Genomic DNA, 144,179 nt, shown 5'->3' with positions numbered 1-144,179 from the left:
CCATCACATAGTGCAGGACTCGGACCCACCACCCAATTGGTACCCCTAATCGAAGTTGTTGATTCACGATTCAAGATGTCATTCAAAATATAAAAAGGTGTGGTTTGTATAGAGCCGAGGCTCTAAACAATCAAATTAAAGCCCACCTAAATAGTGTCAAGAAATATGGTTTCAATACTAAACATTTTGTAATAGCCTTGAAATATATTTCATCTTTAATTATAAAATTTAAAGATTTAAAAATAATGTAGATCGGGCAGAGCTATGAAAACTTAAAAATCTTGAAAATAGATGGTCAAAAAATGCGTTATGATATCCAGTATTTCCAAAACTTGAAATCTTTTTTTTTTCTCATGCCATCCATTTTGATGTCGCGATGATCAATTTGACGATATGTGGGCATCAAAACAACCACTTTTAATGAAATGTTTGAGGTAGGCCTAATTTGATTGTTTAGAGCTTAAGCTCTATATAAAATTTTCCCAAAATAAAAAATAAAAGAATTAATAGCTGGTGAAAATGGAGCTTCTCTAGACCCGGATTGTCCTCCACCGGTCCTGGGTTGAACAGGGATTTAATCCATCGATTTTAAAAATCCTGCTACAGAAAAGAGTAAATTATTAATTTTGGGAAAAATATTGCTTTTCTTTAAGATGTATTGACTTTTATAATTTTGTTTGTTTGGTGACCCAGAATGCGTTTCAGCTGGCGTTCTTCACATGGACTTGGGTGAGTACTGACGAAATGCTTAGAAATTTAATATCATAATGGCCAAAAAGTCCTCACCTATTTCATATCCAAATTGCCTCTAAGGAGAGAGAGGGATGTTTTCCTTATTATCTTTTTATCCCATTCTTGAACGGAAAAAGTTTTCCTTATTATCTTTTTATCCCATTTTTAAATGGAAAAAGTTTATATAACGTTGCAACTTTAAAATGTAGAATTAAATGTGCATGTGCATGAAGAGAGTTTCACGCATGGAGAGAACATGATAAGACTATTTATGTTTGATATAATAAGGTCATAATGATTACTGATTGTTGGATGTGAAAATCGGGTGGTTGGTATTGTGTCACTGATTCGACACTATGTCCAAGACAGGATTTCTCGAATGCATTTCAATAATGTCGGATTTCACATCTAATTGCTTATGACTTTCTTGTATTAGAAATGAATGATCTTCCAGTATACATTCCATCGTTAATTATATAAGCAAAATTTTTGAAATACTTAAATAGTATTGGATAGTGCATTTTTAGACCCAAAAAACATTTTGTAAAGTCATAGTTTTAAGTAGCCGCACCTCTAATTTTGTGTGAGTGTAGTTTTTAAATCAGAAAATCGGTAACATATTCCTTTCACGGACATTCAAGATTCTTAAAAATAGATTTCAAGCTCTAAAAATATCATTTTTGGGGGGAATTGTTCATTTCAAATCTTCACAAATCTGCAAGATATCCATATTCAAAATTCATGATCTAGGGAACATAACAAGGTTTTCTTATGCCAAATTTAGTTTGTTTCATGGAATTTTGAGCTGTTCAAAAGTAGGATTTACCAAAGTTGCATGTGGGATAAAGGTATGTTCATCATCATCATCATTATCATAGTCTTTTTTCAACTACTTGGGGTTCGCTGCATATATCGCTTTTTTAAGGGTCATACACTCAGTAAAGTCTTAAGTCCCCGTATCTTTTCTCACATGATAAAAATAAACAACCCGTCGATAACAAATTTACCTTTTTAATTTATAAAATTGTTACAGTGAAATCATACATATTGGAAACTGAAGCAAAGACAACAGCAAGTTTGAATCCTCTCACAACCACCCTCGGGTGTTATTTAGGAAATTGTTTGTTAAATGAAGTTTGAAGGTTTTGGTTGCTATGCAGTATGAATTTGGTTTGAGGTCCTGCTTCCACAAGCATCTCGAAGACGTGATCATAAGAATCTCCATGGGGTGAGTTCCTCTTGATAGATAATAAGGAAAACAAATTGAATTCTGATAAGACCAAACGATAAATTTGGTAGGGTATTGCCCATGGACCTCTATCAAAATCTTTTTTCTGGGTGAATAATTCCACGAAAATCTTTATTCACCTTTCAAAGAAAGTTAAAAATTTCATTTGAAGCCAAAGAAGTTGTTCCAAATCAAATCCTTGATTTTCTAAAGCATCTCATCCAATCATCATTTCCCGTATACACACCGAAAAGTAAATGAAAAAATTTATATAAGGTTGCACCTTAAAATGTAGAAGTAAAGATGCATCTCAAAAATCCATCAGAAAAGTTTTATTGTTGAAGAGTCCTCCAATTGATAATCTCGACATTGAAATGTATGAATATGGGAAAAAAAAAAAGATTTTGAGTCTCAATAAGTGCATCTTGCAACACATTATCTAGATTGTCCATTTTCAATATTTTCATATGTTTATAGATCTACTTGATTTTAACCACTTTTGAATTTTAAAAATTTATAATTAAAGATGAAAATAGATTTTTTGATAATCCTACAAATTTTTTACACCAAAATTACATGTTAGGAGAAAATTTTGAGGTGCACGAATGGTTTAAGGTTGCAACCTTATACAAACCACACCATTAAAAAGTAAATGGTTTGGATTATACAAAAGCAGCAATTTTACTTGTAGAAGTAAGCTCATATTAGGTGGACCTTATAGATTTGGCATATTTTTAAAATAAGAAAAATTGTTTCATGCGGGCTGGACCGCATTTCTACAATATGCGGTCCAGAGGAATAAAGTATCTATCTTAAATATGGATGCAAATAAGTGGCCCATCTGAAAACAAGTGCAACTAACTGTCCAAATGCTTTCTTAATATCATTATTACTTCTAGTTTTGTTTTTGCCTGTTTTTTTTTTATATATTCATGATCTCCATGTTAGAAATTATATACTCTCTCAAAATTACGATCAAATTATATTTAAAAAATATATGTATTGCCAAGCACGCATAGAAACTGTGTTCTTAAAATAATATCACAATTTAGTATTCGTTTGAAGACATTGTCAAATTTCTGTTATTTAATGATATAGATTACCGCATTTTTCAACGAAGCCACACCAACACACATATACAGCTGTTGTAGAAGGGCTTCTAATTAGGGTTGCATGCTTTTGTTGGTTTGTGGCAGTGTGTTGATACAGTTCCTGTGCAGCTACGTCACGCTCCCTCTATACGCTCTAGTTACTCAAGTATGAATTCCTTTCCACCTTCAACTAACCATCATACTTGAGAGAACGGGATATAAATACTCAGGGGTTATATAATATGAGACTATTAACCTTGAGGTCACATTACTTATAACCATCCGCTATGAAATCTGATGCATTGCTTGTGTTACATAATTTCAAAAATATTCTTTTGAACTTTGAGGTTACTCAATAGACAACTCCCAATTTCACATTCAATGGCCGAAAATTACTTGTGTACCGGATTTAAAAATTCTCTTTGTATATATATATATATATGGATTTTGCTTGGACCACATGATATTCTCTTTATCACTATCCTATAGCGGATTCTACGCTCCCAAAAGAGCAAATTGTTCATATATTCTCTTTATTGGAAACTCTATTTAGCATAGTTTTTTATGTCTAAAATTTTGCAGTCCATTTAAAGATTATTTTCAGAAAAGAAAGGGGGAAATTTTGGATTTTGAGCTCTTTAATGCTTGGATCTAAATGTCCAAAATTTTGTAGGTCTAGGTTTAAGTTATCAGCCTCATAAGGAATGCATTTTGTTTTTCGTTTTCTTGAAGGTAGTCCTGAGTAGAAGAGAATACACCCACAAATTTCGAAGTCCTAAAAATACTCCAACAATAAAATTTAAACGAAGAAGTAAATGGATAGTATATTCCTGTGGGTATGTAAAATATTTTGACTCGAAACTTCAAAACAAGAAATGGGTTCTTCCAAGATGGGTTCTAAAAAGGCGCCACCAATAATAAACAACCTGTTCATAGCACATCATAGTACAAATCCTCTTTAATGATAATCCAAACATGCCCTTTATATCTGCACTTGTGAATAACCCAAACATCCTGAGAATGCTCATCATTGATAGCAGCTGTGAATGTCCACTATTAACGGAGAATTGAGAGAGAGTAGAGATGTTGTGATGTGATGACTGGAAGCATGCTAGGTGTATATGGTGTATTCGGTCGAAAGATCGACGACCTGAGCCTGATTTCGTTTTGTTTTCTGGCTCAGATGGGTTCCAACATGAAAACCACAGTCTTCGACGATCGTGTGGCTGCAGCTCTTAGGAAATGGCACCACACTGCGAAGAAGCACATCAAGGAGGGCCGGAAATCAGCAAGTGTGACCCCCTTCTCAAGCCGCCCAGGCACCCCACTACACCCAAGTGCTGGGGGAGAGGGCCTTTCCCCTGTCCACCTCCTGCGCCACTACAAGAGCGAGCTGGACAGCTCCCATGTGTCCCCTCGCTACTACAACTCCGATGATGCCGATGGCTCCCTTTCCCCTTCACCCACACACCACCGCATCAGCGACGCTGATGGCTCCTCATCCCACCACTATCGATCGTACCATGGCAACCCCTCTCCTGAACGGGAGTTACAGACAATGCCTGACGGAGAACGGGAAGGGACTGCTGCGGCCCACGAGGCACCGCCACACCATGAGATCACCATGCCGCATCATGATTTCTCCTTCTCGAAGGGACGACGATGAGCGGCATTCTCTTCTCAGGGGTTGTTTGAAAGGGAGGGGAACTCTCTTTGTGCAAACGAATAGATTTGTTACCTTTAATGAGCGAGCATGTGATATCGTCTTGGGGTATCCGGCTTGGGAGGCGAAGTGGGTGAGGAACTCGTAAAACTGTTATTTATATCATTCTCTGTGTAATTGCCTCATATATATATCATGTTTTTGTATGATACTTGATTTGTATTTAGTCATTCATTTCTTTTATTGTGAGATTGGGTTAACTGTCAAATAGTTCTGACCTGTACCTCTTTCCCACAATAAAATGTTTTTGTTCAAACACAAGGGTTTATTTTTGTCACAGTTGGTTTCTCAACATTGCTGCCCTTTAAATGGTATTCGAGTTGATTTATGGTGGGTGAAATGGGGCAGAAAGCAAAAACAAGGAACTGAGGTGAGTCATCAGTGTGCCCCTGAACTCGGGCCCAAGGTTCTAAAGCTCGACTCGGCCATGGCCCTTGGCTGAGACGAGTAACTTGGCAAGTCTAAATGGACTCAGCCGAGTTATGTATACAACCAAAAATATTTCGAAGTAAAAATAAATAAAATTTGGTTAAAAATAGGAAAAATCGAAAGAGGTATAAAAATCATAAAAGAGTGAAGATGATGAAAAATCTACAAAAGACGGATTATTGAAAATTTTGATATAGAGCTTTGAATATTTCAGAAAAATAAGAAAGGAAAAATATAAAAATTTCCAAATCATCTAAAAATCTAAATAATATGTTGAAAAAATTATAGATACCCTCAAAATCAACTTTGTAGCACCCTAGACCCAAGCATATTTTTTTTTTTTATTCTCTCGTCTCTTTCTACCAGCCTTCTCTCTTTTTATTCTTTTTCTTTCTCTACCCCCCATCTCTCTCTCCTTCTCTCTCTACCTGTACTTATCTCTTTCAATATCAAAAGGCCATTTTTAGCCTAATTTTTTTCCTCTCTAAAACCTTGGAAACTATTCTCTCTCTCTAAAACTTTTAAGGGTCCTTATTATTCTATATGATTCTCACATAAATAATATATAATGAGTATTATTATTGTTTATAAAGTAATATATATTATATATTATACATTATATGTTATATAATATATAATATTATATGATATATAATATATCATATATCATATATTATATATAATATTACATATATTTTATTATATATTATTTCTTGTATATATAATATATATTCATTACATTATATAATAATATCTATTTATCGTATTATGTATATAATACAGATATCTATTCAACGTTTTGTGTAAATATTTTTACACCAACCATGCGCTACCAAAAATATATGCAACTGTGTACACAATGTTTTTTAAATGTGCTATCAAACATGCTAAAAAAAACACATATGCAAATATTTACGCAGATAAAATATTTATATATGTAAATATTTCCCGATAAATATTTACTCACGAACCAAACGTACCTCAAATTGTTTTCTCGTATCCCACTTTTTTTGTGTTCACAAAATTCAGAGTCATCCCTCATCAAATTTCACTTCACTTTTTCTCAAGCTTTTTAAGCTATGGCAATCCCTTTAATGAAGAAGACCTTCATTTTCTACTGAAAAAAATAAAAAATAAAAAATAAAAAGAAAAAAAGCCTTCCCTTCCTCTGTAATAATGGGAAAAATAGAAAAAAAAAGAAAAAGAAAAATAAGAAAGCCTTCCCTTCCTCTGTAATAATGGAGAAAGAGGTCTACCTCTTGTCACGACTAACTGTAAACTGTTGAAATAATAGTACTTTGTCCCGCTTCCAGAACTCTCTCACCGACTTTCTCTCTTCTACACCATTCCACATCTTCGTACCGCCACTCACAAAAACACATTTACGAAGACTAGTCAATGGCAATGGAAGATTGTAGACCATCTTATGTTGTATGATGGTGCATTTAGTGGTTTAAAAAGAGGCTTATAACTAAGCATGCAAGAGAACCCGAGAAAAAAAATAAAAGACAAGTCCTAAGAAAGAGATGCGCAAAAAAAAATCCTCAAGTGAGAGTGCGTTCCGGAAGTGCATATTATCTTATTGTACTCGTATCTTGTTTACTATTTTAAATGCAATAGTGGAAACTTGTTTAATCAGTACAACTTCCTATTTGTTCCTTTGTGCCGCAGCTTTTTTATTCTATGTTTTGGAATTTTTGCCGCAATAGATTTCTATCAAATTGGTATCAAAGTATGGTTCGTAAAGCATGGTGCCCTCAAGTATGATGCTCCAACCTCAAGTTCCTCGTCTTACAAAATAAAATTACGGAAATTGGTGTATTCAAACGAAGGCGGCGCTCGGATTACATGATGTGTGGGAGGTTGTTGAAAAATGGTACAATGAACCCCAAACCCTAGAAGAGGAAGCTGAAATGACAAACAATCAGAAGGCTGCTCCAAAAGAATCGAGGAGACTAAACAAGAGAGCCCCTCTTTTTAATCTATCAAGGCATTGACGAATGCACCTATGAAAATGTTGCTTATGCTGCTTCTGCAAAACAAGCATGGGAGATCTTACAAAATGTCTTCAAATGAGAAGATAAAGTGAAGAAAGTTTGTCTGCAGACATTAAGAGCTGAGTTCAAGATGCTACACATGAAAGCGAGAGAATTAATTTCTGATTACTTCTCAAGAGTGTTGGTCATAGCAAACCAACTCAAGAGAAATGGTGAGGTCCTAGACGAGGTACATAACATGGAGAAAATATTAAATTCTCTTACATAACTTTGAGCACATAGTTGTAGCAATAGAAGAAAGTAAAGATTTGTCGACTATGACTACCGATCAACTGGTGAGTTCCTTGTAAGCCCTTGAACAAAGAAGAAATCAAACACTTCTTTGGATCAAGTGCTCAAAACCAATCTCTCCCTAAAAAATGAAAGAGGAGGATTTAGAGGTAAAGGTCAAAGAGGGCGTCAGACATTTAATAGAGGTGGACGAGGTTACAACAATTCCAATTCCAATGCTGGAAGAGGAAGCAGCCAAATATTGTAATCCTTAAGAGCTCGAGGTGGTCGAAACTTATGTTCATACAAATGTCTTTGAGGATAGTTATACGCTTAGTCAATGCTTATCTCTTAGTTTGAATTCACGGATCCCTTAATTAACAGAGTTATCATCTTGAGAAAAATCAGGGATTCTAGTGTCTTCTATCACTCATTCGTTAAGCTTCTGCAACACAACTTGATGCATCTTCTTATATTCTTAGTCGCTTCCTGATGGATCACGAAATTTGGAAAGGTGAAAGAGAGCTCAAAGACAAACACAATGGCCCAAGTTCGCATTGAAAATGGATCACAAATGAGAAAATATGGTCCATCTAACTCATTGTGTTCATGCTGGAAATCGCGTCAGCATAACCAGAGGATTACGGATGCAACCATTTCAAATATATAAATCAATCAATGCTACATATTTTAAGGATGATAAAGCATTGTCAAGAATCCAATAGCCCTGATGATCCCATGAGAAAATTCTTCATATCGATATAGGAATACCAACTTTGGTAACCGGGTGTTAACCGAACTATTACACACCGGGTATATCGCTTAGGCTCCAACTATCAAGGTATGCGGATGAGGAGTTAATTCACTTCCGATTGATATGAAACTTCAGTGCGAGGGTTATAATGCCTTGGATATAGGTCCTTGAAAGTCTCGACATTATGTCAAAACACCAAGCTTTCGGGGTGTCGGTCAAGGCATATCTTAATTGACAGTGATATGGATATGGGTTAAGCCAAGTCCAAATATTGCGCATGTTATATCATTCTTGGACTTTAAGGCCTATCAGGCATCAACATGTATACCTTCAAGGATTTACCGCAACATATGATGAGGTTTCCCTTATGCTCTGTCTATTAAAGCCACATATCTTCAACGAATGACGGATTAAAAGAGTCATATCATATCTCCCCCAAATCTCCTTCAATATCCAGTAGAGAGACATACATATACCATAGGAGTATTTGCATCTCAGAGTTTCATCTCAAATTAAAATGTCTTCATGAGCTCTTTTCATAGACCGTAAGTTACGATGTGCACGTCTTACTAACGATGAATTTTAAGAAAATATGTATATCAAACCGCATCAGGTTCCTCCACATAACACATGGATAGGGATATCGGGTCTTAAAAGTACATGTATCCTAAAACTTGTCTCACAAGGAGATGACTTCATATTTTCTATCATCGACTATAAGTTAAACTTGAACATGCTTAATTGACGAGCTATTGGTAGCATATCTTTATCGGTTGTATGTCAATACATATAGAGGCTGACTGACGAATCAGGATTTCGAAGGCGGCCTTCATATCACAAATCCTGAGCATATCCTATCTTCATATCATGAGGCTTATCTCGGCAAGTATTACCAAGAACCGTGCTCATATCTTATCGACTATTTGTTAAGATAATTTATCCAACATGCGTTACCGACTTCATTGCATATTTAACATCCTTAGTCTATCAAGCGTTCATTAGAATACACTTAGTTTTACATGGTGACTAGGGAACATATTTATCATTTAGGATATACCTTCAAAAGTTTAAGCTTGTCAAACTTATATCTCTCCTATCCATCGTCCGTTAAGATAGCTTTATACAATATTTGTTATAAAACTTACACTTTTCTAATGTTATCCCTTTATCAAGTGTCGGTTCAATACTCTCCATGTTGATATCTTTGTCAAGCATTGGTTATAATACACTTACCCTCTTATGAGGACAAGAATCATACTCAACCCAAAACATACCTTCAAGTATTCATCATTAAGGCTTTTATCTCCTCAATCTCTATCAGGTGTTAAAATGCACTTAGCCTAATAGGTGACTGGAAAATACACCCAACAATCACTACCATAAGTAGTTCATACAAGTACAAGCACAAGGAAGTACTAAAACACGAGGTATTAAAAAAACTGGCTCTTCAAACTTGTTAGCACTTATTTCTTGATGTTCATACACTCCATTCATAGTCATAAACAAATAGCCAAAATATAATCAAAGAAGTATATAAAACATAAATAAAAAAAGCTATTGAATCCACTTTCCTTATATAACCTTACCATATAATGTGTGATAAATTTCATATCTTAAAACAATATAACGTGGTACTGAGGCTTTATTGATTTATTGCTTTTACTTGTTGATGAACTTTTTGTGATCTTGGAAGAGCACACAACTGATGAAGAAGTACATGGTCATAATCTTTTATATGTCGATGAAGGATCCACCACTTCGGCCTTTGGATTCTCCCTTACACATATAAAGAAATAATTTTCTTCATGTTATCATACCAAAAATCACAATCTTGATATTCTCACTTATCGCAGTGTTTCTATTATGCCACTAAGGCTCTCTACACATCGCTTTATTACAAATAGAAACCAAGACATGTTTACATGTATTGTGTTTCTTCTTCTATCTGCAGTTCCTAGATTGAACACTCTTCACATAGAGTGTCATACTTGCCAACTTTGTATTACTTCTCTCTGAAGTTTTACTGCTATAAATCATACTCATGGAACATTATAAGAATTTTGAATGAGCCCTAAGAAAAAAGGCTTTCATTATGAGCAATACTAATATGTGCCTCAACATGCCATATCTTTTAATTTACTGCAGAATTGAAGATGAGCATCCCATAATAAAAATATGATATCTCTCAACTCTCAAAGAGTTTATCTCTGAAACTTTTGGAGTATTAAAATAAACTTAAAAATATAGAGTAGTGCTCAATTCCATCCCTAAATCACACCATTTAGTGGGTTTTTCAATAAGTGACATGCACATCACAATATAAGTTTCACAACAAAAAATAAGTTCGCACGCCTCTCCATAAAATAATACTTTTATTCAGATAAATAAATAAGTGGCATTCACGTCATAAAATACATCATACTGCAGAATTCTAGGATGAACACTATCTAGTACAATTGTCTTTTTTCTCTACCCACAAGGCATTTCCTTTACAAACCCTTTTTGTTTGAAAGTAGACACAAAAAGGCAACAAATATCTTTCTGCATGCTTCATATCACTCTGTTAAGTAGGCTTAACAAATATAGTTATTTACATCCTCAATGAAACACATCAAACTGCAAAAATTCATGGTAACCCCTCTTCAATAAAAACTTTTATTCCTTATTTTCCATGGATATTTCACTCTTAAATAATTTTTATTAAAAGCTAGACTCAAAATGGAAATCTAGAAAGTTAGCTTGAGCCTTAAAATATATTGTTAATGCTGAAAATAAAATCATAACTTCTAAATCATTGAGACAATTTTTGTTGCAAAAACAACACTTGTGCACCCTTCAATAAAATAATTATATCTTTCAATCTATAAGGGTTTTCTCCATGAAAGTTTTTTTTTTTTTTTTTTAAGTGGACTCAATTTTATGTGTTACAGTTAAAATTTATTTAAAAATAAAATCATTTGATTGGTGGAAATATCACGGAACTCATTGGACAATTCCTAGATTTTGCAAGGTCAGAACTGACACCCCTCAATTATGAGTCTATAGCTCCCAATTTCCCAAAAATCTCCCTATGAAATTTTGCAGGTAGATCCTATTCTCAAAAGCACATAATATCATTGAGGTATGCTCCAAAACAGTACATAATATTCTATTCTGTAGAGTGCCTTTTCCGTGTTTGAACATGAAAATAATTTTTTCGGAGTTGTATCACTTGACCACAAAAGTAATTGGTTTTCTTATATCTCATTCCCAATTCACAAAAATAGTGAAATAAAATAAATAGGGCAGTAAATAGATCTAGCTCTTATACCAATAAAAGTTGGACTATATGATAAAGCACGATATATATAAATTTAAATTTTTATTTTCTTTCACCAGCAAGATCACTTACAATGTCCAATAAATTCACTTGCTACAACTTTAAATATAACTATTTTATTCAATAAATAAAAAAATTGACACATTACTTTATGGGAATAGAAGAGCACAATAAAAAAATAAGATAAAACAAGTAAAATTACCGGAGATTATATCAAATGGGCTTAGCACACTCCACGTCAAGTCTCATTCTTCCAATGGTGCTTGAGATCAATGGTCGGTCTCTGGATTCTATTACGTATTGCAAAACACACTCAAATGCGTATGGATCTCAATCTAGGAACCAAATTGTTAAAGCCCCAATGCCTAGCCTTCCTTAAGCCCATTGGCTTAACCTTAGAGATGAGAGAGAGAGAGAGAGAGAGAGATTGTAAGGGTCACAATTCGATTAAATCGAACTACTCGCGCCACTGAAGAGAGAGAAGGAAGTCGAGAAAAACGGAAGCGCACACCAGGCATTAGGGGCAAGGATTAACGCCGTCTGGGTGAAGCCAAATCTAACATCGCGTTCAAGGGTGAAGAATTGGTAATGCTGCGTGCGAACAAGGAGTATCGCCACTCGTGAAAGGCGTAAGGAGTATTGCCGCGCATAAGCATCGCCGCGAGGTATCGCCGTCTAGCGTATTGTCGAGAACATATCACCCATGGGCATATTGCCATCTGAGGCATTGCCACGCGTGGGAGCTTAACACCGTCAGTGACGAAGGAGCAGAAAAGAGAAGGTAAGAGGAAAATGTTGCGCCAACTGAGTAAGAGGAAACTGTAGCACCGGCTGAGTAAGAGGAAAACGCAGCGCCAGCTGAGTAAGAGGAAAACGTAGCGCCGGCTGAGTAAGAGGAAACCATGGCGCAGGCTGAGTACGAGGAAAACGTAACACCGTCTGAGTAAGAGGAAAATGTAGCACCAGTTGAGTAAGAGAAAAACGCAGCGCCGACTAAGTAAGAGGAAAATGTAGCGTCGGCTGTGTAAGAAGAAGACGTAGTGCCGGCTGTGTAAGAGAACCCATCGCCGTCTGTGAATGCAAGGCCTAGCGCCGGCTGTGACCCAGCACCTACTGGAAAAGGAGAGTAAGAAAGAGCACCACCGAGAGCTCTTAGTCAAACGTACAGCCTACGTACGTGTCAGCGTCGCTCTGTACGTGTCAGAGTAATGAGTGATTGCGTTAGCCACAGTGAATCCCCCCAACCGTGAGCACTTAAGCCCTTTGACAACCAGTTTTCTTCATTCTACTCCCTCTCTCCCCCTATGGAGTTCACTGTTGCCCCTTGAAGATAACCCACTAGTAGAGCTTAAGGAAAGCCCGTGGAGGCCGTGAGTGAGGATTTGAGATACCCTGAGAAGTCAAGGTAAGTGTGTTTAATTTCTATGCATCCATAGTTTATGTAAAGAACAAATATTTAGAATGGGTAAGATGATAGAATGAAAATGTGAAAAATGAATGGGTTAACATGAGGTTGAAATTTTAGTTTTTGTGTTTCTCAATGCCATGACTATTTTTACCACATATATGATCTTTTTATTTATGGACACTCATGAAATTTCTCACTGTGAGACTCCTTATCATGAACAAGGTTCCAAGCCCAAAGTGTAGCTTGGCTAGGAAATATTAAGTGTTCTTTAAACTCATGTTAACTTGAGCATATGAATTTCTAGAACTGTGACCATTTTTTCATCAACGTGTTTGATGGCCAAATGGCATCCAAATGAGACCAAACCTGTCTCAAATGAAAGGCATGTGTGTCTACTTTAAGTCTACTTTTTATGTCATGATGAAATTTCGCCTGGAAGAAAAGATATGGCCTAAAATGTCAAGGCATGACACTACTCACAATTGCTGATAATTCCAGCAGATGTGGCCCTCTTTGCGCAATGCTTTTCACCCAAAAAACGGTGTCCAAAAACCTTAAAATTCCACCATCGGAAAGGTTTATGAATGTACTCAAAATTGGATGTTTTGAGGTTTTTGAAATTTCCCACAGATTTTGAATTATGACCCGAAATATGTCGCTGCACACTGTTGCAGGGAAGATTTCCAGAAACTAATGCTCACTTTGTACTAAGCTATTGACCTATCAAATGGCCCCCAAATTCTTTCAAATTGCTATCTTTGTAAAGGTCTGTGGATTAGCTCAAAATTTCATGTTTAAAGTCCTGAAACTCCCCCTAAATCGCGAGCTACGCCCTCGCAAGAGGGGCATGTCACTGTTACTTGTAACTGCATCATTTTACGACCATGCGACGCTAAGTTATCTTGATATATGACAAATGTGAATGCCATATGATAAATTCCATGAGAATGACATAAAGATATGTGAATGATGTCGTGTAAACTGCACTTTGTGAGAAAGACGGGCCACGAGTGCGATAGTGGATAATGTTATAATACTGTAATGAATTGCCCACTATGCGGTGGGACACTCACTGGTAGTGGATATTGTTGAAATATTGTGATTGATGACTAATGCTTATGTTGATATTGACCACTACATGGTGGGACACTCACCGGTAGTGGATACTACTATGATATTACTTGCTACGTCATGGAACACTCATCGGTAGTAAGGAAAGAGATGTCAGCATATCCCCTAAACTGAATAATGATGGGAACGGGTTAAGGGAGAGGATAGAGGGTCACATCTTAGAATTATGAAATGAAATGATTGATGCCTTGCAATGTAAGGGCCCATCGAATCCCTAATGAGCGATGGGGACTGTGTGTGTGTGTGTTGAGGGCATTACGAAGTGGATTAACCCATTGGCCATTACCCTCCCTCCTGTACGATGGTAGAGGTCTTAAGCAATATGATTAGCTTAGCCTAATGGATAAGGCTTCAACTGCGGGAGTAGGTGATTTAGGGAGTGAGTGGATAAGAATTGATTTTTTGTATAAGGAATGTTTAGTATTACAATGATTGGATGATTAATGATTTCACTGATCACACCGATTCAAAGGTAACTGCCGTTTAAATGAAATGTTCATATTTGTTGCCTTGACCTGATATGCATATATGCTAAACTATGACTTTATATTGATGAACTGTACTGTTTTCACACATGGATAGAACCACCACATATGCATGACACCAGACCTGCTTATTGGGCTGTATAGCTCATCCCATTATTTCTCCTCTCCTTGTAGATTGATAGCGACAGGTGCAGGGCTGGAAATTCGTGTTTGGCGGCTGGAAGATGAACAAAGTGTTCTTGAAGAAGGTGCTTAGACCTTGTTTATGTCTAGGTTGTTTGGCCCTAGTTTTGTTTTGTTCTTGGTGGATAAGTGTACTATTGGGCCTAGGTACCCCGAACTGAATGTAATATTTTGGAAGATTTTTATATTATGAATTTTGGTTTGTAGAGTTTTTCCTTACTCTTCTGCTAGTTGAGATTTTATTCTAGTTCTTTTCCATGGTTTGCTTGATTGTCGAAAATAAAGACATTGAGTCCACTCCTACTTGAGTGACAAACATTACATTAGATCACGAACCCACGCTCGATCGGCAGTCGCCGGGTAAGGTACGGTGGTCGGGGACAGGGTCGTGACATATATATATATATATATATATATATATATATATATATATATATATATATATATATATATATATATATATATATATATATATGGAAAATTCTTGGGTGAGCCCACTAGCTTATGGAATAGTCTAACCCCAATGGCCCAGATTGAATCTGAGCCGATCTGACGAACACAGATGTCTAGTAGTGTTCGAATTTTAAATTTTTTTTTTCTACAAATCCAAATCACTTGAAATTTTTGGCGTATGTTCTTCTCATCAAAACACACCTAATAAAAATAAAAATAAAAATCATTCATGAAAAACAAATTTATCAAAATACCCCCAAAATTTTTTGGGGATATTTTAGTCAATTTATTTCATGTAAAATATTTTTTTGATATTTTTCAAGATTTACCTAGTTTTCATGTACACACGCTCCAAATTTCAAGTAATTTAGATTTGTAAAAAAAAAAATTAAAATTCAAATACTATCAGACATTCGTGATCGTCAGATTAGCCCAGATTCCATATGGGCCTTTGGGCTCATTTTCCTGTGAGCTAGTGGGCTCACCCTAGCATCTTCTTATATATATATATATATATCCTAAAGTTCATTATATTGATTTCTAATGCATGAAGACTTCATACAAAATAGAAAGCCATGAAGCATCGAGGCTCTCTTACAGTATTTAGTAAGTAAGCCTCGTTCATTATATTGATTCCTAATGCATGAAGACTTCATACAAAATAGAAAGCCAACAAGCATGGAGGCTCTCTTATAGTATTTAATAAGTAAGCGTCCCATGGGTGAGGCATGCCATCCTAGGTGGCCGGCCCCTCATGGGCCCCACCCAATCTTCCAATGGGCTCCCATGTCACATGGTGGGTCCTACTTATTTTAATAAATATTTAAACTGATTTTTGGAATAAAAATAGAATTTATTTCTCTTTGATTATATAAAACATTGAAAATTGATTTTATCTTATTTTATGAATCCAAATGATAAAAATAAAATAGCATGAGAATCATAAAAAAAGTTCAAATAATTATTCTAAGAATCATAGAATATAAATTAATTAAAAAAAGTTCAAATAATTATTCTAAGAATCATATAATATAAATTAATTAAAACAAGTCAATTTTGATGGGAATCGACTCCGTATACGTATATGAATTATCAATATACTTAAGCATTTAACCTTCAACAGTGGATCACAATCCACACTAGCTTTTTCATACTAACCAGACGGTTCCCATGACCTACCATCCACTGTAAGGGTTCATGATTGGGCGATCAAAGTCAACCAATAGGCTATGGGACACAATCCCAATCTATAGATTTCAGGTTGTCCACTAGAGGCAAATCCATGGTCCTCCGAACCATGATGGAATCACAACTCTATGCTGCATAGGGGTAATCTCTCGCACATGTACATATTGCACTCTTAATGGTGGACTACTATCTCAATACGATTATCTATGTACATGTCGTATGACCGTACTGTGATGGGGTTTTAGCGATGTCTCTAATGGTCAACCATCATATACAAGGGCCACACAGTCCCTTGGCTCACTCATCAAGACAAACACTGACCTCATCGAGGGCTACACATTGAACCATCATCGGTTTAACTCTATTCCCAGGTATCGTGGGTTTTCCAACTCGAGTGGCCTAGCACTTTGAGCTTAACCCGAGTATTGGCAAATGGCATTTGCCTAGTATGGTCCACAGGATGATCACACTCCCACTGAGTTTATGTTTCACTATATTATATAAAATGTTTATAAAAGCTCTCGTAAGGCTTTTAATGGTTACATAAACCCCACAATTTTTACCTATGCTGGCCCATAGGTGTGGCTACTGCCAATCACGCTGAACTTCTAGCTATTTTTTATGGGTTGAAGTTCTTTATAACTAGAATTTTGGATAATAACTATGTGGTTGAGTGAGACACATTGAATGTCATTAGATGGTACAATAAAGAGAAAAAGGTACCCCGAGAGCTCAAATTGGTCTGGCCTTAGATTCTAGACCTAACAGATGACAATCTCCTTTCTTCATGTGTATAGGGAGGCAAATGCATTGGCTGATACTCTTGCTAAGGATGGGGTATCTTTGCCTTCGCTTCTTGTGTATAATGATGTAATACCATTTGTGTAATTTGCTTCCCAATTAAATTTGATACTATTGATTAAAAACACAATCATGATTTTATTTTATTTTTTGTTTTAATTATTTATGTCAAAATGAAATTTCAGGAGCTGACATTGATTAATCATACTTGCTTAAAAAATATTAAAAAATTAAATTGGGGAAATAAAATCACTAAACTACCCGCAAACATTTAGAGTTATTTTAGATTATTTATTTTTACAAATTACTTAAAACTTTATATGCCTAAAAGTTTCAATTTAATATATAGGGAAATTAAAATTGAAAATGAAATGAAATCACGACCATTCATTTCTTCATTTGAATCATGACCACTGAAAGGTGCTTGTGCACCATTTCAACGCGTACACATGTAAAAGCTATATTTTTCCTAAAATATACGCTTTGACCTATTCAAATTAAGAGGATAAAAAACTTAACATAATATTTTAATTTAGGGTGCGGTTTCTCTAAGGTTGTAATCTTAAACAATCCAATTAAGGTGCACCTCCAAATTTTATCATTATATGTAATTTGGTGAAAAAAAAGATTAGGATTGTCTGAAAATCTATTTTTATATCTAATTATAAAATATTACTCTCCAAAAATGGTTAAAATCAAGTAGATCTATAAACATATGAAAATCTTGAAAATAGACAGTCCAGATAGTGTTGCAAGATGCACTATTTGGGACTCAAAATCTTTTTTCTTTTTTTCTCATATTCATACATTTTGATTTCGAGAAGATCAATCATAAAGTTTTTCAACATTAAAATAACTCTTTTTATGAAATTTTGAGGTGCTTCTTTAATTCTACATTTTAACGTTCCAACCTTGTATAAATGTTTTGCTTTAATTTATGGGAAAATATCTCCACATCCCCTATTTTTAGGTATCTTTTCTTGATAAACCCAATGTTTCTAACCCCCTGGCCACTTTAAACCTAGTTTTTAGCCTAAACAAATGTGAGAAATACATACTCTTTCTAAACCCAATTCTTTCTCTCTTCACTTATATACTCCAAACTTCTCTCTTTCTCTCTCTCTCTTCCTGGATCTTTCACTCTCTCTCTCCTCTTGTGTTTCTCTAAACACCTCTCTCTCTCCTCCCGATAACCCCCTTCTCTCTCTCCAAAAGTTTGGGAGGATGACTTTTAGAAAAGGCATGTCTTTTTAAATTTGTTTGGCCTAAAAAACAAGTTTAAATTAACTCAAGGGGTTAGAAGAAATAAAATCTACAACTTTTATGCCCCAAAACATATTTTAAAACCTTGGGTCTATTGTGAAATGAAACCTAAAAGTATAGTGTATAGAGATATTTTCCCTTAATTTATCTACTAATTGGATTGACATAAAATTTTGAAGGTGCTTGGGCCACACTTAGAGGCACTTAGAAAAATATAATCTATAATTTGTAAAAAATAATTTAACCAAACTACCCATGAATGTTTTAAGGGCTTTTTTCATCAACTCACTTTTTGTAAAATAGTTATTGTATTTGAGATACACATAATCAAAATTTCAAATTAATTTGAATTGTAGAAAAAAAAAAAAGTAAAAAAAATATAAAGACCTACTTGGGAGATTTTTTTCAATATGAGATTTAAAGAACTACACAAGAATCACTGGATGATTATTCTTAGAAGAAGGATCTGTAATATGAGTTTTCTAATACTTAGATCTCACCCTCTAAAAATTCGACAGTCTCTATTTAATCTTGGGACATTATTTTTTCAAGTGGGTAGATGGTGAAATTAGAAAACAACTTTATTGAAGTTAATTGATGAGTTGAAGAGAGATAAAAAAAAATTTGGGGTCCTAAAATTAATCTTTATTTTATATTTTATTCATGAGTGTCTCACTAAGATGCACATACCTACAAAATTTCAGATCGTTATAATTTGTAAAAAAAAATAATAAAATTCAAACATTATCAGGCATCTGTGACTGTGTGATAAACTTTGAACAGTGGTAAAGTCATAGGCGAAGTATTGTAGAACTTCATTTATAAGCATTTTGTAGTGTTTTCCATATATATATATATATATATATATATTATATGCATGTGGATCTGATAAAGTTAAACATAGTAACTCTTTTGCTTTAAGTTTTAACCTCTTGACAGCTATGGTATGTTCTTCTGTCCATTTAGGAGGGTTTTTTCTTAGTCTATCATATAATGGTTTTGCTTCTATAGCAAGATTTTCATGAAAGTCAGATATATAATTTAGACATCCTAAGAATCTTTGTAATTCTTTTTTATCTAATATTATATCATATTTATCAGCAAATTGGATTGCCATGTCTATAGGTATAATTGTACCTTAATAAATATTATGTCCTAAGAATATTATTTTAGTTTGAAATAAACTTATCTTTTTTACAGAGACGACCAATCCTGCATGTTTAACAGCATTAATAAAAACATTTACATGTTTAATATGTTGAGCTATATTTTCTGAGAAAATTAAAACATCATCTACATATACTATCATAAATTTTAAATAAGGATTAAATACATCATTCATTATTTTTGGAAATTTCGATGGGGCATTTTTTAGTCCAAATGGTATAACATTCCACTCAAATTGTCCAAAGGGTACATTAAATACAGTTTTATATCTATCTTTTTCTTTTATTTGAATTTGCCAATATCTTGATTTTAAATCAAATTTTGAAAAGATACAAGCAATTATTAATCTATCTAATAAATCTTTTTTATTTGGTATGGGATACCTTATCCATTGGAGTGCTTTCTTTAATGGTTTATAATTTATTACTAATCTGGGAACTACTCTTTCTTTTTCTGCATTCTTATTCACATAAAATGCAGCACAGCTCCAAGGAGATGCATTTTTTCTAATCAGACCTATATTAATTAAGTCATCTATTTTGTTTTTGCAAAATTCTAGTAATTTTGCATTCATTTGTATTGACCTTGCTTTAGTAGGTATTTTATTTTCAGTAAAATCTGGTTCATATGGTAAGCTAACCATATATTTCTTTCTTTCCCAAAAAGCATTAGGTAAATCACTACATATTTCTTTTTCTATTTGGGTTTTTAGTGAAATTTTTTTTTCTTGTGTTTCAAACAGAGATAGATCTTCATCTATTTGCTTATATTTTATTTCTGTTTTAATATAACAGAGAAATTTTCTTTATTTTCTCTATGATGTTTTACATTATTAATCTCTTTAATTTTTGGCTTATCTATGAATTCAAATTTGATTTTATGACCATCTATTGTTGTTTCTATTCCAGTAGTGTCTATAGTTAAAGGATAGAGTAGGCTTAAAAAAGGTGTTCCTAATATTACTGCCTGACTTAAACCTTTAACCATAATAAAAAGGTGTTGTTATACAATTACCATTATTACAAACAACTGTATCAGATAATTTATATTTAATTATTAATCTACTTTCATCTGCAGTATTGAGAGCTTGTTTTGTTTTATCAAAATATTTAGTGGGGACAAAACCTTCATTGATGCAATTTAAATCAGCCCCAGAGTCTAATAATGCTAAAGATTGAAAGCTATAATCATTTTTTACGATAATTCTTATTAGAGTAAACCATTTTTGTGTAATGATTCTATTTATTAGATTTAAATTGTTTTCAATATTGGCTTCAGAAGGTTCAAGAGTTTTTGTTATGGATTTATTATGAATATCTACTAGTTGATTGAATTCTAATTCATTGTGTCAAATACTTTTCCTGATACTTCGTTGCGAAGTTCTAATATTTTAATTCTATTTTTTAATTGTTGTACTTTTTCTTTGACCTCATTTACTTCCCTTTTTAAATCAAGTATTGTGGGTTCTTTATTACTTATATCTTTTTTATTTATTCTTTTTATAATTTCTGAAAAACTATACTCATCTGCTAGTTTTATTAATAGTGGTGATTTATTTTCTAATTTTGCTAATTTTAAATATTGAGTTATTACTGCCCTTTTTTCATTAGGGTCTGTAATTTTCTATATTAGGTCTAATATGAAGTTTTCTTCATTAGTGAGAGTATTGCAGGAACATTCTTCCATTTTTTCATTATCTGATTGATTTTCAGAACTACTCCATACTAGATTTTCATCTTCTATGTAACCTATTAATGAACTATCACTTTCATTTGTGTCTTCAGTAGAACTACTATTTGAATCATAGATTTGTATTATATCATAGATTTTGTTTCTAAGAGTTTCATCTAGTATTATAGTATCTATTTTTCTTTTCATTTTGCAATTGCTTTTATAATGTCCAACTATTCCACACTTATAACATATAGGTAATTTCTTTTTCCCTTTTTTAGTTTTAGGGGAAATTTTTTTGATAAATTTCTCTCGTTTTTTCTTATGTATTTTTTTATTTTTTCTCTCTGTTTTATAGTTTTTCTTTTTATGTGTTTTATTAGGAGATGTATCTATACTATAACCAAATTATTCACAAAAATCACCTAGTTCTTTCTTACCAGTCATTCTTTGTTTATCTAGTTGTCTTTTTAGTTTTAGGTCAGTGCATAAGGTTAGTCCGTCTGCACATATTTCTACAGATAAGTCTCCTAAGGTACATGATGAATATGGTAAAATTCCTCTCTTTTTTTTTAAGTCTATTTTTAACTTTTTAAACAAAAAGATAAGGTAAACCAGCTATAAATTTTTCTTTCCAATGATCTAATTGACTATCTTCTCTAGTTAATAATATTGAAAAGAACACATCTGTATACCATTTATAATGAGATAAAGTAGGACATCTTAAATTGGAAAGTAAATATTCAGATCTAGCTTCTAATAAAGCAGTACTTCCTACGAAATGAAGAGTAATAGTATATATGAGAGTATTAACCTCATCACTTTCACTGTATAATATATCTTGATTTTATTCATTTTTAACTGTCCATTGTCTAGTGTTGGATATGATATTATTTTTAGTGGCATCGGGTAAGTGGAAATCCTACCATCCTCGAAGCCAGCCAGTGAATCCACAAACAATAGCTTTGGCTACTTCTTGGTCGTGATTTCCTGTCATTTTGCATGCGGATGCATACATGGTCATATGTTTCATAGTGTCTTATATTTGATGTTCAGACAGACCATCGATGTTTCAGTTTACTATTGTCCTTCCAAAATAGGAAGTGGTATGTGATATTAAGTCTTCTTCAAATTGGATATCTACTAGAGTTGGTCTGGTATGATACATTCTTGCCTGGGCTACAGGCCTCCATTTTGTTCCATATGATATCTTATTTATATTTTGTGTATTTTGATTATTTTATGTAAAAAGCTATTTCCATATTGTCTAGATTATCTTCTATTAATGGCTCTTCTTGAAGAGTTAAAGCTTCCGGTTCTTTCAAAATTCCTTTACCCTTTTTCTCCTTTTCTTTATCTGTAATATCTAGATGAGATAATTTAGATACTAATTTATTTATAAGATCTTTATTATCTTTCTTAAGATTAAATCTTTCTTTATTTATTTCAGGAGGGGGTTTAAACAATATTGTTTTTTTTTGTACTTCTAATTTTTCATGAGGAGCTCTCAGCATAGTTTCAATTCTAACTGATTGTCTTCCTAATGATTGCATATATAAATTTGTATAGTTATTTTGTTCTACAATGTGGGGTAATAATTCTATTCTTTGGGTATATTCATTAGTCATTTTATAAGGAGTTGCTCTTATTTCTGAGACTATTTTAGTGTCAGAATCTTTTTCTATTTTGGTGGTTCCTTTTATAATAATACTTTTTTTTGGAGGATGTATTGAAGCCATATTGCCTTCTCCTACTATATTATATATATGATATTGTTTTTCTAAAGCATATATTTCAAAATTAAAGATTTGAACTCCTTTTTCAGTAAGAATATTTTTAAGCCATACAAAAAATCCTTTATTTTGCTTTTTCGTTTTTAAATGTTTATTATATTTAATATGGAACAGATCTATTAATCTTTTTTTAAATGTTTTTAAATACTATTCTCTAATTTGTGAATTTTCATCTGATAAGTAATCATTACGTAAATAGTCTAAGTCTACTTTCTTATTTTCTTGTAGAGTTAAGATTTGAATTTCTATTTCTGTATCAGAAAAATCTGGATTACTACTAGTAGGTTTATATTGGGGTTTATAATTAGGAATTTGTATGTTGCTCCTCGTTCTTGTTAAACCATGAATGGTTGGCTCATAGATTGCAAAGGTAGAATACCTAGCTGATTCTACATGTTTCTTATTGGGTTTTAGCCCTGAATCACCTTTACTTTTTCTACTATCTCTAAATTGAATTTCTATGTCTCTCCATCTAAATGTTCAATTATTTGATTAGGATTGTTATTAATAGGGGTTTTATATTGCTGATTTTCATTATAAATTGACCATGTTTCTGGTAATACAATCTGGGACCCGTCTATTGATTTAGGTACTATAGTATTCGATTTTTCAATATTTGTTTGAAAAAATATTGTTTTACCTTTAGTATCTCTTTGTAATACATTAGGGCATAAGGTATTCATAACTTTATAGCAAATTCGATAAACTATTGCTATATTTTGAGTTCCTGGATTCATATCGAATCCCTGGGTTTTAAGATTAAGTGTTAATACTTTGAGAATATTAGGGTCATTAAGTGATACGGAATAATTTTGGAAACAATTAAAATATACTGGACCACTACACAAACTGGACTCTACTATTCCTAGTAATGAATCATTAAACTTATAATGTCTTGTATCTCTTAAACATACTAGAATTGAATTATTCAGTCCTAATCTGGTGAGAGGCTTTATGGCTATTTGTATCAAACCTATATGCAAATATTTATAATTTTTATCCTTATGAGATTGTATAATTTTATTAGATAATAGTTGGAAATCTTATTGATTATTTATAACAGATAGAGTTTCTTCTACAGTTTTGATCGCGCATCCTACTCTTAAATCGAATGATCCTTTCTTGTATATATCTGTTATTGGAATTCTAGGTATATGCTAATTCTGAATTTGTTTTTCTATATTATCTATGATTATTTCTTCTTTATTTTTTATCCTTAAAGTTCTACTTGACTGGGGTAATGCCTTATTAGATAAATTTTTAATGAAATCTTCCATTATTAGGTTGCGGATGAATGCCTTTAGTCAACCTCTTACGTCTTTCTGGACCTCAACGACTCTCCGGCCTTAACACTCACTTTGACTAGGAGACAACAGCCTCAACTCTCAGACCAACTTTCTTTAATGGATAAATTTAATTAGATTTCTATCTCTTTCAGCTACACCTTGTGAAGTAACAGTTCTTTGAATAAAATTTTAAGAAGTGTATACGTACTAAGCTTGGCTCTGATACCAATTCAACCAAGATCTATATTTTATACTATCAATATTTTGTACTATCATTCTAACATATCCTGGGTATATTAACAAAACTAATATTACGAGAATAGAGAAAGGAGCTATATCTAACACAATCCAGGTAGTGTAAGTAGATTGAAGAAACTTGATGCTAAAAACAACTTTCAATTGCATATTCAAATAATTACAGAGTACAAATTATAGACTACTCAAACTTATTGTTACATACATTACACCTGACTAACTTACTGTTACATACAGTTTACAACTTACTGTTACAGATTACTCGAACATACAGATTACAGATTACTAACAATACACCTGACTGCTCATAAAAAAGGAAAAAGATAGAAAAGGGGAAGATTCTTACAACTTACAAATACAGTAACTGCAGAAAGCTTTCCACTCAGACAGACAATAGCTAGGCAAACTATCTTGATTACAATCACACATTCACTCTTTACAGAAATAGAGAAATGGAGAAGGAAGAAAGATGAACTCTAAACTTCTGAGCTTCTGATTTAGTACTTCGTTCTTATATAGAGGCGGATTTCAAATGCTTCTTCTAATTAGTTTATGGCTTTTGTAGGTCTCTTCTAGTCTTGACAGGTGGAAGGTTGATCTAGAGATTAGGTTGACTGGAATCTTCCAGATGGCAAATGATTAGGGATATGGAATATTTCCTGTACCAGGTAGTGGGTGGTAGCTTTTGTCTTTATTGGATAATGGAGGAGGAATCTGTCGGCAGCTTTGTCTTTTCTATCGGCAGCTTTGTCGTTTCGGTCGGCAAGGAATATTTTTACTGTTGTTGTCTATTCAGTAACTATTGCTGATAGTGACTTAAGAGGCTTGTAAAGGATGGGCCGGTTCGGGCCTAATATAGGGTCTGTTTTATTGGAGCAACCGTGAGCAGATTGGTCTTCTTCTGGTTCGATCATGAGATTTCCTTCTTCTTCTGTTGCTTGATTATCTGCCAATTCTGCTTCTTCTTCGAATATTTTCAACAATTGTCTCTCCAGCTCGTCTTTTATGGCTTTTGGATGTTTCTTTCTCACCATTAGTATGTATTCAGAAGGTTTATTTGGGTCTTCATAAGAATATGATCCTAAATTAGTGGGTATTGGCTTCATTTTTATATGGTTATGATATACGAAGATATCCCACCATCTGATTGCAACTTGTTTTCCACTGCATGGAATATATTCATAATTATTGTAAATATTATCAGATATTGCAAATTTCCACTTTAGTATCCAAGGGATTTGATAAAGAGCCATAAAATATAGATGGTAATCTACATTAGGGTCTTTACCATTATATTCAATAAATTTGGCTTGAGATAATTGCAATGATTCAGGTAATATCTGGGATCCTGATCCTCATATTGAAAACCAATTTCGAAACCAATTTGGAAAAGGTTTATTAATTGGCATTTTGAACTGTATGAACCAAGTATGGGAATTATAAGGGTTTTGGAGGCATAAAACCTTATGCCATGCATCAACATATTCTGAATGTCTATAATATTTATTTGGGAGGTCTGGAGATTTCAATATTTTTGACTTGGATGGATTTGCATCTCATTCATTGAAAGATAATATTTTCCAAATCTGTAATTTTGAATATTATATTATTTTTGTATTCTCCTAATAATAATGAGTAATTGAAGCTGAACTGGTTTCTAGAAAAATGGCATCATACCATTCTCTGGTTTTACTCCCATTGGATGGATTAAGATTATTTAGCAAATACATGGCTGCAACTGTATTTGGGTTGTCCATCAGATGTTTGTCTTCTATTACAGAATCAACAGTAAAAATAGTATATTCATACTGAGATTTTTCAGTAGAAGACTTCTTATTTAGGATAGGTGATTGTAAAAACACTGGAGTTTGATTTAGGGAAGTTTGCTGACTAGGATATCCAGGATAAAGATTTATTGGACTATTTGGGCTGCTGGGTGAATAAGGTGTAAGTCTTACTATGGGTGATTCTGAAGAGGCTGGAACTATATCCATTGGTATTTTACCTTTACCTTTCTGGCTATCCATATTCGTATTAAATAGTATTAGAGCTAATGATTGGTCTTGTGGGTCAAACTGATCAGTTCTGCCCCCCAGCAAAAATTCTCGTGTTAAGAAAATCAGGAAGATGATTAGTAGTACCTTTCAGATGTTCAATAGTAAAATCAAAGGAAGAGATGATAGCTTGCCAACGAGCAAAGATCTGCTTAGAAATCAAATTTCCCACATCTTTAAGTAAAATATCAACTGTTACTTCACAAGGTGTAGCTGAAAGAGCTAGAAATCTAATTAAATTTATCCATTAAAGAAGAGAGTTGAGGCTGTTGTCGCCCAGTCAAAGTGACCGTTAAGCCCAGGAGAGCTGCTGAGGTCCAGATAGACGTAAGAGGTTGACTAAACGTATTCATCTGCAACCTAATAATGGAAAATTTCATTAGAAATCTATCTAATAAGGCATTATCCCAGTCAAGTAGCACTTTAAGGATAAAAAATAAAGAAGAAATAATCATAGATAATATAGAAAAAAAAATTCAGAATTGGAATATACCTAGAATTCCAATAACAGATATATACAAGAAAGGATCATTCGATTTAAGAGTAGGATACGAGATCAAAACTGCAAAAGAAACTTTATCTGTTGTAAATAATCAAGAAGGTTTTCAATTATTATCTAATAAAATTATAAAATCTCATAAGGATAAAAATTATAAATATTTGCATATAGGTTTGACACAAGTAGCCATAAAGCCTCTAACCAGATTAGGACTGAATAATTCAATTCTAGTATGTTTAAGAGATACAAGATATAATAAGTTTAATGATTCATTACTAGGAATAGTAGAGTCCAGTTTGTGTAGTGGTCCAGTATATTTTAATTGTTTCCCAAATTATTATGTATCACTTAATGACCCTAATATTCTCAAAGTATTAACACTTAATCTTAAAACCCAAGGATTCGATATGAATCCAGGATCTCAAAATATAGCAATAGTTTATCGAATTTGCTATAAAGTTATGAATACCTTATGCCCTAATGTATTACAAAGAGATACTAAAGGTAAAATAATTTTTTTTCAAACAAATATTGAAAAATCTAATACTATAGTACCTAAATCAAGAGACTGGTCCCAGATTGTATTACCAGAAACATGGTCAATTTATATTAATGAAAATCAGCAATTTAAAACTCCTATTAATAACAATCCTAATCAAATAATTGAACATTTAGATGGAGACATAGAAATTCAATTTAGAGATAGTAGAAAAAGTAAAGATGATTTAGGGCTAAAACCCAATAAGAAACATGTAGAATCAGCAAGGCATTCTACTTCTGCAATCTATGAACCAACCATTCAAGGTTTAACAAGAACAAGGAGCAACATACAAATTCCTAATTATAAACCCCAAAATAGACCTACTAGTAGTAATCCAGATTTTTCTAATACAAAAGTAGACTTTCAAATCTTAACTCTACAAGAAAATAAGAAAGTAGACTTAAATTATTTACGTAATGATTACTTATCAGATGAAAATTCAAAAATTAGATAATGGTATTTAAAAACATTTAAAAAAAGATTAATAGATATATTCCATATTAAATATAATAAACATTTAAAAAAGAAAAAGCAAAATATAGGATTTTTTGTATGGATTAAAATATTCTTACTGAAAAAAGAGTTCAAATCCCTAATTTTAAAATATATGCTTTAGAAAAACAATATCATACATATAATATAGTAGGAGAAGGCAATATGGCTTCAATACATCCTCCAGAAAAAAGTATTATTATAAAAGGAACCACCAAAATACAAAAAGATTCTGACACTAAAATAGTCTCAGAAACAAGAGCAACTCTTTATAAAATGGCTAATGAATATACCCAAAGAATAGAATTATTACCCCACATTATAAAACAAAATAACTATATAAATTTATATATGCAATATTAGGAAGACAATCAGTTAGAATTGAAAATATGCTGAGAGCTCCTTATGAAAAATTAGAAATACAGAAAAAAGCAATATTGTTTAAACCCCCTCCTGAAATAAATAAAGAAAGATTTAATCTTAAGGAAGATAATAAATATCTTATAAATAAATTAATATCTAAATTATCTCATCTAGATATTACAGATAAAGAAAAGGAGAAAAAGGGTAAAGGAATTCTGAAAGAACCAGAAGCTTTAACCGTTCAAGAAGAGCCATTAATAGAAGATAATCTAGACAATATGGAAATAGCTCTTTACATAAAATAATCAAAATACACAAAATATAAATATGATATCATATGGAACAAAATGGAGGCCTGTAGCCCAGGCAAGAATGTATCATACCAGACCAACTCTAGTAGATATCCAATTTGAAGAAGACTTAATATCACATACCGCTTCCTATTTTGGAAGGACAATAGTAAACTGAAACATCGATGGTCTGTCTGAACATCAAATATAAGACACTATGAAACATATGACCATGTATGCATCCGCATGCAAAATGGCAAGAAATCACGACCAAGAAGTAGCCAAAGCTACTGTTTGTGGATTCACTGGCTGGCTTCGAGGATGGTAGGATTTCCACTTACCCGATGCCATTAAATATAATATCATATCCAACACTAGACAATGGACAGTTAAAAATGAATAAAATCAAGACATATTATACAGTGAAAGTGATGAGGTCAATACTCTCATATATACTATTACTCTTCATTTCGTAGGAAGTACTGCTTTATTAGAAGCTAGATCTAAAGATTTACTTTCCAATTTAAGATGTCCTACTTTATCTCATTATAAATGGTATACAGATGTGTTCTTTTCAATATTATTAACTAGAGAAGATAGTCAATTAGATCATTGGAAAGAAAAATTTATAGCTGGTTTACTTATCTTTTTGTTTAAAAAGTTAAAAATAGACTTAAAAAAAAAAGAGGAATTTTACCATATTCATCATATACCTTAAGAGAATTATCTGTAGAAATATGTGCAGACGGACTAACCTTATGCACTGACCTAAAACTAAAAAGACAACTAGATAAACAAAGAATGACTGGTAAGAAAGAACTAGGTGATTTTTGTGAATAATTTGGTTATAATATAGATACATCTCTTAGTAAAACACATAAAAAGAAAAACTATAAAACAGAGAGAAAAAATAAAAAAATACATAAGAAAAAACGAGAGAAATTTATCAAAAAAATTTCCCCTAAAACTAAAAAAAGGAAAAAGAAATTACCTATATGTTATAAGTGTGGAATAGTTGGACATTATAAAAGCAATTGCAAAATGAAAAGAAAAATAGATACTATAATACTAGATGAAACTCTTAGAAACAAAATCTATGATATAATACAAATCTATGATTCAAATAGTAGTTCTACTGAAGACACGAATGAAAATGATAGTTCATTAATAGGTTACATAGAAGATGAAAATCTAGTATGGAGTAGTTCTGAAAATCAATCAGATAATGAAAAAATGGAAGAATGTTCCTGCAATACTCTCACTAATGAAGAAAACTTCATATTATACCTAATATAGAAAATTACAGACCCTAATGAAAAAAGGGCAGTAATAACTCAATATTTAAAATTAGCCAAATTAGAAAATAAATCACCACTATTAATAAAACCAGCAGATGAGTATAGTTTTTCAGAAATTATAAAAAGAATAAATAAAAAAGATATAAGTAATAAAGAACCCACAATACTTGATTTAAAAAGGGAAGTAAATGAGGTCAAAGAAAAAGTACAACAATTAAAAAATAGAATTAAAATATTAGAACTTCTTAACGAAGTATCAGGAAAAGTATCTGACACAATGAATTAGAATTCAATCAACTAGTAGATATTCATAATAAATCCATAACAGAAACTCTTGAACCTTCTGAAGCCAATATTGAAAACAATTTAAATCTAATAAATAGAATCATTACACAAAAATGGTTTACTCTAATGAGAATTATCGTAAAAAATGATTATAGCTTTCAATCTTTAGCATTATTAGACTCTGGAGCTGATTTAAATTGCATCAATGAAGGTTTTGTCCCCACTAAATATTTTGATAAAACAAAACAAGCTCTCAATACTGCAGATGGAAGTAGATTAATAATTAAATATAAATTATCCGATACAGTTGTTTGTAATAATGGTAATTGTATAACAACACCTTTTTATTATGGTTAAAGGTTTAAGTCAGGCTGTAATATTAGGAACACCTTTTTTAAGCCTACTCTATCCTTTAACTATAGACACTACTGGAATAGAAACAACAATAGATGGTCATAAAATCAAATTTGAATTCATAGATAAGCCAAAAATTAAAAAGATTAATAATGTAAAACATCATATAGAAAATGAAGAAAATTTCTCTGTTATCTTAAAACAGAAATAAAATATAAGCAACTAGATGAAGATCTATCTCTTTTTGAAACACAAGAAAAAAAAATTTCACTAAAAACCCAAATAGAAAAAGAAATATGTAGTGATTTACCTAATGCTTTTTGAGAAAGAAAGAAACATATGGTTAGCTTACCATATGAACCAGATTTTACTGAAAATAAAATACCTACTAAAGCAAGGCCAATACAAATGAATGCAAAATTACTAGAATTTTGCAAAAAGGAAATAGATGACTTAATTAATAAATGTCTGATTAGAAAAAGTGCATCTCCTTGGAGCTGTGCTGCATTTTATGTGAATAAGAATGCAGAAAGAGAAATAGGAATTCCCAGATTAGTAATAAATTATATACCATTAAATAAAGCACTCCAATGGATAAGGTATCCCATACCAAATAAAAAAGATTTATTAGATAGATTAATAAATGCTTGTATCTTTTCAAATTTTGATTTAAAATCAAGATATTGGCAAATTCAAATAAAAGAAGATCGATATAAAACTGCATTTAATGTACTTTTTGGACAATTTGAGTGGAATGCTATGCCATTTGGACTAAAAAATACCCCATCGAAATTTTAAAAAATAATGAATGATGTATTCAATCCTTATTTAAAATTTATGATAGTATATATAGATGATGTTTTAATTTTCTCAGAAAATATACCTCAACATATTAAACATATAAATGTTTTTATTAATGTTGTAAAGCGTGCAGGATTGGTCGCCTCTGCAAAAAAGATAAGTTTATTTCAAACTAAAATAAGAATCTTAGGACATAATATTTATCAAGGTACAATTATACCTATAGACAGGGCAATCTAATTTGCTGATAAATTTCCTGATATAATATTAGACAAAAAAAAATTACAAAGATTATTAGGATGTCTAAATTATATATCTGACTTTTATGAAAATCTTGCTATAGAAGCAAAACCATTATATGATAGACTAAGAAAAACCCTCCTAAATGGACAGAAGAACATATCATTGCTGTCAAGAGGTTAAAACTTATAGCAAAAGAGTTACCATGTTTAACTTTACCAAATCCACATGCATATAAAATTATAGAATGTGATGCCTCTAAAATAGGCTTAGGATGAATATTAAAACAACGAAAAGCAAATATTGAACAATTAGTTCGTTTTACTTCTAAATCATGGAACCCCACTCAAAAGAATTATTCCACTGTTAAAAAGGAAATTTTAGCTATAGTACATTGCGTTACTAAATTTCAAAGTGATGTTCTTAATACTACGTTTCTTATTAGAACTGATATAGATATATATATATATATATATATATATATATATATATATATATATATATATATATATATATATATATATGCAAAAGTCCTCCTAACGCTGTGAAATGAATAGTCATTTCGCCTATCCTCATCACCATCCAAGTTTCATCGCGGTCACTATTATCCGATAGTGTTTTATTTTTCATTTTTTTTCTATAAATCAGAATGACTTAAAATTTGGAGGGTATGTACATACTACTGAGGCACATCTAATAAAAATATAAAAAAAAATTATCCGTGAAAAAAATTTACCAAAATACCTCCAAAATATTTCAGGGTATTTTGGTGAATATTTTTCATGTAAAATATTTTTTTTATATTTTTCAAAGATTACGCTATTTTTGATGAACACACGCTCCAAATTTCAGGTCATTCTAATTTATAGAAAAAAAAATAAAACACTACTAGACAATCGTGATCGCGCGATGAACTTTGGACGGTGATGGGGGGTAGGCAAAATCACTATTCATTTTCACCTATAGGCGTTACGTAGTATTTTTCTATATATATATATATATATATATATATATGGGGGATAATCTAAACTTCACAACCCTTCACATTACAAAGGTTAAAGATATAGAGAGTTGTGAATGGTGGATTTACTAATTTTGTTATCTATTTTTTAAAAAAAAGTTGTTTTTCATGATATCTTCATCATTAAGTAATGACAATTTTGTAAATATTACTACAAGACAAGGGGTACTTTTGTCATCTTCATAAATGGTAAAGTTGAAATTTTTACTAAAGATAAGGGCACTCTATAAATAAAATTCCTGGACACTAACTTTCAAAATGCCATTTTACTTTTGTAAAAATTTCAAATTTGTCATTGCTTAATGGTTAAGTTACCTATTAAAATAATTTTTTTAACAAAAAGTCACGATCTTTTTGATAAATACACCCATCACAACCCCTTCTAACTTTAACATTTGTATTTTGAAGGGTTGTTAACTCTAACGAACCCTATCTATATATATGTAAAAGGAACTCGTCAAATTTCAAGTCATTCCGATTTGTAGAAAAAAAAAATGAAAAATAAAAAACTACCGGACAAACATGACTGCGAGATGAACTTTGGATGGTGATGGGGGTAGGTGAAATCACTGTTCATTTTTGCCTATAGGCCTTGCGTAGTGTTTTCCTATATATATATATATATATATATATATATATATAAATCTGAAATATAATTTTGGCAACCAAGAAATCTTTGTAATTCAGTTTTGCCTAAAATGATATCTGGGAATTTGGATGCAAATTCAATTGCCCTGTCAATAGGGATGATTCTTCCTTTGAAAATATTATGTCTTAGAAATCCAATTTTTGTTTGGCAAAGATTTATTTTTCTTGCAGAGACCACTTAGCCAGCATTTTTTATTGCTTTGATAAATGCGCTCAAATGTTTCCAATGCTGCTCAATTGATTCTGAGAAAACAAGTACATCATCAATATAAACAATCATGAATTTAGTATAGGGATTAAAGATTTCATTCATAATATTTTGGAACTCAGAAGGTGCATTTTTTAATCCAAATGGCATAACATTCCATTCAAATTGCCCAAACGGGATATTAAAAGCAGTTTATATTTGTCTTCTTCGGAAATTGGGATTTGCTAGTAACCTGACCTGATTTGAGATCAAATTTTGAAAATATACAAGCATTGACTAGCCTATCCAAAAGATCCCTTTTGTTTAAGATTGGATATCTAATCCATCTCAAGATTTTGTTGAGTGGTTTGTAATTTATAACCAGTCTTGGAGTTCCTCTTTCAATTTTCGAGGCCTTTTCCACGTAACAGGCCGAACAGCTCCATGGTGACGAGCTTTTCCTGATAAGCACTTTTTTCTAATAATTATTTTATTTCTTTTTTGCAAATTTCAAGTAACCTATTATTCATTTAAATAGGTCCTACTCCAGTAGGAATTTTGCTTTCTCTGAAGTCTGGCTCATAAGGTAATTTTACTATGTGTTGTTTTCTATCCCAAAAGGTATTAGGGATTTTTGCACAAATATCTTTTTCCATATTTATTTTTAAGGATTTGATTTTATTTTGTGTTTATGGAAGAGACAATTTTTCTTCTATATTTTTATATTTTATTTCTTCTTTTAGATGGTACAAAAAATTTTCTTTGGAAGAAATTGTGTCTTTAATTTTATTAATCTCATGGACTCTGGGCTTTTCAGTAAAGGTAAATTTTACCTTATGCCCTTTTATGCTAGCTTCTATCCCTGTATCATCTATTTTTATTGGATAAAGCATATTAAAAAATGGAGTCCCTAAGATAACAGGCTGGCTTAAACCTTTCACTATTACGAATGGAAAGTTGAAACAAGCACCATTATTACAAACTGCAGTATCTGTTAATTTGTAGTTCATAAGCATTTTACCGTCGTCTGCCGTATTAAGGATTTGAGAGTTGGTACTAATCCTTCGTTGATACAGTTTAAATCTGCACCTGAGTCTATTAAAGCAGTGGTTTGGAAGCTGTATTCCTTTTGTACAACGATTTCGATATTGGGGAACCATTTTTTAGTTATAATTCTATCTACTAAGTCTACATATTTGCAAGTCTGAACCTTCTCTATTATATTCATACCAGTTTTAGAAGTTTCCGGTTTTGGAAGGCTATCTTCGGCTTCTGGTGGTAAGTGGATATTATGCTCAATAATTAATTGATCAAATTCTTTTTCTACATTTTCTTCTTCAGTTGCTTCTCGGATTGGATCCTGAGCTAGTTTTAATTTTTGAACTCTTGACTTCAAGGTTATCAGTTCATTTCTGACTTCATTAATTTCATATTTCAGCTCAGATATTGAAGGTTCTTTTTCTTTATGGGTCTTATTTTGTACTGTTTTTAGAATATCTTGAAAGCTATAGTCTTCTTTTGTAGGGACAAGAGAAGAGTTGGGTTTTGTTGATGGGGTTTTTGACATATTGATATATTTTACTAAGGCTTCTTTCTTAGCCTCAGGGTCTATTATTTTGTCAATAAGGTCAATAATTAAATCTTCTTCTTTTATAAGGGTATTGATATTCAATCCATTCATGTCTATTATTGCTTAATAATAGTTACATTGACAATTTTCTTTTTCTTTTTCTAACTCGTTCTCATAGTCAGAATCTGAATCGGGGCTACTAAAAACGATATCTTCATCATTGATTTCTCCAATAAGCATTTCTTCTCCTGACTAAAAAGTGTCTAAAGCTTCATTTTCAATCTGGAGTATCTCAAATAATTGTTTTTTTATATGTTCATCTAATTCTAAAGAATTAATCTTCTTTTGGACCATGCATTTGTTCTTATAAGGGCCAACCTTGCCACAGTTATAACAAACAAGGATTTTCCTTTTTCCCCTGTATTTGAAAGATGGTTTGTCTTTTATAAATTCTTTTGAGAATTTATCTTTTGTTTTTTGGTAAGGTCAGAACTTCTTTCTTTTGAATTGTCTCATGTTTTTTTTTGGGAAAAAGGCTTTGAAGGAGGTAAAGTATTAAATCCAAATTGTTCACAAAAATCTCCTAACTCTTTTCTCCCCATTAATCTTTACTTTTCTAATTGTCTCCTCAAATTTAAGTCTGTACATAGGGCTAAACTCTCAGCACAAATTTCTGCTGATAACTCACCTAAGGTATATAAAGAATAAGGAATAAGTCCCCCATGTTTTTTTTTTAGCCTGGTTTTTACCTTTTTTGTAAAGAGATGTAGTAAACCAGCTATGAATTTTTCTTTCCAATGATTTGATTTGCTATCTTCTCTTGACAGTAGTCGGAAAAAAAAAACGTCTTTGTACCATTTATAATAGGACAGGGTTGGATACCTAAGGTTGGATAATAAATCCTCAGATCCTGTTAACAGAGCAGTACTTCCTATATATATATATATATATATATATATATATATATATATATATATATATATATATATATATATATATATATATATATATATATATATATATATATATATATATATATATATATATATATATATATAAAAATCATATAAGTATAGTGAATACATTGAAGCATGGCACAAAGTCTTTGCTTACCAAAATCAAAATAATACACACTCCTGGTATATCCAATTCAAATTCCCTATCCTTGAAAGATTCCCTAGCTGGTTCCGACATTGGTTCTTAATCTGGGGATCTTTAACCCAAATAATGCCTGAACCCTTTCAAGCCTTACAAACTAAATTTGTTGAATATAATACTTGCACTGAATCCGATGATTACCACCTTTATTTCATGGCCATCTACCAAATTCCCTGGATTCTCAAATGGGAATATTCAATCTCTGAAAATAATACTCTTGACTATACTTACATTCCCCAACTTGGCAAAACAGTAAAGGTTAAATGGTGGGATATCTTCAGTACTAATCCTGCTACTTTACCTTTAAAAAGAATACCTCCACAACCCACAACCTTTAACTCTGCTACATATAATACAGTCAGTCTCCCTACTTTCTCAGCCTATCTCAAAAGGTTGAAACAGTCAAATCCCAATGCTACGTTTGAAGAAATAGAGCAAACATTGCTCCATGTTTTCACTCCCAATACAACCGTACCAGCATCATCAGAAGAAACAGTCCAGTCAGGAAACCCCCTGTTGGATGACTTCAGCCAGAGGCCCACTGACTGACCCGACCCGATGATCCAATTCCTTCTTCAATATTCCTTCTTCAATATCGACATGATTGAAAAGACATCGACAAGACCACTACAGTAAACAATATTCCCTTTTTGATAAAGAAGACGCGTCCCTCTACAGGAAAGATTCCTTCTGCATAAACGACAAAAGCCACGTTGCATTCCCTCTACAGGAAAGATTCCTTCTTCATAAGACGACAAAGGCCACGTCACATAAAGGACAACCTTGCCCCCCTTTCAGGTCAGATCAATCACATCATCACTATACAAGATTCTTCATCAGCAAATCAGCGATAGCCACGTATCGTCTCCTTATCTTTACGAAGCCTTCTCCAGCAAGCAATCAATCCTGAGCCACAACCTCCTTCAGCCAATCACATCCTTTCCTTCATCAGCAAGCAATTGTTTCCAACCACTCAATCAAGACCAAGCCGTCTATAAATACCTCTTCAACAAAGAAGAATTCAGAGCATCAAGGATATCTTCCAGCATACCAGCAGACGATCTCGCAGCAGCAGCAGCAACACAGCAGCACAACAGCACAGCAGCATAGCAGCATAGTTTCTTTAGATCTAGATCTTCTCATACTTTCTCTCTCATAAGATCTCTTCTCTTCTTCTTACCTTCTTCTCTTCTCAATCTGTATCTAAGACAAAGGTCATCGACGACTGAACTTCATAAAGTCGGTAACCTCCATAAACTTTTATGTGTGATTGTAATCAGTCCTCTTTACCTTCCTATTTGCCTTCCGAGTGGAGGAAATTCGCAAGCCTATGTATATGTAATCAGTAAGTAATGCAGTTTAAGTTAGTCTTTACATTTAAAATTTTTGATTATACTCATACTTCTTGGATTGTCTTTGACATTTCAGTATTACCAATTATCGTCATAATATTTGCATTTCTTTATTACATTTCTGTACTTCAGCAACTAGTAATCTATAATACTACAATCTTTTCTTACTTATTATAAATTCCGCAATCTTTTATAATTTCCTTACCAGTTTAATAGTGTTTAATAATTAGGGAGATTCTTGGGCAAAAGATGGTATCAGAGCCAACCCTGTATTAGAGATCTCATAGTATTACCAGTTTTGCTATCTTAAGAAACTTAAGAAATTTATCCATTAGAGAAAGTTGGTCCGAGTGTTAAGACACGAGACGAAAAGGTCTTATGCAAAGTACCGCCAAGGCCGAGGAAGAGCCGTTAGGGAAAACGCTGGACTTTTGGTCGTCCTGAGTTGTCATTATCCGCAACCTAATAATGGAGAAATTTATTAAGAATCTAACAGATACCACAACTAGTAAGACTAATAGAACTCTAAGAATTAAAAACAAAGAAGAACTTGTTATCAATAATATTGAAAATCAAATCCAGAACTGGAACATACCCAAGGTTCCCATATCTGATATTTACAAAAAAGGTACATTCGACCTTAAAGTCGGATATGCCATTAAAACAGTAGAAGAAACTCTTTCTGTTACTAGTAATCAAGAAGATTTCCAATTACTATCTAAAAAAATATTACAAGTTCATCAAAATAAGAATTATAAATATTTACATATAGGATTAATACAAGTAGCAGTAAAACCACTCACTAGACTAGGACTAAATAATTCTATTCTAGTTTGTTTACGAGATACTAGACATAACAAATTCTCAGATTCGTTACTAGGAATGGTAGAAACTAGTTTATGTAGTGGACCAATATATTTCAATTGCTTTCCAAATTATTCTGTATCATTAACAGACCCAAATATATTAAATGTTTTATCTTTAAATCTTAAAACACAAGGATTTGACATGATGACGGGTTCACAAAATATAGCCATTATTTATAGGATATATTATAAGGTAATGAATACACTATGCCCTAATATACTCCAAATAGACAATAAGGGACAAACAATATTTTTTCAAACCAATATAGAAAAATCAAATACGATCATACCAAAAACAATATCATGGTCAGATATAGTCCTACCCCATACCTGGGCTATTCATAATAACAACCAACCATCATCACAAAATCCTATTCAGAACATTCCAGACAGAATTTCAGAATACACGGATGGGAATGTTGAAATCCAATTTACTAATAATAGAATTCTAGATAAGGCATCCACATCAGAAACCATAAGCACCCATTCCTTCAGAGATTTAGAACCTCCACGAAGATCCGTTACATCCTATGATCGGAATTCCCATATATCAGCTACTCCAATTTCAAAACCACAGTTAGAAGGGTTTTTTCGCACATCTGATAATATTATTATACCTCAATATGAACAAGCTGAATCAGGATTTATCCAAGTGCTAAATGATTTTCTATCTCCAGAAAATGATAATATCAGAAAATGGTATGTTAAAGAATTCAAACCAAGATTAGTAGAATTATTCCATTCTCAATTTAATAAATGGAGACAAAAGGGTAATAAAGGAAAATGTTTTTTCGATTGGTTAAGAGATACTCTTAAACAACATAATATCCCTATTCCTGAGTTTGAATTAAATACTGTAGAAACTCAATACACTACCTTTAACACAACAGAAGGAAAATCAATTAAATCCATACACCCTCCAGAACAAAGTCTGAAAATACAAGGGATGGCAACTACGGTACCAAAAGCTTCAGAACAAACTGAAGGATCGCCATCTACCCAAATAGTTGTCTATGAAACAGTAGCCACACCTTACAAATTGAATAATGCTAATATACTTCGTATCGAGTTACTTCCACACATAATTGAACAAAACAATTATACAAATCTCTGTCTTCATACCCTTGGAAAACAATCAAATAGAATAGAAAATTTATTACAACCACCCAGTCACAAAGAGAAAAAACAATTGTTTTTCAAACCTCCTCCTGATTTGAATAGAGAGAAATTTCTTATAGGCGAGGATAATACTACTCTTATGGGCCAACTAATTTCTAAATTATCAAAATTAGAAATAAAAGAACCTAAGCCAACAATAGTAATATCCGCCCCTATTCTCCCAGATAATATTAAAGGGAAAGAGAAAATCCCTGAACATGATACGATGACATTACAAGAAGAAACACTCTTTCAAACAAATGAAATCATCGAACCATCTATAGAACCATCAATTGTTAATACAATACAAAATATGCAAAAAGCATTCTCCGAAATACAACTGAATCCAGAAAGTATCAATCGGATTAATTATAATAAAAATTGGCAACCAATAAATGCTCGTCCTTATTATAAAAGACCAACTCCTATTGATATACAATTAGAAGAAGACTTGACAAGTCATACTTCTACATATTCTGGAAGGACCATCATAGATTGGAATATAGACGGTATCTCTGATCATAAAATACTAGATACAATGAAGCATATGACTATGTATGCATCTGCTTGCAAAATGGCTGGAAGCCATGACCAAGAAATAGCCAAAGCAATAGTCTCAGGCTTCACTGGATGGCTGAGAGGATGGTGGGATTCATATTTAAATGAACAAACAAAACAAAATATATTAACTAATACTAGGTAATGGACAGCAAAAAATGAACATAATCAGGATATGGTATATTCTGAAAGTGATGCTGTCAATTCTCTAATATATACCATTGCTCTTCATTTCATAGGAAATACAACAATACTTGCAGCAAGAACTGCTGACCTCCTATCCAATTTAAGATGTCCAACATTATCACATTATAAATGGTATAAAGACGTTTTTTTCTCCCGACTACTTATCAGAGAAGATAGTCATCTAGATCACTGGAAAGAAAAATTTGTCGCAGGACTACCCTATCTCTTTGCTGAAAAGGTAAAGGAACGTCTCAAAAATAAGAATAGCGGTATGATTAATTATTCCCAATATACTTTAGGCGAATTATCTTCAGAAATTTGTGCCGAAGGCTTAGCTCTATGCACAGACTTAAAACTTAAAAAACAACTCGAAAAACAGAATTTAAGTGGTAAGAAAGAATTAGGAGATTTCTGCCAACAATTTGGCTATCATATGGACCACGGTCATATAGATAAAACTAAACCGCCCAAAATACATAAAGTATATAAGAAGAAAAAACATCGAGATAAACCTGACAAAACATATAAATCTTTCCCAACTAAATAGAAAAAATACAAAAAGTTTACAAAACGTTTTGCTTCTAAATCATTTCAAAATAAGAAAAAATTACCTATATGTTATAAATGTGGTAAAGTAGGCCATTACAAAAGTCAATGCAAAGTTAAACAAAAATTAAACTCCATTGTTTTAGATGAATCCATTCGAAATAAAATTTATGATATTATCCAATTATACGATTCAGAAACATCAAGTACAGACACTACCTCTTCCAGTAGTGATACTTCTTTCCTCGGAACAATACATAATGATGATTTTTATTGGTCAAATAACAGTTCGGATATTGACGATGATAATGAAATATGCAACTGTCCTATATCATCTGATATTCATACATTAACAAAAGAAGATAATCTTATTTTAGATTTGATAGAGAAAATATCCGATCCCAATGAAAAAAGAGAAATAATTACTCAATTTATAAATCTAACTAAATCAAAAACAAAACATACACCATTAATTAAACCTCCTGATAATTATAATTTTTCTGATATTATGAAAAGAATCAGCCAGCATGAAGCTACCCAAAAGGAACCTACTATTGCTGAACTCAAAGCTGAAGTTAATACTGTCAAAATAGAATTATCCCAACTAAAAACAAGAATTCAAATTCTTGAACTTCATAATACTTCTGAAGTACAGACTGAGGAAGACATGGTAGAATTCAATCATTTACTCAAATCATATCATCCCAATGATTATTCAAAATTTCCTAATGATTATTTAGATCAAATACATTATGAAGAATCCTCATCCAATAGACATTCGGTTAATATAATAAATAAAGTGATCACACAAAAATGGTTTGTATTAATAACTATTGTAATAAATGATGAATTTGAGTTTCAATCTTTAGCATTAATAGATTCAGGAGCTGATTTAAATTGTCTGAATGAAGGACTAGTTCCTACTAAATATTTTGATAAAACCACCCAAATCCTTAATACAGCCGATGGAAGTAGACTATTTATCAAATACAAACTTTCCAATGCAAAAATATGTACGGAAGGACATTGCTTCCCTACTCCATTCATCATGGTCAAAGGACTCAGTCAAGCTGTAATTTTAGGAGTCCCTTTTCTTATTTTATTATATCCAGTTACAGTTTCAAGTACAGGCCTTGAAACAAATATACATGGTACACCTATTAGATTTGAATTTCTTGATAAACCAAGAATTAAAGAAATAAATACTGTTAAACAAAATATCAAAAATAAAGAAAGCTTCTTAGGATCATTACAATTGGAAATCAAACATAAGATTATAAACGAAAATCTCCAATCTTCTGAAATAATACAAAAAATACATCAACTTAAGAATATTATTAAAAACGAAATATGTAATGACCTACCCAATGCATTTTGGCATCGAAAACAACATATAATAGGATTACCATATGAAACCAGTTTTGATGAATCAAAAATACCAACTAAAGCTAGGCCAATCCAAATGAATGCCGAACTACTACAAACATGTCAAACAGAAATAAATGATCTACTCCAAAAGAAATTAATACGTCCTAGTACTTCTCCCTGGAGCTGTTCTGCTTTCTATGTTAACAAAAATGCTGAACAAGAACGAGGTGTTCCTCGACTTGTCATCAATTATAAACCCCTTAATAAAGTTTTAAAATGGATCCGATATCCTATTCCAAATAAAAAAGATCTACTAGATAGATTATTACATGCTGTAATCTTCTCCAAATTCGATTTAAAATCCGGTTTTTGGCAAATCCAAATAAACGAAAAAGATAAATATAAAACAGCCTTTAATGTTCCCTTTGGACAATATGAATGGAATGTCATGCCATTTGGATTGAAAAATGCTCCATCTGAATTTCAAAAAATAATGAATGATATATTCAATCCCTTTTCCAAATTTATGATTGTTTATATTGATGATATTCTCGTCTTTTCTGAATCCATAGAACAGCATTTCAAACACTTACATACTTTTATCCATTCCATAAAGACATCTGGTTTAGTAGTTTCTTCTTCAAAGATAAACTTATTTCAAACAAAAATCAGATTCTTAGGACATAATATAAATCAAGGAACTATCATCCCAATTGATCGCTCAATACTTTTTGCTGATAAATTCCCTGATAAAATCTTAGATAAAACTAAATTACAACGCTTTCTAGGATGTCTAAATTACATAAGTGATTTTTACCAAAATCTTGCTTTAGATGCAAAACCTCTTTATGATCGCTTGAAAAAGCATCCTCCCCCATGGACTGATATTCATACTTTAGCTGTTCAACGTCTTAAACTTAAAGCTAAAGAACTTCCATGTTTAAACCTCGTTGATCCTATTGCATTTAAAATCATTGAATGCGATGCTTCTGATCTTGGCCTTGGAGGCATCTTAAAACAATCTCTTAATAATTCTAAGGAACAATTAATACGGTTTACTTCAAAAGCCTGGAATCCAACTCAAAAAGAATTATTCCACTGTTAAAAAGGAAATACTTGCTATCATCCATTGTGTTTGCAAATTTCAAACTGATATTCTCAATCAACCTTTTCTCATACGCACTGATTGTAAAGCTGCAACGGATATTCTGCAAAAAGATGTCCAAAATCTTGTTTCTAAACAAATTTTTACCCGTTGGCAAGCCATTTTATCTGCCTTCGATTTTTCCATTGAACATCTGCACGGCTCTTCTAATTCCCTTCCTGACTTCTTAACCCGTGACTTTTTGCAGGGGGGACCATATCCATCATCCTCCTAAAGAATCCTCCTAAAGAAGACGACAACAGGACATTCCGCCCTACAGTTTTCTCTTCTCAAGGTTTGCATATCTCTAAACATATTACTAATACAAAAATGAATCCTTCTTCCAAAGGCAAACAACCAATGGACCTAATTCAAAGCAATAGATATGGGCCTCTCATGCCCAGTCATTCTCCTCTGGACCTAACCCCTATGTCACCCTTGAGGTCCACAAATGTACCAGAATACATAATCCAGTCTCCTCCACAAAGCCCATTTGTTACCCCAAGTCCAGCATTCACCCCAGCATCGTATCCCAATAAACAAACTTCAAATTCTCCCAAGTCAGTATATACTGATACCGCTTTCTTACCAGAAACTATTATCTCAGACAATCATATTGGCTTAGACCCATGTAAAATAGCTCCCCTATATTTATCCAACCATATGAACTCTTCTTATGGTATCAAGAATCGAGAATGGTATGAAGCCATACTTATGGAAACTGGTTCAGTTTCCATAGTACATTTCTACCAAGACAATACCAAAATATTTGCATATTCAAAATTGCAAATCAAAAGGTTACTTTCATATGAAGATTGGGGTTGCAATCCCAATCAAGGGAAAAAGCTTCTCAATCCAGGATTTCAATATAAATCATATATATATATATATATATATATATATATATAAAAGATTCTACAAAACTCTTATGGGTGAAAGTGAACAGTGATTTTGTCTGCCTTCATTACCGTCTAAAATTTATCATATGGTCACAATTGTCTATAGTATTTTATTTTTTATTTTTTATTTTTTTTCTACAAATTAAAATGATATAAAATTTAAAACGTGTATTCATAAAAAAATAAGTAAATTTATAAAAAATAACAAAAAAAAATATTTTACATACAAATAATCGATCAAAATACCCCAAAAATGTTTCGAAGGTATTTTGGTCGATTTTGTTTTAGCGAATTACTCCCTCTCTCTCTCTAAACCACACGAAATAAAAAACATTCCCTTTCTCTCTCTAAAACCAGATGAGCCCTATCTCTCTCTCACGCCCAGTTTCCTCTCTATCTTTCACAAACTACAGGAGCCCTAATACACCCTCGCGAACTCTCTCTCTCTCTAAAACAGAAATATAGGGGAAGCCCTACCAAACTGACGTCTCTCTCTCTCTATGCCTCTTATATGAGAACAAAAGTCAAAGCCCTATCTTAATCGCAGTCGCAGAGGTACGTATAGTTATGGGTTATTGGTTTGAAAACCTTGTGATGGATTTATAGTTATGGGTCATTGGTTTGAAAACCCCGTCATGGGTTTGCATTTGGGGTATTCATTACTGATCTGCGTTTTTTGCTATGAAAAATAGGATGTTTGTTCTAATGCTCCGTGATGGGTTTGCATTTGGGGTATTCATTACTGGTTTGCGTTTTTTGCGATGAAAAATAGGATGTTTGTTCTAATGTTGTAAATCTGGTTGTTTTTGTTAGTTTGCATTTAAAGATTATCTCTTTCTCTCTCTGTAATATATATATTGTGTTCCCTTGACCTGAGTGTTGTGAAGATTGGCTTGGCTTCATCGCTTCTTTGACCAGGTCTGAACCAGGTTAAGTTTCCTACCTTCTATTATTTTCTCCTTTATTTTTTTTACATATAGATTGAAACTCTACATCACTACTATTTGAAACAACCGCTCTGATCAATCTGGGTCTAATGGTTTCTATTGATTTGTTTCAATATCTCGTTTGAGATGGGGCAGAAGAATTACCTGTTTAATGGATTCTGTGTTTTTGGAGTTGTAAATGCTTGTCTTATCTTGTGGTCATATTTTGTTAATTCTTATACATATTAGTACTAAGGTGCACAACAATTTGATTTCGGTGATGTTGAATAAAGCTTCTGATCCTCTTCATTATCATTGTTCTTTGTGGTTTCTGATCAGTATAATTAATACCATTGACTAAAACTACAACTTGAAGTGTTTAGGGTAAATAGAAATCTATTTTCATGGACCATGGAACAATGATAAACTGGGTGTGTTTTGGGTTTCCATTGAGATATTGCTTGATTGACAAAGTTTGTTATGATAGAACTATCCACAATTAGAAACTGAGCATTTGTGGATTACATTCGGGGTCTTCCTCAGTTACAGTGGCCAATATACAAATCCAGGGCATTGGAAGGCGTGTGAGGGGATCTATTTTTATCGACTTGGGAATGTTGATTAGTGATTGCCTGGTTTTTGTCCTGTGTTTTCAGTAAACAATCTGTTGACAAGTCAAAGGAGGAGAGAAGTCACGCTGTTTAGTTTTGTGCAGAAATTTATGCATATTAAGATGGACATTTTTGAGGTTTCAATGTCTGGCTGCTGGATCAAAGTCTGTGAAATCTGTGAAGTTCATGGTTTTGAAATTTTCAATTGGAGGCTTGTGACCAAATGCCCGAAATATAAATGAAAAAGAACTAAATGTTTCAGATTCAATTGGCGGGCTATTTCTATTTCAATGGCTATTTTTTTTTAAATACATGAGCTGTCGCATTATCATTGTTCTTTCAATGGAAAAGGTTGCTGATGATGCTTCCATTATCCTTGATATTTCAATGGAAAAGTCTACTGATGGGCTTGAATTTGATTCATATGTGCTCATCCTATTTTTCTTTCATCACCATTTTTTAGGGCTACTTCTTTTTCAATGGCAATTTTTTTATATATATACATTAGCTGTCCCATTATCATTGTTATTTTAATAGAAATGGTTTCTGTTGAAGTTCACATTATCCTTGATATTTGAACGGAAAGTTATACTGATGGGCCTGATTCATATGTGCTCATTCTATTTAACTTTCATCACCATTTTTTAGGGCTATTTCTTTTTCATTGGTATTTTTCTTTTTAATTCATTAGTTGTCCCATCATCATTGTTATTTCAATGGAAAAGGTTACTGATGAAGTTCCTATTATCCTTGATATTTCAATGGAAAAGTCTACTGATGGGCTTGAATTTGATTCATATGTGAAGAATTTTGAGTATGTTGTGTACTTTATGCGCAATGTGTGATGTGATGGGCTGATGAACTTGTGAATTTTGGGTTATATTAATGCCTGGTTATATAAGTTAACATCCAAAAGTACTTGGTTTGGTCACATATCCTTAATCTTTTTGTCCCACTTAAGATTACAAAAAACTAATAAAACATATATGTTAGGCATGATCAACTTGTTGAGACATTGTTTCAAATAGATACATGAGTTCTGTGTCTTGACACTATTAATGTCATATGTGAACTACAAAAGCCCCAAGCCTATGATGTCTAATCTAGTGTTTAATGCTCATACACATTACTTTAAGAGTTAAGTTCAAATTAATAAGAGTGCAACCCTGTTGTCTACAATTGTTTGAATGTGGTTGATCCTATAATGGAAGTAAGATTACTTGAATAGTTAACTAGGAGTGTTGTTATGTTTATATAAAGGTTTGAATACATATATTTATGTAGTTTGTTTTTCTATGTATGGTCAGTTGAAAAACATAGATGGATCACACCGTTTCAGACTGTGTGTCATCTCCCACTTGTGCAATTGGAGACAACGTGGGTGACAACAATGATCCCATGGAGCAGGTTCCTTATCTTGCAACCCTTCCTAGAAAATTTATAGAAATACAAGATGGAGAACTTAACTCCTCAACCAAAGGCCAAGAAACAAAGTAGCCCATATAGGAATGAAGTTTTCTTCAGAGGAAGATGCAATTGACTATTATAAGGCTTATGCATTGGCCAAACGCTTTGGTATCCGGTTGGGCACTACCCATAATAATAATGGTGAAAGGATTACTAGAGAAATTAATTGCTCTCAGGAAGGATTTCGCAAAGTGAAAGAGCAGGTCAGTGGAAAGGTACTCCCTGAATCAAGGTGTGGGTGTAAGGCTAAGCTAGGACTCAATAAAAAAGTGACTAGGTTTATTGATGATCATAATCATGATCTAGTTAGTCCAAGAAAAGCTTGTCTAATTCGCAGCCACCGAACGTTGTCTAGTGCCACAAAGTTGATGATAAATCTAATGAGTTCGGCAATGGTTAGGCCAAGACATATTCATGACATCTTTATAGAGCAAGCTGGAGGGATCAAGAATGTTACATATACAAAAAAAGACATCGAAAATAAAATTGCCAGTGCTAGAAGAAAACTAAGAGGAGAAGATGGTAGTCTAGTTATGCAATGACTACATAAAATAAAAGAATCTAACCCGTCTTTTTTCTATAGACTGAAATTAGATGCAGACGATCACATTCTCAGCATCTTATGGATAGATGCCACATGCACAGTTTCTTATCGATGTTTCTCTGATGTGGTTACATTTGATACCATATACAAAACAAACACTTTTAGTATGTCATTTGCTCCCATACTTGTTGTAAATCACCATTTCAATACAACTTTCTTTGGATTTGCACTCATATTTGATGAGAAGGTAGAATCATTTGTTTGGGTATTTAAAAATTGGTTAGAAGCAATTGGTGGACAACAACTAGGTGTTATTATCACTGATCAAGACCATGCAATTTTAGCCGCAGTGAGACAAGTTTTTTACCAGAGTGAGCATCATTACTGTAAGTGGCATATACTATCGAAAGTTAAAGAAAAACTATTCCATGTCTTGCGCATATATCCTTCTTTTTCAAATATCTTCAGGAGTTGTATAGCTAGCCCAACAATAGAAGAATTTGAAAATAGATGGAAATTGATGATTGAGAAATATGAGTTGGAAAGCAATGAATGGCTAAATAGGCTATATGGTTGTCGCATGCAATGGGTAGATGCATACTTGACTGGCAGGTTCACAGCGGGTATGACTTCTACCCAAAGAAGTGAAGGGATTAATAAGGATTTCAAGATGTACTTGACCTCCAAAACAAGCCTATGTACATTATTGGAAATATGTGCCAAGGTGCAAGATAAGAAGGTACGAAAAGAAAAGAAAAAGGACTTAAACGACATTACAACTACTCCAATCTTAAGAACAACTTCTCTATTTGAGTCACATGCACAAAAAATCTATACTCAAAAGTTTTTGAAGGTATTTGTGGAAGAGGTTGCCAATTGTATGAATTTGATAAGTGAGTTAGTTGATGAAAATGGACAGCTTGCCCCTTTTAAGGTGGCAGATATGGGAACTAGATGTAGATCGTACTTAGTGGAATTCAATCCCCATGAGAAGAAGGCTAATTGCAATTGTCACTTATATGAGAGGATGGGCTTTCTTTGCAGGCATGTGTTGAAGATTTTTATGATGAAAAATATTTTTGAAATCCCTTCACAATACATAATGAGGCTTTGGTCAAAGAAAGTAAGGAGGGGGGTTTTTGTTGATGAAAAAGGCAAAGAACTTCTTGATACATTTGTACTACCACGCTCCATTCGATATAACGATGTCATGTAGGTTTTTCGATACCTTGCTGAGCATGCGTCAGAAAGTGTGGAGGTTCATGAATTTGTAATATCTTTAATACACGATGATATCATAGAGGTTAACAATAAATTCGATTGTAAGCAACGCCCACATGTTGACACTATGAGCCATGTCAATGATGAGAAGAGTGCTACTAGTTGTAGTGACACACCAAATGGAAGTTACAACTACCAGAATGTTCTTGATCCTCCACGAGCATGGGCAAAGGGACGGCCGACAAATGCAAGAAAACAAGCTCGATCAGAGGGTTGGAAGCCAATGGAGAAGTCTAGGAAATGCGCAGTTTGCCAGGGCAGTGGGCATGACAGAAGAAATTGTCCATCATACGTTCGTGAAAAGTAGTAATCCATACCTTTAGATTCTTTTGATTTTTAATTGTATGAGCATTTCCATCTAGATGTATTAGCATTTTCAGATGATATTAGTCATTGTGAATACATTATGAAATGCTAATATTGCAATTTCTTTTCTGACTACAAGGTTAGTTCCAAAAGTCCGCCATAAGATTCGGTCTCATAAGAACGCGAGACATTGAGCATTGATGGTAAGCAACATTATGTATTATGCTTTATGTATGAATTATTTTAAATATTTTATGTACTCAGGGTAAGCAACATTATGGTAAGCAGCATTATGTATTATGCTTGTGACCAGATATGGATTGCTCTTTCAGGATGTCATTGGTTGGAAAATCAGCTTATATACAATATTAGAATTTGCTATTATGCAGGGCTCACTCTCTCTGTAAAGGTTTTTTTTCTCTCTCTAAATGCCCAACAGGTCCTCAGTCTCTCTCCATGTATTCCATGCTATTATCATTGTGCATTTTGGTAAAAGATCAACACTATTCTCCTCTATTTTAACGTGCAATAGACCAAGACTATTCTTATTATTGTAGGTCGAAAAGATGCTCCACAGAAGATGTGGATAATTTTTGCCAAAGATTCAAGAGCCATTTTTTGTTACACGCTCCTTGATATAGTTCAAGAGCTATTTTTTGGTACACGCTCCATAGTTGTGGTGAATGTAGTGATTGTAAAATTCAGTATTGTAATGGACATATGTGTGGTGAATGTGGTGATTGTGTTGTATGGAAATGGGGCAGTAAAGAGTCATTTTTTTGGTTAAATTAAGTTTTGTAATGGATATGTGTGGCGAATATGTTCATTTTGTTGTATGGAAATGGGGATAGCAAATAATCATTTTTTTGGTAAAATCCAGTATTGTAATGGATTGTTATCGTGGTCATTCATCTTCTAGCTTGGATTAGTTAATTTCATTCTTCTGGTCTTTGTGCTTTCCAACTCGAGTGTCTTCCTTGTTTCTGACCTGTCCATGGATTTACAATTAGTTAGGAAGCTTGTTGATTTTAATTGTCATGTCTACTCTTGTTGGTTTGCACATGGATTTCCATTTGAGAGAGAGATCTGTTCAAAATTTCGAACTCCTATTCTATCAAATGTAACAAGATAAGAGAAGATAGAGAGAGATGTTCAAACTCCTATTCTATCAAATGGAGAGAGAGAGATTTGTTCAAATTTCATGTACTCATTCCATCACAAGTAAACAGAGATGTTCAAATTCCTCGTATTTCATCACATAGAAGCTATGTACAATGTGCATTACCGATGACTGAGACCAAAACAGAGAGAGATGTGAGATGTTTAAATTCCCGTTCTATTCCATCACATATAAGCCATGATGACAGACCAAAACAGAGAAAGAGAGAGATGTTTAAATTCCTTCTATTCCATCACATATAAGCCATGTACACAACCAATGATACAGCCCAAAAAAAGGAAGATTGACCCATCATCAATTAAAGCCCAAAACAATAAGATTAACCATCATAAATTTAAGCCCAAAACAAAAAGATTAACCGCAAAATAGAAAAAAGTCCCAAGAGTGAGGAGTCCATTCCCCCTTGCTTAAAAGAGCGATAACCTTCATCCCTCAAAATAATGTAAAACCTTGGACTCTTATACCTATGTCTGTGTCACACTCCATTGACTTGTGCAAGTGTTGACTGAGACGCCTAAGTAATGACATGCTATGGATTCTGTCTCAAATCAGATTTCTCGCCATTTGTTAGCTATCTAAAATTTTCTTCTGTGGTTTGCACTGCTATAATTATATGCTAGTTATGAAATCTGTAAACTTATTTGTAATAGTTTTCAACAATGTTTCAAACCAAATCACATTTCAAGGTAGTCTTCTACAATTCCAAGGTAGTCTTTTACAAGCACACAATTCATATTGACTTTAATTTACTCTATGTAAATCCAATATCAACACCAATAAATGTTTCATGGGATGTGAGACCAACTATCTAGTGATATCAAACATTTTTCAACAAAAGTAATACAAACATAATCGCATTCGTTACACACAAGAAAAATATAAACTGTTGCATTCGCCCTAAAGTATCAATACTTTGTTGTTGAATGACCATCGGTTCAGGCTTGACCATAATATGCTCCTGTGATTCTTGTATCTGATTGTTTTGGTGTATATCACGGCGCCTCAACTTTACATTATAATTCATCCCTTCCATATATTCATCATACCATTGGGAAAAAGTACAATTTGGATACCGGTAGTACATTCTTCTTGGGTTAGATCGGGAGCTTGATATAGTTGCATTGTAAGTTGCACCATGAACAGGTTCGCCATGGATATCCTCCAGCACTAGTGGAAATTGATGACATGTTGTGTAGTTCAAAGGTGTAGACTTGCATCCCAATTTCATAAGAAGTAAACAAAGGAAATTAATTATTTACCCCAAATAGCATGAAACAATGGAAAAAATTTCTCACACTAGGTGCTTTTCTTTCAAGTCAAACAATATCAATTTGCAAATTAAAGAAATAATCATATTCAAATCAGATACGCTTACAAACAAACAATAACAATTTATACATGATGCGCATAGTAGAAATGAGTAGGTACAAAAGAAACAATGGAATCATGTGGTATGGTTTGGTGACCAACGGAAAGGCTAGTAGACAAAAAAACAAAAGATTCATGAAGAGCCACCTCTGCTTAGGGATATAGTTAGATATGAAACCTCCTAAGCATATTGCCCAATGCCAAGATTGTATATAGTATATGCCCCCTCCTCCCAAAAAAAAAATAAAAAAACAAAAACACGGTACACCCCACCACACCACACACACTAACACAGAATGTGAATGCTATAAGGCCTAAAAATGATTAATGAGTTTCAACCTCACCCTAACAAACCCAAAAAGAAATCGTGAAAAAAGTTAACATTAACCTCCATTAACATCCTAGAATGTTGAAAGAATTCCCCAGAAATCTCCAAACTGTAATTTTAATGATCGCCCAAAAGTTGAGCAAAACACCCTAGAAGCCATCATCAAGTGCTTACCTTTCAATTTCCTGAAGACTGATTCTTTTGTGTTGTTCTGGAACAAGTTAACACATACAATGTTACTCAGTAGTCTAGTACTAATTAACATTTTCCTTCAAATACAAACTTATGTCCCTTTTCTAATTCCTTTAGCTTATCATTTTCCAACAAAAGCTCTAAGGTCAAGGAACCCTGATTTGCAAAATTATGCAGTAATATCTCCTTTATTACCTCTTTCTTGCTAATTATGGGCATTCACAATTCTTCATGTAAGTCAAACTAAAGAAAAAGAAAGAGAGTAAATGTCACCTGAATCTATGTTTACTTTTTTGATCGGTGAGTCTATGTTAACTTTCCAAGAAAAAATGTCAACAATCGCGCAATGCATAACCACACCGACTGACAAAAACCAGGCAATTACTAATCAACATTCCCAAGTCGATGAAAATGGGTCCCCTCACACTCCTTCCAAATACCCTAGATTTATAAATTGTCCACTGTAACTGAGGAAGACCCCGAATGTAATCCACAAAATGCTCAGTTTCTAATTGTGGATAGTTCTATCATAACAAACTTTGTCAATCAAGCAATATCTCAATGGAAACCCTAAACACACCCACACTTCAAGTTGTTGTTTTAGTCAATGGTATAAATTATACTGATCAGAAACCACAAAGAACAATGATAATGAAGAGGATCAGAAGCTTTATTCCACATCACCGAAATCAAATTGTTATGCACCTTAGTACTAATATGCTTTCTTCAAATCCTTCTCCAGCCATGAATGCATAAAAACAGAAAACCATCAACTTTTAAGATTTCAAAACCATGAACTTCACAGATTTTGCAGACTTTGATCCAGCAGCCAGACATTGAAACCTCCAAAATGTCCATCTTAATATGAATAAATTTCTGCACAAAACTAAACAGCGTGACTTCTCTCCTCCTTTGACTTGTTAATTGGGCACAAACCAACAGATTGTTTACTGGAAACACATGACCTCCGATTGTGAGGCCACATCCAAACCAAAGCCCCGCCACCAAAATTCACAAAATAAATTTTTTTTTTTAAAAAAAGGATAGTTCAGTCTATGTATAAGGATTAACAAATATGACCACAAGATAAGATAAGCATTTACAACTCCAAAAACACAGAATCCATCAAACACTGGTAATTCTTCTGCGCCATCTCAAACGAGATATTGAAAGAAATCAATAGAAACCACTAGACTCAGATTGATCAGAGCGGTTGTTTCAAATAGTAGTGATGTAGAGTTTCAATCTATATGTAAAAAAAATAAAGGAGAAAATAATAGAAGGCAGGAAACTTAACCTGGTTCAGACCTGGTCAAAGAAGCGATGAAGCCAAGCCAATCTTCACAACACTCAGGTCAAGTGAACACAATATATTTCACAGAGAGAGAAAGAGATAATCTTTAAATGCAAACTAACAAAAAAAACCAAATTTACAGCATTAGAACAAACATCCTATTTTTCATAGCAAAAAATGCAGATCAGTAATGAATACCCCAAACGCAAACCATCACGGGGCATTAGAACAAACATGCTATTTTTCATAGCAAAAAACACAAATCAGTAGTGAATACCTCAAATGCAAACCCATCACGGGGTTTTCAAACCAATAATCCATAACTATAAACCCATCACAGGGTTTTCAAACCAATAACCCATAACTATTCGTACTTCTGTGACTGCGATTAAGATAGGACTTTCACTTCTATTGTCGAATGAGGCGGACAGAGAGAGTGAGACGTTAGTTTGGTAGGGCTTCCCTTGTATTTCTGGTTTAGAGAGAGAGAGAATTCGCGAGGGTATATTAGGGCTCCTGAAGTTTGTGAAAGATAGAGAGGAAACTGAGTGCAGGGAGAGATAGGGCTCATCTGGTTTTAGAGAGAGAAAGGGAATGGTTTTTTATTTCATGTGATTTAGAGAGAGAGAGGGGGAGTGGATGCAGGTAGAGAGAGAAAGATGGAGTATGAGAAGGGTTTGAGGCAGGTAGGCCTGCCATCTCTGCACAGTAGGCGAGAGTGTAGGCAGGAGTTTGCTGGCCTAAGCTGTCTCCATTTCAAATGGAGTTTCCCTTCTGCAAGCTAGCGTTTCCCCTTTTGAATGAGGACCCTTGATTTTAAATACGTTAATCTGGGTCGTTGGCGCACCACAACCAAATACGCGAATTTACGTTTCTCATCTTTTCTCCTATATCTATTTCAAATCAAACAGAAACTAACAACGGAATACACGGTAAACATGATCCTAAACATGAATTCAGATCAAACTTATAATAAATAAAGTAATCTCACATTTCACAGTTACAGAAGCTGATAAATAACTTCAACTGCTCAGGGATATAGTCAGGGATTTCCTTCCAAAAGCAGTCGCACATTTAATTCTTACACTAGTAAAGAAACCAGATAGCTTCAAGCACTACTGGATATACAATAGAGAGGGGACTGTAGAGAAGAGAGCAGATAGAGAACTGTATAAAAGAGAGTAGAGAGAGAACTTGTAAAGAAGAGAGTAGAGAAAGAACTTCAAAACTCCGGATGTCCCTCAGAAGAGCTCCCCTCCCCTCCTTTTATAGCCCTAAAAAAATAAACGGATTTGAAACGTTTGAAATCCGCATCATCACCTTATCTTCTACAGTGAGATTCCGTCGGTCAGTGGCTACAGTAGCTGTCGGCTAGTGGCTACAGTGAGATTCCGTCGATCAGTGGCTATTTGCTAGTGGCTACAGTGAGATTCCGTCGGTGAGTGGCTACAGTGACAGCGACTTTGTCGGTAGTGGTGATAGTGACTACGACACGTGTCCTTGATAGGTTGGAGTCGTTCTGGTCCCTTTTGAATTTTCTTTAATTTGAAGAAAATTCAATTCCGGTGCAATCATCACCATTCATCAGACTATAATCGTCCTGTTCAACACTTCAAGTAGAGGTGGACATTTTTTCCTCATTATCTTCTATTGCGCTCCAGAGCTTCCTTTTAAGCTCTTCTTTGGATAGATTGGAGTGTTGTTGCTGTAATATTGCAACATATTCTGATATTTCCATTTTTTTTTTTTTGGGTGAAACTGAAGGTATAAATTTTATTTTTATTTTGTCTGGATTTAGGGATTCATTTTTGTAGCTGTCCCACCATTTGATATGGATTTGCCTTCTTAATTCGGGGATATAATCCCACCCGTTCATATCATCTGTTGAAACTTGATAATCCCATTTTAAAATCCACGGGACCTGATATAAGGTCATAAAATATACATGGAAATCTCTTTTAAGACTTTGCCCATTATATTCAGATAATTTTCTCTGTGAAATTTGTATTTCTTTTGGTAGAATCTGGTTTGTTGATCCCCATATAGAGAACCAATTTTTAAAGCAGTTTGGAAACTTATTTGGCTAAGTTATTTTGAACTGAATATGTCAGCTATGAGAATTTTTTGTATTATGGTATGAAAAGACTTCGTCCCAAGTATTTATGTATTCATAATAATGATAGGATTTTATTTTAAATCCTTTCGTATTTATGATCTTTGGCTTTAAAGAATCTGATCCCCATTCTTTGTAAGAAATAACTTTTTTGATTTGGAACTTTGAATATGTTATTTCATTATCGTTATTTCTGGAATAATGAACTATGAAAACTGACCCCGTTTCTATAAGGATACATTTGTACCATTCTTTGCAGATCTCCCATACTAGGATGCATATGCTACCTGAGGTATAAGGCAACTATTTCAGTCGGATTTTTTGACTGATGTTCATTTTCTATGATTAGCAAATGAATATATGTTGTTTCTAAATATATGGATTTAACACTAGGAGTTTGAGTGCTTATTGGTGTTTGAAGGGAAAATATATCAATATCTTGTATTTGCCTTCTTATTAGAGCATTTGGTGTTAATGGAGATGCCAAGGATGATTCTAGACTAGGGACTATTTCCATCATCTGGTTTTGTTGGCTCCTTCTGCCCCCCTTCTCAGGTAAAAAAGTCAGGCAAATAATTAGTGTTACCATTAATATGTTCAATAGTAAATTCAAAGACAGAAAGAATACCTTGCCATCTTGCAAAAATTTTCTTTGACACGAGATTTTTGACATATTTCTGAAGGATGTCCTTGGCTGCTTTACAGTAAGTTCTTATAAGGAATGATTGATTAAGCAGATCACTTTGAAATTTTATAACAGCATAAACAATCACAAGTATTTCCTTTTTTACTGTTGAATAATTTTGTTGTGTTGGGTTCTAAGTTTTTGAGGTGAACAGAACCAATTGCTCTTGATTATTCACTTGCTGTTTTAATACAACACCAAGTCCTTGTTCTGAGGCGTCAGTCTCTACTATTTTAAACGATGTAGGACTTGATAGAGCTAGGCATGGTAATTCCTTAGCTTTTATTTTGATTTTTCTAACTGCCTTGATATGTTCTTCGATTCATTCTAGAGGATTCTTTCTCAACCTCTGGAATAGAGGTTTTGCATCTAAAGCCAAATCTTTATAAAACTCCGAAATATAATTTAAACAACCAAGAAATCTTTGTAATTCAGTTTTTCCCGGAATTATATCTGGGAATTTGGATGCAAATTTTATTGCTCTATCGATAGGAATAATTCTTCCCTGAAAAATATTATGTCCTAAAAACCTTATTTTTGTTTGGCATAGATTTATTTTTCTCGTGGAAACTAGTAAGCCAACATTTTTTATTGCTTTTATGAATGTACTTAAATGCTTCCAGTGTTGATCAATTGATTCAGAGAAAATAAGTACATCATCAATATAAACAATCATGAATTTAGTCTAAGTATTAAAAATTTCGTTCATGATGTTTTGAAATTCGGATGGTGTATTTTTTAATTTGAAAGGCATAACACTCCTTTCAAATTGCCCAAACGGAACATTAAATGCAGTTTTATATTTATCTTTTTCGGCAATCTGGATTTGTCAGTAGCATGATTTGAGATCAAATTTTGGAAATATACAAGCATTGACTAGTCTATCAAGAGGTCTCTTTTATTTGGGATTGGATATCTGATCCATCTCAAAATTTTGTAAAGTGGTTTACAATTTATAACCAGTCTTGGAGCCCCTCTTTCTATTTAGAGGCCTTTTCCACATAAAAGGCCGAACAGCTCCATGGTGATGAGTTTTTTCTGATAAGTTTTTTATCTAATAATTTTTTTATTTCTTTTTTACAGATTTCGAGTAACCTATTGTTCATTTGAATATGTCTTGCTTTAGTAGAAATTTTATTCTCTCGAAAATCTGGTTCATAAGGAAGTTCAACTATATGTTGCTTTATGTCCCAAAGAGCATTGGAGATATCTGCACATATATTCTTTTCTATATCGGTTTTTAGAGATCTAATCTTATTTTGAACCTCCGGAAGAGATTATTTTTCTTTCATATTTTTGTATTTTATTTCTTCTTTCAGATAATACAGAAATTTCTCTTTAGAAAAAATCTTATTTTTAATATTATTGATTTCATGGACTCTGGGCTTTTCAATAAAGGTAAATTTAACATTATGCCCTTCAATACTCGCTTATATCCCTGTATCATCAATCTTAATTGGATAGAGCATATTAAAAAAAAGAGTCCCTAAAATAACAGGTTGACTTAAACCTTTTACCATTATGAAGGGAAAATTGAAACAAGCATCATTATTGCATACTGCAGTATCTAACAGTGTATAATTAATAAGCATTTTACTGCCATTTGCAGTATTAAGAATTTGGGTAGTCTTGTTGAAGTATTTAGTTGGCACTAATCCTTCATTAATGCAATTTAGATCTGCTCTTAAATCTATCAGGGCGGTAGTTTGGAAACTGTATTCCTTTTGAACTACAATTTTGATATTAGTAAACCATTTTTGGGTTATTATTTTGTCTACTAGGTTTACATATTTACAATTTTGGACCTTTTCAATTACATTTATACGGACTTTGGAGGTTTCAGGTTTAGGAAGGGTGTCTTCAACCTCAGGTGGTAAAGTAATATTATATTCAGTCATTAAATTATTAAATTCACTCTCTATATTTTCTTCATCAATTTCTTCGTTGATGGGGTTCTTGGTTAGTTCTAAAATCTGAACTCTTGCTTTCAAAGCTATCAATTCATTTCTAACTTTATTGATTTCATATTTTAGCTCAGATATTGAAGGTTCCTTTTCTATATGTGTTTTATTTTGTACCATTTTCAAAATATCCTAGAAACTATAATCTTCTTTTATTGGGATAAGAGAAGACTTAGGTTTTCTAGATGGGGCTTTGGACATATTTGTAATAATCCTAAAATTTTTTAAAAAAAAAAAAAAAAAAAAGAGAGAAAAGAAACTTTTAATGAGTGATGGTCCATATGAGCATGATGGTTCTTAGGGACCATCACTATCTTTAAAAGCTTTTGGTTTAAGCTTTTTCCTTTCTTTTACCACGTCCTTAGTTGATGTGGGCCTTAATCGTTTCTCGCATAATATTATGGTAACACCTCAGGTATGAGGTGGAGCCTAATAAAATAATATAATAATATGTTATAAGCATGTAAATTCGAAAGGGTGAGGACTCCGACCCTAGGAAACTTTTGAGATCTCTCTCTTTAGTCGAAACGTAGTGAGCTCTTTCTCTCTTTAGCCGCATTTTTACCGGAAGCTCCCTCTCAAATATTTTAGGTAAGTGACTTCATTATCTTGAAAAATAATCCGTTCTTTTTAAAAATAAAATGAAATAATTACTTTTGCTTATTATTATCATAAATTTTAAGGCGCGATAAATTTTATGCGCAAGCAACCTCATTATTTTGAAAAATAATCTTTTTAATAAAATTATGATATTAAAATATTTTAAATGCTGTAAATTCTTAGAAATAAATTTATTTATTTTTCTTGTCCATTGTTAGAAAATTTTAGATACTTTAAAATTATTAAAAATAAATGTGATATTTCTGCTCTTAGTAAACTTGTGAGACTTCTTTCTACTATTTTTTAATATTTAGACACTGTAAATTTCATGTACAAATGACTGCCTTATTATTTGAAAACTGATATTTTTGCATTTGATTATAGCATTGTCTGTGAAATGTTCATTTGCAAATTGACATCCCATAAATTGTGATAATTCTATATTCGTGAATTTCTATAAGATTTTTTCTATCCATATTAGATTGGCAATTATGTTAGTATGTCTTTACCAACTGCTACCTTTCTTCATTTGAGCCCAAAATATTTGATTCGTTTTTTTAGAAATGTTATTGAAAGTGATTGTTGTTAATGGTTTCAGTGAAATTCATATTAATAATTTTAGTGATATGTTGAGTACATGATATTGCTGCTTTCGAATGTTTAAAGAGATTTAAAAATACTTTAAGTATGCAAGTGGACTCATCCGGTTCGCCAGTGAGGTATAAGTGGACCTATCTGGGATGTCGGTAGCGATTAAGTGGACTCATCCGATACACCTGTGAGGTATAAGTGGACTTGCAGGGATTAAGTGGACCTATCTGGGACGCCAATAGGGATTAAGTGGACCCATCAGGACGCTGATGGGGTATATACGTGACCTACTTGGGACGCCAGTAGGGTAATTTGTGAAATCCTTTAAATTATGCATTGCCGTTAAAATGTTATACGCATTTCAATTATTCGAATTATACTTAATTATATTGTTTTTTAAAGTGAAACTGTTAATGCATTTCTATTAATAGATCTCCTTTTTGAAAATATTGATATCTTTCAATCATGATTATTTCTAGGATTATGATGATCACATACTGAGTAGCCAAACTCATCAAATTATGGTAAATATTTTTTCAGGATAACTGCGGTTTCATTTGAGTGCTCGTCAGGATCAACTTTGGAAGATACTGTAGTTGTGTTTAAGCTTTCTTTTGTTACTTTGTAAGAATTCGCCACTGTAAATTTGTCTTATCAATGAGATGTATATATGTTTTGACTGTCACATCTCAGGAATATCAGTATTGTAAATTCTTTGGGCATGACAATTATGGTATCAGAGCAATAGGTTTAAGATTCTTAGGAAATTTAAAACGAATGTACTTTTTTATTGTGTGTACAGACAGGGACGAAGTCAAGATCCAGAATAGCTGAAGCTAATATGGAAGGAATTCACAAAGCCTTGGAAAATATGGTTGCTCTAATACAACATCAGATGGAAAACAACAATCCACCCAAGCAGTTAGTTACGATAAATGGTGGGAGTAATATCGAACAATTTAAGAAATTGAACCCACCTTCTTTTAAGGGTACTGTAAACCCACTGGAAGCCGAAGGATGGATTATGCAATTGGAGAAAATATTCGACGTAATGGAATGTCCTGATGATAGGAAAGTGGCCTTAGCAGTTTTTATGTTAGAAGGAGAAGCACAACATTGGTGGCGAATGGCAAAAAGAGTATTGGTTAAAGAAAATAAACCCTTGACTTGGGAAGTATTTCAAGAGGCGTTTAATGAAAAGTACTTCCCAGATTTTATTCGAGACCAAAAAGAAGTGGAATTTCTGGAATTAATCTAAGGAAACCGGACTGTAGCACAGAACGAGGCCAAGTTTACTAAATTGACTAGGTTTGCACCACATACGATTAACAATGAGGCAAGAAAGGTGAAAAAATTTGAAAGGGGTCTCAGACCAGCTATTAGAAGCAGAATATCAATCTTAAAATTGAAAACTTATACTGAAATAGTAGATCTAGCCCAAATTCTCGAAAAAGATTTTGAAGATTACCAAAAGATAAAAAATCAGAAAAGTTAGGTTAGACCCACACCATCTAATCGACATCAGTTTGAAAGGGCAAACACAAAGCGAAGGCTTTTGCGACTTCAACGCCCAATAGAACCGTGTAAAAATTGTAGGAAAAACCATGGATCGAGCCCTTGTTATTGGAATACCGGAGCCTGTTTTAAATGTGGAAAATTGGGGCACCAGATAGAATGTCCTAGCTTATAGATGCAACAGCTTCCAAAGCAAAGAGAGATAGCTCAAAAGCCTCAGATGAAGAGAAGAGTATTTGTCATCACCTAGCAAGATGCTCACGCCTCAAAATCAGTGATACAAGGTACTATTATTATCTTCCAAAAAGTAGCTCGTGTTTTGATTGATCCTGGATCTACTCATTCATTTGTGTCACCACACTTTGCATGCCACTTAAAGGTAGAACAAGAACAATTAGAATACATTATAGAGGTAGCCACACCGATGGGAAATTCAAGTGACACCAATATAGTGTACAAATTCTGTATAATATAGATAGAAGAAAAGAAACTGTTGGTTGATTTAATACTCCTAAAAATTCAAGATTTTGATGTATTCCGAATCAACCAGTATTTTACTTCAATGGTATCAAAGAAGACTTCCCATTATATTTAATCTTCTGTATTCGAACTAATCGCCTCCTTCGAAAAGGGTGTTTCTTGCCTATATCAAAGAAGATAGGAAGGAAGAAATAAATTTGGATACCACTCCGGTTATCCGAGAATTTCCCGACGTTTTCCCTGAAGAATTGCCAAGATTACCTCCTGACAGGGAAATTGAATTCTCTATTGAATTATTGCCAAGGGTAGCCCCAATTTCTAAGGCACCTTACAAAATGGCACCTGCAGAACTTAAAGAACTTAAACAACAATTAGAAGAATTATTAAATAAAGGTTTTATCAGGCCCAGTGTGTCACCTTGGGGTGCTCCGGTATTGTTTGTTAAAAAGAAAGATGGGACCATGAGATTGTGTATCGATTATAGACAGTTGAACCAAGTGACAGTGAAAAATAAGTATCCATTACTTAGAATTGATGATTTATTTGATCAATTACAAGGATCACAAGTGTTTTCAAAAATTGATCTTAGATCTGGATACCATCAGCTTAAGATTAAAAATAAAGATGTTCCCAAGACAGCTTTCAGAACAAGGTATAGCCATTATGAATTTTTAGTCATGCCTTTTGGATTAACCAATGCACCGGATGCAATTATAGATTTGATGAATCGGGCCTTTAAGCCCTTTTTGGATAAATTTATTGTGGTATTCATCGATGATATTTTAATTTATTTCAAGAATCAGAAGGAACATGAGCAGCATGTAAGAATGGTATTGCAAATATTAAGAGAAAATAAATTGTATGCCAAACTTAGTAAATGTGAATTTTGGCTTGAACAAGTGATATTTTTAGAACATGTCATATCAAAAGAAGGTCTATCAGTTGATCCTTCAAAGGTTGAAGCCGTTGTTAATTGAAAACAACCAAGTAATGTGATTGAAGTTTGAAGTTTTTTGGGATTGACAGGATATTACAAAAAATTTGTAGAAGGATTTTCTCGAATCGCAACCCCATTGACTCGATTGACACAGAAAAATGTCAAATTTAAGTGGACAAGTGAATGTGAGGAGAGTTTTCAAGAACTAAAAGTTCGATTAACTTCAACACCTATTTTAACTATTCCTGAGGGGAGTGGGGGATTTGTAATTTATAGTGATGTTTCACATAAAGGCTTGGGCTGTGTATTAATGAAATATGGGAAAGTAGTGGTATATGCATCCAGACAGTTGAAAGAATATGAGAAAAAATATCCAATTCATGACTTGGAACTGGCTGCAATAGTATTCGCTTTAAAAATATGGAGGCATTATCTATATGATGAGCAATTCTAAATATACATAATCATAAGGGCTTGAAATACCTCTTCTCTCAGAAGGATTTAAATATGCAGCAGATAAGATGGATGGATTTCTTAAAAGATTATGATTGTACAATCCATTACATTCGGGAAAAGATAACGTTGTGGCCGACGCTCTAAGTAGAAAATCTACTGGAGTCTTAACTCATCTAATAATCCAAGAAATGAGAATGTTAGAGGAAATAGTAGATTGGCATCCGGCTCCGTCCATTAATGGTGTGGTAAGTATGATTGCCAACATTAAGACAAAACCCCAATTAATCCAACAGATTCGATTGGTACAAAAGAAAGACCCTCAGCTTATAACAATTGTAGAAGAGGTGAAGCAGGGAAAGAGAGACGAATTCTCTATATGTAGTGAGAATTTGCTAAGATTCAAAGGTCGGATTTGTATCCCGAATGATGAGAGTGTGAAGAAAGCTATCTTGGAAGAAGCACATCACTCTCGTTATACGAGACATCTCAAAAGTATTAAAATGTATCAGGACCTGAAGAAAACCTTTTGATGGAATAATATGAAAAAAGAGGTAGCACTATTTTTGTCTAAGTGCCTAACATGCCAGCAAGTAAAAGCTGAGCATCAAAGGTCCGCTGGGTTGTTGCAGCCTTTACTCGTGCTAGAGTGGAAGTGGGAGCATATCTCTATGGATTTTATCTCTAGCTTGCCTAGAACAAATTTAGGACATGATAGCATTTGGGTCATTGTGGACCGGCTGACCAAAGCTACCCACTTTTTGTCGATTCGCACGATGTACACTTTCGATCGACTGGCCCAATTGTACATTATGGAAATAGTGCGGTTGCATGGAGTTTCGGTCTTCTAAATTTTGGGCTAGGCTACAGTCAGCCATGGGAATGAGACTCACCATTAGCACTGCCTTTCACCCCCAAACTGATGGACAATCGGAGAGGACCATCTAAACTTTGGAAGATATGCTGAGGGCCTCTGTCATTGACTTTACAAGAAGCTGGGATGACCATTTACCCCTGATTGAGTTTGCTTATAATAATAGCTTCCAAGCCAGTATCCAGATGGCACCATATAACGCCCTGTATGGAAGGAAATGCAGGTCACCCATCTGTTGAGACGAGGTTGGTGAAAGAAAGCTTTTGGGGTCAGAAATTGTCCAGGTAACCACAGATAAGATAACATTAATTCGAGAAAGGCTCAAGACAGCTCAGAGTTGGCAAAAGAGTTATGCCGATAACCGAAGGAGAGATCTTGAATTTGAGGAAGGTGATCGAGTTTTCCTAAAAATCTCACCAATAAAAGGCATTATGAGATTCAGCAAGAAAGGAAAGCTGAGTCCACGTTACATCGGACCATTTGAAATCCTGGAAAGAATCGGAGGTGTCGCTTATAGACTTTCCTTACCACCCGAATTGGCAAACGTCCATAATGTCTTCCATGTATCATCACTACGAAAATATCAGCCCGACCTATCCCATATCTTGAAATATGAACCTTTACCGATCAGGAAGGACCTATCCTTCATTGAGCAGCCAATTTTGATACTAAATAGAAGGGTACAAGTGTTGCGCAACAAGGAGACTCCTTTGGTCCGTATATTATGGCAATACCATTCAAGAAAGGAGTCGACTTGGGAACGAGAAAACGATATCAGAGAAAAATATCTCTATCTTTTTCAGTAATCAGGTACACAAATTTAGAGAACTAAATTTCTTCAAGGGGGAAAGAATGTAATAATCCTAAAATTTCAAAAAAAAAAAAAAAAACAGAGAAAAAAGAAATTTTTAATAAGTGATGGTCCATATGAGCATGATAGTTCTTAGGGACCATCACTATCTTCAAAAGCTTTTGGTTTAAGCTTTTTCCTTTCTTTTACCACGTCCTTAGTTGATGTGGGCCTTAATCGTTTCTCGCATAATATTATGGTAACACCTCAGGTATGAGGTGGAGCTTAATAAAATAATATAATAATATGTTATAAGAATTAAAATTCGGAAAGGTGAGGACTCCCACTGTACAAAAGGATCTCTCTCTCTAGTCGAAATGGAGTGAGCTCTTTCTCTCTCTAGCCGAATTTTTATCGGAAGCTCCCTCTCAAATATTTTAGATAAGTGACTTCATTATCTTGAAAAATAATCCGTTCTTTTTAAAAATGAAATGAAATAATTACTTCTGCTTATTATCATGAATTTTAGGCGCGATAAATTTTATGCGCAAGCGACCTCATTATTTTGAAAAATAATATTTTTAATAAAATTATGATATTAGAATATTTTAAATGCTGTAAATTCTTAAAAATAAATTATTTATTTTCTTGTCCATTGTTAGAAAATTTTAGATACTGTAAAATTATTAAAAATAAATGTGATATTTCTGCTTTTAGTAAAATTGTGAGATTTCTTTCTACTATTTTTGAATATTTAGACATTGTAAATTTCATTTGCAAATGACTGCCTTATTAATTGAAAACTGATATTTTTGCATTTGATTATAGCATTGTCTGTGAAATGTTCATTTGCGAATTGACATCGCAGAAATTTTGATAATTCTGTATTCGTGAATTTCTATAAGAGTTTTTCTATCCATATTAGATTGGCAATTATGCTAGAATGTCTTTACGAACTGCTACCTTTCTTCATTTGAGACCAAAATATTTGACTGGTTATTTTAGAAATGTTATTGAAAGTGATTGTTATTAATGGTTTCAGTAAAATTCATATTAATAATTTCAGTGATATGTTGAGTACATGATATTGCTGCTTTCGAATGTTTAAAGAGATTTAGAAATACATTAAGTATGCAAGTGGACTCATCCGGTTCGCCGGTGAGGTATAAGTGGACCTATCTGGGATGCCGGTAGGGATTAAGTGGACTCATCCGGTACGCCGGTGAGGCATAAGTAGACTTGCAGGGATTAAGTGGACCTATCTGGGACCCCAATAGGGATTAAGTGGACCCTTTAGGACGTTGATGGGGTATATAGGTGACCTACTTGGGACGCCAATAGGGTAATTTGTGGAATCCTTTGAATTATGCATTGCCGTTAAAATGTTATACGCATTTCAATTATTCGAATTATACTTAATTATGCATTTTTTTTTAAAAGTGAAACTGTTAATGCATTTCTGTTAATAGATCTACTTTTTGAAAATATTGATATCTTTCAATCATGATCATTTTTAGGATTATGATCATCACTTACTGAGTAGCCAAACTCATCAAATTATGATAAATATTTTTTCAGGATAAATATGGTTTCATTTTGAGTGCTCGTCAGGATCAACTTTGGAAGATACTGTAATTGTGCTTAAGCTTTCTTTTGTTAGTTTGTAAGAATTCGCCACTGTAAATTTTTCCTACCAATGAGATGTATATATGTTTTGACAGTCACATCTCAGGAATATCAGTATTGTAAATTCTTGGGGTGTGACAATATTGATGTATTGGATCTGGGCTTCCTTTTTTAGCTTCTGGGTCAGATATTTTGTCGATGAGGTATATAATTAGATCCTCTTCTTTTGTGAGGGTATTAATGCTTAATCCGTTCATATCCATTATTGCCTTGTAAAAATTATATTGGCAATTTTTCTTTTTCTTTTCTGGATTATTTTCATCATCAGAGTCTGAATCAGAACTACTGATAATGATATCCTCATCATTTATTTCTCCAATCAACATTTCCTCTTCTGAATAAGAGGACTTAGAGGTTTCATCCTCTATTTGGAGTACTTCAAATAACTGTTTTTTAATATTATCATCTATTTCCAGAGAGTTAATTCTTCTTTGAACTCTACATTTGTTTTTGTAATGACCTACCTTGCCGCAATTGTAACAGACATGGATTTTCCTTTTCCCCTTATTTTTAAAAGATGGTTTATCTAGTAAGAATTTTTTGAAAAATTTTTCTTTTGCCTTTGAAAAATGTTTGAATTTTCTTTTTCTAAATTTTTCATGTTTCTTCTTATGAAAAGACTTTGAAGGGAGTAGAGTATTGAATCCAAATTGTTCGCAGAAGTTTCTTAACTCCTTGTTCCCTGTTATTCTCTGTTTTTTTAATTGTCTTCGAAGTTTCAAGTCTGTACATAAAGCCAGACCCTCAGCACAAATTTCGGCTGATAATTCACCTAATGTATATAGAGAATAAGGAATAATTCCACCATGTTTATTTTTAAGCCTTGTTTTTACCTTTTCTGCAAAAAGATGTGGTAAACCAACTATAAATTTTTCTTTCTAGTTGTCTGACTTACTATCTTCTCTTGATAGTAGCCTTGAGAAAAATACATTTTTGTATCATTTGTAATGAGAGAGTGTTGAACATCTTAGATTTGATAACAAATCTTCAGATCTTGCTGCCAACAAAGCAGTACTTCCTACAAAATGGAGGGTAATGGTATATATCAATGTATTGACTGCATCTCCTTCTTGTACTATATTGTCTTAACCATTTTCACTTTTGACTATTCATTTTTTGAGGTATTTAATATTCGATTTTTTGATTCCTCATCCATATGAAAATCCCACCAGCCTCGTAACCATCCTGTGAATCCACATATTATGGCTTTGGCTATCTCATGATCTTGATTTCCACTTGCCTTGCAGGCAGTGGCATACATGGTCATGTGCTTCATGAGATCTAGAATTTGGTTTTCAGTCATGCCATCTATGTTCCAATTTACAATAGATTTTCCTGAATAGGAAACTGAGGTAGAGATTAAATCTTCTTCTATCTGTAGATCTACTTGGGTAGGTCTAGGATAGTACATTTTGGTTGGGACACTGGCCTTACTTTTCTCCCATAATCAATTCTATTAATATCTAGGCTTTTAGTTTTAAAAGTCTTTTCCATATCAACAATTTCTTGGTCAAGTGCCTTTTGCAGGACTTGAACATCTCTTTCTTTGTTTTTGGAAGACTGACCCTTTTCATTAATGTTTAGCTTCTTTAATCTTTTAACCAATTCATCTATTAATTCACTATTTTGCTATTTTTTCTTTATTCCTTGCAGGTTAAATTTTCCTGCCTCAATAGTTGGAGGTTTGAATAGGACAACTTCCTTTTGCTTATTAGAACTCTTGGTTTCAGAAGTTGCTTTTAACTTGTTTACTATATTTTCTATTATTGTAGTTTGCTTGCCTATTGTTTGGAGGAAAATATTTGTATATTTATCATGTTCAATAATATAAGGTATCCCTTCAATTTTGGCTATATTATGGTCGTTTTCTTTAGGTCCTATTTTGAAAGATGAGGCTTTAATTTCACTTTTCTCGTCGAACTTTTTACCTTTCAATTGCAAGCTAGTCTCAGCAGGATGGATATATTCAATTGTTTCTCCTTTGGTGGTTTGAAAGGTTTAAAAAGATTTTTCAACCATATTTACTTCAAATTTTGGAATTTTTATTCCATAATCTTTTGCTATATATTTTAACCATTTAAAAAATTTGACAGTTGCCTTGTGCTTCATCATGAAACGATTAAATTTTAGATGGAAGGCATCTCTAAGGGGTTTTTTAAATTATTTGAACAACCATTCTCTTATTAGTCTATTTTTCAGAGTAGAAATATTTTCTAATCCATTCCTTATCAATCTTGAGTTCTTCCTTTTGAATAACACATACTTCAAAGTCAAGACCTGAGGGTGTTGGTTCTTGTTCTTCTATTTCAGAAGATCCTGGAATGTCTACCCTATAGACTGGTTGTTGAACCTGATTTGGGGTCCTACTAAGTCTTTCAATAATAGTTCTCCTATGAGCGATTATTCTTTCATATTCAGAATGTGGTAAGGAAGAGACGGAAGAGGTCGAGCTTCTAGGAGGATCCTTAATACTTGATTCACCAATTCTTAATATAGTTCTTTTGGATGATGGAAAACTTATCTCTATTTCTCCATCAGAGTATTCTATGATTTGGTCAGGGTCTCTATTTTTAGGATTTTTAATTTGGGATTTCAGATTGTAAAGACCATCGCTCTGGTAATTTTACCTGGGACCATGCCATAAATTTGGGTATAACTAAATTTGACTTTTCCATGTTTGTCTAGAAAAATATAGTTTGTCCTTTTAGATTCATTTTCTTAGCATTTGGACAAAAAGTATTCATTACTTTGTAGTATATTCTGTAAAAAAATGCCAAGTTTTGAAAAGCTGAGTCCATATCAAAACCTTGAGTTTAAGGTTTTGGATAAGGACCTTTAATAGATTAGGATCTGTTAAGGCTACCGAGAAGTTTGGAAAACAGTTGAAATAAATGGTATCAGAGCCAAGTTTATATTATACTGGTCTAACTGTATCTCTAGTAGAAAACTGAACTATTAGACTATGAAAATCTATAGTAGTAGTTCAAAGTCGCTGTGACTCAAATATCACTTAGGCTAGGAAGAGCTAAAAAAGTGTAGGGACTGTTTCTAGTTGACTCGAACTACAATGGCAAATTTCATCAGAACATTATTTAATAGGTCAGCTACTACTAGTAATACATTACGTGTTAATAATAGAGAAGAAGTAAAAATAGATAATATAGAAAAATATATTCAAAATTGGAATATACCTAAGGTACCTATAACTGATGTTTATAGTAAAGGAACTTTTGATTTCAAAAGTAGTTTTTCCATCAAAACCATTGAACAAAGTATTTATGTGATGGAAATTCAAGACAAATTCCAATTACTTTCTCTAAGAATGATTGAAGATCATAAAAGGAAAGATTACAAATATTTGCATATTGGTTTAGTACAAATAGCTATCAAACCGTTAACAAGGACATGATTAAATAATTATGTTCTGCTCTATTTAAGAGACAACAGTCACAAAAGATTCACGGATTCCTTGTTAGGAATAGTTGAATCCAGTCTCTGCAATGGATTTGTCTAGAGTTAACAACCCCTCAAAACATAAAGATTCAAGTTAGAAGGGGTTGTGATGGGTGTATTTATCAAAACAATAATTATTTTTTTATTAAAAAATTATTTAAATAAGTAACTTTATCATCAAGCAAGAGAAAATTTGAAATTTTTACAAAAGTATAATGGTATTTTGAAAATTAGTGTCTTGAACCTTATTTGTAGAGTGCATTTGTTTTTTTAGTTAAAATTTCAACTTTATCCCTTATGAAGATGACAAAAGTATCATTTATCTTGTAGTAATATTTACAAAATTGCCCCACAAAAGTAACTTTTGTTTAAAAAATAGACTACAAAATTAAATCCACTATTCACAACTCTCTTTATTTGGAACCTTTGTAATTTGAAGGGCTATGAAGTTTAGATTATATATATATATATATATATAACTCAAGCTAATTGTATTTATAGGACCCCATATTTGGGGATGTAATTTTTTGAACATGGCAGGGCACTTCTAAAAATAAATTTCACTGTATGAAAAAATATATCGCAAGATTCAACATGACCATTTAATTTTTGGAGGGCAAGATCCAAGTATTGAATAACTCAAAATCTATGTTTTCCTAAAACAAACATCGAATATTTCTGACATGAATCCAAAATTCTAGATCAAGAACTTTTTGGGTCCTAAAATTAATCCTAAATGGCTTTATGAGGGAGCAAGGATTGTGTACTCTCCGGGGAGTACCTTTTAGCATTGATATATAGCATAAAAAGATTTTATGTTCCTCTGGTAGCATATTGTGCCTTTGCTCCTTTAAGTAAAACTCAAGCTAGTTGTATTTTTATGACCCTAAGTTCGGGGATGTAACCTCTTGAACGTGGCAATGAACCTCTAAAAATAAATTTCACTCTTTTTGTGCATGAAAAAACAATATCCCAAGATTAAACAACACCACTCAATTTTTGGAGGGTAGGATCTTATTATTGAATAACTCAAAATCTATGTTTCCCTAAAAATAAGCATCCAATGATTCTCTCATGAATCCAAAATTTTGGATCAAAAAATTTCCAGGTCCTAAAATTAATTGTAAATAGGGTTTTACCTAAGGGAGTAAATAGACAGTATCTTTCCTGCGGAGTATAATATATTTTAGCATTAATATATATAAAAAACGACTTTCTGCTCCCTCAAGAGCATACTGTGCATTTGCTCTTTTAGGTAAAACTCAAGGTAGTTGTATACTTATGACCCTAAATTGGAGGATGTAACCTCTTGAACCTCGCGGTTTACCTCCCAAAATTAATTTCAAATTGAAAATTACGACTCAATTTATGGAGGGCTGGATCAAGTATTAAATAATTCTTGACAATAAGCATCCATGATTCTCACACGAATCCAAAACTCCGGATAAAAAAATTTCATCAACTGTTTTACTTGTTGTACAATGTGCTTTCTCATGAACATGCAATTGACTCTGGTTTATACTTTGTAGAACACCGGTTTTCGCAAGCCTATTAATCTTAGAATAATTGGACCACATTTCTACAATATGCGGTCCAAAAGTATAGACGTATAAAGTGTCCATTTTAAAAATGAATGCAAAGAATGCAAAGAGATGTGGTTCATTTAAAAACAATGGTTCAAATTTTTTTTTATATAAATATAGAGCCGAGGCTTTAAGCAATCAAAATAACGGTCACCTCCAAATAGTATATGGAATATGGTTTCAATACTAAAATTTTTTGTAATAGCTTTAAAATATACTTTTATTTTTAATTATAAAATTTAAAACTTAAAAATAGTATAGATCTTGCCGATTTATGAAAACTTGAAAATCTTGAAAATTGACGGTCCAAAAATGTATTACAAGATGCACTATTTTCGAAACTTGAAATCCATTTTTTTCTTGTGTCCATGCATTTTGATGTCGAGATGAACAATTTAAAAATATTTGACCATTAAAACAAGCTCTTCTAAATTTTTTTTTGAAGTGGGTTCTAAGTTGATTGTTTAGATCATCGTCTCTATATAAACCTTTTCATAAAAAAAAGGAAAAAGATAATTAATGGAATGGTTTCGTTGAGCTTGGATCTATCCAACCCCCACCTGGCCCCATTTTTTGATTGGTTAGAGATTCCATTATTCAATTCACTTTTGTCAAATACGATGGCTTTTCATTTTCTTTATTGATTTCTTGTCTTTTGACCTTTTTGAGCGAAGTTTAAAGCGCTCTTTTTATCCTAGTGTACAAGCACATCTCTGTAATTCTGGCGTAAGAAACCTTGCTAAGGTCTAAAAATTTATTTTTACTTTAAAATTTCAAACGTAATATTAAGTAATTTATAAACACTTAAAAAAATCTTAAAATTAGACTTTCTAAATAGTTTGTTAACATATAGATGAGTGTAGTTTGCATAAGGTTGCAACTTTAAACAATTCAATTAAAAAACAACTCTAAATTTCAGCATAAATACAATTTTATATTAATTTTTTTTTCAAAAAATCTATTGTCATATCTAATTATAAAATTGTAAAATCTAAAAATAAAATTTTTAGGTAGTCACTCTAAAAAAAACATATGACTTGAAAATTGATAGTCCACGTAATGTATTGCAAGATACATAATTTTGCAAAGTGGAAATCTTGTTTTTCTTTTCATATTTATACATTTCGATATCCGGATAATTAATTATAAATTTGTTTCCTTTCTTCTTGGTTTCGCATCTCGAGGTTAAGATAGGCAATGAGAGGGTTCTCCGGTATGAAAGGATTCATGAGGTCCACCATAGTTCAATATGAGAGCGCTGCGACCCCGTGAAAACTTTCTCCTTTTTTTAAACAGGGTGGTATTGTGTAACCGCAATATCTGAAAATTACCAATTTTCAACCATATTTCCACTGCGCGGTTGAAGTTGCAGTCAATGTCTCATAACTCTCTGTTTATGTTGTGCTCTTGGACTGCCTCATCTCTTCTCTCTCTTCCTCTGTGTACTCTTTAATATTTTGATCCAGTTGAAGGTGATTGCCCAAGTAGAATTCTTGCGCCTCTCTCTCCCTCCGCACTAGTAGCAACAAGGAGAGAGAGAGAGAGAGAGAGAGAGAGAGAGAGAGAGAGAGAGAGAGAGAGAGAGAGAGAGAGAGAGAGATGAGGATTTCCTTTGCCTTTTGTGGGTTGATGTTTTTGGGTTTTTGCCTCCTCATTTGGGAGGCAGAAGCTGGTATCAGTAGCAGCGACGATCAAGAGAGAGACAGGATAATTGAGCTTCCTGGTGAGCCTGCAAACGTTGTTGATTTCTCTCAGTATTCAGGCTATGTCACAGTGGACCAAAACGCAGGCAGGGCGCTGTTCTACTGGCTCACTGAGTCACCCACACGCCCTTCTTTGCGGCCTCTCGTGTTGTGGCTCAACGGTGGGCCGGGCTGCTCCTCAGTGGCTTATGGTGCTGCTGAAGAGCTGGGCCCTTTCCACATCAATCCTGATGGAAAATCCCTCTTCCTCAACCCCTATGCCTGGAACAAGTGTAAATCTCTCTGTTACTTACTTTCTCAATCTTGTTTTTTGGTTTTGATGTGAAAATTTATGCTTGTTTCTCTGTTGGGACTTGGGAGTAGTGGCCAACATTCTGTTCCTTGATTCGCCCGCTGGCGTGGGTTTTTCGTATTCCAATTCATCTTCTGATTTGAAACATCCGGGAGACAACCAAACAGGTGAATGTGGATTCTCTTGAGTTTTCTCTTGAACTTTTCTGCAAAAGTTGACGAATTTTTTGTTTCTAGCTCGTGGCGTTCTTTGTAAGTTTGTTTGTTGATCTTTGGATGTTTGGGTTTCTGCAGCGGCGGATGCATATGCCTTCCTTGTCAACTGGTTGGGAAGGTTTCCTCAATACAAGTATCGAGAGTTCTACATAGCTGGAGAGAGTTATGCAGGTTCTCTCTTTGTCTCTGTGATCTAATGGTTTCCTCACACTTGGATTTGAGCGTGTTTGTACCTCAAATTCGCTACACGCATGTGCGTCCTTATGATTGCATCCACACAGAGAGAGAGAGAGAGAGAGAGAGAGAGAGAGAGAGAGAGAGAGAGAGATTTCCTGCATTTTAATGTTTATAACATGTTTTGCATGAATCTTAACAGGGCACTATGTTCCACAGTTGGCCCAACTCATCTACCAAAGGAACAAAGGGCTCCCAAATCCTATAATAAATTTTAAGGGGTTCATGGTAAGAAACTGGATTCCTGCCCACTTACCTGAACTGATTGGATAGCCCATTAGTTTGTTTGAATTGCTCAACTCTGATATTTCAGGTGGGCAATGCGGTTACTGATGATTACCATGATTACGTGGGAACTTTTGAGTACTGGTGGACACATGGTTTGATTTCAGATGGAACGTACCGTGTTCTGAGATTAGCTTGTGATTTTGGGTCCGCTATGCACCCCTCTGTGGAATGCATCAAGGCTCTTGATCTTGCTAATCTGGAACAAGGAAACATTGATCCCTACAGCATATATTCTCCACCTTGCAATGCTAGTGCCACACTCAAGAACAAACCAAGAGGCCACTATGTATGTATGCCTTCGCTATCTCCTAATTTCCAGATTTTAGTTTCTTGCTTGGAATTTTTGCTTGTCCTTCTTGCTTGTTATTCTATCTTTTCTTTCATTTTCTTGTTCTTATTTTTTTTCTTTTCAAAGTTCTTAGCATAGTGGAGGGGTGTTATTTGGGGACAGAATTTGTTCTCTGGTTTTGCTGACACTTCCATTAATAACTTGAAATGAAACTTATCAATATGCAATATCAGTTATATGCAGTTGCTTAACACTGAATTGAGAGCTATTTCCTTTTGCTCATCACTTTCTTTCTAAAGGGATTTTTGTAGTTCTTTGAGGCCCAGGAGTATTATCCACATGCTGTCTGTCATTTTTTCTGCCAACACATTCCAATAAGTGCTATATGTTTCGAGCATCATATTCATGGATTATGCATTTGCACAATTGTTACGGTCTCTGATAATGGAACTGGTAACTGTTGTCTAACTCTCTTGGATTGATCAAATATATAACTTTCTTGGATCGATCCAATATAAACTTAATATGTAGATGATTTTCTGTAGCAAATGGGGGGTGAAAAGTGAATCTTAATAGTTGATATACTCCCAACAATAAAACTTTACAATCTCATTTTTCTCTTTGACAGACTTGCCTTTACCCTGTATCTCTTATTACTTATTGTCCAAAAATCTTCACAAATGTACTGGACAAAGATTCTCAGCATATATGTGTGTGGAGCATGAATTAGCTCAATTTGATACTTCGTAGTAGTAAATAATAAGTATAGTCAGTGGGCGTAATTAGTACCATATGGCGATATGGGCCGGAACATTAGGTACTCATCCAGTTTTGAAGCAATTGTAGCAATGTATTGTTGAAATGGCTGATTTACTTTAGCACCTAAAATTCAAGTAGTTGACTGGAAGTTGTTATAAGTGAGTAGTGTCGACCACAATCACACAGCATGCATGAACTTGAAAAATTCATATATATGCATTTTATGCACGTGGAAATATGGTGCACCAGAGATTAGATAAAGTGATTGTTGAAATTTGAGAGGAGTTGATGATTTGAAATAGTTTAGTTTCATGGCCATCATCTTCAGTATACTTCACCAAGCATAGTGTTAATTAGACCACTTGGCATTGCTGCTTGTGGAGTTGATATGGTAATTCAGGACTTGCAAGTTTAATAACTGCGCCAACTCTATCAGGTAAAGTTCACACTCAATTTGTAGGTCATGGACCCTTTCACGGATTACACTCTAGCCTTTTGGTCATGTAGGCCTTTGGTTGATGCTACAGAGTTTGTCCTACAGTTTAATCACAAACATGCATATGAGGGTTGAAGTTGTTGATATGAGTTGAATGGCAGATTTACTTTAGCACTTAAAGTTCTAGTAGTTGACTGGAAGTAACTATTGTGCTGGAGCCTCAACCATGACCACACAAGAGGTATACATTTTATGCACTTGGAAAGTTGGTGGACAGAAATTAGGAGTGTTCGAATTTGAAAAGAGTTGAAGTAATTTGGAAAAAAGTTTAAACTTCGTGACCAGCATCTTCATCATGCTAAACCGAGCAATTTGCTAATAAGAATAATGAATAATCATGTCTTGTTGCTGGTGGAGTTGATGTAGTTGCAAGTTTGATTACTGTGCCCATTATGTTAGATAAAGTTACAATGCACACTTAGAGACAATTTGTTGGTCATGGACACCTTCCCAACATATGTTGAAGAAGTGTACCCTTTGTTCAAGTGCACTCTTAACAATTTGTTGGTCATGAACCCCTTTACAACATAAATTCTAGAAGCATTCTTGTAGTTGATACAACCTTCAAAAATGTGGATTTGACTGTCTAGGTGGCTTGGGGTCCAAAATGGGGGGATTCGGCTTCCTAGGTGACCAGGGATCCAAGCCGCCTAGGCGGCTGGGCCATCTAAGCAGCTGGGCCACCTAAGCGGCTGGGTAGGTGCCTACTTCCTTAGGTGGCCCGTCCATTGAAGTTGGGTTCTAGGGCCTAGAGATGTTGTTTCGGGGGGGTTTGTTTGAAAGCCGTACCCCAAATTGTTCCTAGAAACCTTTTTTTTTTCAAAAATACAAATAAAAGACGTTATCTAACTTTGTAATACATCATACGTGTATGATAAGTCAATTACTTTCATACGTATATGATAAGTCAATTACAAATTTGAATTTGAATTACTAGGAGTCTAAAAGTAAAGGTACAAAAGATCAAAAGCTGCCTATTGTCCAAAATCAACATTCTACATTATTAGTTCATCAATGGCAATAACAAAAAAAAAAGAAAGAAAAGAAAAATATGTACAAGAACAATAGAACAAAAACAAAATATAAAAGAAAATCGCATTATCTGCCCATTTTCAATTAAGAGACAAGTAGAATAAGGCCAAATGACTAACCAACAAACTATAAAAAATCCATTTTGATTAAGTTCCAAGAAATTTCATTAAGATTGGGTTACCCAATCTAAACAAAATTCCATTGATCACAAACCCAAACCCACTCTTAAATATGAAGCTCAAATTCAAATTTAAACTTGGAATTGGTTCCAAGAATGAAAAACAAATAAGCACAAATAAATTACAAAAAAGAAAAGAAGAAACTAAACCTAACATTCATATAAATTAACGAACCTAAACAAAAGATTTAAATCCACTAACATTTCAAAAGAGGCAAACTGTAAAAATCCTTGGACAAATTTTAATGGGGGAAAAAAAATCTAAATCTTGGAAAAATTCGAAAAAAATTCAATATTGGAAAAAATCTTGAATTTTTTTTTAAATAGTTTAAATAGTTTTTGATATCCTGGATCAATAATCCAGGAGAATGGAGAGATTCAGGAAGATGTTGCTCATAGAATTAGAGCTAGGTGGAAAGAAGTGGAGTTGTGCATTCAGAACTTTATGTGATTGACACATATATCAATGAAACTTAAAGGGAAGTATTATAGGATGGTGTAAGATCAAACATTATTTACGGGACAGAATGTTGGGCGGTGAAGAAACAACATATCCAAAGGATGAGTGTAGTTGAAATGAGGATGTTGAGGTGAATGGGTGACAAGATAAGAAAGGATAGCATTCAAAATGACTACATACTTGGGAACTTAGGGGTGGTTCTAATAGGTGATAAGATGAGGGAAAGTAGACTTAGGTGGGTTGACCCTGTGCAACGTAGACCTAATAGATCACCGTTTAGAAAGGACGATTTGGTTATAGTGGAAGGCTCTAACAGGGCAAGGGAAGGCCTAAAAGGATATAGATAGAAGTAATGAGGATAGATATCCTTGATAGAGTAGAATGGCGGAACAAGATTGATGTGGCTGACTCCAAATAGGTGGGATAAGGCTCCGATGATGACATTTTCTCTCTCTAAAGAGAGGCAAGCGGGTTTTGAGGGGTTGCAATACCTTTTTTCGCACTTACAGGTGGCTGATGTGGAAGAGTACCTAAATGCCCTTAGCGGAGGACATCTTTTCTAGCCAAGGGCTCAAGCTGCAACCTAGATGCCTGGGCAGATGTGGGTGCCTAGGCACCTCATGCCTCGGCAGCCCGCACAGCACCCCTTCGGTGTGACAATACCCCCTATCCACCTAGGCGGCTAGGTGGGAGAGTTTTCGAACCTTCAACAAAGTTCGTATCGTGACTAGAGCCTCATCCATGACCACACAATAGGGGTGAACTTGAAAGCTTTAGTTGTATGCAATTTATGTGCTTGGAAAAATGGTCGACAAGAATTAGAGAAGGTGCGGGAAAGCGATGGACCAAAGATTGGAGTAGTTAGTGTGAAATATTTCTTCTCGATAAACTAAAAGTGATGCATAAATATGTCAATCGTGCCTCTATTTATCTTGTTGCAAAGGTTTGTGTCAAGTGAAATCACAAATACCTGATTTGGGCATTTTGATAATGTATGTAAAGCATTTCATACCCTTTTCCCTAAACCCTAACCCCTAAACCCGAAACCCTAAGCCGGGGTGGATTAGTCCTTTTCATGTGCTATGACCTAATGTGAGAAAGGTTGGCTCTATTTTAGAATTTGAAATAACTGTTATTGACCGATGACATGTGTTTAGGTTTGGGAATAGAAGATGTTTAGTTTACATTTGAGTGGCATCTAGAGTAAATTTTGAAATAGGACAAGCAATAATCACATGAGATTTCCTACACTTTGTTGATTATGATCGTTATAAGGATTAAATTCTTAAGAGAAGACGACATGGTGATGCCAATGGTTTGCTCGAGGAATGTTGTCATACAGATAAGTGAAGAAGCCATGATAAGTACTTGCTCATGACTTCTAGACTCAGAGTTGAGAGCAGCAGAATTGCATCCCGTGTTGAATAGGTATAGCGGTCGTCTTCACAACCACCACCTCGTTTTCAGGTCCTGAAATAGGCATATTGAGGGAGAGAATGTAACTCTTTAATTTAGTTGTTTCATCAAGCTGCTAATAGAAAGAAGTTTGGAAGGAAAAGAAGGCACATCTATTACAGAGGGTAAGATTTTGACGATGAAAGTTTATATGTTCTACTCTCAGAGGCACTGGTTGTGTATCCATTAGTAACTTTATCTTCACAAGAAGCAGTAGAAAAGGACAAGAAACCAACTTTCTTTGCAGTCATATGATCAGTAGCCCTAAATCAATGATCCAGGTTATAGAAGAGGTAGAGTTGGAGGCTGGTGGTCTTCTTGCATGTGTAGTTGGAGATATATGACGGCAAGGGCCAAATCCTCAACAACCACCACATGGAATGTATACATGGTGGCAGCATTTTGGGAAGCAACCCTGGGAGGGACATGCACATGGGTGTAAGAAAGAGCTCCCTGCACTATAGTGATATGCGCATGTGTTTATCCTTATGGATATGACTTGCTTTTAGGGGAACCTATAATCAACACATTAGACTCGTGGTTTTGATATTTATTGGCCTACTTTGATAGGCCAATCATGAGCCGCAGCAATTAACTCTGCGTCGTGGGTCCCGTTGGGTTGGTTTGTAAAGATATTTGTGGATGATTTTTAACGTAGGTAGAGTGCCTTGCAAAATCACTTTTTCGGACCCCATTGGATCCAATCTACTTCTAGATTTATTTTAAAGTAATTAAAATTTTTTTAGAACCCTATAAATATATTTTCCAAATTTATTTATGCTGTTATGATTTTTTAAATATTTTTGAAATTTAAAATTCATTTTATTTATTTAAAAAAAATTTCCTAGGTGCCTAGTTTTGTTTGGGACCCTTGTATGGAGGCTAAGGGCCCAACCCCTACATGTGGACAACTCAAAAGTGTGGTATGTGGGGCCTTTTTCCTCACACGTCCCTCATTCTCTTAGGGATGTTCCTCCTTCCTCTCCCTCTCTTAATACTAATAGAATTAATTAAGAGAGAGTTATAAGCATTATGGAATCCGATGCTATATAGATTGACATTCCCTTTGACGTCTCTTTCTTTCTTAAGAGGGCTAGGAATTGCTATGAGATGTGAAATAATTTAAGGATAATTCTTTAAATTATTACACACACACATATTGAAAAGGAGGATAATGTTTTCAAAATAATTTTGGAGTTCTAAAGGGTGTTGGCTATGTGGCCTTTCAGGGCCTTAAAGCCAAGAGTCTTTCTCTCAATGGGAGCTAGAGAGAGAGACTGAATTTGGGTGCTCGGCGCATTGAGGCCTAGATTTATACTCCCCGAGTTTTGAGGTATAGAGAGCTTGCGTTTTGAGAGAGTGATCTCTCGGGGAGGTGTGAAGGTCAGCTCCTGGTCAAGACTATATTGATTAGAATGCCTCATAGTTGATACGATAAGCTAGGTCTGGGAGAATCCAATCGAGAATAATAGAACCAGAGTATTTAAAAGAGTATTCGTCCTGTATGGAATGGCCGGCTCATGGGACATGAACCCATATCCTGACACGAGACCATTCCATGGCATGTGTACCCACAGTTGTATGGGGAAGCCACTCTTCTATAGTATTATCCGACTTAGAAGAGCTAGTGCACATGTGCTTTGAGAGGACCCTTGTAATTGAGTAGGAACATGTCCCACAGGGGTGCACTAGTAAGCCATTGAACCCTCGGTGATGGGAAGGTCTGGCTCAACGACTTTGATGTGACCAATTATGCGTCCCTGCTATAGACTTTAGAGCATAGGTCGGTTGGGTCGGCTTGAGTCACCAGCAGAACATCACTTGTAGCCCAATGGAAGATTCCGACAAGTGTTATAAGTCTAGAGATCTCATTTACCTTTGGCTCAAATTAATTTTAAATTGTTGAAAAATCACTTGGAGAATTTTTGGGATTTTTGAAGAATTTTTTGAAAATTTTAAAATACAAAAATTGTTTGGTCAAAATGACAATCAAGGACGAGCCATGGGGATGCCACATGGGTCCCAAGTGGCCATAGGGGTGCCACGTGGAACCCCCACACCCCCTTGGGTGCTGACATCATGTTGACGTCTTGCCCAGGTGTGGGGGGAATTGTTGTCTTTTGTTATTTAGTTATATTATGTTTATTTTAAACATTATGTTTTATAATGTTGTGACGTAAGTGAGTTATTTTGTCACATGGTGTTTTGTTCACACGTGGATTATTTGACATGTGTGAAGTTGTGGGATTTTGAAAATTAATTGATTTAATATTATTTACATGATTTTGTGGCATGTGGATATAACTTATGTGGCACCACCTTATGGGCTTGACCCATGTGAAACTTTAGTGTTGTTGAAATCCTATTGGTGGTGTCATAAAATATTTTATTTACATGTGTGGGTGTCCCATATTATCTTTATGTCCGTGTCCTTGTCTTTTATTGACACTAACAAATTATTCAAAAAATCATGGGCATAAGTGTAAACATGAACTTAATGAGAAATAATACATGGAGCTAAGGGCTTTAAGATAAAATGACTATAAACCTAGATTTTAAGGAGTGAAGGGTGTCAAAAGCTCATCCAATGATCTTGGTGATAAGATATGGATGAGTGGCTTGGATAAAAACCTCTTATGTGCCATTGATCCAAGGCATCAAGGATCAAGATCAAATCCACCTTTATGATCTAAGTATAAAAGTAATTTATGGGATCAATTATAACCCTAACTTGTGTATTCACTTCAAAGAGAGAAAGAGAGCCCCCTTAACAAAAAGGTGGCCACGCATGAGACTATCTTCTTCCTTGAGCTTTCATTTGAAATCCTTCCATGGAGTAGTCCCTCATTTGTGTGATCAAGTCCATACTATTGGTTCACTAAGGTGTTGATTTTTCTTATTATATTTTAATTCCTACCTCATTTCCATTATCGAAGCTTTCTGTAATTCTTAATTTACAGTAGCTTTCTTCATTTTTGGCCATGAAAACTTGATGTTTGAAGAGTCTCAAAAGCAATAGTGTAGTCCATTCACATGGTATGTGTAGACTAACTTGCTTACACCATGATCTTGAGTAGTTTCACCTTGATTTTCTGAATCTTAGTTTTCTGGAATTTTTACTGAGAATATACAACTGATGAGAGGTTTATTTCATCATATTTTAGCATATGAAATAGTCCCTTGAGTTCTTTTTTGAATGTTGAAAAATTCGTGTGGTCCTTTATGGACCACATGGTGTAGTTTCACCCATAGTTACCAGAATCTCTCCTTGGACCCCGCGATTCCGGTTCCGAAACCCGTTTCCACATTTCCGTTAAGGAAACTCCATGGAAACCTTTTTTTTGAACCAACAAAACTCGATTCCTTTATTTCGGAATCTTGATTCTGTACCTAAGTGGATACCGTTTTTTGCAACGTAGGAAAATCAATTCCTTAATTTCGGAATCTCCATTCCTCACATATGTGGAAACCTATTTTTTGAACCAAAGAAACTCAATTCCTTAATTTCGGAATCTTGATTCAACACTACTTTGAAAAATATTTTCAGAACCAAGGAAACTCAATTCTTAGTTTTGGGATCTCAATTCCTTAATTTCGGAATCTCAATCCAACAAATCTAGAGAAACTTGAACCCCCGAATTGTGGGTAGACGCTCCCAAATAGATTGAATATGACTTCTAATGAGGTTTAAATCTTGAGTTCATGTTAAATGATACATGATTCTACAAGTAATGGAACTCATTTCGTCAGGGTTTTGAATCACCGACATTGTATAAAACATTGGTTTCTTGTAAATAATAACCACAAAAGTAATGTTTTATTTTCTAGTGGATATCATGCTTTAAGGTCCCAAACGATAGCATCAGGCAGCATGTGTACTAGAAGGGGTTATTATTATTTATAAGGCATGTATTTTAGAAGGAATTTAATGAGATTGTGTTGCTTTTTTAGTTATCTTAATTATGTTTCTTATATCTGCGTTAATGTACTATAATTTCTTTACCTTGCTCATGGTTATGTGAATTGCTTAAGTGAACTTGCACCACGTCTCGCCTTGCAACATTGCTTACTGTACACCGATTGCAAAATGGTTATTAGTAATGTTATTTTTACCTTTTTTTTCCTGATTTAAATGCCAATAGAATAATGTTCCATATATTTGCGGTGATGTAAACTGCCTTGGTTTCTTAATCTTGCTCATATGTTATGTGAAATTATTTAAATGCCCATAGAATAATGTTTCTTATATTTGCGGTGATGTAAACTGCCTTGGTATCTTAATCTTGCTCATATGTTATCTGAAAAGACTGCTTAAGTGATCTGACAGTATGTGTAGTCTCGCAACATTGCTTAATATTGAAATACTGAATGTAAAGTGGTTATTAATAATGTTAGTTTTATTTATACACCTCTAATTTAAATGCCTATAACATATTGAAATCATTTAATAACATATAAAGCAACACACATGGACTGACAATTCTACACAGCAACATATCTATGTACATATATCAGAAACTCGAATCAAGTGATGTCGGAAACTCGATTCTGCTATTATAATTCTCGATCTCAAACCAGCATGGATCTCTGATCCATATACTTCAGAAACTTGATTCCAAAAATGTTGGAAACACGATTCCATAGATGATGGAAACTCGATTCCAAATATGTTAGAATCACGATTCCATAAATGATGGAAACTCGATTTCGCATATGTCGGAAACTCGATTCCATAGATGACGGAAACTCAATTCCGCATATTCATGAAACTTGACACTTGGAGTGTCGAACCCAGGGCGATGGGAATCTTCATTCTAAGGAGCTAGAATCTCGATTCCATATGTGGATGAAACTTGGACCTATTCTGATCGATACTTGATTCCTGAAAATTAGGAATCTCGTTCCCAATGATTCTTATTGTACGAACAACGATTCCTGCAATGAGAAACTTCTGGCCAGGCGCGATTCTGGTTCTTGAAACGATTCGGGTTCCTAGGCGTTTCCAACAACTATAGTTTCACCATAACATCCTTATTTTGTGTAGTATCTCTCTCAAACTTTTAAGGGCTATTTTGATACATGTCTCTCTCATGATTTCATCCCCACTAAGTGAAATAAAAGTGATTATTTACTTCCCATTGGATTGATCTCCTTGAGTTATTATTGTCACCCGTGCCTTAGACAATGGGACAAAATTAAGTCCTCAAAAGGCCTTGTCGTGGCCTGGGCACAAGTGGTTCGAACCATGGCTTCCCCCATGTATGTTTGTATGTTAATTTGATGTATTTACAGTTATTAAGTGATTCATGATTGGTTAACTTGAGTATGTTCTGTGAATATTGAGATTGTTCTTTAATCTTGCGGTATGAGCTTTAATGCTATGCTTTATTACTTATGTGAATTGCAATCTCATTGGATTATTATGATAATGATGTATATAAGACTGATATATTATGAGGATCATGTTTATGTTGTAGAGATGTACATTGTGAGTATTTGGATATTGTATTGAGTTTAATTGTATTTTTGAATACAGGATTTAGGGTTAAATTTATATTATTCAAATGTGTATAAACCATGTTTGTAGGTTGGAATATATGTATTGTGGTTTTGTATTGAGATATTCATGCATTTAAACCCTTGCAATGAATTTTTTTTAAAAGATTGCATTTCTAGCCCATTGGTTTTATACCACCAACAAAGGGAACTTGTTTTTTTTGTAGAAGATCTAACCCTAGTTGGACTAGAAGTGGATATGGGTCAAGGATCCAAGGGATAAAGGTTCTAGAGTTTCTCCCTAATCATAATGGTTGATCTATTAAATGGATGACTCATATTTAATTCTCTTCACTTCACAGGTTACCTGGGATTCCAAAGGTCAAAGTTAAGTCCTAATAGAAGTTGGCATATCCTAGGCCATGAGGCCCTCTATAAAGGGGTTTCCTACTTTGTTGCCCTCAGTTCAGTTCAGTTTTCTGACCTCTCTTTCTCCTCTCATCTCTTGCCTCCTTGCCACTATGTCTATCTCTCCTCTTCTCTCTATCTACCTTTCTCCCTCGTAGGATGGGAAGCCACCCATAGGAGACTTTTGGTGGCGCTCGACCTAGGTGCTTTGTGAGAGGGGCATGCCCAACCGAGTTGGTGTTCATGGGTGGTGCCACATTGTGACATGCCCGCCACATTGCGACATGCCCCAAGGTTAATGGATTGAAGAGAAAACCCTAAGTTTTGAGTTCATGCTCTTAGCCACATTTTAGAGTCAAAGGTTATTGCCAAGGTGCTTCCCATATTGGAGGGCTCAAGCAGGACCTAAGGATTAGGGCGCTATCGGTCCAGTAATTGGGTGTGGGGTGTGATAAGTCATATGGAGGTAATCCTTGGCAAAATTGAAGTATGTCTGCCCAGTTTAATTCTCAATTTACTATTTTGTTCTTGATTCATATTGTAATTCAAAATTCAGTTGATGAATAAAGTTTTATTTTTGAGACGATAAGAGTAAAATCCTAGATTGTGGTAGGTTTTATTTTCTGCTTCTCCTGTGTACTTGGCAATTGTAATTAGAATTACTCCGTCATTAATAACACTAGAAAAAGAAAATTTTGAATTTATAACCCAGGAAACCTACATAGCCACAACTTTCACTTCTATTTCTTGCAACTACATGATCTTGCACTTCATTAGGGTCCTTACATAATTAGATTGAGCTTTTCTAAGAAAGTAGCAGCGAGATCCATTTGATTTGTTCCTATGGTGTTTGAAGTAAACCTATCAAGCCTAAAATGCAATATATCTCTGTCTATTGTTTAATCCAGCGTTTTAAAAAACGCCGAGTCGAACCGGACTCCCTCGGTTCGACTCGGAAATAGTGAAAAAAGAACCGGATCGCCCAAAAATCGGAAATCGTCCGGTTCTAGAGAGAACCGGACGATTCTGTACAGTGAATCGCCGATTCACTGTACGGAATCGGCGAGTCCGAACAGTGAATCGGCGATTCCGTACGGTTTTTTTTTTTTTTTTTTTTTTTTTTTTTTTTTTTTTTTTTTTTTTTTTTTTTTTTTTTTTTTTTTGGTAATCCATGATAGATTTTTTTGTAATCCATGATCGAATTTTTTGGTTTTTTGTAACCCATAATAGAATTTTTTGTAATCCATGATCGAAATGTTTGTTTTCTTTTCTTGTAATCCATGATCGATTTTTTTGTTTTTTTTTTTTTTTTTGTAACCCATGATAGAATTTTTTGTAATCCATGATCAAATGTTTTGTAATATATGATCGAAATGTTTGTTTTTTTTTTGTAATCCATGATCGAAATGTTTGTTTGTTTTTTTTTAATCGATGATTGAATTTTTTGTTTTTTGCTTTTTTTGTAACCCATGATAGAGTTTTTTGTAATCCATGATTGAATTTTTTGTAATCCATGATCGAACTATTTTTTTCTTTTTTTGTAATCCACGATTGAATTTTTTGTTTTTTTTGTTTGTTTTTTTTTGTAATCCATGATCGAATTTTATGCAATCCATGATCGAATTTTATGTAATCCATGATCGAATTTTATGTAAGCCATGATTGAATTTTTTGAAAATTTGTGATTTTTTTTGTTTAATCCATGATCGAATTTTTTTTTTGTAATCCATGATAGAATTTTTTGAAAATTTGTGATTTTTTTTTTAATCCATGATCGATTTTTTTGAAAATTTGTTTTTTTTTTTTTTTAATTCATATTATTCAAAGAGAAAACGAGAGAGATGATGATTTTGAGGCCACCCTATCCCAGCCATATAATTCACATATCGAGTCCCAACAGCAACAGTGTAGGGATGAGCACGAAATACTGTAAATTAAATGCTGAATGGCGGTTCATGCAGGGAAAGAACATATCAATATTCGCATATTCATTCAAAAACATGAAAATTCTTAATGGAGTACCCTCATTTTTTATTGAATTCCTAAAAACCAATATTTATAATGAATTTTAATAATTTTTTCGGATTTTTTTGAAGCTTTATTTTGACCGATTCACCCGATTCCGATCCGGATCATCGATTCGCCGATCCGGATCGGTTTTTGAAAAGCCCGATCCGGGTCACCGATCCGGTTTTTAAACCATTGGTTTAATCAAATACTTTCACAAGCTACCAGGGGATTGAACTGCCCCAGGTTTGAAATTGATGTTGGAATCATTTTTCGGTAACGCTAATCCAAGCTTTGAAGATGTAGTTGACCTAGTCCAAAAAATAAGATCACCTGGTTTTGTTTGACTCCCCCACCTAGCAAGTCCAAAGCCTGTCTGAGTAGGTAGCAAAAAAGCAAAAGAAAAAGGAGCTAATACCATGGCGGAGTGTGTTGTCATATGAGAAAGCAGAAATGATCCCCTGACCTTATTTGGACCTGTGGGGGTGTTCTTCCTTGGAATCATAGTTAAATTGCTTATCTGGCTTCCAAAGGGGTGTATGTAAGCAACATGGTTACATGCCCATGGTCATGTACTCCAATATGTCATCTTCTGAAAATAGAACTTCTACCTGCAAGGTTTTAAAACCAGTATCCTGGTATTACCATCCAAGAAATTAGAAACCAGCCATAGAGAAGTGAAGCACTTCTTGTAAAGGCAATACTGGTCAATAAAGTAAACTCCAACCTACCTATAACCATTACTACCTGGACCTCCAGGTAAGCGTTCAATAACAATGGACTGATAGGTCATGATCTTTCATACTTCTAATTGTTTTTCAACAATTTCTGATTTGTTAATTGATGTCTGTAGTATGATTGACCAGTGACTTGTACCTGATAGATGGTCTGGACTATTGTTTTCCTTGTTCATTTCAGAAAGGGAAATGTTTCTCCACCAGAAATGTCATTTTTTTTTTTGCTAATGCTGTACTTTTAGATAATCAGCTTGTGATTATATGGACTGTTTGCTTTAGTGCAACATTTATAGCTGATTCATAGGCGGATAAGGTCCACATAATCTGGCTAAATTACCCAAAAGACTTTGAAGGATCGATGTTATTAGATTCTCTTCAAAGGGTTCTTCGTTTAGGTTGGAAAAAAGGAGCGCTTCAACTCTTTGGCAGATCCAGGGGAAGTCGTAGGTGTATTTTAAAAATAAAAAAATTCTATAGAATATCTAATAAGTAGGTAATTTGAAAATTATTTAATATATTAAGCACTTTTCCCAAAGTTTTGAATACATGCTAAGTACTTTTATGAAGCTTTTAATATTTGAGGACACTCATGAAATTTTGAATGTATTGTGGTTATTTTTGGAATTTTTACCTATAGATTCAAATGAGCAGGGACTGATTTGCTTCGCTTCAGTTTAGGGCCAGAAGCAAAAAACTTACAGTCAGTTTGGCCATAGCAAATTGAATCTGATAACATTGATATGGATTCCTCACTTATTTAACCATAAAAATTTGAACTTTCCTTTCAATATCTGGTACTCTATTGTTTCAGAGCATTGTATGTTAGTATACCATGATAGTTCAATGGTACCCTTACCTTTATGCCACACTATTAAACAGGTACTCTAGGACTTTTATTTTTGAACCAAGCATCCGAAGGAGATACAGATTGCATGTTTACTTGCTCATATCTCAAGCTCTTATAGTTACAGCAAATGCCACTGCATAATAATGATTTGGGCACAATAAGTTATCACTTTGGAGATGTTTAGTGAAAAACCTGTTTTGACTCGTCATAGCAAACTGTGATTTAATGGTAGTATAGTGATCCTGGGCTAGGATACAGGTACTATCTTGCCTTTGTGAGGCATACATTGCTATTATCCTTCAAAATAAAATCCTGTGAAATTCAAGTGAGGTTATGATGAAGGTAGTGGAACTTAATATGTGACAGTAGTTTAGAATACTTTGATAATACTATAGAATATTCTGAGAGTTGTTCCAAACTTCCGTCCTAGTTCCATATAGTTCTCAAAGGTTTGACTGTTCCCAACCATGAGTTCTTGAACATGTTGCATCTTGTTTGTAGTGAGCTGTTATAAGTCTCTGGGTTTATGATGTTTATATTTGGAACGTAACTTAGTTAAATATGTTTCTTGTGCTATTTTTATGGTAAAACATAAATTAATTCCTCTATGCATCACTCTCATAAGTATTACTTCGTGATAATCTGTTTGCAACTGCTTTTGCATTAGAGAAAGGCCATTAACATGTTCTGTAATTATGATCTAGACAGCCTTGGATGTCAAGGGCATATGATCCATGCACCGAAAGACACTCCAAGGTGTACTTCAATCTTCCTGAGGTACAAAAGGCCCTTCATGCCAATGTTACTGGAATTCCATACCCTTGGGCAACTTGCAGGTTTGGCTCTCACTCTTGAATTTCCAATAACCATCTGTTAAATTGTCTCACCCAAAAAGACAGAAAAATCTCTGCTTGTGAAATTCGCTAAGATCCTACTTTTACGATGTCATTGAAGGAAAATAACGAAAATTTTTCATGCAGTGATGTTGTTGGGAACAACTGGCAAGATTCTCCTAAATCTATGCTTCCAATCTATCAGGAACTTATAGCAGCTGGTTTCCGTATCTGGGTCTTTAGGTACGTTATCTCTGTCTTCATTTTTTGAATTAGCATGAGTAGAGACCCTAAAGCAAAACAATTGCCAACTCTTATGTCAATGTGGAAGAACTCTTGAACTTTTGTTTCAGATTGGAAATGATGTTTATTTACCAAAGAGACTGTGATTAAGGATGTCCTAACTGAACTCAAACTAAATTTATACACTATGTTGTATGAATCCTAATCTGGATTATATATTATACCCCTCTAATCTCTTCATTTTCTCTTATTTAACTAATTCAAGGAGAAGGGATATTATAGTTTGTACTTTTTAGTAATGCAAAGAATAAGTGCAAATGGAAAGTAAAATGATTCTGTAGGTCCTTCAATATATAGGGAGTTATGTTGTCCTGATTATATCCTCAAGATAGCCTCTGGCCACTTCAACATTATTTGTTGAGACCAAATAGATCTTAACATTCATTGTGGTATTACATATGATTCATGAGTCATGTAGTGTCATGCCCCTGCATATGCATAAGGTGCACTGAACAGTTCACCTGTCCACATTTAACAAATTACCTGTATAAGCTGACATTTGGTTTTCGTTTCAAATAGTAACACTTATATTATAGCACTGATTTCAAGAAACCTTTCCCTTGTATACCTGAGGGTCGTATGCATAGCACTCCCTGTGATAAGATGTCTTTGCATGGAGTGTGGTGGCTTGCATGTTAGTTGTAACTGTTGACTGCATGCATGCATGTATGCTACAACTCTCACTTGGCATAAGATCTCCACAAAGGCAAGTGAATTTCCATATGGCTCCTATTTTACTTGCACATAGCATGGATGGAATCTCCAAAGCCTCTTCTTGTAGGCGTGAGTTTTGTCCATTTTTTAAATTTTCTTAAATCACTTTTTTCTAATGACCAAAATACCCTTAGACTTTTTCATGTATCCCTCTTGCCAAGTGTTTAAAGGAAAAAGAAAACATGTTCTCAAAAAATCCACCCGTTGGAATTTTGAAGCTTAAAGAGAGAGTTATGGTGTTTTAGTCTTGCTCTCTCACTACTCATAATTCCTCTCGCTCTCTCTCTCTCTCTCTCTCTTCAAATTTTAGAGGTGTTTTGGTCTCAAGGGAGCACCCAAAAGCCTTACAAGGTCACTCTAAGACAAGCTATTGTTGAGTTTATATCATGCCTCATTATCTTTAACTCTTTCTCTATATACTGCTACTAATCTTTTGATGTTCCAGAATTTCCAACAACATATTGGGGTGCTTTTGATATTTTGAGTTGTAGATTTGCTTATTCTCTACATCCCCTAGTTGAAGCAATTGGTGAGTTCGTTCCATACTTCATATTTTCTCATTTGGTATGATTAATAGCAAGGATAAAACATGAAATAGATGGCACCAATTTGGGGATTTGATTTGTTGATTTGTTGATTTGAGGAGCTCTTAGTTATAGATTATTGTTTATGCTTCTTATGTGATTAGATTATATGCATGTGAAGTGTTTGATAATATTTTCAAGTGAGGTTAAAAGATAGATTTTGATTTGATTTTCCATTAATCCATATCAGAAGCTACTCTAAATCGATCGTAACATTTGGTATTAGAGCTTTGGTTATTTTAATGGGAAATACGAAAACCATTCTCTCCGATTTGGTGAAGATAAAAAAATTAGATGGCTTCGACTTTTCAATTTGGAAAAGTAAACTGTTTTTCTTGTTTCATACTATGGAATTGCTATATGTGATTAATGATGAAAAACCTGCTGCACCTGATGATGATACACCTCTTAGAGATAGGCAAAGGTTTACATGGAGAAATGATGATTTCACATGTAGAGGTGCCATTCTAAATTGCCTTAGTGATAGATTACATAAAAGTGTTTGAATGCTATGATAATCCTAAAGATTTGTGGGCTGTTGTTGATAAAAGACACACTGATGATAATTATGTGGCTAAGTGTGAATTGTATGAAAGATACAATTTGTATAAGATGAAGGAAAATCAATCGGTACTTGAATATTTTGAGGATATGTGCATCATGGATAACCAACTTGCTAGTTTTGGTGAACCCGTAAGTGAACATCAACAAATTATGAAGATTATAGAAAATCTCCCGAACTCATGGAAGTATTTAAACAAAAATTTGCGCCATAATGGGACTGTCCATACTTTAGATGATCTAAGAAGATACTTAAGGATGAAAGAAAATGATTTTAGGGAGAAGAATGCAAGGGATAGAAACCAAGCCTATCTAGCAATGGCGAACAAGAATGAGAAGGAAAAATCTAAAAAGAAATTTAAGAAACCTCATCAAGGACAAACTTATTTGAAATTTAAAAAATGTTATAATTGTAATAAATATGGCTATATTGCCAAATATTGGAGGGAGCCCAAGAAAAGGTTGCTGGAAGAGTAAGTGACAATGAGGATTTTACCTTCGTGGTTGAAGAATCCTTGATGGTGAGTTCCCCTGATGAGTAGTGGGTGGACTCGAGAGCTACGTGACACATTTTTAACATCAAGAACAAAAAGGTAGACTTCAAAGAAAAGAGTGATGGTGCTGAAAAACTTCACATGGGCAACTTGTCTAGTATCAACATTCTTGGAGAGGGCACCATTAGCCTTCCACTTCCAACCAGTGGCACTTTGACTCTTATTGATGTATTGTATGCCCCAGATATGAGGAAGAAATTATTCTCTTGCTAGAATTGATAGGATGGAGGTGATGTCTATGTAAAAGATGGGAAAATGATTATTAAGGAAAATGTTGCTTGTGTTCTAAAAGCCACTATGGTTGGCAATATGTACAAGTTTGATCTTGATAATTAAATGAACAGGCCATTTGCTTATGATAAGTGTTTCAATGTTTGACATAGAAGCGTTGGTTACATTGGTTATGAAAAACTGAATAAATTAATAAAAGAAAATACAATCCCTTATTTAGAAAAATAAAAATTGAAATGTGAAAGTTGAATTTCCTAAGGGTAAAAGGGCTCAAAACTTGAATTTATCCATATTGATATTTGGGGAAAACTAAAACCCAAAAAGTCTTGGTGGGTGTGTGTATTACTATATTTTATTACTCATAAATTATTATTCTAGATATTCTTACACTTATTTAATAACCCATAAAAATGAAGCATTAGACAAATTCAAGAAATATAAAGCAGAAGTTAAAAACCAATTAAATAAAAAAATTAAAATTTTTAGAAGTGATGGAGGAGGAGAATATATATCATACGAGTTTAATCAATTTTGTAGTGAGAATGCAATTATTAAGAAAACATTCTTACCATATGCTCCTCAATAAAATGGTATGGCCGAGAGAAAGAATTGAAACCTGATTGATATGGTCAACTGTATGATACAAGAGGTCAGTGTAGAATATTATTTTTGGGGTGAAGTTATTATGGCAGCAACATACATATTAAATAGAGTCCCTTTTGAATGGACTAATGTAACACCTTTTGAGTTGTGGTTTGGAAGAAAACCTAGTTCAAATCATATTAGGGTATAGGCCTCTTTTGCACATGTTCATATTCCTCATGAAAATATTGAGAAACTAGGACTTAAAAGTGTCAATTGTATATTTGTTGGGCATTTCGCTAATTCCAAGGGATATAGATTTTGCAATGATGAAACTAAAAAAATCATAGAGTAATGAAGCCCACTTCTTTGAAGACTTTCAAATACCAATCTATAAGCAATCTTGACTCTTAGAAGAAAGTGACCAAGAGGAATCACCAGATCCTAGGACAACTGAAGTAAAAATCTCTTTTAGAGTTGATCCGACACCTAAGTTGTATGAACCTAGATGAATTACTAAGAAAACAAAAAAAACTAGTTATTTGATGATTATATTTATTATAATGAATTGAATGAAGTATCCCATAATTTTAAAACGCAATCGGCTCCGATGAAGAAAGTAGCTGGCTAGAAGCTATGAAGGTTAAATATGAGTGTCCCTACTGAGCAATAAAACATGGGTTGTAGTAGATTTACCTACAGATAGAAAGGCAATTGGTTGTAAATGGGTGTACTCTAAGAAATTGAACTCCGATGGTAATATTGAAAAATAGAAAGCTAGGTTAGTGGCTAAGGGGTTTAGCCAAAAGGAAGGAATTGATTTTCAAGAAATCTTTTATCTGTAGCAAAAAAATCTTCAATAAGAATAATATTAGCAATAACTAATCGTTATGATTTTAAGGTTTTCATTAATTTGATGAAAAGTACGTGTTTTTAAACGCTGAACTAGAAGAGGAAATCTACATAACTCAAATTGAAGGTTTTGAATCTCAAGGTCAAGAAGATAAAGTATGTAAATTAATAAAATCACTTTGTGGTTTGAAGTAGTCCTCGAGGTAATGGTAGTTAATGTTTATTATAGCTCTTAGAGAATTTGGATTCGATAATATTACTGCTCTTGACGATGTATATACTCGATACTGCGGGGGTATACATTTGATTTTAGTCCTGTATGTGGATGATTTGAATTTACCTGGGAGTGATGCAATAGCCATTCATGATTTTACAGAGTGGTTATCCTCCAAATTTGATATGAAAGACATGGGACAAGTTGATAATGTCTTAGGGAATTAAAGTGACAAGATATAGAAATAAAAAATTGTTAGTTCTTAATCAAGATCAGTATACTCTTGAGATATTAAAGAAATTTAATTTGGTGGACTCGAAACCTATGGCCATCCCGATTGAAAAATATAGTAAGGTATCTAAGGAAATGTGTCCTAAAAGTAACAAAGAAAAGGATAATGAAAAAATACTCTTATGCACAAGCTGTTGGTTCTCTTAACTATTTGATGAATTGTGTTAGACTTGGAATAGCTTGTGTAGTGGAGGTTGCTAGTCGATATATGGCTAACCCTGGAATCGAATATTGGAAATTGGTAAAGAGGATATTTAAATTTTTAAAAGGGACACATAATTATGATCTATGTCATGGAACTAAGGATCTTATCCTAGAAGACTATTGTGATGCAAATCTAAGAGGAGACATTGACGATTAAGGATCCACATCAGGGTGGGTGTTTACTTTTGGTGGGCAATGTATATCGTGGGAAAGTAAAAGGAAAAATTGTATCTCACATTCCACTATGGAAGTAGAATATATTGCTTTATATCATGCTTCAAGAGAAGTGATGTTCTTAAGGCACTTTCTTAGTGAAATGCCACTAGTCAAGTTTAATGATGCACCCACAATAATTTATTATGATAATGAAGTAGCAATAACCGGTTTTAAATACCCAATATATCATGGCAAGTAATGATATATAGAAATATATCAATCCATAAGGTAATATGTGGAAAATAGGTAAGTAAAAGTAAGTTATCTTCCTACTCAATTGATGATTGTTGATCCAATAACAAAGGGTACTCATGTAGGCCCTTTCGTAAGAAGCGTACTTGCCATTAGACTCAACGCATAGATGAGTTACAGTGATATTAGCCTTTGTGGCATATTGATGTTTGAGTAAAATATTGGAGCCTTAGTTAACCATTATAACGATCATGTGATTTCCTGCCTTTGTGGCATTCCAAGTTTCACATTGATGATGACTGTGGCATGAGCATCTGAGTGATGCAATGGTATCTTCGTGATATAGTGGTTTCTTTGTAATCCACTGGCCTGTGTGGCATGAGCATCTTAGTGATGCAATGTTATGTTAGTGATATGGTGGTTTCTTTGTGATCTACTAGCCTATGTGGCTAATACTCTGAGCAGTTATGGGTAATTGGACCTTCGTGGTTTGCCCTTGTGATCTACAAGAATGTATATTTCGATAGTTGAGAATCTCTTAGTGAGATGCATCTCTTTGTGGGATTATATGAGAACTCAATGCATCGATAAAACTATCAATGGGTGCATGTATGGCATCAGCAGTGGGGGTGTCTGACACATTGTGTTGTTGGGTACTTATTGTGAGTATGTTTTATGCATAAAATTCTTAAGATAGTTGATGATCACGCAATAGGTCACAATGTGTAATAAGCATCGTAAAGTGTGTGGTCGATGCCATTGAGTGGATGGAATGTATACGTGGATGGACTATGGATTACTTGAGGATGTACAACTCAAGTGATCATGATAGAGCACATCATTTCAATGGGTGGATGATTTTATAACAAAAAAAAATGTCGAAAACATTGGGGGAATGTTGGCGTGAGTTTTCTCCATATATTTTTAGTTTCTTACAACACTTTTTTTTTGGACCAAAATAAAACTAGACATTATAATATATTTTGCATGTATCCCTCTTGCCAAGTGTTAAAAGGAAAAGAAAAACTCGTTCCCAAAAAATTCACCCGTTGAAATTTTGAAGCTTGAAGAGAGGTGGGTTGGGAGAGAAAGTTATGGTGTTCTAGTCTTTTTTTCTCACTATCCGTAATTCTTCTCTCTCTCTCTCTCTCTACAAATTTCAGAGGTATCTTGGTCACAAGGGAGCACCCAAAAGCCTCACAAGGTCGCCTTGAGACAAGCTACTGTCAGTCTATTTCATGCACCATTACCCTGAACTCTCTCTCTCTTTGTATTTCTACGAATATCTGTGGTTCAGAATTTTTAGCAACATATTGGGTGGTGCTTTTGATATGTTTGAGTTGTAGATTTGCTTATTCTCTATATGCCCTAGTTGGAGCAATTGGTGATTCGTTCTATAAAAACTTCATATTTGCTCATTTTGTATGAGTAATAGCTAGGATAAATCATGAATTAGATATTAATAGTTTGGGGATTTGATTTCTTGATTTGAGGAGCTCTTAGTTATAGATTATTGCTCATGCTTCTTATGTAATTGGATTCAAAGCATGTGAAGTGTTTGATAATATTTTCAAGTGAGGTTCAAAGAGAGATTTTGATCTAATTTTACATTAATCCATATTAGTAGCCACTCTAAATCGATCCTAACAATTCTATATCATGATAACTAATCCATCTTAGAAATTTATTTTTTCTGAAAAGTTATATCCTCCATTGCCCCATAAGAAATTCAAATTTGACCACAATTGGGTAATAGGCTCGATACCACAGTCTCCCAAAAATGAATCTAGTCTTGTAATAAAAATATCTTTATTTCTATTCTTTTATATTTTACAATTATATATAAATCATTTTAGTAATAATATTTTGTACATATATGTAAAGCATCCATCAATTTGGTGCTTGTGCCAATAAAACCGCTATGTTTTCAAATTAGAAGCTTGCATATTTAATTTAAAAGGTGTGGTTTCCATAAGGTTGCAACCTTAAACAATCCAATTAAGGCGCACCTTCAAATTTTATCATAGCATATAATTTTGATGTAAAATATTTTTAGGACTATCTCAAAATCTATTATTATATCTAATTATAAAATTTTAAACTCAAAAAATTGTTAAAATCAAGTAGATCTATAATCTATAAACATATGAAAATATTAAAAATGGACGGTCTAGATAATATGTTGTATGATGCACCATTTATGATACTCAAAATCCATTTATTTTTCCTAGTCATACATCTCGATGTCGAGATGATTTTTTTTGAGGTGCATCCGTAGTTCTACATTTTAAGGTTGCAACCTTATATAAACTTTTTCCTAATTTAAATCCCATAAAAGACAATTAACTTTTAGATTATAAACCTTGTCTTAATTTTAGATATTAAAACAAGGGATAATATTTTTGAGTATGTATGGGCACATATTAACAACACAATAAATTAGTGACAAACATATTAAATATGTGCAGATATGCATATGATAAGTTGATAAATATTAACAAAAATGCTAGGATCGATTTAGATAGCTATTAATATGTATTAATGCAAAATCAGATCAAAATCTCTCTTTGAAACTCACTTGAAAATATTATCAAACAATTCATATGTACATAATCCAATCACATAGGAGGCATAAGCATATATTTATAACTAAGAGCTCCTCAAACCATCAAATCAAATCCTTAAACTGTTATCATCTATTTCATGCTTCATCCTAGCTATGAATCATACCAAATGAGTAAATATGAAATATGGAATGAACTCACCAATTGCCCCAACTAGGACTTGTAGAATAAGCACTACAACTATCACAAGTACCCAATATCTTGCTGGAAATTCTGGAACATGAAGAGATTAGTAGTAATATAAAGAGAGAAAGTTAAGGGTATGGGGCATGAAAATAGACTCAACAGTAGCTCGTCTCAGGGTGACCTTGCAAGGCTTTGGTGCTACCTTGTGACTAAGACACTTATGAAATTTAGGGAGAGAGAGAAAGAGGAATAATAGGTAGTGATAAAGAAAGACTAGAACACCATAGCTTTCTCTCCCAACCCATTTTCGTTTTAAGCCTCAACACTTCAACAATGGGTTTTTGGGGAATGATTTTTTTTTTCTTTTTAACACTTAACAAAAGGGATACATGAAAATATATTATAATATAGCCAAGGGAATTTTGATCATAAGAAAAAGGTGTTTTAGGAAATAAAAAAATATGAAGAAAAAAACCTCATGTCAACACTCCCCTGTTGTTTTCGACATTTTTATTATTATTATAAAATCATCTACCCATTGGAATGATGTGCTCCATCATGATCACTTGAGTTGTACATCCTCAAGTAATCCATAGTCCATCCACATATACATTCCATCTACTCAATGGTGGCATCCACCACACACTTTCCCACGCTTATTAAACGTCGTGACATATTGCGTCGTCATCAACCATCTTATGGACTTCATGCATAGGTTTTTGCAACATACTCTCTCAACCCAACAACACAATGTGGCAGAAACCCTCACTACTGATGCCATACATGCGCCCATTACCAAAATTTTGGTAGTTGATCGGTGCAGTAAGTTGTCATATAATCCCACAAAGCGATGCATCTCACTAAGAGATCCTCAATTGCCGAAATATACATACTTGTAAATCACAAGGGCAAACTACAAAGGTCTAATCACCCATAAATGCTCAGAGCACTAGCCACATAGGCTAGTGGATTACAAAGAAACCACTGTATCACGAAGATATCATTGCATCACTCAGATACTCATGCTACACAGGCTAGTGGATCACAAAGAAACTACTATATCACAAAGATACCATTGCATCACTAAGATGCTCATGTCGCACAGACATTATCGAGATAAAATTAGAAATTCCACAAAGGCAGGTAATCACATGATCGTTATAGTAATTAATACAGCCACAAAGGCTATCCATGATACTATGTAACAACCACTAAGGTTCTAATATTTTGCTCAAATATCAATATGCTACAACGACTAATATCAGTGTGACTCATCTATACGTCTGAGTCCCGTGGCAAATACGCTTCTTACAAAATGGTACACATGAGTATCTTTTGTTAGTGGATTAACAATCATCAATTGAATAGGAAGATAACTAACTTTTACTTCTTTATTTTCCACATATTCTCTTATAGAGCGGTAATTTTCTTTAATATGTTTTGACTTGCCATGATAGATTGGGTGTTTAGAAATGACTATTGCTGCTTGATTATCACAATAAATTATTGTGGGTGTGTGATCAAACTTGACTAGTGGCATTTCACTAAGAAACTAGTCTAAGAATATGGCTTCTATTGAAGCATGATATAAAGCAATATATTATGTTTCCATAGTGGATGGTGAGATACATTTTTGCTTTTTACTTCCCCAAGATATACATGCCCCACCAAATGTAAACACCCATCCTAATGTGGATCTATAATTGTCAATATCTCCTCTTAGATTTGCATCACAAATAACCTTCTAGGATAAGATCTTTAGTCCCATAACATAGAACCAACAACTTGTGCATAAGGGTACTTTTGCATAATTTCTTTTTCTTTGTCACTTTTAGGACACATTTGTTGAGATACTTTACAATTTTTGTCAATCGGGGTGGCCATTGGTTTGGAGTCCACCATATTAAATTTCTTTAATATCTTAAGGATACACTGATCTTGATTAAGAACTAACAATCTTTACTTTCTATATTTCGTCATTTTTATTCCTAAGATATTATCAACATATCCCATGTGTTTCATCTCGAATTTGGAGGATAACCACTCTTTACAATCATGAATGGTTTTTGCATCACTTCTAGATAAAATTATATCATCCACTTACAAGACCAAATCAAATGTATACTCCCACTGTATCGAGTAGATACACAGTAATCAGCAGTAATATTATTGAAGCCAAATTCTCTAAGAGCTTTAGTAAACATTAAATACCACTTCCTTGAGGACTGCTTTAAACCATAAAGTGATTTAATTAATTTGCATACTTTATCTTCTTGACCTAGAGATTCAAAACCTTCAGGTTGAGTCATGTAGATTTCCTCATTTAGTTCAACATTTAAAAAAGCAGACTTTACATCCATTTGATGAACCTCAAAATCATGATGATTAGTTATTGTTAATATTATTCTTATTGAAGGTTTTCTTGCTATAGGTGAAAAGGTTTCTTGGAAAGCAATTCCTTCCATTTGGCAAACCCCTTAGCCACTAACGTAGTTTTATATTTTTCAATATTACCAATTACACCCAATTTTGCCTTTCTATCTGAAGGCAAATCCACTATGACTCATGTTTTATTGCTCATTGGGGACTCATATTCATCCTTCATAGCTTCGAGTTTGTTTCATCCGAGCTAGTTGTGTCTTTAAAATTGTGAAGTACTTTATTCAATTCATTTTAATAAACATAATCATTGAAATAGCTAGGTTTTCTAATTTCCCTAGTACTCCTTCTAGGTTCATAAAACTTAGTGGTCGGATAAATGTATGAAGAGCTTCTAACATGAATTGTCCTAGGATTTGGTTATTCCTCTCGACCACCGTCTTCCAAAAGTCTAGCTTGCCTATATATTGGTATTTGAAAGTCTTCAAAGAAATGGGCATCTCTACCCTCTGTGATTTCTTTAGTTTCATCATTGTAAAATTTATATTCGTTGAATCAGCTGAATACCTAACAAATATATACTTGACATTTCTAGGTCCTACTTTCTCTCTCTTTTAGCCGATCGCAATTGATTGGGAAAATGCTAAGATGATGATGATGAGTTTCTCTCTCTTTTCACGAGGAATATGAACATGTGCTAAAGAGCCCCATACTCTAATATGATCTAAACTACTCTTTTTTCCAAACCACAACTCAAATGGTGTTACATTAGTCGCTTAAGAAGAGACTCTATTTGATATGTATGTTGCTGCCATAATAGCTTCACCCCAAAAATAATATTCTGCACCGGCCTCTTGTATCATACAATTGACCATATTAATCAAGGTTTGTTTCTTTCTCTCGGCCATACCATTTTGTCGAGGAGTATATGGTAAGGAAGGTTGCCTAGTTATCTCATTCTCACTACAAAATTGATTAAACTCATATGATATATATTCTCCTCCTCTATCACTTTGAAAAATTTTAATTTCCTTATTTAATCGATTTTCAACTTCTACTTTATATTTATTGAATTTGTCTAATGCTTCATTTTTATGGGTTATTAAATAAGTATAAGAATATCTAGAATAATTATCTATAAAAGTGATAAAATATTCATACCCACCAAGACTTTTAGGTTTTAGTTTACCACAAATATGAGTATGGATAATTTCATGTAAGTTTAGAGCCTTTTTACCCTTAGGATCCTATACATTTTTTCCTCTAGGCAACTTTCACACTTGAGTATCTCTTTTTCTAAATAAAGAATTATATTTTTTTCATCAATCTATTTAGTTTCCATAATCAATGTGACCAAGCCTTCTATGCCAAATATTGGAACATTGATTATAAGCAAATGACCTCTTTATTTTATTATCAAGATCAAGCTTGTACATATTGCCAACCATAGTGGTTTTTACAACAAAAACACCATTTTTCTTAATAATATTTTCCATCTTTTACATAGACATCACCTCCATTCCTATCAATTCTACAAAGAGAAAGTAAGTTACTCCTCATATCTAGGGAATACAATACATCAATAAGAGTCAAAGTGCCACTGGTTGGAAGTGAAATCTAATTATGCCCTCTCCAAAAATATCCATGCTAGACGAGTTGCCCATGTAAAGTTTTCCAGCACCGTCACTCTTTTCTGTGAAGTCTACCATATTGTTCTTGATGTTAGAAATGTACCAAGTAGCTCCTGAGTCTACCTACCACTCATCGGGGGAACTCACCATCAAGGATTCTTGAACCACAAAGGTAAAATCCTGCGTGTCACTCACTTGTCTAGCATCCTTCTTCTTGGGTTACCTGTAATATTTAGCAATATATCAATATGTATTACAATTATAACATTTCTTAAATTTCAAATAAGTTTGTCCTAGTGGAGGCTTCTTAAATTTCTTTTTGGATTTTGCCTTCTCATTCTTGTTGGCCATTGCTACATAGGCTTGGTTTCTATCCCTTTCATTCTTCTCCTTAACTCTATCATTTTCTTCCATCCTTAAGTGTCCTCATAGATCATCTAAAGTATGGACAGTTCCATTATGACGCAAATTTTACTTTAAATACTTCCATGAGTTGGGGAGATTTTCTATAATCTTCATAATTTGTTGATGTTCACTTATGGGTTCACCAAACCAGCAAGTTTGTTACCCATGATGCACATATCATCCAAATATTTAAGTACCGATTGATTTTCCTTCATCTTATACATATTGTATCTTTCATACAATTCACACTTAGCCACATAGTTTTCATCGATACGTCTTTTATCAATAGCAGCCCATAATTCTTTAGCATTATCATAACATTCAAACACTTCATGCAGTCTATCACTAAGGTAATGAAGAATGGCACCTCTACATGGGAAATCATCATCTTTCAACTTAATAAACCTTTGCCTATCTCTATGAGTTGAAACATCATCAGGTTCAGCTGGTGTTTCATCATTAATCACATATAGCAATTCCATAGGATGGAGCAAGAAAAACAATTTACTTTTCCAAAAAAAAAAACAATTTACTTTTCCAAATTGAAAAGTTGAAACCGTCTAATTTCTCTATCTTCATCAAATCGGAAAGAATAGTTTTTGTAGGAGCCATTCCAAGTAACCTCGCTCTGGTATCAAATGCTATGATCAATTTAGAGTGGCTACTAATATGGATTAATGCAAAATAATATGAAGACCTTCCTTTGAACCTTAATTAAAAATATTATCAAACACTTCACATGCACATATTCCAATCACATAAGAAGCATAAGTATATATTTATAATTAAGAGCTCTTCAAATCATCAAATCAAATCTCCCAATTGTTATCATTTATTTCATGCTTCATCCTAGCTGTGAATCATACCAAATGAGCAAATATGAAGCATGGAACGAACTCACCAATTGCTCCAACTAGGGCTTGTAGAGAATAAGCAAATCTACAACTCAAAAAACATCAAAAGCACCCCAATATCTTGCTTAAAATTCTGAAACATGAAGAGATTAGTAGCAATATAGAGAGAGAACGTAAGGGTAATGGAGCATTAAAATAGAATCAGTAGCTTATCTCAAGGTGATTGCAAGGCTTTGGGTGCTCCCTTGTGATCAAGGCACCTTTGAAATTTAGGGGGGGAGAGAGAGGAAGAGGAATAATGGGTAGTGAGGGAGAGACTATAACACTATAGCTCTCTCCCAACCCATCTCCGTTTTAAATATCAACATTCCAACGATGGGTTTTTGGGGAATGAATTTTCTTTTTAACACTCGGAAAGAGGGATACATGCAAAATGTATCATAATATGGCTAGGGGCATTTTTGTCATAGCAAAAAGGTGTTTTAGGAAATAAAAAAATATGGAGAAAAAAAAAAACTTTCCATCAAAAAATTCATAAGCATGTGCATGTGCATATGCATGTGTTAAAGGACATGCATTAAAGGGCTCCTTTGTTAATATTGTAATTTTTTACTTTATCTTATAAAGTAATAAAATGCAACACATGCATTTACAGCATGGGATTTTGAACCTTATAGCGATAGAAGTAACATATATTGCAAATATAAACATAATGGCTTGGTTATTTGTATTGGCAATGACATTTCAAGGCCTTAATGCCAAGAGTCTCTCACTAAGTGAGAGTGAGTGAGAGATAAAATCTGGGTGCTTTGCGAACTGGGGCCTAGGTTCTAATATCTCGAGTACATATGAGGAATTGAGAGTTTACGTTTTGAGAGAGTGATCTCTTTAGGAGGTGTGAGGTCACCTCTAGGTCAAGACAATATAGGTTAGAATGCCTCATAATTGATGTGATTAGCTAGGGCTTGGAGTTACCAATCGAGTGTAAAAGAATCCGAGTGTCTTGTGATGAGAGCTGGCCCTGTATGGAATGGTCAAGACTTAAGAGATATGAGTTTGTATCTTGATACGAGACCATTCCATGACATGTGCACATTCATTCGCATAGGAAGCCACTCTTCCATATGTGTTGTCCGACATTGGAAGAGCTTGTGCACATGTGCTTTGAGAGGACTCCTGTAATAGAATAGTAATATATCCCATAGGGGTACAGTTGTAATCCATGAGAAGTTTGATGGTGGGAAGCTCTGGTTCAATGATTTTGATGTAACCAATTATGTTTCCCTGCCATAGACTGTGGAGCATAGGTTCATTGGGTCAACTTGAGACACCGATGGAAAGCCCAATGAAGTACTCACGTTACTAAGTCAAAGCATTGAGATCTCACATATACTTTTAGTTTGATTTAATTATGATAAGAAATGCTGTAAAAATTGTGTAAACATGTTTCTAATATTTCTTGGGATTTTTGAAAAAAATTTCTGAATTTTTTAAAGCACAAAAATGTGTCTTTCAAAATTGTTTGACCTTAATTCTAAATGAAGACATTCACGCAGATGCCACGTGGCACTCGAGTGGGGTGGCCACGTGACACCATGGGCCCCCTTCTACTTTTGACACTTAATTATTTAATTTTTAAATCTTATGTTATATGGTTATAACTTAAAGTTACATTTTAATCACATGGTTTATTGTCACACATGTGATATACTTGGCTTGTGTGAAGCCAAGGGAATTTTTGAGATAAAAATTATTATTAAAATTAATATCCACAATGGTTACATTGCATGTGAATATTTCATGTAGATGCACCATTGGAGTGGCACATGTGAAGGTGTACAGTCCATGTGAAGCGTGTTGGTCAGGTTGATCTTATTGGTGGTGTCATAACTTCCTTTTTGCCTTTCTCATGCCATGATGCCATGCCATTTACTGTTTTGCCCTTTGCCCTTGAACATTCTCAGCACTTTTTTGTAAGTACATTTGGACATGTTTGGAATAAAAGATGGAGCTAAGGGTAAGAAGGTAAATGGGACTTTGAACTAGGGTTTTAGTAGGTGATAATAGTGGCAAATCTCATCCCTTCATCTTGGTGGTGGATGGGGATGAGTAGCGAGGGATAATTGGCCTCTCATGTGCTATTAATGATGTGCATCAAGGGTTGAGATTGAATCTTACTCAAACACTTCATATACATACAATCTTTTGGTCCAACATAACCCCATCTTTTGGAAAAAAGAATTTTACAAGCAAAAAGGAACCTAGAGAGAGAGAGCAAGAGCAAGAACTCCCATGAACTCCATGTATCAGCTATTGTAGAACTTGTTTCATTGATCATATTTGGAGTTTTAAGGTGGTCCTTTACTATATGAGATCAAGTTCATGTTAAGCAATCATCAAGGTAAACCCTCAAATGAGTTTTTCTCTATTGTTCTTTATCCTCTTTCACTTCAAAGCTTGCTGAAAATTCTTAGTTACAGTAGCTTTGTAAACCTTTTACCCTTGCTTCATGTGATCCTTATGATAGCCTTATATAGGGAAGTCATCCATTTGACTATAAGCTTCATACCTTGATGATTCTTTGATTGAGCATAGTTTGCCCTTGATTTTCTCTACCCGATTTTTTCTGGTGCATTTCTTATATTCAACCATCAAATTCCAAAGATCTATTATTTCTTTGAATCATTTAGAGTCGACACTTTTGCATGCAATCCCGTTTTGGTGGTCCGGTCGACTATACTACATAGTTTTGCTTTATCTTGTTCGATTTTGATCGGATCTTCCTAGTTCCTTTTGCAAACTGTTGTGGGTTGATTTTGTTATTGATTATAGACCATAAGAAGTGTTTCAAAGGTGTTTAAGCTTCCCAAATTGGATAGATACCCTTGAGTTATATAAACCACTCGTGCACTCATCTTTGGGACAAGATTAAGTCCTAAAAAGCGCCCCAATCATGGGCCGAGCACAAGGGGTTCGAACCATTGACTTCCTAAGTACTTTTGGCACTCTAATACCTCTGTTTTATAGTTGTTATTCTCTGTTGCAACTGTTGGGGCAGTTTGGTTGATATAATTTGATTATGTGAAGGTGTATGTCCATTGTATGTAACTAAGTGTTTCAATTTTGAGTTGGTGTGAGTGGTATGTAATTTGCCCCATAAGGGGACTGTTTTAGAGTTGATTTTCAGTAGTATGTAAAGTCTAAGATGTTTGTATCATTGTGCTAAAGAACTGTAATTGTGTATTTGCTTTCTATAAGCGAGAGTTTTGAGTTAAAGCAAGTTGTATTGTTGTTTTTGGTTCAATTAAAGTGTTCCTAAACTTTATACCACATCAATTTGTACTTTTGGTACTATCTTCAATGGTCATGGGTTCAAAACCTGGGAATGAAATAGTTTTTTAAATGAGTTAAAAGTAGTGATCCTGCATGTCTGAAATTCAGACACGCTTTTCAAATGTGTTGACATGCCGTGTCATTACTCTAGTTTCTGTACACACAAGGACAATGTATCGTGTGGGTGTCTAAGTGATGACACATGTCGACACGTGACACAAGGGTGAAGGTGGAGTGCCTGTAATGCAACTAAAGTTGGAGGTACTGCAGCATTGATAAGTTCTCTTGGAACAAAGCAATGCTATCTATATTTGATGGAATCTTCTAAAACCATCTGCCCACATTCATTCCGTCAACTTTTTTGCTAGCAAGATTAGAAATGAGGCGTAAAAGCTTATTAACCTTTTCACTCCCCATGACAGGATGTCTGAGCTTTAATGCAGCACAAGCTGCTTTAGCATCCTTACAAGGCGTTACTCCTATATTGGTTACCAAACTTGGAACACTTGGGTGTATCACTTCGTAGGCTGTTGAATCCATCAGGGCATCTATCATCTCCGTTTACAATTGGCTCCCGAATCCATTTGGCTTAGCTAGATGTCAGATCCATTAACTGCCATTTTAGAGCATCATACCTAGGTTATAACTCGAGAGCCGATAATAGTGCCAAGGTATTTCATGCATTCATTTATTTAATGCTTATGTCATGCATAATTGTAAGCTAAGAATAGATATATCAGGAACACATGTTGTGTATGATATGTTTATGTGATTAACTTGATAGCATATTCTAATATTTATAGAAATGACTTCTTTTTGGCATGAGACCTGCCCTGTGGACTTCCTCAGCAACTCTATTGTACTTTCTATACTCTCTGTAATACAACAGTTAACAGCATAAAAAATACATATTTATAGAAATGAGTTCCTTAGGATAGGAAAAGTATGGACTAGCAATAATTCAGTTACAAGGGGAAAAAATGGACAACCACAATGGCATACGGTTTTTTAGTTTTAATATTTTTTATGCAAAATGTATTAACTTGAAATTTTGGGCATCCACACTTCTGAAGGAGGTGCATAAAAAACTTTTGCAAAACATAAATTGACCAACATAGTCCTTAAACCTACATGGGTATTTTGGACAAATTATTTTATTTAAGTGCAATTTTTGTATTTGTGTCAGGTGTATCTAAGTGTAGCACAAATTTATATAGAACTTTTCTTTCTATATAGTGTGTGTAGTTAAAGGTTGTGATGGGTGTAGTTATCTAGTGGAGCACAAATTTGTGCCCGTCTGTTCCTTCTCACCTGGATTTATAGTAAATTTGCTCACCTAGATTGCAGTATGAAGCTTTTAAGTTCTTAATGTGCTCTATCACTCTATAGAGGTTGTACAGAGCTCTAAAGGGACTATGAAGTTGTTTCTAATGGTTGTCGAACTGATTTTCCTGGTTTGGCCGGCTAGTTTATTGATTTTTGAAAGTGACTTTCTATTTTTTTTTTTTTTTTTTTTTTTGAGAAAAGGTTAACAAAGTGGGTTTCTATTGTAGTTACCAAAAAAGAAAAATGCCGTTTGAAATTATATCACTTGTAAGAAAACATTTGAGGTTAATGAATTCTACTAGGGGAATGTGCAACTCATGACTTTGCACACAATCCCTTGGATGTAAGTGTATATGATGCAATGAGTTTTTGCCTCGTGCATCTTTTCATTTACATGAAGTTCTATGTGCTTCTGAAATGTATTACAATGTTGGTAACTCAAGAATTTTAACCAAAGGTTGGGTTTGTTATCGTTTCACAAGACTTTGAACCCCATTATTCTGAATTTCTTACTGAAAAGATGCCACATCCATGTTTGATATGACAGATTGTAGTATCGATTTTCTTTACTTCTTGAGTATAATATTACCATTTTAGATTTTTATAAGTATTTGCTTCTTATTGTTTGCTTGGTGGGTCATTCTCCTCCAGTGGTGATACTGATTCAGTTGTACCAGTGACAGCAACACGATACTCTCTAGACGCACTCAAACTCCCTACCTTGACGAACTGGTATCCCTGGTATGACAACGGAAAGGTGGGTAGTGGGTATACGTAAGGGATACAATGCTTTCTTCTGATTAGCCATTCAAGAGAGGGAGCACTCCAGAAATAATACCACCTGATCTCGTATTTTGCAGGTTGGTGGGTGGAGTCAAGTCTACAGAGGTTTGACTTTTGTGACAATAACAGGAGCTGGTCATGAAGTTCCACTCCATCGCCCTCGGCAAGCATTCATATTGTTCAAGTCCTTCTTGCAGAATATGCCTCTACGACATTCTTGATTTGTATTTTTGCGAGTGGAGGCACCCCTGCCGGGCGTCTATTCTTGCCTGGTTGCTGTTATCCTGGTGCCTCATCATTGCACATCAAAATGATGGTGATTTATCTGATTTATTTGTAATGTAATTTATATGTCCCGGTCAATGTAATTTATCTAGGTTCCACTCCATCTCTCACCTTAGACCGATGGTTTGGACTATAATTGCAGTGAAATAAAAGGCCTTTTATTTTATTTTATTTATTTGTTCATAAATGGATGCAAGGAAGCAGCCTCTGGTAATGATATTGGGCTGCTTCATAATTCTACAGTTAATGTGGACAGGTCTAGAACGACATCAGATTGACATGGAAACAAAGGCTTCGATTTTGGCAAAATACATAAAAAAAGCATTAATGTGGTTTTTCAGAGTAATGTGTATTTCATGAATTTTCTGAAATTGAGGCCTTTGTCTCCATGCTCACGATGTCCAATCTCGTTTCATGTCCTTGATGCCGATTCCCTGACATGTTTCTCAAGGCCTTCCCTCTCTCTCTCTCTCTAAAAATTTGTCTATAAATATAAAAAGGGAAATATCTCTTTACCCTCTAATTTTAAGTTCTCTACTTCTTTGGACCTAAGGATAAACAATATTACTTGGAAACAAAGGACCTCTTGAATATCTTTTTTGATGAATTTTTTACCCCAATAAAAATTAAAATGACTTCTTATTTTGGCTTCGTTTGTGGGTTATTTTTAGAGAGAGAAGGAATAATCTGTCGCTTTATCTTCACGAGAAAAGCTTTTCTGTCATTATTAGACGTGGGTTTTTTTTCTCTCACCATGGTAGAGAAGATTTTTTCTCATGGTGGCGTTACAGATATTTCTTCTCTCATCAATTTGGGTGAGAGAGAGGTGCTTCTTTCATGTTGGGATTGGAGTAATTCTTCTCTCTCAATGTGGTAGAGAGAGAAGAGGAAGAACTTCTTTCACTAGTGGGTTGTGGCTACTTCTCTCTCCTCAAGATGTTAGAGAGAAGAACAAGAAGAAAGAGAAACGATTCTCTTGGTGGTGGATCTCTCTCCTTGATGAGAGGAAATTTTACCAACCCCAAAAATGTGCAACTCTGAGGTGTCTTGACTTGAATCCGGGATGGGTTGGGGGGTGAGAGGTGGGTAGAGAGAGAGTGAGAGGTTGATCAGTTTTTCTTGGAGGCAGAAGGCGCAAATGCCAATTGGGGGTGGGCAGAAAGAGAGTGGAGTTTGCAGGGGGGTTTGGCTTTGAGTTCCAATACCCTGAAATGCCTTTGCCTCAGTTTTGCATCTAGAGAGAGAGTAATTTGCAGTTAGAGAGAAAATGAAGACAGAATTTCCGTACAATTTTCGGTTATATTAAGGAGAAAGGATGTCGGTGGAATATCCGGCGAGTTTTGCATGGGTGAGCTCTGTTTTGCCATTGCTCATCCATCTTGCCCCTTCATCATCGTCTCTGAAGTCTTCTTCTCCATCTTCTCTCTCTACCGTGAATTGGTCTCTGCGTTAAGCATTAAATACCATTTGAGGTTTAACCAAATTGGTAAATGGTAATGGATGATTAAATTCAGCGGAGCAGGTGAGTGAGGAGAAATAAGGGATTGTTGCAGTGGTATGGTTTCTCTCTCATTTTCTTGTTTTATTTTCTCTCATTTTGAGTCTATGTTAATCTTTGGGAATAAAAAACAGATTTATCTCTCCTTCCATTGTTTTGTGTTTTTTTATAAGATTTTCATTTGAGTTGCAGGTTGTGGTATCTTGTTTCACGGAATTCGTGCCTCTCTGTCTTTCTCTCTCTTTCGGAAATTTTGTTCTTGGTTCTGAGAGAGAGTTACTTGCAGTTAGAGAGAATGAATTAGGAGTTAGAGAGAGCAATTTGAAGTTAGAGAGAGAATGAATTAGGAATTAGCGAGAGAGTGAACTCGGCGTTGGTTTAGTGAAGAAAAGCTATCTATCAACGTATATGAGAGAGACAATCACGAAATCCTAACCGTCGGAGAACAGTGCGGCATGGAGCCATGGAATGAGAGATCATTCCCTTGGAAGCAAAGGACCCAAGGATGAGAGATCATTCATTCTCTCTCTCTAAAAAAACCCACAAAGAAACCTTTGCAAGATAGGATGTCATTTTAATTTTTTTTGGGGTTAAAAAATTTATCAAAAAAAGGATTCAAGGGTTGCAAGATAGGAAAAATAAAGGTCATTTGCTTCTAAGTAATATTTTTTATCCTCGAGTCCAAAGAGATAGAGAAGTTAAAATTAGGGAGTAAAGAGATATTTTTCCAATATAAAATATGGCATCCTCACCGCTTTGATTATTGAAATTGTCATATGCTAGTCCGACTATGTGACTTCCATGTGGTAATTGTAAGGAATATCATTAACTATAAACATTGAGAAGAGCTAATGGCCAGCCAGAGGGGCAATCCTAGATGGCTGAACCAGAAATCAGTGGACAGGTGGCAACGGGACTGGGCTTGGCAGGCCTTGGCCCTTGTCCCCATAGGGCCGGTCCAGACTGGTCCGGCTTGACCAGGCCAAAAAAAGCTTGGCCTAGGTATGGGCCCTAGATGATGTGATGGAGCACGTCGGGCCAGGCCAAGTAAAATAAAAAAGTAATACAAAAGAAATAACAAAGAAAAAGAGGGTCAGGCCAAGCATAATCAGGCGATCCTTAGTATAGAATCAAGCCCGGCCATAACCTCATGCTATGGTTCCCCAGTTCTAGCGACCCTCGACATATTAGGTGGGCAGGGATTTTTTATTTGCATAGCTAAGACCTCGGACCTCAACAAGTGTTCTTGTGCATTTTAAAGTGAGCACCGAAGGGATTACCGGTTGTTTTAAAATATTCCTGTTCAAGTGAAAAGACATGAAGTTTGCGGCCCTTTTGTTTTAAAATACAAGCTAGATAGTTGGAAAAGCCAGTATTTATCCTTTGCTAGCCGAACCACTCTGATTAATTTCACTTTGGCTAATACTCTAGTTTATTTTCTGCCCTTAATCTGAGCACCCTCTTCTGTTTTAAAGAAATTGTAGTTCTTGATCACAGCTTTATTTGGAGTGGCTCTGCCATTCAGTTAGAATACCACCTTGTAAGATGGGCAAAGTCTACAAACCTAAAAAAGAGGGGGATTTAGGTATTTATAGACTTAAACACATGAATGATGCCTTACTAACAAAATGGTGTTGGAGAGTGAGTATGACACTGCAGTTGGAATGGCAAAAGGTTATACTCTTTAAATATGGCACTGATCAAAATGGTTTCTACCCCAAAAAGCTATCTTCAGGTAGGTCTGCATCACAATATGGAAGGAAATAAATTAATCTTTTTTTGGTTTACAGCAGAATGAAAGTGGGGTATGGTACACATACTAAATTCTGAACAGGGAAATGGCTAGACAATATTCAGGTCTACAGGTTCGCGGTCGAGAAACAGCTTATCATAGCTGAACTAGTGGAAGGTCAGGGAATAGAATGCATATAGAAGATTGATCTTAGCGTTAGAAGGGTGAATGAAAACACGGTACAACAGTTCCTTTCCTTGATGCAAAGGTTGAGCTCACTCTGCTTTTTCCCTCATAGGCAAGACTCTTACATGGGATCTTACTCCTGTTGCCATATTTTAGGTCAGCTCCCTTTATGCTGAGATCCGTAATGATAGAATCTTTGATATGACAAATAGGAACAATGGGCCATTGAAGCACCAAATCGAGTTCGAGCATTTCTGTCGCTTATGAAACAACGTTGGGTGCTTATTGGGGAGAAAAAGGGGGAAGATTCTTGTTAATCTTTGCTTCTTATGCAAGAGTGCAGCAGAAGGTATCGGGGGAAGATTCTTGTTAATCTTTGCTTCTTATGCAAGAGTGCAGCAGAAGATTGATACCATCTTTTCATCCATTGCCCTTACGTGTTGGGTTATGTGGTCTTTAAAGACCTTATAAAAGCTTGTATCAACATTTTATATAGTGGAACATAAACTCAGTGGGAGTGTGGTCCTTTTGTGGATCACACTAAGCAAATGTTATTTGCTGATACTCGGTCTAGGGTCGACGAGCTAGGCTAGCCGAGGTTTGGAAAAACCCAAGATACCTAGGCATAGGGATCTACTGAGAAAGGTTTAGTGGGTTATCCGTTGATGAGATCGGAGCATACCCAGATGAGAGCCAAGGGACTGTGTGGCCTTTGTGTGTGATGAATAGCCTTTAGAGACAGGGCTAAAACCTCATCGTTATATCATCACACGGCATATCCATAGATAGCCGTTTTGAGATTCACTAATGAGGGTAAAGTGTGTATATGTGTGAGAGACTACCCCTATGCACTATAGAGTTATGGTTGCATCATGGTATCATGGTCTGGAGGACCATGATTTTTGTCTCTAGGCGAGAACCTGAAATCCATTAACTGAGATTGTGTCCCTTAGTCTATTAGCTGACTTTGGTGGTCTAATTATGAATCCCTACAGTGGACTGTGGGTCATGGGAACTACTGGGTCAGTTTGTGAAAGCTAGGCGGATCGTGATTCACAGTTGAAGGTGGAGTGCTCCCATGTATTGATAATTTCCTAGATGTAACGGATCCGATTCCCATCAAAATTAATTAATTTTAATTAATTTTATGTTATGTGATTTTTATAATGTTTATTTGAATTTTTGTGAATCTTTTGATATTTTATTTTTGTCATTTGAATTTATAAATTAAGAGAAATTAATTTTTCAATGTTTTAAATAAAATATAAGATATTTAAAAAAATTAAATTAAATTAAATATGAAATAAAATATATTTTCTAAAATATTTGGGACCTCCATAAAAGATGAGGCTTAAATTTAAAAGGATATGGATTAGGTGGGGCCCACATGGCCACAAAAAGGGTGGCACGCCTCCACCCACCCACGTAACATTCTTGAAAAGAATGTTTATTTTCTTGGTTGATTTATCTTTTTAGGTGGAACTAACTTATGTGATAAGGTTAACTATTTGAGATATTTACTAATTCTTTGAATCAAGATTGATTGATCAAATAAATAAGGATTTGATATATTAAAATATAAGCTTTTCTTATTTGATGGGAATAGATTTAGGAAAGGGAGGATAATGCTTTAGCTCATCTTTTTGAATCATGATGGTGGATCAAAGAGATTGATGGCTCACTTCTCTCACCCCACAAGTCTCCTTAGATCAACGGTTGATATTTGACCCTACAAATTGAGGCAAAATCTATGGTATTGAAAATCTATAAAAGGAGGTGTTCCCTTATAAAATGAAATACGTATTATCTTTTCTCTCTTTAACAATTCTCTCTTCTTACCCAAAATTCCCTTTTCTTAAAAAAGGGAGGCAGACCCCAATTTTATCTCTCTCTAAGTTGCACTATTTTTTTGTAGCATGTACCACCTCTATTCTTTGTGGGTGGCAAAGGGGTGGAACCCCTTGTTAGTAGATCTCTCCCTCTCTCTTTTCATATTCATCACTCATCTCTCTAAAATCAAGCTAAGAGGCTTGATGAAGATTAAGCCATTGAGTGGATTTTTACCATAGTAGGAAAATCAACATACCGATCATAGATCCCGAATACCATCGAAAGGAGGAGACTCGGCGTGGAGTGTATTAAGCTCGGTTGAGGTAATCTCCGGTAATTTTACCTTTTAGATATTTACTTCTCTTCCCATAAAGCAATAAATTCTAGTTTTGTTTCTTGAATAAATAATTGTATTTGAAGAGGTAGTAATTGAGAATCGATTTTATTTTTATTTTATTTATTTCAAGAGTGGTTTGATTATATTGAACATTGTAAGTAATCTTGCCAGAGTAGGGGTAAATAATTTTTTAACTATATATACATCGTGCTTTATCATAAAGTCCTTTCATTGGTATCAGAGAAAGGTTGATATTTGAAGCCATTAGATATTTTTTCCCTTTATTGAGTCGAGATCAAACTTGGGAACGAGATGTAAAAAAACTACTAATCTTTGTGGTCAAGTAATACACCCCGATTAAAACTGATTGAAATATTCAAAACACCGAGAAAAACACTTTGCAGAATGAGTATTATGTGCTATTTTGGAGAAGTTATATGAAGACGATAATGATGTATTTCTCTATTGTATACTTAGTGATTTTGTATATCTTTGAGAGTAGGATCTACCTACAAGATTTCAATGGGAGATCCTTCGGGAATTGAGAGTTATGGACTCATGATTGAAGGGTGTCAGTTTTGACTCTGCAAAATCCAGGAACTGTCTATTGAGGTCTTTGATTTTTCCCACCAATGATATGATTTTATTTCGTATTGAAAGTTTACTGTGACTCATAAAATTGAGTCTACTTTCGAACAAAAAAAAAAATCATCAGAAATTATTTGTGATTTGAAAGATATGATCGATTTATTGAAGGGTGCGCAAGTGTTGTTTTCTGCAACAAAAATTATTTCCATGACTTGGAAGTCAAGATTTTATTTCTATTCTTAACATAATATTTTATGGCTCAAACTAAGTTTGTATACTTGAATTTTGAGTATAGTCTCTAATGAAATTTATTTGAGAGAGAAATATCTATAGGAAGAGAGGAATAAATATTTTGGATTGAAGAGAGGTCATCCCGAATTTTCTGCAATAATGGTGTGTTCTTCATTGAGACTTAAAAATCTATAATTATCAAGCCTATTTATCTTAGTAATATGAGGCTTGTGGAAATATATGTGCCACCATTATGTGTTTACTTTTAAAAAAAATTAGTTTGAAAGGAAAACTCCACAAGGATAAAGATAAAATACAAATTTACTCGACAATATTCATCTTAAAATTCTGTAGTATGAGTTATTTTGTGATATGTATGTCACCTTATTTATTTATGTGAAGGAAGATATTATTTGGGATTTACACCATGATATTATGATTTGGTTTTGAGTCTAGTTTTCAACACAAAAGATTTTAGGAAGAATTTCTTTGAAGTTTGAAAGAAACAATTTTTTATTGAGAGATACTCAGCCTGATTTTCTGTTGAGAAAATTGCATTATGATGTAAAAATTAGCTCACTAAATGGTGTGATTTAGGGATGGAACTGAGCACTATTTTATTTTTTGAGTCTATTTCAGTACTCAAAAGGATTTGGAGAGAACTCTTTATGAATTGAGAGATATTATATTTTTATCATGGGATGCTCATGTTCTATTCTGCAGTAAATTAAAAGATGTGGCATGTTAATGCACATATTTGGATTCCCAGTAATGGAGACCTTTTTAGGGCTCATTGAAAGAGGTTTTATAGTGTGCCATGCATATGGTTTATTATAATAAAACTTCAGAGAGAGGTAATACAAAGCTGGCAAGGTACGACACACTATATGAAGAGTGTTTGATCTGGGAACAACAAAAGGAAAAAAAAACACAATACCTATAATAGCATCTTGGTTTCTTCGAAATGAAAGGATACATAGAGAAGCTTGGAAGGTAGTAAAGAAAAGTTAAAGATCAGTAGGAGAATCAAATTTGTGATATTTGAAATGATGGGATGAAGAAGATTTTTCTTCACAGTGTGAGAAAGGGAGAATCCAAGTGCCGAAGAGATGGACACATCGTGACATGTGAAATCGAAGACCAATATATTCTTCATCAATTATGTGCTCTTCCAACATCGCCAAACGATTGTAAAAGCAATGAATCAAGAAAACCCAGGTACCACACTATATGGTTTTGAGGTATTAAATATATCCCACATTACAAGGTAAGGTCATATGGGGAAAGAGGATTCAGTTACTTTTTATATGCTTTGGTTATATTTTGATTAATTATTTTATGAATATGTATGGAGTATAGAGACATTGAGTGATATGTGCTAACAAATTTGAAAGAGCTTATTTATGAATACCATGTGTTATGGTGCCTTCTGTTGCCAAGAGTATGAACTACTTAAAGTAGTGATACACATGAAGATGTGATTTGATTAAGGGCTTTGAGTCCTAAGTATGAAACACGAGAGATGGGTATGACTCATTCAAATATGTAAGCACGGAGGGAGTGCTCTCATAGAATTCGGTCTTAGTGACCATCCTCCCGATAATGTCCAGTAATATGATGTGTTGTATGTGATGATGATCTCTTCATAAACTATCCATATTTGCCAAAAAGAAATTTTTGTCAAGATTTTGATAACCATTCTTTAGTCATGTTTTATTTTAGATAAAATTGGAATATGGACTTTATGGCTTGTTTTTGTAGCTGTCAACATGACCTAGTAGGTGAATGCGGTAAAATAATTTTTGAAGACTAAACATAATTATAATATTAAATTGGATGTTTTGAGAAAACCCTATAGTCATGTTAGATCCACTAATTCTTTATGAAAAATCATTTTATACAGTCATACTATTATCTAACCATTGCTTGTGTATATCAAGTCAATTTTTTTTTAAAAGGGAGAAAACCATTATGCCTTTAAGGTATTTATAAAATTGAGAGAAAGACTGTCATGTATGGGTTTTTTTTTAAATACTCATATGCCTTGACTCATGTTTGTAGTAACTTAGAATCCCTGATTACCTAAGACCTTGAACCATATGGAATATTGTAGGAAGGCTATTTTGCTAGGCTTCTTTGACACATGTTATATTGATTAGATAACTTGGTTTGTATGAATTTATTACCAAGATGACTAGTATGGTTGAACCTTTGTGGTTTACAAAGGTTTTACATATTGTGAAACCAATGGGCATTGAATTACTTATTGCATGAGACTTGCTATACTATCTCATTATAAATATAAGAATGTTGAAAATGTATATATTATATATGTAATAATTGAGTGGGAGTTGCTACAGTTCCATGTTCTTTTTTGTTGCTTAGATACTCAGATATACAGATGTAAGTTATCTCAAGGATTCAGATGATATGAAGTCTACATTTGGATACGTGTTCACGCTTGGAGGGAGAACAGCTTCATGAAAATCAAAGAAATAGGATAATACGTGACATGCTATTTGGCGGCCAAGGAGGCCATATGGATTAAGAAATTGCTTAATCAACTTGACTTTCAACCCTTATGTAGTGAGGATTTTCTGCGACAACACGGCGACGATATGCATGTAAAAAGGAGCCACGATTCCATAATAACTTCAAGCGTACAAAACTAAATATTCCAGTGGGAGCACCTAGTATTTGACAGGCCAGCTTGAACAACAAACTATAGTGTTGTTCACCCATGAAACCCAGATGTGTGGCGTTGGTTGTATGACTACAAAAAGAAGCGGCTTGTTTAAAGAACTCCTTTAAGCTAATGAAGATACGATCCCATGCAATGATGATACGTGATGATTTTTTTGTGATAGCAGGTCCATGATTCGCGATGCGATATGAAATATGGACTACGACCACTTTCGGGATGATATCCGAGCAGCAAAGAGAAAGAGGCGTTGCCTCTATGAGTCCTTTTGTGAAAGATTGATGGCGAAAGCCATGATTAATGTATTGAGCGAGACTATTATTGGGAGAGACAGATGGGGATGAGAGAAAGTGATGAAGAAAGAATGTAAGGCCTTCAAAGGCCAATTGGGAAATGTTGGGTTTATGTGACCTTTAAAGGCCTTATGAAAGCTTGTATCAGCATTTTATATAGTGGAACATAAACTCAGTGGGTGTGTGGTCCTTTTGTGGATCATACTAAGCAAATATTATTTGCTGATACTTCGACTAGGGTCGATGAGCTAGACCAGCCGAGGTTTGAAAAGACCCAAGATAACTGAGCAGAGGAATCTACCGAGAAGGGTTTAGTGGGTTATCCCTTGATGAGGTCGGAGTATGCCCAGATGAGAGCCAAGGGACTGTGTGGCCCTTGTGTGTAATGAATAGCTTTTAGAGACAGGGCTAAAACCTCGTCGTTATATCATCACATGATATGTACATAGATAGCCGTTTTGAGATTCACTAATGAGGGGAAGCGTGTATATGTGCGAGAGATTACCCTTATGCACCATAGAGTCATGGTTGCATCATGGTCTGGAGGACCATGATTTTTGTCTTTAGGGGAGAACCTGAAATCCATAAACTGAGATTGTATCCCCTAGTTTGTTGGCTGACTTTGGTGGTTCAATCATGAATCCCTGCAGTGGACTGTGGGTCATGGGAACTGCTGGATCAGTTTGAGAAAGCTAGGCGGATCGTGATTCACAGTTGAAAGTGGAGTGCTCCCATGTATTGATAATTTCCTAGATCCAACGGATCGGATTCCCATCAAAATTAATTAATTTTAATTAATTTTATGTTATGTTATTTTTATAATGTTTATTTATATTTTTGTGAATCTTCTGATATTTTATTTTTGTCATTTGAATTTATAAATTAAAAAAAATTAAATTTTCAATATTTAAAATAAAATATAAGATTTTTTAAAAAATTAAATTAAATTAAATATGAAATAAAATATTTTTTAAAATAATTGGGACCTCGTAAAATATGGTGGGGTCCACATATGGCCACCAAAAAGGTGGCACGTCTCCACCCATCCACGTAGCAATCTTGGGAAGAATGTTTATCATCTTGGTTGGCTTATCTTTTTAGGTAGAACCAACTTATGTGATTAGGTTGAATATTTGACATATTTACTAATTCTTTGAATCAAGATTGATTGATCAAATAAATAAGGGTTTGACATATTAAAATATAAGTTTTTCTTATTTGATGGGAATAGATTTAGAAAAGGGAGGATAATGCTCTAGCTCATCTCTTTGAATCTTGATGGTGGATCAAAGAGACTGATGTCTCAAATCTCTCACCCCACAAGTCTCCTTAGATCGACGGTTGATATTTGACCCTATGAATTGAAGCAAAATCTATAGTATAGAAAATCTATAAAAGGAGGTGCTCCCTCATAAAATGAAATACGTATTATCTTTTCTCTCTTTAACAATTCTCTCTCCTTACCCAAAATTCCCCTTTCTTCAAAATGGGAGGCATGCCTCAATTTTATCTCTCTCCCCCAATTTTATCTCTCTCTAAGTTGCACTATTTTTTTGGTAACACGCACCACTTCTATTATTTGTAGGTGGCAAAGGGGTGGAACCCCTTGCTAGTAGATCTCTCTCTCTATTTATATTCATCACTCATCTCTCTAAAATCAAGTTAAAAGGCTCGATGAAGATTAAGTCATTGAGTGTATTTTTGCTATAGTAGGAAAATCAACATGTCGAACATAGATCCTGAGCACCATATGAAGGAGGAGACTCGGCATCGGGTGTATTAAGCATGTTTGAGGTAGTCTCCAGCAATTTGACCTATTTGAAGAGGTAGCAATTGAAAACCGATTTTATTTTTATTTTATTTATTTCAAGAGTGGTTTGATTATAATTGTACATTGTAAGTGATCTTGCCGGTGTAGGGGTAAATAATTTTTTAAATATATACACAGCTTTATCATAAAGTCCTTTCAGTGTCATGGAGTTCTTTGCACAGATCTTGCACCCCTTATTTTCCTAAACAGTAACGCTCACTTGTGGGGAGTGCTAGTTGCAGCTGATTGCTGGTCTATTTGGAAAGAAAGAAATTGCAGGATTTTCTAGGGAAGAATGCATCTCCACGAAGAGATCATTAAAGGGATTAGGAAGTTCACAGTCATGTGGGCCCGACATTCTTTGAACTAAATGTGTGGGCTTCTTAGGAACCATGAGGGGATCGCTATTTTCTCCTATCATGGAAGTCATTCTTTCAAGAATGATCCTGTGTATTTTAGATACACAGTAACACAATGTATTAGAATACTTTTACACATTCTTTTCAAAAATACCTTTTACCTCTCTTTCTCTTTCTCTTCCTTGCAGCCTTGCAGAATAAAGCATTTCGCTCATCCCTCTCCTACACCCTATAGAATACCCCAATGTTGCCGCTTTCAAACTCCCATCAAAATCCTCGTTTCTTCTCATCTTTCTCACTCCTATGCCCGGGTTAAACACCCATGCCACTAAACTGCCAAAAGAAACTAGAGTTTTTCTCACAATAATAGTGCCCTCCACAACAGCAAAACATTGATGACGAGAAGAGGAATGTCTATGAATCAGTTAAATTGAATTTATTGAGAGAAGCTTCTCATCATCGTCTTATGAATTAGAGGAAAATATCCATATTTTCAAGCTCAATCATACTCATGAATCCGCTAGCATCCTTCATCCATTGCGATGATTACATCTTAATGGTACTTTGCATCACCTACCCATATATCTATTTTCAAAGAAATTATGAGTTTATGGATCCTTTTGCGTTATTGTTGTTCTCTTGTTTCCATGCAGTGTTCTCTTACACCAATGTTGGTTACATCTTCTCTCTCCTCTGCTATCATGGAACAGGTAAGAGTTTCAAAGAGGGGAGAGAGAAGGGCAAAATAGTAAAAAATACCCCTGACGGGCTTCCCAACTTGATACTGTTTGGGATTTCTTTACTTATCATGATGGACGGTCCAAGAGTCCAATACATCCTATATCACTATTTAAAAAGGCATTAAAATGTAGAGTTAGAGGTGCACTTTAAAAATCCATCATAAACGTTTGTTTAGATGTTGAAAAACCCTCTAATTGATCATCTCGACATTGAGATGCATAAATATGAAAAGAAAAACAGATTTCAAGTCTGCGAAATAGTGTATCTTGCAATATATTATTTGGACCATCCATCTTCAAGATTTTTATATGTTTATAGATCTACTTGATTTGAACCATTTTTAGAGTTAAAAATTTCTTAATTAGATATGGAAATAGATTCTTAAGTCATCTTAAGAATTTTTTATATCAAAGTTATATTTATGATGTAATGTAGAGGTGCGCCTTAATTGGATTGTTCAAAGTTGCAACCTAACACAAACTGCACCCATTTAAAAAAGATATGATCATTCCCTATATATATATATATATATATATATATATATATATATATATATATATATATATATATATATATATATATATATATATATATATATATATATATATATATATATATGAAAATACTGAGATTAACCCACTAGCTCATATGAACATATGAGCCAAACGGTACAGTTTGAACTTGAGCCAATCAGACGGTCATGACATCATTTCGTATTTTAATTTTAATTTTTTTCTACAAATCCAAATAACTTGAACTTTAAGACTCGTGTTTTGAAAAAAATAAGAGAATCTAATAAAAACATATAAAAAAATAATTTTCAAGAAATAAATTGATCAAAATACCCATGGAAAGTTTCGAGGGTATTTTGGTCAATTTATTTTTATGAATTATTTTTTAAATATTTTTATTAGGTGCACTTTGATAAGAAAAATGGATGCCTAAAATTTTAAATAATTTTAATTTTTTAAAAAATAATTAAAATTCAAACACTAAGGTTGTGATCGTCAGATTGGCTTAGATTCAATTTGGGTCGTTGGGCTCATTTGTTCATATGAGCTAGTGGGTTAATCTCAGCATTCTCTATATATATATATATATATATATATATATATATATATAGGAAAACACTACGCAACGCCTATAGGTGAAAATGAACAGTGAATTCGCCCACCCCCATCACCGTCCAAAGTTCATCGCTCGGCCACGATTGTTTGATAGTGTTTTATTTTTTATTTTTTTTAAAAAATCAGAATGACTGAAATTTGGAGCATGTATTCATCAAAAATAGTAGAATCTTTTAAAATTATAAAAAAATATTTTACATGAAAAACATTGATCAAAATACCCCCAAAACGTTTCAAAAGTATTTTGGTCAATTTATTTTTTGTGAATAATTATTTTTATATTTTTTATTAGATGCGCCTCAGTAAGATGTACATACAATCCAAATTTCAAGTCATTCTGATTTATAAAAAAATAAAAAATAAAATACTACCCGACAATCGTGACCGCACGATGAAATTTGGACGATGATGAGGGTAGGCGAAATCACTATTCATTTTCACGTATAAGCGTTGAAATTTTTTTTCATATATATATATATATATATATATATATATATATATATATATATATGGGAAGAGATGAGGAATGCGAGGTCACGTATAACCCTCGTGTACGCCAACGATGAGGATTTTGGAAATGGAATCTGACAGTCTGCGTATCTTCCTCCCTCTCTCTTGTTTGAAATTTAAACCTGAAAACAATTTGCCCTCTCTCTCACTCAATCGCCTGTCTCCCTCCCTTTCTCTCTTTAAGCACTCCCTCTCTCTCTCTGAGAGGTGATAGTAGTAGTTGAGAAGCCCTCGCTCTCACATCAACCGGGCAACAGAGACGCCCACAACTGAGGCGCGATAGCATCTGTTGAGAAGCCCTCTCTCTCTCTAAGCAAGAAGCCCTCTCTCTCACATTAACTGGGCAGCAAAGACGCCCACATCTGAGGCGCGATAGTAGCAGTTGAGAAGCCCTCAGATTCCCACATCAACCAACTGGGCAGCAGAGACGCCCACATCTGAGGCGCCATAGCAGTAGTTGAGAAGCCCTCTCTCTCTAAGCAAGAAGCCCTATCTCTCTCTCTCTGAGGCGCGTTAGCAGCAGTTGAGAAGCCCTCAAATGCCCACATCAACCGGGCAGCAGAGACGCCCACATCTGAGGCGCGATACCAACAGTTGATTTTTAGAGCCGTGATTTCCACAGCCATGATTTCCATCGCAGGCGGTTGTGCTAGTGACAACGATGATTTCAGAACCGTGATTTCCACTTTTGAGGCCATTTCAAGTATGGATACGTTTGTTGCTTCATCCTTTTTTTTTTGCTTCATCCATTTTGAATCTGAAGCATATTGCAGTAAATGAAATGAAAATGTGGTCATACATTTTTTATTTTTTATTTTAGAGTTAATGAAATGCCAACATTGGAAACTGAATCGTGTATATGTAAAGCTGATAATTGAAACTTCTAAGAGTTTACCTTTTGTGTTGTTTGCTTTGAAGTGTATTTCCCCCAAACTTTTGCTTTCTTATCTGCATCCATTGTCTCAGTGGATTATGTTAATGTTTGATTTCCAGATTAATTATTTTTAGGGTTTGCTTATGGTTTTGTTACTTTTCGAGTTCCTTGATTAATCACATTTTTCTTATTATTTGAGCTCCTATGGTCCTATTTTGTGCCCTGTTTACTTTTTAGATAATGGGATGTCTTTCTATTCTTTTATCAAAATTATTTAGTCATTTACTAACACTAATATGCCTGATTTTGTTCTTAGATGAGTGATGCTTAGTTTGGGGTTTTTTGACGGTATGAGCCTGATTTTGTCCTTAAATGAATGGTGCTTACTTTGGGGGTTTTTGATGGTACGAGCCTTGACCTTTGTAAAATGTTGGGAGATTTATGAGATAATTGATCTCTGTTAAAGTTTCCATCTGAGTTGTTTGCGTTTTTAATACTGTAGGTTGTGGTATTTTTTGCTGTGAAAGTTTCCATCTGAGTTGGCTGCATTTTTAATACTGCAGGTTGTGGTATTTTTTGTTTTTCATGGATACATTTTGATACATTGGAGTTAATCTCCATGTTAGTGGTGTTGGTTATGCTAGAGTTCTTGTTGCAAAATATAGTTACTATGGTTGAAATATCAGAGTCCCTATTTTGTAATGTGGTTAGTATATGATTCAAGTTTAGTAATTAGTTTTTGAAAGTCATTTCTTTAATGGGAATGTGAACATTTTTTATTTTTGACAGAGTAGGTGAGGTTTGAGTGAGTTATAAGTTTGACGCCACTTCCAAATTAAACGAAGCTTGAGTGAGTCTAAAAGAAATTTATCCTGAACATCTGAATATATTTGAATGGAAATTTGTTCGAATTATATTTTAATAAGTATCTGAATTTGTTGGATTCTCTTTGTTTTGGGATTAGCGATGTTTCCCTTTAGGCTCCCATTGTAATTTTCATGTTCATATATGAAATCCTCATTCTATTTGTTTTGGGATTAGCGATGTTTCCCTTTAGGTTCCCATTGTAATTTTCATGTTCATATATGAAACCCTCCTTCAGTATTAGTCACCCGTACTCAATATAACAATCATATCTTTCTATGATGTGAATTAATTATTTTGGCTGCATTTTTGGTTTCTTGATTTTTCCATGTAAGCTTGTTTGCTTCAATTTTGAAAGAGAGACACACTAATCAATTATTGTAAATTGGTATTGTATTATGCGCATCATGTGTAAATTGTTATTGTTTGCTTTGAACTATATCTGATTTGAATAGGTTTATTTGTTTAATCTGCAATGATTGATTAGTTTGGTCACGGTATTTCATGCGATTTGTGGTTAATATTTGAAAGAAAAGCTCTTTGTGTGAGTTTTTTTTTTCTATTGGTTACTTTAGTATTTGATTATGCTATACAAGAGAAATTCATTTCCTTTGTTTCCTTTTTATGAAATTGGGATGCAGGTCTAAACCTTTGAAGTACACAACATGTCATCAGTTTCCACAAGTGCTGAAGGATATCAATGGTGAACTTGTCCACGATACAACTTACAATGCAAATTAAGTACATCAAGCTCCCAATCTAACCCTAGAAGAATGTACTATCGGTGTACAAATTGTACTTTTTTCCAATGGTCAAGCCTGAACCAATGGTCATTCAACAATAAATTATTGATACTTTAGGGTGTATGCAACAGATTTTAGTTTTCTTGTGTGTAGCGAATGCGTTTATGTTTGTATTACTTTTGTTGAAAAGTGTTTGATATAACTAGATAGTATGTAACCAGTTTACTCTCATCAGATTTGAGTATGTAACAAGTTTTAACAATGGCACCTGAATAGTCTTGTTTTAGCTATCAAGATCTTAATTTTTAAAAGTTTTGCCTGGAGTGAGAAATATTATCAGTGTTAAACACCAAGAGGAAAAAAAAAAAAAAGAAAAAAAAAAAGAGAACCTAAATCGAAACAAAAATCTCTTGTAGATATAAGGGTTACTTTCTTTGAGCTTCAAAACAAAAAAAGAGGACGATATATTCTTCTGAGCTCCTAATTCCGGAGCACAATAGGGAAGATGAGGGCAACAGAGCACCTAGCTTTAGCGCATTGCAATCTATTGCTGCTCAATGGTTGAGAGGTAAAAGGGGCAGTGGCCATCGAAGAATGAGAGACTTTCTAGTAACCATGGAAGAATGAGAGACTTTCCAGTAACCCCTACTTACTTTATCTCTCTACCATATTAAGAGAACCAAAAGGAACTTCTCTCTACCATATTAGGAGAACCAAAAGAAACTTGAATGGTTCCATAATAACTACTTTAAATAGTAGATAATTTTTAGTATATTTAAGCAACAAGTCTCCATCAATCTATGATATTGCATTGTAACTGAATTTGATCAATAAAGTTATGGAACATTTGTCAAAAAAAATTGGAGGCTTTTCCCTGCTCTTCGCAGTTAACAAACGGTACCTAAGCAGTATCAGAGTTACAAATAGCCATATAAATGAACAAATTTTCTACACACAAGGCGCCTTAAAACCCTTTAACGTTAATAAATAGTAGGGAGAAAGCCATATAGCCAGGTTGCACTGAGGTGAAAAACATATTAATAAAAATTATTTTAACACAACCCTAAGGAGGTTGAGCCCCATATTACATTTTCAACACAAAAGTTAACAAGTGTATCATAACTCTGTCAATATCCATTAGTAATTACAATCATTTAAGAAAAAAATTGATATAGACAAACGAAACAAAAGCTCCTTGCTCTATCCTCAATCACTGATTGGCGAGGTGAGGCATCAATTTACCAATTTCAATTTCACGAGGCCAGCAAACTTGGGCATCGATTTACCAATTCCTTCTATTTGCACCCCCTCAAATGGGTAACCATAAGGATCTAATGACGCTTGTGAACTATGGCTGCTACTACCTTTCTTTTGAATATTCCATGTCTCCTCACTTCTGTCATACTTTACACACTGCAAGTAAAAGGCTCTCAAAATCAGTCCATTAATATGATGCATAGAACAGGCAAATATAGCAAGGAGTAAAAAAACATCATTGCCATCCATGAAAGGAGCAAAATAATGCAAATAATAACGTAAGGTATGGAAGTCCAATCCATGGAATGGAACTTTGGATGTTTGAGCTGTATGGGCTGCGAAAAGATTGCAGTGGAAGGCTACATCTTCAAAGAAATATAGCAAGGAGCAATAACACATCATTGCCATGCATGTTTCTTTATGTTAGCTCAACAAAAGCTGACTGGTCTTGCATTCAAAGTAAATAGAATAAAAGCATTACTAGCTCTTACCATTTAAAGTATATGTCAACAACTCTTTGCACATCAGAAACAAATGCCTAATAATTATACAACTGCCTCATTCAGCTAATATCCATATTCAGAAGTTAACTATGTGACTATTCCCATTCATGGCGAGATACTTACCAAACATAAAAGACCATTACCTACAAACAAAAATTGTTGTACCAAGATTCCTCAGTTCAACATTATAGCATGTATTAGACTACCATCTTCTCCTCTTATTTTTCTTCTGGCACTAGCAATTTCATTTTCGATATCATTTGGTGTACATGTGACATTTTCGATCCCTCTAGCTTGCTCTATGAATATGTCTTGGCTTAACCATTTCCGAAGTCATCGAATTTATAATCAACTTTGTGGCACTAGACAATCTTCGGTAGCGGCGAATTAGATGAGCTTTCTTTGGACTGACTAGATCGTGATTGTGATCATCAATAAACCTAGTCATGACCCACTTGTTGTCCGTTTTTCTACTGAGTCCCAGCTTAGCCTTACACCCACACCTTGAATACGGAAGTTCCTTTCCACTGATCTGATCTTTAACTTTGTGAAATCCTTCCTTGGTGCAAATAATTTCCCTGTTAATCCTTTCACCTTTATCATTTTGGGTAGTGTCCTTACGAATACCAAAACCTTTGGTCAATGCATAAGCCGTATAATAGTCAATTTATTCTTCTTATAAAGAAAACTCCATTCCTACACGAGGTACATTTGTTTCTAAGTGTTTGGTTGAGGAGTCAGGTTCTCCATCTTGCATTTATGTGAATTTTCTAGGAGGGGTTGCAAGATAAGGAACCTGGTTCATGAGCTCATTGGTGTCACTATCCAAAGTCCTTCTCTGAATCATATCCTTTTGAAGATCACCGAATTCCCCTTTTAATTTTCGCATCTCCTCCCTTATTCTTAGCATCCGATTGAAACAAGTTCTCCCCTCCATCTTGAGGTCAAACTAACAAGCAACCATAGTGGCATTTTTCTGAGTGCAGACATCTATTCCCTCACGATGACGCGAGATTGACGCCTCCAAGGAAGCTAGCCTATTGGTCTTAGCCTCATGATGCAACCTCCAACTCTTCAGCTCATCTAAAATAGCATGAAAATGAGAGAGGACTTCTGATGCATCCCCCAAAACGCTAGTCGCAGCGGCAAACTCCCTCAGTTTGAGTATTGCCTCGCCCAGCTCAGTGAGAGGCAGCCCCCTTTGTACCTTAAAAAACCATGCACGGAGTTCCCTATTTCCTCGGTGAACTCGCTTTTTTTCACTGCAAACTCTTGCAACTCTAGTAAATCCTGGCCTTCTCTGCTGGAGTTTTCTTTTCCTTAGCCAGAACCTGTCCCTGCTTACCGGCAAACTCCAGCCAATTTTGCCGGAATACCCTGTGTGTTCACCAAAGCTCTCATCGGAAAACCTCACCCTAACCTTTAAAAGCAATTTTTATGTCAAGCGTTTTTATCTTTCGTGAAACAGTGAGAATGGGGGTTACCCCCCTTTATATAGGTGAAACATCCCTCAAATGTCCTTCATAAACTAGGAATGCCAATCGCATCCTAAAAGGCCAAACGATAATGGGCCGGACTTGGTTAAGCTTTGACCCAAGGCCCGAGCGAAATTTTATCGGCGTCCATGAAATCCTATGCATTAGAGATCGGGACTGGGTCACTCTTGGGTTAGAGCCGAACACTAACCCATGCCCAGCACTGACCATGTTGTTGAAACTTTTCAGTGCTGGCAATGTTTTTAACAACTCGGTGCTGGTTGCATTTTCAAAAGCTCAGCGCCGGCTGAGTGTTCAAGAAATAATGTTGGTTGTGCTCAGCACCGGCTGCATTTTTAACAACCTCAATGTCGGCTGAGTGTTTAAGAAATAATGTTGGCTATGTTTAGCATTGGCTATGTCCTTAGCAGTTCGTTTCCACGCGCTGCCATGTTAAAGCCATGTGTGTTTTACTATTGTTATCTCCAGCGGAGTTGCACCCTGACCGTAAGCTATTATCCCCAGTGGAGTAGTACCCAAGTCGTTTCACCCAGACCATAACTTCTCATCCCCAATAGGAGTCATACCCGTGTTGTAGTCCCTTATCCCCAAAGAAGTTAGGGTCATTCTTATTACTACGACCCCAGTGGGTCTGCTTCACACTTAGCTGTCCTATCCTTAGGGAGTTGGGTCATCTTTAATGAATTTGTTCTCTATTAAGTACCATTTTTCACCTCTAAGGAAGCCACACTTGTCTCTTAATCCCCAATGAAGTCGGCCTTCCCATCTGAACCCCTTGTTGGTCCTGACCATTTTATCCCCAGGGAGTCATATTGCAGTCCATAAGACCTATTCCCATGCAACTGTACTTCCATGGCGACCCACAGCCATGGTCCGTGCTGCATGACCTTAAACTGCACAACCTTGGTTTAGGTGCACGACCCTAAACTGCATTTTCCAAACTATATGACCATAAACTGTAGCGGAGGTCTAGGTGCACGACCCTAAACTGCATGGTCCAAACTATACGACCATAAACTATAGCAGAGGTCTAGTTGCACCACCATAAACTGCACAGTCCAAACTATATGACCTTAAACCATAGTACACGTCCTAGCTGCATGACGTTAAAAGGCTCAGCACCATGGTCCAAACTATATGACCTTAAACTATTGCAGAGGTCTAGTTGCACGACTTTAAACTGCATGGTCCTGGCTGCATGACTTTAAACTGTATAGCCCCGGTCCAAACTATATGACCTTAAACCATAGTACACATCCTAGCCGCATGACATTAAAAGGCTCAGCACTATGGTCCGAACTATATGACCTTTAACTGTAGCAGAGGTCTAGTTGCATGACCTTAAACTGCATGGTCTTGGCTACATAACTTTAAACTTCATAGCCCCAGTCCAAGATATACAACCTTAAAGGATAGTGCATGTCCTGACTGCATGATGATAAACTGCTTTGCACAAGTCCCGAAGGAATGACCTTAAGCACGCCCTCACACACACGCACATCCCTTTACGTGCATCTTCACGCACGTCTTCCCTAACTGACCCATTTGTGTGCGCGCACCTTCATCATTATATCCCCAGTAAGCGCATTTACTTCATCACCTTTCATCATTCCCCAGTGAGTCTCATCCATGCTAACAAAATGGCGAGCCATTCCGCCTTCCATACTCACCGTCAGTTAGTGGGTCACCACTTTTCCACCTTTCATTCATACATTATCCACTTTTCAGAAGTAGCTTCGCATCATCTCCCCAAAAGTGAGTCAAACCGCCACCATACTCACTCCATGGCCTCCACAAACTAACATCCATCAACACCATGGTCCAGCTTTATGACCTTAAACTAGAGTACACGTCTTGGCCACATGACAATAAAAGGCTTCGCACAGGTCCCGGAGGCATGACCCTAACACGCCCTCAAAAAAAAAAAAAAGAAAGGAAAAATAACAATAACGGGCATGGTGCATACCTGGACAAGGGAATGCCATGAGTAAACATAACGGACAGGCATGGTCACGAAACCATGAGTAAGAGAGTTCTGTAAATAAATAACCCAGGCATAGTGAAAACCAGAAAGGGCATAGTGAAAACCCGACAGGGCATCTTGAGCAAAAAAAAAAAAAAAAAACGGTGGACATGGCCGAAAGGTCATGGGTAAAAGAGCCCCAAATAAAAAAGAAGTTGGTGAAAACCGTCTCTACGGCGCCGCCTCCCAAGTCCAAATGAAAATCCACAAAGGACACTTTGATAAATAAATAGGTTGATGCAGCGCTCGCCTCAACAGGCGGCTTCAGCCCACATTCAAAGAAAAAATCCTTGATTTCACAATACTAGATTCCAAAAATATGAGCTTCAAGGAAAAGATTCTGACAGCGTGGGTCCATTCGCAAAAAGGGCTCGAAAGATAGAAGACTCACAAAGAAGGCAAGACAAGTCTCATGAAGAAGAGCATCATTCCCAGGAGGCCCCTTAACGCACTCCAAGATGCTGGAGACACCCCAAGAAGGCTAAGTCAGCCATGACTTTGGACCTGTTACACGAAAATGCTAACAGTGGGTAAGGTTTATACGCAAAGCCGATCACCTCGATAAACTGAGGTACCCTGCCCGTCAAGGAATATCTGGCTCACAATGCAGACGAACGCCGACAAAAGGCCCTTCAGCAGACCATCCAGAACAAACAAACAAAGAAGTCATTCCGACAAACCAAAGACACCCCAAGAAAGCTGAGTCAGCCATGACTTTGGACCTATTACGTGAAACTGCTAACAGTGGGTAAGGGTTATACCCAAAGCTGGTCACCTCGATAAATTGAGGTACCCTGCCCGCCACAGAATATTTGGTGCACAATGTAGACGAACACCGACCAAAGGCTCTTTTGCTGTCTATCATAAACAAATAAACCCAGACCAAATGGGGAAAATTCCCTTCAACACGGCACTCGAGTGCCAGACGGGCTTGATTATGACTAACGAGGTCTGTACAAAATCCTCAGCTTCAAAATCACAATTAGTCCCTTGAGGGTTAGGACTTCGATAGGATCCCTAAAAAAATTCTGTTCTCCCCCTAAAGTATCCATGGATGGACCTGTACATTGCATCCAAACGTCTGAGCATCCTAGTTGCAACATTGCGTGAATCTCCTCGGTGTTTATGTGGTTCTGTGGTTAGGAAGAAAAAAGTAATAAAGCTAAAGGAAAATTTCTGAATGTTGCCCTTCTCGCTTCTCTCAAAGCACAACATTCGGCAGGGCAAGCTGTTTGAAGACATTTTTTAGCACCTTGGTCCCTGACGCGGAATAAAGAGGAAGCATGTCAATAAAGCCTCAACAAACACTGAAATTATCGACAGTATTAGAATTACCGCATAATGGGTTAGAATATTTCTAAGCATTTCAAAAGACCACCTACCAAGTTTTGTCTCAATCCGACATATCTAAAGCAGCGCAGATAAAGAAAAAATTTCAAAAAAATCAGCCTCTAGCACCCTAAAAAAAACATTATAACTAGAACTATATTCTCGGTGTGTCAAACAGCTGTGGGACCACAGCCATTGGATCTGGTACGGTCGAAAAACCCTATGGTTCAAGTTATGGCTTAATCGGGCATTCCAAGATAAAGGTATTGGTAAAAGACAAAAAAGGTATCGGCCACACGCTATTCCCTTGTGATCTCTCTACACCAATCTCCATTAAAGGATGCTGACATGCATAATCCCAAGCAACAACTTTAAAGGCTCGTATCTCACTCGTCCTGAGTGAGATCGCTCTCAAATTTGGTGAGCATGTTCGTCTCATCAAGACGAGCGTTTTGATATGTGGAATGACACATGGCGATACTTGAACATGGAGAAAAACTAGAGAGAAGCTGATGATTCGTGAAGATAGTAGCAGAAAATTCAGCAGCAGCGCGCCTTGCTCGAGCGGAAAAATCACGACGTTTGTGTACCTAATCGACAAAAAAACAATTGCATTATGTGCATAAGGTTCGAGGCTATCTTGAGTCAGAATGTCACGTATGATGAACAGTTGGATTTCACACATGGAGGCATCGAAACTGTTGTAAATTCCGACTGTTGGATTTCCTAATTCTAGCCAAAAATCCAAGTCGACAAAATCTTCGTCCGGAAATGAAATCGAGCTGCGGTTGTTGCAACGCGGTCGTGACAAAATGCTTAATGTGATTCAGTGAAGAAATTAATGAAAAACATCAAAAAACAAGCACACTACCGATCTGAAGTTTGCAAGATTCATCCAAATTTTGAGTCGCATGATCATGAATTAAAAACACAATCCACAGCTCGAAGTTGGTATCAAATCGATCACCATGCCGAGCCCTACAAGAAAACGATCATCTTTTGGTCAAACGGGCACCAGAGCAACCCCGGATCATCCACAAAAGATTACACAAGTTCTAAGCCAGTAGTAGGGATTGTTTTAGATTTGACAAATTATTGGGCAAGGGCAAAATAGCCTTTTTATACCCAATTTTAGAATTTCTTTTAATTCAATTAAATTGTAATTATCATCAATTTAGGCAATTTTTGGGGCATCCACCCATGTTTGGGCCCAATTCTATATAAACATGCAAAGCCTAATTATAAAAGAATGATCATTCATTCTTGAGATTGATCAATAAAGTTTCAATTCTGGCTTAAGTTCATGGGTGCATCTTGGAGAGAGAGAGAGTAGACAGAAGAAAAGGGTCTGTATCCCTCGATAAGGTAAATTTTTCTCTCCTCCTCTTTTCTCTCTAATATCTATCTCTCTTTCTTCTTTTCTCTTATCTCTATCTCTCTTTTTGCTCTTCTTTTCTCTCATCTCTATCTCTCTTTCTCTCTCCTCTTTTTTCTCTCATCTTTATCTCTTTCTTTCTCTTATTTCTTCTCTCTTTTTGTTTCTATCTCTCTCTTCTTTCTCTATCTCTCTCTTTCCCTCTCCTTCCCTCATTTTTCTCTCTTCATCCCCTGGTTTATCACTTTTCTCTTTCCCTTCACTTCTCTCTTTTCTCCATTCATGCATGGCAAACCTATTGTCTGGTGCTCGTCTTCTTGCTCTTGAGACATGAACAGTGAGTCGGGCTATGGCCTGAGTGGGGGGTCGGGCCTCTGTTGAAATCCCCTTTTCTTTTTGTCACAACTGGCAGAAGCATATCGTCACCTGTATTCTCTCTCTCTCTTTCCCTTCTTCTGTCATAGCCAGCATAAACCTGTTGCCGCTTGTGCTTTTACTCTCTTTTCGTTTTGTCACAGTCGGCGGAAGCATATCACCGCCTGCGTTCTCTCTCTCTCTCTCCTCTCTTCTGTGACAACCGGCGTAAAGCTATCGCCGCCTGTGCTTTTTTTCTCTCTTTTCTTTTTTTCACAGTTGGTGGAAGCATATCGTCGCCTGTGTTCTTTCTCTCTTTCCTCTCTTATGTCACAGCCAACGTAAACCTATCACCACCTGACCTTTTTTCTCTCTTTTCTTTCTGTCACAGCTGGCGGAAGCATATCATCGCTCGTGTTTTCTCTCTCTTTCTTCTCTTCTATCACTGCCTGTTCTTTCTCTCTTTTTTCTTTTGTCACAGCCGGCGGAAGCCTGTCGTCACCTTTGTTCTCTCTCCCTTCTGTCACAGACGGGGGAAGCCTATCGTTGCTTGTGCTTTCTCTCTCTTTTCCTTCTATCACAGCTGGCGAAAGCTTATCACCGCCTGTGTTCTTTCTCTTTCCTCTTTCTTCTGTCAAAGCCGACGGAAGCCTATCGTCGCTTGTGTTCTCCCTCTGCTCTTCTTTCTCCCACAGATGGTGGAAGCTCATCGACGTTTGAGTTTCTCTCTCCCCATCTCATTTCCATCTGTGTCTTCCTTCCGCTTCCTTCTCTCTCTTACTTCTTCTATTTACCTTTTCCTCTCTTCTTTCTCTTCCTCTTTCTTTTCCCTCTCTCTCCTCTCATGCTCTTCTTCTTATCTCTCCCTCCCTTTCCTTCTATTCTTCTATTCTTTTTCTTTCACTGATTTCTCTCTCACCTCACTCTCCCTTTTCTTTTCCTTTCTTATTTCTCTTCTCCATCTTGTCTTTCCTTTCTCTCTGTTCTCTTTTCTTTCTTTTACTCTTTCATCTGATCAAAGGGGGGTGGAGACTAGCACTCCATGGTAGTCCTATCGTCTAACAGTAACGTCAGCAGCCGGTCAGAGTTATTGTGTCTGCTTTACTATCATGACAGACTAGTCATTGTGTCAAGCTAGTCGGTATTAGTATTATCGTCTAGTAGTAATTCTATTGAGCCGGTTTGAGTTACCGATCCCATTTTACTTCCACGTTGGGTCAATTACCTACTAGTTTAGTCACTGTGTCAGTCTCACCACCTGGTCAAATTCATCTCATCCCAATCTTAATTCTCTCAATCTTCTCTTCTCCTTTTTGAATGTGCACATCTGTGTACATTCACCTAAAGGCAACTTGGGGTCCCTTGAGTCACTTGTCTTGTAACATTTGCCATGTGTGTGATTGCAAAAACAGGAGAATACAAGCCAAGGGAGGCGATTCCAAACCAATTATACAACTGAGGGGACTTTCTTCGTGATCTAAGAGGGCGCTCACGTGAGCCAGCTCGAGTAAGTCTTGAACCCACCTTAAATTCCTCTCTCATCGATTGGACTACCTGCCCTCGCTCTTAAGCGAGGTTCCTGAGAGAGAGATCTCAAAGTTCCAGGTTCCCCTGAAACTCGAGATGCGTGCTTTCAGATCAACTAGATCCAGAGGGTGAGATTGAGGATCCACTCGACAGTATTCATTGTCGTGCAAGACAAAGAGGAAAGAGAGAGAAAGAAGTGTCACGCTCAGTAGTGTGTGCTACTGTGCAAGACAGGACGGGAAGAGAAGAAAGGTCATGCTCAGTGATGCTCACCCCCTTGTGGAGAAGAGAGAAGAGAGAAGAGAGAGAGGGTTGTGCTCGATGATGTTCACTGTCGTGTGAGATCAAGAGAAGAGAGAGGGTCACGCTCGGTACTAGGCACTATCATGCAAGATAAAAGAAAGAAAGAAGAGAGAGAATGTCGTGCTTGATAGTGTTCACTGTCGGGCATGACAGAAGAAAGAAAAAAGAGAGAGAAGGTCACGCTTGGCAATGTTCACTATCGTGCACGACAAAAAAGAGAAAGAAGAGAGAATGTCATGCTCGATATTGTTCACTGCCGTGCATGATAGAAGAAAGAAAGAAGAGAGAGAAGGCCATGGTCGACAGTGGTCACTGCTGTGCATGATAGAAGAGAGAAAGAAGAGAGAGAAGGTCGTGGTCATAGTGTTGACTGTTGTGCATGATAGAAGAGAGAAGGTTGCGCTTGGTATTATTCACTGTCGTGCACGATAGAAGAAAGAAAGAAGAGAGAGAAGAAGAAAGGAGAAGAGAGAAAGGAAAGCAGAAGAGAGAGAAAAGGAAAGAAGAAGAGAGAAAAGGAAAGAACAGAGAGAAAAGTAAAGAGAGAAAGAAGAGAGAGAATAAGAGAGAGAGAAAGAGGAGTGGAGAGAGAAAGAAGAGAGAGAAAGAGAAGAGAAGAGAAAGAAGAGAGGAGAGAGAAAATTACCTTTGAGGCTTAGGTGTACCCATCCAAATTTTCTCTCCAAACTGTGACCCATGACTCAAGCAAAAAGTTAGAATTTTTATTGATTGAGGAAGGATCCTTTACATGAAGAGGGTATGTGCTTATATAGAAGTGGGACCCAAACATGGGTGTACAATCAAATTTTGACCTAATTGTTGAAAATTAACAATTAAGTGAATTAAATAAAATTAAGAAAATAGAGGCAAAAGATGATTTTGCTCCTTACCCACAAAACGTGAAATTTCAAACAAGTCCTTGTCATGGCCATTCAATCTTGACGATCTTTCGGGATTCGTTTGGGGTCCTTCCGATCTTCACTTGGCCAAAAGACTGTTCTTTCCTTGATCGGCTTGGGAAGACATTCTTTTTAATACCCATTTCGAGCCATGGATCAGACTCTCGGGTCATGATCACGACATGGCAAAAACACAGGAAAATGTGCAACCCTAGATTTAGGATTCAACTCGTTTCTCGGTATTCTTTGATAATTTCTTCACTGTAGCATGATGAGTAAGTGGCCATGATCATTTTGCAAAAAGAACGGCTCGATTTGATGCTCGCACGACAGTTTTCCAAATTGGGAAACATTAGCTGGAATTTTAATCTTGGTGGCTGGAATTTTCTATTGTTCATCCCTTATTTCTGACGAATATGACTATCGATCACACGTGACATTCGACCTGAAGGAAGCTCTCAACCTTGTGGTTGTAATGGGTCTGACTTTGCTTTGATCCGACGTGCGAGCGTCGTGATGCAGGCGTTTGATCGGGGGAACATGTTCTTAGAAATTTCTTGCTATTTTTGGAACTTTCCAGCGAACTTCTCTTTTCGATTTCTCTCGACTCGAGCCATGTCATCGTGCGTGCCACATATCAAATCGACTGAGTCGATGAGACGAACATGCTCTCAAATTTTAGGCTTGATCGGACTCGGGATGAGGAAGATACTGCCATGGAAAGTTTTCCCCTGAAATTGTGAAGCACAGTTTCCATTAATGAAAACTGGTTCACTAAGGGCGCACAATAACAGTGTACGACCTACTCATTTTAGGTAATGTGGCCATAATTTGCTCTAGAAGCGTCCGAATGTACCGAAAATTGATACCCGAGGGTTTTCAAATGTTATAAATCCAACGGCAATGTAATGGCGACCATTTGACGCTTCGATAATGGTGCTACAGTTCAGAGTCTATTTTCAGCACGAAAGAGGCAAAATTTCCCGAAATTGTTTTGTCGTCTGCACTGCTTAAAACTCGTCGGATTGTGACGAAACTTGGTAGGTATTCTTAGGAGACCCTTAGGCATGATCTTGAACCTTCTTGGGCCATTATGAGATTGTCAAAAATTTCACTTCTGAATCAGGGCTTATTGACCTACGACTTCCTTAGTCCATAGACATTTTAGTACCAGCGGACCTAGATCACGAACCGCTCTCTCCTTATTCGAACTGGGGATACAAGTGTGGAAAATGACCTCAAATAGCTTATCCCATCAAATTTTGTGCTTCGAGAGAAGCGAGAAGTACAACATTCAGAAACAAAATTGTTCCTACGACTTTAGTTTTCTTCCAGGCCACCGAATCACACAAATGCCAAAGGGACACTCGTGTAAAGATGTTTCCCGGAGGGGTGACCAAGATGCTCTGACAGTAGGGGACCTTGTTGTGGACCTCAAACATGGAGACTTTTAGGGGATGTGTTTAGATTCCTCACCCTTATAAGATGTACAAGATGCTTTTAGAGTCTTCACACTTGTCGGACGTATTGGTGGCGTTGTTTGCTACTATACCAGGTTTGCTCTGACAAGCAGGGTACCTCTGTGGGCACCATATTATCAAGTCCAGTTGGGGGTCTTTTGTTGGTTTGCCCCGAATGACTGGTCCGGCTAGGGAGGGATTTTGGCGAGGCGACCATGAACGGGCTCTACCCAGGTTGCTGTGGGCAAGTATTGACCTGATTTGACAGTTTCTTGCCTGTGAAGGATCTTGAGGGATGATTTTAACGTCTACACCCTGTTGGACGTATGGCGGGATGATTTTAAAGTCTACACCCTATTAGACATTTTTGAGGAATGCTTGATAGAAAGAGAAAAGGAGGGATGAAGGCTAGTTTCGATTTCACCTAGCTCTTCAGACAAGAAGGTAGAGAAGAAAAGAGGGACAAAGGCTAGTTTGGATCTCACCTAGCTCTTCAGAGAAGATGGTAGAAAAGAGGAACGAAGGCTAGTTTGGCTTTCACCTAGCTCTTTAGAGAAGAAGGTAGAGAAGAGAAGAGGGGCGAAGGCTAGTTTGACTTTCACCTAGCTCTTTAGAGAAGAAGGTAGAGAAGAAGAGAGGGTCGAAGGCTAGTTTGGCTTTCACCTAGCTCTTCAAAGAAGAAGGTAGAAAAAGAGGAACAAAGGCTAGTTTGGTTTTCACCTAGCTCTTTAGAGAAGAAGGTAGAAAAGAGGAACGAAGGCTAGTTTGGCTTTCACCTAGCTCTTCAGAGAAGAAGGTAGAAAAGGAGGAACGAAGGCTAGTTTGACTTTCACCTAGAAGAAGGTAGAAAAGAGGAACGAAGCCTAGTTTGGCTTTCACCTAGCTCTTCAGAGAAGAAGGTAGAAAAAAAGGAACGAAGGCTAGTTTGGCTTTCACCTATCTCTTTCATGAAGAAGGTAGAAAAAGAGGAATGAAGGCTAGGTTGGCTTTCACCGAGACGAAGGCTAGTTTGGCTTTCACCTAGCTCTTCAGAGAAAGGGAGAAAAGAGGGATGAGGGCTAGTTTGGCTTTCACCCAGCTCTTCAGAGAAAGGGAATAAGAATTACTGAGGGATGCTTTTAAAGTCCTCACCCCGTTGGATGTATTGGTGACGTTGTTTGCTGCTACACCAATTTTTCTTGACCTGGTTTGACAGTTTCTTGCCTGTGTATGATCTTGTCTTTCTTTTGGGCCTTGACAACAGGATATTCTGCTACCAAGGATTTTTCTTGAAATGCTGACTAAAGCCGCCTATGGTGGCGAATGCTGCATCAGCCTGCTTATTGGTCCATATGCCCTTTCGAGCTTTCACTTGAACTGAGGGAAGTGATGCCATAAACATGGTTTTCACCAGCTTCTTTTTTTATTTAGGCTCTTTTTGTAAGAACCAAGATTTCCCAGCCATGGGAAGGCACATGACGGTAGGAGTCTGTGAAGAGAGATGGACGGTGCAGGCTGTGAAGAGAGAGGGACAGCGTCGCCTATGAGGAGAGAAGGGCAACACCGTCTGTGAAGAGAGAGGGGCAGCACCATTTGAGTGGAGAGAAGGGCAACCCCATTTGTGAAGAGAGAGGGGCAGTGCCGTCAATGAAGAGAGAAGGAAGAGTGACTTTGACTGCGAAAGGAGAAAGAAGAGCAACGCCGTGTGTGACACTGTTTTGCATGAATAAAATTGCCACCTGCCAGATACAAGCTGCCACACATGCCACAGTCCTTGTGTATGTGTGGTGCTTGCCACTTGTCCAACTTTGGGCTGCCAACCAGCCAGCAAGTACTTAAGCCTTTCACACTCACTCTCACACCATTTTCATTTCCCTCTCTCTCTCTCTCTCTTTAAGAGACAACATTTGGAGCCTTTGGAAGCTCACTACTACCTCACTGTTAGAGCCTTAGTAAGGAGCTTGAGGAGGACTGTGTAAGCGGATTTGAGGACACCATTGCTGAGTAGGTATGTGGATCAACTCACCATTGTATTCACACTTGAGGAGTATGAAATTAGAGGTAAAAATGGATAAATGTTAAGGAAAAACATATTGATTCTACAATACTTATGCATTACTTCATAGTGGATTTTACTACTGAATATGATTCCTCTACCTGTGAAAAATCTATGGAATAGTATTTTCACATCTCTAAACTGAAGTGGAAATAGTTTCATGTGATTATCTTTTATGGTTGAAAGTTCTTGTCTCATGAAGCATGCCCTGTGACACTGTAAATTTCAAGGAACTTGCATGTTTTTATACTAAGTATTTGAATAGCCAAATGAGGTCTAAAAGACCTCAAATCACTACCATTAGAAAGATGCATGAGTCTAATACTATCTTCATATTTAACCATGCTAATATTATTAATGAATGAGAAGTTATGCCCTAAAATGTACAGACATGTCACTGTTAACAGATCGTATTGAACTTCAAAATGTCACTGCCGTTGCCATTGGTTTTCACTAACCAAATGAAGTCCATTTTCTTTCAAACTACCACCATTTGAAACATCTCTAATTAGGCTTAAAGTTTCCTGTATAAATTATTTTGAAATTCCTCTTAGATTGAAAGTTATGTAATTATTAGTAAAGATATGTCCCTGTGGACAGATTTCACTAAAATGCAGAACCATCACTTTGATTGTCATGGACTTTTGAATGACCAAATGAAGTCCAATCGCTTTCAAACTATCCTTGTTGGAAAGATACATGTTTTTATCTGAACTTTGGTTTTGAAACCATTTTAAAACATGCTAAATGAGGCATGTCACTATCTCAGATGCACAGCAAGGCACAGATAGTGAACCACCATTCCTTTGAACTTTTGAAGGGCCAAGAGGGATCCAAATACTTTCAAACGACCTCCATTTGAAAGATATGTGTGTCTAGTGTAAAATTAGTTGGAAACCGTCTCTAAATTCCAATTAGATAAAAAGTTACGACCTTCTTTATGGTCGAATGTCACTATCTGAAATGGCAGGAAATGTGAATTGTGATATTAAAAATGAGATATTGCTACTGTCATACTGTGATACTGCTACAGCCCTACTGTAATACTGCTACTATCATAATGAGATACTGATATCGTCATAATGTGACACTGATATTGTGATACTGTAATACTGAAATTGTGATACTAAAAATGTGATAACGCGATACTGGGATACTGATGTGATACTGACCACTACACAATGGGGCACCCTTTGGTTATGGGTATTGTTATATTGTTGTGATACTGATATTGTATGCCATTGTGATATTGACCACTACACAATGGGACACCCATAGGTAGTGGGGACTATTATACTGTGAGACAGCTATACTGTGATATGTTACAAGACCGACCACTACGTAATGGGTCACCCATTGGTTGTTGGATACTGTTATGCCAGCAAATATTGACTATACCTCGACCTCAATGATAGGACTGGGGTCGAGAAGTGAAGCTGAGTAATTGTATGGGTCGCACCCCCCAATTGTAATAGGCACTACTCATTGAGTCACCCAATGGTAGTATAATGCTCTCTCACTAGAAAGGCATATGAGAGGGTTGCATCTTGCAAGGCCACTACCTATCAAAAACTCTAAAGAACGCTAGGGACATGTGTGTGTGAGGACATTATGAAGTGGGACACCCACTTGTCATTGTCCTCCCTCTTGAACGAGGGTGGAAGTTTCAAGTTACAGGATTGGCTTGACCTGATCAATGAAAGTTCTATTTCAGGAGTAGGCATCTCTACATTTTACTGTGTGAAAATGTGATATGTCAGCCTTACTGTTTTGCTTAAGATGGAATGATTCATGACTTATGCATTATATATTCCTGATAATTGAATTGGGTTTATTCTTATACTATTAAAGCACTAAAAGTCATAAGGGGGAAAATTTTTCTTGATATCTATGTAAATTAATGAATACTGTTAACTATCAGCACTATTTATAAAGTTGGAATGCAATGGTGTAGATCATCTTACTGGGTTGTTAGCTCATTTCATTTCTTTCCCATGACTGTAGAGTGATAGTCTCTGATCTGAAGATCGGGCAGCTGAGCTGTGTGTTGGTCTTGTAAAGCTTAGAGTCTGGCGAAGGATTTTGCAGAGATTTTTCATAGTAGGTATTTTGTGGCTGTGCCACTGGAATGTTTTATGTTAACTCTGTATTTTGTGGGCCAATAGTGCCTTGAACTGATTGTAAAAGTATTTTTTGATAACAGATGTTAATGGAAATGACTGTGCATTTGGATTTATATCTGTCTTATTGATTGGATTTTAATTTTCTTCGTGGTTTGCTTTGGATTCCACCTTTATATGAGTTGTGCCACTCCCACCTGAGTGGAGTTCGCCACCTCATGTCGTGGACCCACACTCTGCTGCCTTCCGGCATGTCCGGTATGAGAGTAGCCAGGATAAGATTCTTGGCCTAGGAAATTTTATAAGTGTCTTTAGGATAGTTCTTTGATAGGATAGTAACTGGGTGCTAGTGTTTTAGGTAGAAGATGCCGAGGACTCGTGTCAACAAAGCGAGTTCCAACAACGAGAACACCAAGGCTCTTGGTGAATTCTTTAGGACTCTTGGGGCCATGACACAAATGATGAAGGAATCGATGCCGGCCCCGTCTACCCCTGGCCCCGATCAGAGTGATAGTGGTTTGATAGAAAGATTCAGGACGTTGGCACCTTCGCCTTTTGTGGGGCATGTAGGAGTGGAAAAAGCAGAGTGATGGAGAAGACATGTGGCAAAGATTTTTGATGTGCTGCACTATACAGATGAGTAGAAAGTGAGACTGGGCACATTCATGCTTGAAGGAGAAGCTGAGCACTGGTGGTGCTCAGTAAAGCAGTCTTGGGAGAGGTTACGAACTGTAGCCACTAGGGAGAACTTCTTGGAAGCATTTTATGAGAAATATTTTCCTGACTCGGTGAGAAAGAAAAGAAGTGGAGTTCATAAAGCTACAACAACGAAGGATGTCCGTGAAATAGTACGCGACAAAGTTTGCTGAGCAGTCAAGGTTCCCGCCACACATTATTAACACAGAGGCACTAAAATCTAGCAAATTTGAGAGGGGCCTTCGGCCCGATATAAGGGGGAGGATCATTTCAGCTCAATATCATCTCCCCACTTGATAGAGAGAGATTGTGAAGACTTTCGCTTGAGGAAAGAAGGGAGATTGGGGGCTACAAAGCCCAAGAATTTTAAGAAGAATGCCCGACCACCTCCAAGGATAGAATTTAGAGGTAGGAGTGATCAGGGCTGTGACAAGATTCAGAGGACTTTCTCGGGAGATGTAAGGGATAATCGGTGCCTAGTTTTCCCTCACTATGGTCTGAGTAATCATACGGCAGTGGAATGCTTCAGAAAGACCAGGGCCTGTTTCTGGTGTGGCAAGCTAGGCCACCTAGTTAAGACTGTCCAGTCAAAGGACTAGAGGACCGACCAAGGACTCAAGGTCGGGTGTTCGCCCTGACAGGGCAAGAGGCTAAGGCATCGACCTCTGTTATTCAAGGTACGCTTTCTATTTTTGGAATTAAAGTAAAAATTTTAATTGATCCTAGATCTTCCCATTCATTTGTTGCACCACACTTTGCATGCCACCTGAATGTTAAACCTGTACAACTTGATTGGACTTTGGTAGTAAGCACACCTATGGGAGGACCTATAGAAACTGACATAGTGTACAAACATTGTGGGGTTGTGCTTGAGGGGTAGATGTTACCTACATACCTGATACTCCTAGACATCCAAGACTTTGATATTATCTTGGGAATGGACTGGTTGTCCACCCACTATGCCACAATAAACTGCCATGATAAGATTATAACTTTTAGATGCTCAAACCAACCTGAATTGAGTTTTATGGGTATCAAAGATGTTTCCTCTCTACACATTATTTCAGCCCTTCAGGCTTCTCGCCTGTTGGCCAAGAGATATATGGGATACTTGGCTTATGTAGTAGAAAATTGGGATGTCCAGTCCAAGTTAGAAGAGATACCAATAGTGAGAGAATATCCAGAGGTCTTCCCTAAAGAGTTAACCTCTCTACCTCCAGTAAGGGAGATAGAGTTTGAAATAGAAGTAGCCCCTGGTACTGCTCCCATTATTAAAGCTCCTTACAAGATGGCCCCAACTGAGTTAAAGGAACTAAAGGAGCAATTACATGAATTATTGAATAAAGTGTTCATTCGATCTAGTGTATCACCATGGGGCACACCGATTTTATTTGTAAATAAGAAGGAAAGATGGATCCTTGAGACTATGTATTTATTATAGACAACTGAATCAAGTTACAATGAAGAATAAGTACCCCTTACTCATAATTGATAACTTATTTGATCAACTTCAAGGGCCCAAGTATTTTCTAAGATTGACCTTCACTCAGGCTATCATCAATTGCGGGTTAAGGAATAGATGTTTTCAAAACCGCATTTAGGACTTGGTATGGTCATTACAAATTTCTGGTAATGCCGTTTGGATTAACCAATGAACCATCTATCTTTATGGATTTGATGAA

At 35.1% G+C, this 144,179-nt stretch overlaps 2 protein-coding genes and 2 long non-coding RNA genes across 13 annotated transcripts in view; 3 read left to right on the top strand and 1 right to left on the bottom strand.

Moving 5' to 3' along the window:
* LOC18440406 (MLO-like protein 6) overlaps window positions 1-4,923 on the top strand; it is a 9,176-nt gene extending 4,253 nt beyond the window's left edge. Inside the window, exons 12-15 of one of the 2 annotated variants that reach the window (XM_006850553.4) lie at window positions 694-729; window positions 1,893-1,960; window positions 3,157-3,217; window positions 4,235-4,923. In XM_006850553.4, the coding sequence (XP_006850616.1) occupies window positions 694-729; window positions 1,893-1,960; window positions 3,157-3,217; window positions 4,235-4,717 (648 nt within the window). In that variant the 3' untranslated portion in view covers window positions 4,718-4,923. Of the gene's footprint in view, window positions 1-693; window positions 730-1,892; window positions 1,965-3,156; window positions 3,218-4,234 lie in introns of those variants that run through there. The other variant, XM_088874420.1, reaches the window with a different exon arrangement.
* Window positions 4,924-44,860: 39,937 nt separating this feature from the next.
* Window positions 44,861-50,515, top strand: LOC105421120 (uncharacterized). 4 transcript variants are annotated; one of them, XR_016061194.1, is made up of 3 exons: window positions 44,861-49,637; window positions 49,780-49,843; window positions 49,973-50,515. It is a non-coding gene; the product is annotated as an uncharacterized LOC105421120 (long non-coding RNA). The 4 variants fall into 4 exon arrangements; XR_016061192.1 differs by having other exon boundaries at window positions 44,861-49,843; window positions 49,973-50,049; window positions 50,198-50,515; XR_016061195.1 differs by having other exon boundaries at window positions 44,861-49,843; window positions 49,954-50,049; window positions 50,198-50,515.
* Window positions 50,516-51,533: 1,018 nt separating this feature from the next.
* Window positions 51,534-55,167, bottom strand: LOC110007793 (uncharacterized). 5 transcript variants are annotated; one of them, XR_016061198.1, is made up of 3 exons: window positions 54,006-54,931; window positions 53,414-53,584; window positions 51,534-52,030 (listed from the first exon to the last, which is right to left on the bottom strand). It is a non-coding gene; the product is annotated as an uncharacterized LOC110007793 (long non-coding RNA). The 5 variants fall into 5 exon arrangements; XR_016061196.1 differs by having other exon boundaries at window positions 51,534-53,584; window positions 54,006-54,119; window positions 54,280-54,923; XR_002281989.2 differs by having other exon boundaries at window positions 51,534-54,119; window positions 54,280-55,167.
* Window positions 55,168-73,201: 18,034 nt separating this feature from the next.
* On the top strand, window positions 73,202-108,867 carry LOC18440407 (serine carboxypeptidase-like 27). 2 transcript variants are annotated; one of them, XR_016061191.1, is made up of 9 exons: window positions 73,202-73,698; window positions 73,790-73,885; window positions 74,012-74,104; window positions 74,310-74,395; window positions 74,481-74,741; window positions 89,324-89,455; window positions 89,600-89,695; window positions 108,280-108,385; window positions 108,489-108,867. XR_016061191.1 is itself a non-coding variant. In XM_006850554.4 (9 exons), the coding sequence occupies exons 1-9, from the start codon at window positions 73,323-73,325 to the stop codon at window positions 108,630-108,632; spliced, it is 1,386 nt and encodes a 461-aa protein (XP_006850617.1). In that variant the 5' UTR covers window positions 73,202-73,322; the 3' UTR covers window positions 108,633-108,867. The 2 variants fall into 2 exon arrangements, 1 of the variants encoding a protein (XP_006850617.1); XM_006850554.4 differs by having other exon boundaries at window positions 89,328-89,455.
* Window positions 108,868-144,179: the final 35,312 nt, after the last annotated feature.

Source organism: Amborella trichopoda, chromosome 8 (genome assembly GCF_054954075.1).
Source record: "Amborella trichopoda isolate Santa Cruz 75 chromosome 8, AtrichopodaSantaCruz75HAP2 v2.0, whole genome shotgun sequence".
Classification (NCBI taxonomy): domain Eukaryota; kingdom Viridiplantae; phylum Streptophyta; class Magnoliopsida; order Amborellales; family Amborellaceae; genus Amborella; species Amborella trichopoda.
This window is presented reverse-complemented; position numbering and strand designations above follow the sequence as displayed.

Bases quoted from the DNA above. Each gene is read 5' to 3' on its own strand.
- LOC18440407 (XM_006850554.4), top strand. From the start codon at position 73,323: ATGAGGATTTCCTTTGCCTTTTGTGGGTTGATGTTTTTGGGTTTTTGC. The intron at 74,105-74,309 runs GTTCTCTCTTTG...GAATCTTAACAG, and splicing joins AGCTGGAGAGAGTTATGCAG to GGCACTATGTTCCACAGTTG. The intron at 74,742-89,327 runs GTATGTATGCCT...TGATCTAGACAG, and splicing joins ACAAACCAAGAGGCCACTAT to CCTTGGATGTCAAGGGCATA.